The sequence below is a fragment of the Pelmatolapia mariae genome, linkage group LG22 (genome assembly GCF_036321145.2).
Source record: "Pelmatolapia mariae isolate MD_Pm_ZW linkage group LG22, Pm_UMD_F_2, whole genome shotgun sequence".
NCBI lineage: Eukaryota > Metazoa > Chordata > Actinopteri > Cichliformes > Cichlidae > Pelmatolapia > Pelmatolapia mariae.
The window spans coordinates 17,777,335-17,906,072 of record NC_086245.2 but is presented as its reverse complement, the minus strand read 5'-3'; the positions used below and the strand labels follow the sequence as shown (position 1 = coordinate 17,906,072).

The 128,738-nt window shown below is 42.2% G+C and overlaps 9 protein-coding genes and 2 long non-coding RNA genes across 20 annotated transcripts; 4 read left to right on the top strand and 7 right to left on the bottom strand.

The window, feature by feature from the left end:
* Window positions 1-5,044: 5,044 nt before the first annotated feature.
* On the bottom strand, window positions 5,045-9,648 carry LOC135933846 (tyrosyl-DNA phosphodiesterase 2-like). 2 transcript variants are annotated; one of them, XM_065472090.1, is made up of 7 exons: window positions 8,023-9,648; window positions 7,187-7,269; window positions 6,924-7,097; window positions 6,700-6,791; window positions 5,866-5,984; window positions 5,605-5,775; window positions 5,045-5,519 (listed from the first exon to the last, which is right to left on the bottom strand). In XM_065472090.1, exons 2-7 carry the CDS (start codon window positions 7,237-7,239, stop codon window positions 5,238-5,240), a joined length of 891 nt encoding a protein of 296 aa, XP_065328162.1. In that variant the 5' UTR covers window positions 7,240-7,269; window positions 8,023-9,648; the 3' UTR covers window positions 5,045-5,237. The 2 variants fall into 2 exon arrangements, with proteins under 2 accessions (XP_065328162.1, XP_065328165.1); XM_065472093.1 differs by lacking the exon at window positions 8,023-9,648 and having other exon boundaries at window positions 7,187-7,837.
* A 2,735-nt stretch (window positions 9,649-12,383) lies between these two features.
* Window positions 12,384-23,468, bottom strand: LOC135933020 (tyrosyl-DNA phosphodiesterase 2-like). 2 transcript variants are annotated; one of them, XM_065470867.1, is made up of 7 exons: window positions 23,311-23,468; window positions 20,144-20,226; window positions 19,881-20,054; window positions 19,666-19,757; window positions 16,562-16,680; window positions 16,301-16,471; window positions 12,384-16,214 (listed from the first exon to the last, which is right to left on the bottom strand). In XM_065470867.1, exons 2-7 carry the CDS (start codon window positions 20,194-20,196, stop codon window positions 15,933-15,935), a joined length of 891 nt encoding a protein of 296 aa, XP_065326939.1. In that variant the 5' UTR covers window positions 20,197-20,226; window positions 23,311-23,468; the 3' UTR covers window positions 12,384-15,932. The 2 variants fall into 2 exon arrangements, with proteins under 2 accessions (XP_065326939.1, XP_065326944.1); XM_065470872.1 differs by lacking the exon at window positions 23,311-23,468 and having other exon boundaries at window positions 20,144-23,062.
* Window positions 23,469-23,636: 168 nt separating this feature from the next.
* LOC135933016 (tyrosyl-DNA phosphodiesterase 2-like) lies at window positions 23,637-46,934 on the bottom strand. 4 transcript variants are annotated; one of them, XM_065470863.1, is made up of 7 exons: window positions 46,913-46,934; window positions 40,323-40,405; window positions 40,048-40,233; window positions 39,823-39,914; window positions 25,038-25,156; window positions 24,783-24,953; window positions 23,637-24,696 (listed from the first exon to the last, which is right to left on the bottom strand). In XM_065470863.1, the coding sequence occupies exons 2-7, from the start codon at window positions 40,373-40,375 to the stop codon at window positions 24,415-24,417; spliced, it is 903 nt and encodes a 300-aa protein (XP_065326935.1). In that variant the 5' UTR covers window positions 40,376-40,405; window positions 46,913-46,934; the 3' UTR covers window positions 23,637-24,414. The 4 variants fall into 4 exon arrangements, with proteins under 4 accessions (XP_065326935.1, XP_065326933.1, XP_065326937.1 ...); XM_065470861.1 differs by lacking the exon at window positions 46,913-46,934 and adding an exon at window positions 41,388-41,425; XM_065470865.1 differs by lacking the exon at window positions 46,913-46,934 and adding an exon at window positions 41,237-41,377.
* LOC135933019 (uncharacterized) lies at window positions 33,620-35,014 on the top strand. Its single transcript, XR_010573674.1, has 3 exons — window positions 33,620-33,847; window positions 34,509-34,620; window positions 34,932-35,014. It is a non-coding gene; the product is annotated as an uncharacterized LOC135933019 (long non-coding RNA).
* Window positions 35,137-36,562, top strand: LOC135933018 (uncharacterized). Of its 2 annotated transcripts, XR_010573673.1 has the most exons (4): window positions 35,137-35,285; window positions 35,400-35,432; window positions 35,737-35,890; window positions 36,350-36,562. It is a non-coding gene; the product is annotated as an uncharacterized LOC135933018 (long non-coding RNA). The 2 variants fall into 2 exon arrangements; XR_010573672.1 differs by lacking the exons at window positions 35,137-35,285; window positions 35,400-35,432 and having other exon boundaries at window positions 35,579-35,890.
* LOC135932717 (tyrosyl-DNA phosphodiesterase 2-like) lies at window positions 42,065-44,196 on the bottom strand. The gene is made up of 6 exons (XM_065470312.1): window positions 44,144-44,196; window positions 43,893-44,054; window positions 43,670-43,761; window positions 42,713-42,831; window positions 42,464-42,634; window positions 42,065-42,377 (listed from the first exon to the last, which is right to left on the bottom strand). The coding sequence occupies exons 1-6, from the start codon at window positions 44,194-44,196 to the stop codon at window positions 42,096-42,098; spliced, it is 879 nt and encodes a 292-aa protein (XP_065326384.1). The 3' UTR covers window positions 42,065-42,095.
* Window positions 46,935-47,820: 886 nt separating the features above from the next.
* On the bottom strand, window positions 47,821-50,861 carry tdp2b (tyrosyl-DNA phosphodiesterase 2b). Of its 2 annotated transcripts, none has more exons than XM_065470856.1 (8): window positions 50,843-50,861; window positions 50,391-50,569; window positions 50,035-50,159; window positions 49,799-49,948; window positions 49,569-49,660; window positions 48,653-48,771; window positions 48,392-48,562; window positions 47,821-48,305 (listed from the first exon to the last, which is right to left on the bottom strand). In XM_065470856.1, the coding sequence occupies exons 2-8, from the start codon at window positions 50,535-50,537 to the stop codon at window positions 48,024-48,026; spliced, it is 1,086 nt and encodes a 361-aa protein (XP_065326928.1). In that variant the 5' UTR covers window positions 50,538-50,569; window positions 50,843-50,861; the 3' UTR covers window positions 47,821-48,023. The 2 variants fall into 2 exon arrangements, with proteins under 2 accessions (XP_065326928.1, XP_065326927.1); XM_065470855.1 differs by having other exon boundaries at window positions 50,829-50,849.
* Window positions 50,862-50,890: 29 nt separating this feature from the next.
* Window positions 50,891-53,764, top strand: acot13 (acyl-CoA thioesterase 13). Its single transcript, XM_065470860.1, has 3 exons — window positions 50,891-51,066; window positions 51,190-51,374; window positions 53,073-53,764. Exons 1-3 carry the CDS (start codon window positions 50,983-50,985, stop codon window positions 53,230-53,232), a joined length of 429 nt encoding a protein of 142 aa, XP_065326932.1. The 5' UTR covers window positions 50,891-50,982; the 3' UTR covers window positions 53,233-53,764.
* lg22h6orf62 (linkage group 22 C6orf62 homolog) lies at window positions 53,523-57,523 on the bottom strand. Its single transcript, XM_065470857.1, has 5 exons — window positions 55,893-57,523; window positions 55,623-55,799; window positions 55,415-55,540; window positions 54,977-55,111; window positions 53,523-54,865 (listed from the first exon to the last, which is right to left on the bottom strand). The coding sequence occupies exons 1-5, from the start codon at window positions 56,019-56,021 to the stop codon at window positions 54,740-54,742; spliced, it is 693 nt and encodes a 230-aa protein (XP_065326929.1). The 5' UTR covers window positions 56,022-57,523; the 3' UTR covers window positions 53,523-54,739.
* A 90-nt stretch (window positions 57,524-57,613) lies between these two features.
* Window positions 57,614-61,303, top strand: gmnn (geminin DNA replication inhibitor). Of its 2 annotated transcripts, none has more exons than XM_065470858.1 (7): window positions 57,614-57,712; window positions 58,060-58,129; window positions 59,112-59,204; window positions 59,317-59,470; window positions 59,557-59,639; window positions 59,956-60,066; window positions 60,591-61,303. In XM_065470858.1, exons 2-7 carry the CDS (start codon window positions 58,073-58,075, stop codon window positions 60,774-60,776), a joined length of 684 nt encoding a protein of 227 aa, XP_065326930.1. In that variant the 5' UTR covers window positions 57,614-57,712; window positions 58,060-58,072; the 3' UTR covers window positions 60,777-61,303. The 2 variants fall into 2 exon arrangements, with proteins under 2 accessions (XP_065326930.1, XP_065326931.1); XM_065470859.1 differs by lacking the exon at window positions 57,614-57,712 and adding an exon at window positions 57,951-57,963.
* A 967-nt stretch (window positions 61,304-62,270) lies between these two features.
* On the bottom strand, window positions 62,271-123,260 carry ripor2 (RHO family interacting cell polarization regulator 2). 2 transcript variants are annotated; one of them, XM_065470851.1, is made up of 22 exons: window positions 122,938-123,260; window positions 85,888-86,008; window positions 81,398-81,553; window positions 80,504-80,582; window positions 80,163-80,186; window positions 79,898-79,951; window positions 72,604-72,753; window positions 72,100-72,163; window positions 71,720-71,763; window positions 71,302-71,427; window positions 71,066-71,214; window positions 70,361-70,490; window positions 68,740-69,504; window positions 68,406-68,590; window positions 68,000-68,162; window positions 67,745-67,877; window positions 67,331-67,492; window positions 66,817-66,990; window positions 65,923-66,125; window positions 65,761-65,844; window positions 65,568-65,658; window positions 62,271-64,674 (listed from the first exon to the last, which is right to left on the bottom strand). In XM_065470851.1, the coding sequence occupies exons 1-22, from the start codon at window positions 123,014-123,016 to the stop codon at window positions 64,574-64,576; spliced, it is 3,237 nt and encodes a 1,078-aa protein (XP_065326923.1). In that variant the 5' UTR covers window positions 123,017-123,260; the 3' UTR covers window positions 62,271-64,573. The 2 variants fall into 2 exon arrangements, with proteins under 2 accessions (XP_065326923.1, XP_065326925.1); XM_065470853.1 differs by lacking the exon at window positions 122,938-123,260 and adding an exon at window positions 109,163-109,492.
* Window positions 123,261-128,738: the final 5,478 nt, after the last annotated feature.

Sequence of the window (128,738 nt, the reverse complement as noted above, 5' to 3'; positions counted from 1 at the left end):
CTCAGAAGATTTCCCCTTATCTTGCAATCCCCTAAATAACCGTCAGTACTCAAATATGCAGCAGCAGAAGCAGAACTGTACGGCCAGGCATAATACTGGCTTCTGGGGCAGTTTGTCACAGCAATTTTGAAGTGAAGTCGTGATGGATGTGGTGGTGGCGGTGGTGATATAGATTGGAGTACCACTTAGACGTGCCCTTGCCTTGCCTGTGACAATCTACTACCTCTCTCTGTGTACCTATGTGCACAGAGAGAGGTGGGTGTTTGTGCTTCAGATAGATTGTGCTTGCAAACAGTGCTGTGCCCATGTAACCACATGCAACTTCATATAGTGGAAAAGCAGCCCAGAGCCATCTGCTCACATCCCCAGCTCAACAAAAATATAAAAAGCGAGTACAAGCTGAGCCAAACTCTATCAATCAAACAGCAACACGTCTGACAGGTCTTGCTTTTTATTGCTCCATCTGTTATCAGGAGCTGCAGCGCACATCCGTCTGCTGCTCTTCACGCAGTCTTTTCCAGGCTCGGGTCAGATCCGTGTCAGACCCATCATCATGTAACCCCACCTCGAAGGACAAACCCCATCCCAGAGCCTCTCCGCCAGCGCACGAACACGTCTGCACAAAACCAACAACATTCAATTTGACGGGCCTCAAATTAAAGGCCTCGTTCTCTACGAGGGGCTGCGCTTCGGAGGGAAAGCTCCAAAAATACAGAGAGGCTGTTGGTGTTCGACAACAGGGAAGGAAATACAAGAGGGAGTGAGATGATCTTGGAATTCGTCCATGCAGGCTTTCAGAGGGAAACTTATGGTGCGGATGTTTATGGATTTGTGGAGGAGGGAAATGATAGGCCTCTGGCAGAAGGATCCTCCTCGAGGCAGAGGGATAGATCATGTGACCACTTTCTTGGCGCTGACAGCTGTTGCCTCCATCTGTACAGTAGATGACCTTATGCTGATCTTCTTCTCTGTACTCAAGTGTGACACCGCACTACTCTCCTGCACCGTGCACATTGTAGCTGCAGAATAGAAAAGCTGACAGTGCGCTTCTTTTCTGCATTTAGCTTTGGGTAGACTGTTCACCTAATAGCTGCTTAAATCATATTAACTTCAACCAGTAGTGCTTCTGCTGGTCCAGAACAGGTCTAATGATCAATTTAGATACTTTATAGAAAAACCATTTCACAGGAGGAAAAAAAAGATCATATTCTTTAATAATGTTAGAAACAAGCTTTTATACCTTCCTAAAATGCTTGATTTGAATTTAATGTTAGGAATATTATAATGGACCAAGCAGTGAAGGAAAGTCAGGCACAGGTTAAAGTCCCTAAAAAAGGTTTTTTATTTAACCCCCCAAACCCCCAATCTTAGGCCCATAAAAGAGATCAAAGTAATAGAACTCTGTAACAAAGTAACAGAAAGCTGTCAACAAACAATACTACTGACTCAAAAAAACTGAAATAGTGGCTGATCAGCCCACAAAGACACAAAAAGGGGTAAAACACACAAAAATCCCCCCCCCCCCCCCCTTCACACTTACTCCGCCCCTTTCCCCAGTATTAGCTCATCAACCAAGAGACTGGAAGCAGCTGCTATTGAGATAACTCAAAAAACAAAGAAAGATCAACTCATACACATAACAGTGTAAACTAAAATGAGTGCACTTATTTTAGAATACAGTAAAGAAAATTAATTCTAAACCAAAACCAATTCTTCATTCCACTGTAAATTAAACCATATATTTAAAGAAAGAAAAATATAAGTATAGTATAGTGTTATGTGTAAGTCTCTATTGTAGCACTGATGTTTAGTAGATATTCCCACTGTTTGTGACTGTAACTGCAGCCACCACAAACATGTTTCAGAAAATGTTGGGACGTGATCGTTGCTGTTTGTGGAGCAGTTGCTGTAGTGTTGGAATCCAAATGTTTGCTCTTTGTTGCTTTAAAATAGGATTTCAGCTGTTTAACAGGACTGTGCACCAGTTGTTGTACATTTGTCATTTCATAATGCTCCAAATGTTTTCAGTGGGTGACAAGTCAGTTCAGCCCCCGCACTCTTTTATTATGGAGAGGCATGCTGTTATTATGTGTTAAATGTGGTTTTGTTGGATTGTAGCATGTGTTTTGCTGCAAAATCTGGATATGTTCTTCATACTTACAGCCATCATGTGGCATTTAAACGGTATGTTGGTACAAGGCCTGATGGTCCCACTCGTCTTTAGCATAATGTTTGATTTGTTTCTATTGATGTTTCCATTGTTGCTATGTTATTATGAATGTTAGGTCTAAGTTTATGAATAGAAACACAAAGATTACTTGTATTGCAAGTCCCACAAACCAAAGTGCTGTGTGTAACAATAGGTTTCACAGAGAATGGTCTAAAAAGGAGTAAATATCCAGTGAGCAGCTGAAAGAAGGCTGAAAATGCCTTGTTGATGCCAGAGATCAGAGGCGACTGCAAAGTAAGTAACTCAAATAACCGCTTGTTACAATCAAGGTGCAGATGCAGAAGAGCATCTTTAAACATACAACATATTGAACCTTGAAGCAGATGAGCTACTGCAGCAGAAGACCACACCAGATGGCACTCATGTCAGCCAAAAGCAAAAAACGGAAGCTATAATTCACATATGCTCACAAAGACTGGACGATTAACAACTGGAAATATTCACCTGATCGATGAGTCTTGAGCTTTACTGCAACATTCAGACGATAGGGACACAATTTGGTGCAGAACAACATTCAAGTATGGATCCATCCTGGTAGACAATGCTGATAATGTACTCACCGTATCCAAAAGGCCTTCACAGTCATTAGAGCTCAATCCAACAGAGCACCTTTGCGATGAGGTGGAGCAGTAGATTCATACCATCTGTGGCAACTGTATCATGCCATCATGTCAATATGGACTGTGTGCCATGAAGAATTAAAGCAGTTGTGAAAGGGAAAGGGGGTCCAATCCAGAACTAGCAAGGTGTTCCTAATGAAGTGTTTTTTAGGAATTAAAGTGGTCAGCAATATGAAAAGTTTTCATCATTTTAGGTTTCAAACTAATTCCCAAATACTTGCACAAAAAATAGTTGGATAAGTAGATTTGGATTACATGAAACCCCAAAACCAAAAAAATCTGCATAATGCTTCAATAGAAGATGTTTAGTCTTGAGGTGTTTGTGTTTCAGGCTTCAGATGAACTCAGCAGAGCTGGACGTATTTGGTCCATGTGTCCTTGTTAATCAGGGACCAGGGGACAAATGAGGGTGGGAGGCCTTTTCTGATGATGGCTGCTCCCAGGGAAAAGTCACATCTGTGTCCTCTCCTGAGGTCAGCTTTTCCTCACTGTGTGTGGCAGTGATATAAAAACTGTGCTGACTGCTCACCAAACAAACATGAGAAATGCACTCAGAGGCTGTATTACAGGGAGAAGTGAGGGGGGTGCGTCCAGAGAGGCTGTGCGAGGAGACAGATTACGTCTGGCTCGAGGGAGGAACTCATTAGATAGGATAACATCTTAAGACACCTTTTTCAAATCAGATATTTAACATTATTTTATACAGAAAAAAGCTAAAAACAAGCAGACGTTATTACAATTGTAATTATAAATGCTATAGTTTTTTTTTTTTTACTAATTCTTATTTAATTTGTTTAACTTTGGTTTGGGCCTACTGTTGCTATGTTATGGTGGGTTATTGATAAGAATTACCAATAGACAGCAATATGTCATGTTTAGCACAACCTTTGCCCTCATTTGCTGCAGACACGGTTTAATTATTAAAAAAACATTGGTACAATTTTATCATGGCACTGAGCAATATCAATCAACGACAACACAAACTCGCAAGGATGCAGAGGCAGGTTTAAACATGCTAAAGCAAAGTGAGTGAAAAAACACTGAAAAAACAGTACACATACTGTGTTAAAATGTCTTACAGATGGATGTAAAAAAGTCCGCTTACGTGTTGAATTAAATATTATGATCTCGTCCTCATACTGGGATTACACCATTAAAGAAGACTTCAGTAAATTTAGAAAATGTGCAAATTCCTGTGCACAAGGCCACACTGACAAATACATGTATAAATGAATGCACACAAACACATTTCTCACACAGTCACAGCTAAAAGTTTTGGCAGTGACACAAATGTTTAATTTGATATGATTTGCCGCATCAGTTTTAATGTTTTTCAGTGTGTTTTTAATGACACACATTTCATCCCTTGTACCCTCTCTTTGTCAAATCTTTGTCTCTTTGTGTCCCTGTTACGCTAACTCCTGTGTTTTTTTCTGGTGGTCACTGATCTTTTGTGCTTTGGCGGCTTTTGGTATTGTCTTTATGTCTTGTTACCCTGATGTTTCCACTTGCCTTATTACCTCTTCTGTCTGTATATGTAACCTCAGTTTGGCTGCGTTTAAGCCTGAGACCCTTCACTCCTGATTTCTTCTTTATGTTTTTGGACATTGGTATTTTATATTCTGGATTTGCATTAGCAACAATAAAGGCAATATATGTTTTCTTTTGTTTTATTGCTTTGTCAAGTCTGTCTGTCCTATTGTCCTGCATTTCATGACAACTCCTCACATGAACAGATCAGGTCAACCCGTTTTTATATCCCTGTCTGCTCTTCCTGAAAATGATCTGGAAGATTAAGTTAACTGCAGATTGTCTGATGTTTTCTGATGTGAGCAGTTCACCTTCCTCTAAAACATGGGTCGTTTTCCTAGTCTTGCTAATCAAGAGCTGCAGTCGTAAGTGTATAGTGGTTAAAGAATTAACTGCTTGAGCAGTTGCTATTCACCTGTGTACTGCTCTCTAGTGGCCTGATGCTTGTGTTGCATACAGAGTGACAATACAGTAGGGTTTCTCATGCTGTGTGTGGTGTTTTTCAGTCTAAACACCATCCACTGAGGAAGATCATGTAACAAGGTTAAAAGCTGAAGAGCTGTCAGACTTCTGCTAATGGATCTTGTTATCGGTCAATGCAAATTTATATCAAAACAAAGCAGACATGAATTTATTGGTGTTTTTCATATTTTAATTGGCCATTTTAACCACATAAAACACTTAAGCAGACACACATTAGAGGAATAAATTAAATTGAACTGATTAAATTAAGATAAATCATTTACTGGCGATAAGAACATCTTCCTGCATAGAGTTATTTTAAGAGAGTGATTTAAAGAGCAGCTGATCTAAAATAAAATGCTTAACTGTCATGTTTTTGGTTGTTTTGTGTAGTTCTATTCAGCTGAGAAGGTGCAGTAGATTCCCCAGTGATCACTAGTGTAGCGGCCACAGTCCAGCTTCTCCAGCCCCACCAAGGCCATGTGATTAGGGGCCAGACGAGGGACTCCACGTTTGCTGGCCGGGCGGAGGTAGATTCTGTCAAAGCGGAAGCGAGCAGGTGTAGAAATATTCTGATTGGTATTGGCAGTGGTGTCCCACGTGTAGCGGCAGTGCTCCTGCTTGCCCAGTCGCTCCCACACATCACAGACAGTTGCAGGCAGGCCCACCTTGGGTACCTAAGACGGGTCCAGAGAAAACAGTTACTGTGATTATTGTTACAAGTTTACTGGCTGTATCTGAGTGGAAGGAGCAGCGTCTGACCTCCGCATCCCTCAGGTTTGTGTCTCCCCCAAACACAACGGTGACATCATCAGGTGCATGTTTAAACCTCCACTTCACCACATGCAGCTGATTCATACGCTCTTTAGAACATGCCTTAAAGCTCTCAAAGTGAGATGTCATCAGGCAGAGCTTCTGGCCGTTGACGATCACCTGATTTTTGTAAAGGAAAATGTTCCTGAGCATCACGTTCAGCAGAGCTTATGCATGTAAAGAAAATATCAGAGATGATTTTGCACACACCTGAGCGACAAGCAGGTTCCTCCTCATCTTAGTGGTGCGATAAGGTACTATCTCGCTCTCCACCAATGTGACTCGTGACTTTTTCAGCAACATCCCTGTAAAGTAACCTTCCTCACCACCTGGTCAACACAAGTCAGGAGGAAGATGAAGACTTTTAAAGGCAAAGACCTTCAAAGGAAATCCTTTGTCAGGTGATCATGGGCTAGATTGCACATAAAAACTGTGAAAGCACACAATATCACAGTGAATACACTGCCGCTATGATAGTGGGCTTATAGTGGGATTTATTCCACTCATCTGCAGCTCCATGTGTTTGTTTTAAATCTCTATTAGGACAACTTTGAATGATTCATTACTCAAAACTGTCTGAAACAAGCTGTTATGGCTCCTCCCCCTTCAAGCAGCCTTACCTCTGACTTACTAGAGTTAGACAAAAATACACAAAATTCAAGTGTTTATAGCCTGAGCATTGACACCCAGGATTTACCTAGCTTCTCCAATTTCAAATTTATTATTTGAAAGTGGAGAATCATAGCAACAATACATACAGTGTGCTGGATGTGAGAGAAAACAAAGAAAACCAAAACAGGCTCAAACAGGTGAGAGTTTATTCCATAGCCTGTGTAATAATCTGGTAGTGTTGGTACAACAGTCAGGTTTTATAAAAACAGTGAAGGAAGAACACAGATGTTACTAATATCGTCAAAAGTCCCTAACAGCTCTCCTCACGTGTGACACTAAGTGAAACCAAAGCAGTTCAACTGCATTCAGCCATTAATCACCATTTGATGATTCATACCTGTACTTTTCCTACCTGTATCTGACATACTGTACCTTTAATCATCAGGTAGCTCTCAAACCGTTTCTTCAAGAACTGGGCATAAGGGGGAGTGAGCTCCTGCAGGAACACCACATCAGGTTTGTATCTGCATTTACAAAAATTTACTTTAATCATATTAACTGTCACATACGTGCAGCCTTTAGCAAAATGTTGCATCTCCAGCAACATTTTCCTCCAAACGATGCCTAAAAGTGTGAAAAAAGTAACACATGCTTACAAGTTTAAATATTTAACCAGGCCTCTGGAACGCTCTGGAAGGTTTTCGAAATCAAGCCCGTCCACATTCCAGGTGATCAGGAACAGTTTAAAATCCTCTTTTTCTGAGGGTTTCTGTGTGGCATCAGTACTGACAGCAGGACTGTCATCTGGACTGTCATCAGCCAATTCCATCCTGCAAATTTTTCACACAGTAAGTCGAGGAAAACACACAGAGTCATAGGTAACCTTCACCACACATAGGAGAACAAACAGCAGACTTACCAGTCATCTGGAGTAGTATCTTCACCACTCTGTGTTTCAGAGTCACTCTCCATGTCTGCTTCAAAAGATTAGTTCAAGGCTCTCTGAAAGAAAAGTGACTGGAAGGTTATGCTTTCTATTCATTTACTATATCTTGAAAAAATGGCTTGGCTGCAAATACACCCAGGCAGTTTCACAGTATGTTTATTTGTGTACTTGTGTCCTTGGTTGCAAACAAATATGGTTTAAAGTATGTTGACATGTTCTAGCTCCACCCATTTTATCAGGGTCGCATAATTTTTTCCCCAAAAGGTTAATAAGCATACATCATAATTATATAAAAACAATAACTAAACTATTTGCAATCTCCATCCATATTTACAAACCCCCTAATGCCCATTCCCCATTCTATACGCGTGGATATTAATTGCAGGTAGACTAAGTCTACATTTGAATCATGTTGTTGCATTAACTTTTTACTTGGTCTCAGGCCATTAAATACCATCTGAACAACAGCTGAAAGAATAAAAAATAAAAACTGTCTTATGCAACTTTAAACATGAATAGGCTGCTTGATTATAACTCATTAGATTCTCTGTGCCTGAATGACAGAGTTCTGTTTATGAGTTTGCTAACTCAAACAAGTTTTTCGACTTCTCTTCCTGGCATCAATAGGCGGAACTTTTTTTTTTTTTGTAAATGTTAGCTCTTTTCCAGTCCTATTGACCGAAATGACTTTCAGTATGTAATATGTGTGTAACCTCTTCATATTTGAAATTATTTAAATAATAATAATAATGATTTAAAAAAAAACAAAAAAACAAAACAAACCGAAAGTATTCGGGCTGGTATCGTACCTCTGTGTTTCTGTAAAATAAACCACGAGATGACACTGTCTCCAGTACGCCACAGACCAGCTCAGCAGATTCCCAAATTTACCTTCACACAGCCTGTTCACCCGTCAGCTGATTAACAACTACTGCTGATTTAGGAAACACGCCCACTTAAACTGGTGAAAATGACATTAAGGCCGAAGTTCCGGCTCCACCCATTCTATAAAGGTTGTATAACTTTTTTCCCCAAACTTTAATAAAAATGCATACAGATAAAGGCCAATGAACAGAGAAAAGCAAACAAAGCTGGCTTTCCCAAATGGATTTGCCTTTGAAATAACTACATTTGTGAATTAAAAACTTTATTAGAACAATTAGAAATATTAACCGGCGGGGGGCTTTCCGTCCTTAATAAAAGCATCAAATTTGGGAAAAGTACTGAGAAATGAGTAAGAAGAGCAGCAAAGACATTTAAAAAAATCCTTATTTGGCTTAGGTGGCCGGTACACAGTACATATAATGGTGGGAGTAGATCCAAGGAGCTGTATTGCGATGTATTCAAATGAGTGGAAGGGTGGGGCAGAGACAGGGAGAAATTTCCAGTGCTTGCGTTGAATTATCGCGAGGCTGCCGCCCCTCCTGGAGTTGTGAGGTTGACAGATGTAAACAAACTCAGATGGAGTAGAGTCATTAAGTGAAACAAAATCATTAGGCTGTTGCCACGTTTCAGTCAAGCAAAGAGAATCCAACTTATGGTCCAGGAGGAGATCCTGGACGAGATGCCCCTTACCAGTGAGGGCATCTCACTGGCCCACCTTGTTAGTAGGCTTAGCCGCCCTAACAAGGTGGGCCAGCACGTTGTGGTCAACAGCCGGGTTTTGCGAGGAGGACGACGAGTTTTGGTTCAGATGGACACTATTGAGTTTGTGTCATTGGTATTGAAGTTTCGCCGGAGTCCACGGTGGATGTACCTGCAGCGATGTCTGGATAAAGGTAAAGAGCCACAGGTGGAGAGAAAGCCAGGCAAAAGCGGAGTCGCAGAAGTACCGTAGCAGAGTACTGAAGTAGAGCTGTCGTTGGGTGACGAGCGATGGAAAAAACAACCCAGGTGAGCACCACACAGACACCCTGTGGATCCACATGTTGATCAGGCCCTAGTTGAATGTAGATGGTTGGAAAAGGCCCAATGAGGGTAAAAGACCGAGCAGGCAGCTGTAGTGCGAGCGGTAAAAACCCGCAAATATTGCGACGGCAAGTCAAAACAGGATTACGCTTTAAATACGCTTCAAATACTTAGTTCAAGTTGTCGTCAATAACTATAGAACAAATAAAAACAAATAAAAACGAGAATAAATCGGTGAGCAGTGGCAGCCAGATGCGCCAGCGTTCACTCAGCTGGAAGTGCCGGAAGATACTGAGACGCAGTCTGGCTTGACGGTGCGTTCACGGCCCTACAGGCTCCCGGAGCATAAACGACAAATTGTTCAGAGGGAACTGAACAATATGCTGAGGCTGGGAGTAATAGAAGAGTTGCATAGTGCTTGGTGTAGCCTAGAGCTGGGCGATATAAGATTTTTTCATATCACGATATGTTTTTTTCATTTCAGGCGATAACGATATATATCACGATATAAGCCAAATAACTATATTTGTAAGATTTAAGTGTGCCGTTGCTCACAAGTAAAATGTGAAATAATCAGCAGCTTGTTTTGATTTAAATATTTATTTCCCATAATAAGTTCAACAGGGTAGATGTATTCAAGGAACGTGAGACTTCAGTTTCAGATAAATAAAGGCAAATATTGCAAACTACACAAAAGGCAGCCGCTAAAGCGTTTAAGTTTCAAAATAGAACAAACAAAACAGACTACTAAATTGTCAATTCCACTTAGAAACAAAATATTAATTCTAAAAATAAATCTTAGTTTGTTTTACAGAAGAACAGACAAAATTGACTAACTTTTGTCAATATCAAATAAACTGAGAACGAAATTCTCAATCTCTCCTTGTTGTATAGCTTAGCTTTTCAAACAGTTTTAACAGTTACTTTAGTCTGACAAAAGCCAAATGACGAATTAGCGCTTTCAGCCAGAGATTGAGCATGCACCGGTTTATTGTATTTCCAGACTTGCTTTCGGCACAATTTACAGTGCGCACTACTCTGTTTTTTGTCAGACTTCAAATAGCCGAAATACCTTCACACTACGGAACTTCTATGGCCCTTCCGTTCGACAATCTCTCCGGCATTGGAACCATCATCGGTTTTTTCTTCAGTAACCTTCAGTCACGCTCTCGGTTGATTTTTCTCTAGTCGGCAAACTCATTTCCTTCATTACCCGGGCAGCCCGGCTGCAAAAACAAATACACATGTGCGCCTTGGCACTTGTGCTGTGCGTAACAAGTCACGTGACGTGACGCTGCGGCTGTGATTGGTTCGGCTCTGCGCTACTTAATTTGGATTGGCTGTTCTTTTTTTCTTTTTTTTTAAGAGGACAAGAGAGATGAGGCCTATCGCAATAGTTTAACTTTTCTATCGAGAAAAAGTTATTTCGCAATACATATCGTTATCGTTCTATCGCCCAGCTCTAGTTTAGCCCCATTATTCTTGTGGTGAAGTAAGATGGGTCTATACGGTTCTGTGTGGACTACCACAAGGTGAATGAGGTGTCATGGTTTGATGCGTACCCAATGCCCCGGGTCGATGAAGTCCTGGACCGATTAGGCACTGCTCGTTTTTTCACGACACTGGATTTGACCAAGGGCTACTGGCAGATTCCCTTGTCTGCGGGGTCTAAGGAAAAAATGGCCGCCTTATGGCACGCTGAGTATGCTGCTGCCTATTTAGATGATGTGATCATCTACAGCGAAACACCTGGGTGGAGCATGTGCCGTGGGTGACCGCAGTCCTGGAGTCCCTGAGGCAGGCGAGGCTCACGGCCAACCCGAAGAAGTGTGCAGTTGGACGGAGGGAGGTACAGTATTTGGGATACCACTTGGGGGGCGGGCAGGTGCGTCCACAGGTGGAGAAGACGGCGGCCATTGCATCCTGCCCACGCCCCAAGACCACAAAGGTGGTTAAACAGTTCCTGGGGTTGGCAGGCTACTACCGCCGGTTCATCCTGGAGTTTGCGGACCTGACTAGCCCCTTGACAGATCTCACGCGAACAGGTGCCCCAGATCTGGTTCAGTGGACAGAGCAGTGCCAGACAGCGTTTCTCCCTCCCGTTGATTCTGCAGACAGACACCTCGAACAGAGGGCTGGGGGCTGTTTTGTCCCAGCAGGTAGGGGGAGCCAACCGTCCCATCCTCCTTGTCAGCCGCAAGTTCACGGTGCAGGAGACCCGCTACAGCACTGTGGAGGAGTGCCTGGCAATCTGGTGGGCGGTTGACTCCCTTTGTTACCTCCTGGGGCGCCCATTTACTCTCTGTTCAGACCATGCCCCGCTGCAGTGGCTCCACTGCATGAAGGATGCCAACGCCAGGATCACCCGGTGGTATCTGGCTCTGCAGCCTTCTAGGTTCAAGGTGATCCACAGGCCGGGGACGCAGATGGTCTTGGCTGATTTCCTCTCCCACTCCCGGGGGGGAGGGGGGGGAGTAGGTAGGTTCGGCAGGATGTGGCCACGGCCTCAGTTGGGCGGTGGGGAAGCTGTGGCGGGGGCATGGTCCTTGGCCTGCTGCAGAGGAGGGGTGACACAGTGAGTTCACGGGGCGGCGTGAAGGCGGGAAGGAGCAGGTGTGCAGAACTGTGTTAATGAGAGAAACCTTTCTTATGTTTTGCAGTGAGAAGGAGCGGGATACACACACTTACACACACACAATGGGAATGATGGAGTGGCTGCGTCCGGGGCGGATGCCAGAAACCGCGGGGGGAAAAGCACAGTTGGAAATAAAGTACTACTGAATGCAGAAGTGTCTGTGCACGGGTCGTGTGTCACAATAATTTTTTCCGAACCTTAAATAAACATACATACAGAGAAAGGCCAATGAACAGACAAAAGCAAACAAAGCAACAACAGAGGTTCAGCAAGTATCACAAAACAAATAAATAAAGTTTTGATACAACACCACAACAGATTTAAAAAGTGTGCAATGTACACAATATACAGAAATCACTGTCTTCAATGATGACATATAGCCCATCTAATACTTAGTTACATGTCCCTTAGCAAGTTACACTTCCTCCAGACTCTTTTGGTAGCCATCAACAAGCTTCTGACATAAATCTGACTGGATATTTGACCACACTTCTTGGAAACAAAGTTAATTTAATGTACAGAATGGGGAATGGGCATTAAGGGGTATAAATATGGATGGAGATTGCAAATAGTTTATTAACTGGTTTTATATAAGTATATTATTATATATGTATTTATTTTTGTGGGTATAAGAAACTTCTTATGGTGTTTTCCCAATAGTATTAAAGCACATGTGGTCTTAGTGTGGTGCTGGTGTTGTTGGGGCAGAGTTGTGTTGGAATCTGTCTGTGGAGGGTGCTGGCCAGAAGTGTTTGTCTTGTCGTCTGTTGGAAAAATAAATATGCTTCACTTTCAAAATCCCTCTTGGAGTTGTGATTTAATCATTCTCCTACCTGGGCCCCTTCACCAAGCTCACACCCAGGAACCACCAAAGCTCAAGCTGCCATGAACTACAAACTGCTGGAACACCAGCGTCACCGTCTCACTGCTCCAAAATCAACGGCTTCAAGCTTTGCTGGAATTTTATAGCTGCCCACATAGACAAGCCAAATCGGTTTAATTTCAATTCAATTGGATTTTATTTATACAGTCCAAATTATCACAACAACAATCGCCTTAAGGCGCTTTATATTGTAAGGTAGACCCTATAATAATACATACAGACAAAAACCCAACAATCATATGACCACCTATGAGCAAGCACTTTGGCACAGGGAGGGGCAGCCATCTGCTGTGACCGGTTGGGGTGAGGGGAGGAAGACAGGACAAAAGACATGCTGTGGAAGTGAGCCAGAGATTAATAACAAGTATGATTCAATGCAGAGAGGTCTATTAACATATAGCAAGTGAGAAAGGTGACTGAAGAAGAAATACTCAATGCATCATGGGAATTCCACAGCAGCCTACACCTATTGAGGGATAACTAAGGGAGGATTCAAGGTCTCCTGATCCAACCTTAACTATGTGCTTTAGCAATCTGGAGGAAGGTTTTATGGTCAAATGAGTCAAAGACTGAGCTTGTTGGACACAATGACAAGAGGCGGATTTGGAGGAGTAGTCTGCTGTCAAGCATGGTGGTGGTAGCATCATGCTCTGCTGTGTTTTGCTGCCAGTGCACAAAGTGGATGGAATATTAAAGGAGGACGACCTCCAAATTCTTCAGCTTCACCTCAAATCAACAGCTAGAGGGTTGAAACTTTGACACAGTTGGTTGTTCCAACAGGACAATGACCCCAAACGCATCAAAACTGGTTTTGAATGCATAAAGCAGTCTAACATTGAGCATCTGGACTGGCCTCCCCAAAGCCCCGACCTCAACCCTTTTAAAAACTTTTGGTCTACACTTCAAAGCTGAATCTGAGCCACGAAACCAACCAATTTAATTGTAGCTAGACTAAGCCTACATTTGAATCATGTTGTTGCATTAATTGTGTTCTTGCTCTCAGGCCATTAAATAGCATCCGAACTACAGCTAAAAGAATAAAAAACTAAAACTGTGTTATGCAAATCTAAACATGAATAGACTGCTTGATTATTATTTCATTCGATTCTCTGTGCCTGAATGTAAGAGTTATGTTTATTAGTTAAGTTTGTTGACTCAAACAAGTTTTCCAACTTCTCTTCCTGGCATTAACAGGCAGAACTTTTTTTTAAAAAAATGTTAGCTCTTTGCCAGTCTTTTTGAGCAAAATTACTCTCAGTCTGCAATATGTGTGTAACCTCTTTATGTTTGAAATGATTTGAATGACAATAATAATAAAAAGAAACAAAGGTCTTCTGCCTGGCATCATACCTCTGTGTTTCTGTAAAATAAAGCACGAGTGGATAGTTTCTCCACTACATCACACATCAGCTCAACAGATTTACAGATGGAAGATTTACTTCCATACGTTCACTCCTTGAGCTGATTCAGGAAACACGCCCATGTAAACTGGTGATAGTCACAGTTTAGTCAGGAGCGAACAGCCTGACTAAACAGCACACTGGCCAACAGAGACGACCATTCAGTGAAAATGACAAATCTACGGATGCAACACCTGGAACTCGCAGAGTGGAATATTTTAACAAATATAACCAGTTAACCTGAAACAGAGGTGTAGGCCAAAAAGTGACTGTCCATTTTTAATCTGCTGTAAATGACTTGTTACTTACAGCTAATATGTGATATATATGGTATGGGGTATGGGGACTGTAACCAATTTTAGATCCCTTTAATGGTTAATTGCATTGCTCAAGTATAAAACAAGCAGAAAAGTTAGATATTCACATTAATTGAGAGTTGTTTGTGCAGACTTAGTGGAAGGCGGTGTGCAGGAATGTGGGAGTGAACCAGAGCAAGGTTGAAAAACAATAGCTCTCACAGGTAGATGCTGCCTCAGATGCATGAAACTAGCTAACAGGTTAGGGAGAGGCAGACCAGTATGTGTGTGTGTGTGTGAGAGAGAGAAGAGATAGTCAGACAGTGGCAGGAGAGGCAGGTTTCCATCCCTAGGTGAAGCTGCACTCGATGGAAGAGGAGAAGAGCACCAAGCGGTTGGGACCAACCTGTGTGCCAATGAGTGGGGCTAAACTGGAAACCACAGCCCTCCCCAATGTTTTGTTTTTTGTTTTGTTTTTTTGACCAAAGAGATAGAAGCACATTCTCTTTTATAAATGTGTGTACCCCGAAGTTGAGGCTATCTTACCTTTCCTGTCAGGACCCTGGCTCCCCCAGTGGATTCTCTCTCTCTCTCTCTCTCCCCCCGTCTATATTGTGAGCAGGATCATCCCTGGGCTGGACTCTTCCTGAGTCTCCACCCAACTCACCTGTGGCTGGTTTCCCACTTGTGGAAGATGAGCAATCACGGCTCCTACTTAAGACATGGATGGACAGCCACTCATCGCTGGAATGTTGAACTACTTTGTTAGTGAAACCCTGGCTCTTTACTTAGTTTCCTTGTGGCTTCTCCCAGTGATCCTTGCCCTCGTTGCGTGCAGGTTGAGGTTTCTCCTCGTCGTCGTATCCTGGAGTTGTTGAACGAGGGAGAGAGTCCCCCTACCCCCATCATATGTGTGTAGTGGTTAAAACTGGACTCACCATTATGACTTCCCATAACACTACTTTCAGTCCCGTAAGTCACTGTTTAAACAGTTGCTATTCACCTGTGTACTGCTCTCTAGTGGCCTAGTTGTATTACATACAGAGTAACATCCCAGTAGGGTTTCTCATGCTGTGTGTGGTGTTTTTCAGTCCCAACTCCATCCACTGAGGAAGATCATGTAACAAGGTTAAAAGCTGAAGAGCTGTCAGACTTCTGTTAATGGACTTTTCATCCACCAATGTAAGTTTATATTAAAACAAAGCAGACATAATTTATTGGTACTTTTCATATTCATATTTCATATTTTTTGTCATTTTAACCACATAAAACACTTAAGCAGACACACATTGGAGGATAAAACAGATCAAATTAAGATAAATAATTTACAGGCGATAAGAACATCTTCCTGCATAGCGTTACTGTGATTTTAAGAGCAGCTGATCTAAAATAAAATGCTTAACTGTCATGTTTTAAATCTGGGACTCTCGGCCATTTGACCTTAGAACTGAAGAAGCTTCTCGGATGAGAGGTGAAACGTCTTCAAGCAACTTTAAGAAGTCCAGACGCTTTTCTTTCCAAGCTCCTTAGACTACGATGACCTGGATGTCTGAGAACCTTCACAGACATGTCATGTTTTTGGTTGCTTTGTTTAGTTCTATTCAGCTGAGAAGGTACAGTAGATTCCCCAGTGATCACTAGTGTAGCGGCCACAGTCCAGCTTCTCCAGCCCCACCAAGGCCATGTGATCAGGGGCCAGACGAGGGACTCCACATTTGATAGCCGGGCGGAGGTAGATTCTGTCAAAGCGGAAGCGAGCAGTTGTAGAAATATTCTGGTTGGTGTTGACAGTGGTGTCCCACGTGTAGCGGCAGTGCTCCTGCTTGCCCAGTCGCTCCCACACATCACAGACAGTTGCAGGCAGGCCCACCTTGGGTACCTAAGACGGGTCCAGAGAAAACAATTACTGTGATTACTTGTTTCAAGTTTACTGGCTGTATCTGAGTGGAAGGAGCAGTGTCTGACCTCTGCATCCCTCAGGTTTGTGTCTCCCCCAAACACAACGGTGACATCATCAGGTGCATGTTTAAACCTCCACTTCACCACATGCAGCTGATTCATACGCTCTTTAGAACATGCCTTAAAGCTCTCAAGGTGGGATGTCATCAGGCAGAGCTTCTGGCCGTCGACGATAACCTGATTTTTGCAAAGGAAAATGTTCCTGAGCATCATGTTCAGCAGAGCTTATGCACACAAAGAAAATATCAGAGATGATTTTGCACACACCTGAGCGACAAGCAGGTTTCTATTCATCTGAGTGGTGCGATAAGGTACTATCTCACTCTCCACAAATTTGACTCGTGATTTTTTCAATAACATCCCTGTGAAGTAACCTTTCTCACCACCTGGTCCACACAAGAGGAAGAGGAAGATGGAGACTTTTAAGCATTGGTTCCCCTTCAAAAAACACCTTTTGTCAAGGCATTCTGATGCACACAAGCCTAAATATCATGTGCAAACTGTATGTGTACGCAGATATTTATAAACTGTAACAATTTGATTTACCACCCACCCCCCTTTGACAGGCAGGTTCTCATGTATACCAATGATCATGGGCTATATTGCACATAATAACTGTTGAAGCACACAATATCACAGTGAATACACTGCTGCTATGATAGTGAGGCATGATGAACTGAAGAAGCCTCTTGGATGAGAGATGAAGGGTCTTCAAAAAACTCAAAGAAGTCCAATCACTTTCTTTCTAAGCTCTTTAGATGACCAAGTCCTGGACACCTGAGAACCTACACAGACTATTTGTTTGACAGAACTCCTTGGATTTACCAGTAATCAGAACAATCGGAAAGTTCCAGGAACTCGGTGGGGATAAAAAAGGGAATTGCAGATTTACAGGAGTTGGAGCTATTTCTAAAATACTGCAGATTCCAAGGTCATCCCTTCAAGTTATTTGAATGCTTCGCCTTGTCTGGAAGTTGGTTTAAAGAATTATTTAAAAAAACATTAAGAAATCAGCAACATTTATCTTTTGAGTATTTTACATTAAATCATAAAACAAAAATAAATAAATAAATACATGAAAAATGTGAAGAGTAAATATTGTGTTATAATTCCTGCTTATGATTAAAATGAACCCTTTCATGCATGAATTATGACAACCTCAAGACAGATTTTTTTCTTAAGTATTTTTATTCATCTTAAGGCATGAAAATCCATCATAGTATCAGTACATACAAATGAATCAGCACCCCCAGGCTAACTATTAGAATCGAAGCAGCAATTTTCAAAAACCAGCTTATTAATCAAACAAAGACCAAGACAGACTTTTCATTGATTTGAAAGCCTGATGCTTAGTCTTGTCCACCCTAGCTAGAAAACTCTGTCTTATTTGTTATCATCTATTGTCCACCTGGGCCTTGCACAGATTTTCTGTCTGATTTCTCAGAGGTTTTTTTTTTATTTAGTGCTCAGCTCAGATAAAATAATTACTGTCGGTGATTTAAACATCCATGTAGATGCAAAACTGCATTTAATCTGTTATTGGACTCAATTGAGTCGACCATGATATACTATTATAGCGATTAGAGCACGCTGTAGGTATTACAAGTACTGCACTGCAGTAGTTTGTATCATATCTATCTAATAGAGTCCAATTTGTGCATGTAAATGGAGAGTCCTTTCACACACAGAGGTTAATTATGGAGTTCCACAGGGTTCAGTGCTAGGACCAATTCTGTTTACATTATGCATGTCTCCCTTAGGTAGTATCATCAGAAGGCACAGCATACATTTTTACTGCTATGCTATGACACCCAACTTTATCTACCCATGAAGTCAGGTAACACACACCAATTGTTTAACCTGCAGGAATGTCTTAAAGACATAAAGACCTGGATGGCCTCTAATTTTCTGCTTCTAAATTCAGGCTTCTCTTCATTGGCTCGGTGTTAAATCCAGAATTGAATTCAAAGTCCTGCTCCTCACATACAAGGACTTGAATAATCAGGCCCCATCTTATCTTAATGACTTTACAGTACCGTATCACCCCATTAGAGCACTTTGCTCTCACACTGCAGACTTACTTGTTGTTCATAGAGTATTTAAAAGTAGAATGGGAGTTTTCAGAGATACACAACATTAAATTTGATCCTTCTGCTATAAATCTTTGGAGTGATACCTCAAAATGTCACTCTGCCAAAATACTATTCAAATTCTATAGCCTTTGCTTCACTCATTGCAAGGCACCTTATAATTTAAGATGGAAGCAGGAAGCTCCTCCCACACATGAACAGTGGCTCGCAGAGCTTATGAGGTTTTTGCATTTGGAAAAGATGAGCTATACACTGGCAGGTTCAACCACCAAATTTCTTTAGTGTGGCAGCCATTTCTAATGTACATAGAAACATTTAAAATAATCACCTTATCATCTCTACAACACTATCGTAGTTAACTGTACACTGAATGTCCTTTATACATTTTATTTTTATATTTGTGTGGGGTTTTTGTTTGTTTGTTTGTTTTCTCTTTCTTTCTGTTATCTTATAGACTATTGTAAATAATGAACAGCAAAGTACTGTATGTTCAAAGTTTTGCAAATAACATGCTGTTGTACCTAAAAAGTAATTTTATTTTAAAAAGAAAGTAGAATGGGAGGGAGAGCCTTCAGTTTTCAGGCCCCTCTTCTGTGGAACCAGCTTCCAGTTTGGATTTGGGAGACAGACACTATCTCTACTTTCAAGATTAGGCTTAAAACTTTCCTTTTTGCTAAAGCATATAATTAGGGCTGGACCAGGTGATCCTGAATCCTCCCTTAGTTATGCTGCAATAGGTGTAGGCTGCTGGGGAATTCCCATGATGCATTGAGTATTTCTTCTTCAGTCACATTTCTCACTCACTATGTGTTAATAGACCTCTCTGCACTGCATCATACTTGTTATTAATCTCTGTCTCTCTTCCACAGCATGTCTTTTGTCCTGTCTTCCTCCCCTCACCCCAACAGGTCTGAGCCTGGTTCGAAACTGAGTGTTTAGAGCCTGAATGATTTGAAACTGGAGAATCCATCATAGTAACAGTACATACAGTATGTGCTGGATGTGAGAAGAAAAAAAAGAAAATCAAAACAGGCGCAGACTATTGAGCTCCTCCAAACTTTATTCCATAGCCTGTGTAATAATCTGGTAGTGTTGGTACAACAGCCAGGTTTTATAAAAACAGTGAAGGAAGAACACAGATGTTATTAATATCGAGTCCCTAACAGCTCTCTTCATGTGTGACACTACGTGAAACCAAAGCAGTTCAACTGCATTCAGCCATTAATCACCATTTGATCATTCATACATGGACTTTTCCTACCTGTATCTGACATACTGTACCTTCAATCATCAGGTAGCTGACTAGCCGCTTCTTCAAGAACTGGGCATAAGGGTCAATGAGCTCCTGCAGGAACACCACATCAGGTTTGTATCTGCATTTACAAAGATTTACTTTTATAATATTAACTCTCACATATATGCAGCCTTTAGCAAAATGTTGCATCTCCAGCAACATTTTCATGCCTAAAAGTGTGAAAAGTGTAACACCTGCTTACAATTTTAAATATTTAACCAGGCCTCTGGCACGCTCTGGACGTTTTTCCCTATGAATCCCGTCCACATTCCAGGTGATCAGGGACAGTTTAAAATCCTCTTTTTCTGAGGGTTTCTGTGTGGCAGCAGGACTGTTGGCTGGACTGGCAGCAGGACTGTCATCAGCCAATTCCATCCTGCAAATTTTTCTCACAGTCAGTCAATGAAAATACAAAGAGTCACAGGTAACCTTCACCACACGTAGGAGAACAAACAGCAGACTTACCAGTCATCTGGAGTAGTATCTTCACCACTCTGTGTTTCAGAGTCACTCTCCATGCCTGCTTCAACAAATTAGTTCAAGGCTCTCTGAAAGAAAAGTGACAGGAAGGTTATGCTTTCTATTCATTTACTATAACTTAAAAAGGGCTTGGCTGCAAATACACCCAGGCAGTTTCTCAGTATGTTTATTTGACTTTTTCTGTCCTTGGTTGCAAACAAATATGGTTCAAAGTATGTTGAAATGTTCCAGCTCCACCCCTTTTATCTATTCCAACCCATTCTGGGTTGCATAATTCCTTCCCCAAGCTTTAATAAACATACGTAGAGAGAAAGGCCAATGAACAGACAAAAGCAAACAAAGCAACTACAGAGGTTCAGTAAGTATCACAATATGTAAATGCAAGCAAGCAAAAAAACAAAAACAAAAAAGTAAAAGGTTTGATACAACACCACCACAGATTTCAAAAGTGTATAATTAAATCAAAGTTATGAGAGCTGAATTTTTCCAAACAGATTGGGCTTTAAAATAACTACATATATGCATTAAAAACATATAAAAATATTAATGAGGAGGGAGGGATGAAAACCTGTCATTGCCAGACCCAGGGTTCATGTGTTTTTTGGGCTTGTCAATATTTCTTGGGTTTATCTTGAGCTGGCAGCCCTCGCTGGTCGCCCTGCCCATGTGTCTGTTTATCAGCTGATTATCATCACGGTCTCCTTCTTAACTATGGGGCTGAGCTTCAGTCAACCCTGGATCGTTGAGTTTACTCAGCAGTACATCCCCGGCTTCATAGTGAAGACTTTGTCTTGCCAGGATTTGGGAACAGAGTGTTTCAGGGGAGCAGGGCCACTGTACGGTTTGGGATTTGGAGTTTCACGATTCACGCCAAGGACACAAGCACTCTGTGGGATTTTAGAGAAATCGCCATGGGAGCCACAGTGTGGGGATTGTCACATTGTTGTTCACCTTTCTTCACTGTAAATAAATTCACTGTCTCTTTTTGGAAAAGTCCTGCTTTGGGTCCTGTTCTGACCACAAAAGTGACAAAACTTTTCTGTCCTTTATAAAAATGGTCAAATATTATTTCCTCCAATGTCGGTAAGAGCAGGTTGATTTTCCTGGCCTGCAGGCTGCTCACCATGTCACAAGTGGACTGACTCTCAACCAAAAAGTAAATAATCCACATCCTATTTTGCCATCATCTGTTCTATTTCAAAGTCAAAGAATGATATTCCTTTTTAACCTGACTTAGAAAATATTCTTTTAATAACATATTTGCAATTGAAAACTTTTGACTTTGACATATAGCCTATCTAATATTTGGTTAAATGTCCCTTAGCAAGTTGCAACTCGGCCAGACTCTTTTGGTAGAGATCAGCTTCTGACATAAATCTGGCTGGATATTTCACCACACTTCTTGGAAACAAAGTTAATTAAATTGTTTGGTTTCGTGGCTCAGATTCAGCTTTTAAGTGTAGACCAAAAGTTTTTAATAGGGTTGAGGTCGGGGCTTTGGGGAGGCCAGTCCAGATGCTCAATGTTAGACTGCTTTATGCATTCAAAACCAGTTTTGATGCGTTTGGGGTCATTGTCCCATTGGAACAACCAACTGCGTCAAAGTTTCAACCAATTAGCTGTTGATTTGAGGTGAAGTTGAAGAATTTGGAGTAGTCCTCCTTTATTATTCCATCCACTTTGTGCACTGGCAGCAAAACACCGCAGAGCACGATGCTACCACCACCATGCTTGACAGCAGACTACTCCTCCAAATCCGCCTCTTGTCATTGTGTCCAACAAGCTCAGTCTTTGATTCATTTGACCATGAAACCTTCCTCCAGATTGCTAAAGCACATAGTTAAGGTTGGATCAGGTGACCATTAATCCTCCCTTTGATTATCCTGCAACAGGTGTAGGCTGCTGGAGAATTCCCATGATGCATTGAGTGTTTCTTCTTCAGTCACCTTTCTCACTCGCTATATGTTAATAGACCTCTCTGCATTGAATCATACTTGTTATTAATCTCTGGGTCACTTCCACAGCATGTTTTTTGTCCTGTCTTCCTCCCCTCACCCCAACCGGTCACGGCAAATGGCTGCCGCTCCCTGAACCTGGTTCTGCTGGATGTTTCTTCCTGTTAAAAGGGAGTTGCCAAAGTGCTTGCTTATAGGTGGTCATATGATTGTTGGGTTTTTTTCTCTGAATGTATTATTGTAGGGTCTACCTTACAATATAAAGTGCCTTAAGGTGATTGTTGTTGTGATTTTCCACTGTATAAATAAAATCCAATTGAATTGAAATTGTAAAGATTTGGCTTGTCTGTGTGAGCAGCTACAAATTCCATCAGAGCTTGAAGCTGTTGACGCTGGTGTTCCAACAGTTTGTAGTTCATGGCAGGTTGAGCTTTGGTGGTTCCTGGGTGTGAGCCTGGTGGACGGGCCCAGGTAGGAGGCATTTTGAAAGTGAAGCACATTTATTTTTCTATCAGACAACAAGACAAACACTTCTGGCCATCACCCTCCACAGACAGATTCCAACACAACTCAGCCCCAACAACACCAGCACCACACTAAGACCACATGTGCTTAAATACTAGGAATACACCTACAAGACAATTCAAAGTGTGTTCGCACAAGTGTGTAGCCACAAAAATAAATACATAAATAATTGTATACATGTATAAAACCCTTTACTAAACTATTTGCAATCTCTATCTATATTTACAAACCCCCTAATGCCCAATCCCCATTCTGTACGTGTGGATATTAATTCCTGGTAGACTAAGCCTACATTTGAATCAAGTTGTTGCATTAATTGTTTGTTTGCTCTCAGGCCATTAAATACCCTCCGAACAACAGCTGAAAGAATAAAAAATAAAAACTGTCTTATGCAACTTTAAACATGAATAGGCTGCTTGATTATAGCTCATTAGTTTCTCTGTGCCTGAATGACAGAGTTCTGTTTATAAGTTTGTTAATTCAAACAAGTTTTTTGACTTCTCTTCCTGGCAACAATTGATGGAACTTTTTACTTTTTTTTAAGCTCTGTTCCAGTCTTACTGATCAAAATGACTTTCAGTCTGTAATATTTGTGTAACCTCTTCATATTGAAATTATTTAAATAATAATAATAATTTTTCAAAAACGAAAGTATTCGGGCTGGTATCGTACCTCTGTGTTTTTGTAAAATAAACCACGAGATGACACTGTCTCCAGTACGCCACAGACCAGCTCAGCAGATTCCCAAATTTACCTTCACACAGCCTGTTCACCCGTCAGCTGATTAACAACTACTGCTGATTTAGGAAACACGCCCACTTAAACTCGTGATAATCACATTAAGGTCGAAGTTCCGGCTCCACCCATTCTATAAAGGTTGTATAACGTTTTTACCCAAACTTTAATCAATGTACATACAGATAAAGAATAATGAATAGAGAAAAGCAAACAAAGCTGACTTTTTCCAAATGGATTTAGGTTTGAAATAACTACATTTATGAATTACAAACTTAATTACAATTCCAACAATTAGAAATATTACCGGGGGTGGGAGCTTTCCGTCCTTTATAAAAGATGCCAAATATTATTTCCTTTAATGTGACATAAAACACAAACACATGTGGCAAAATCACTTTTTACCATGTCTAAGGTGTACCCTGCGTCTTGCCCTATAACAACCGGGATAGGCTCCGGCCCCTGAATTCGATAAGCAGAAGAGAGTGGATGGATGCTACTGCATGTAGCTGTTAAAACAGTGGATCAACAGCTTCAGTCATACTGTGCAGCAGTTAAAAGTTGGACTCACCATTAAGACTTCAAATAACACTTCCTTCAGTCCTGTAAGTCACAGTTTGAACAGTTGCTATTCACCTGTGTACTGCTCTCTAGTGGTCTGATGCTTGTATTACATACAGAGTGACATCCCAGTAGTGTTTCTCATGCTGTGTGTGGTGTTTTTCAGTCCCAACTCCATCCATCGAGGAAGATCATGTAACAAGGTTAAAAGCTGAAGAGCTGTCAGACTTCTGCTAATGGACTTTCCCCCCATCAGTGCAAGTGTATAATAAAACAAAGACATTGTAATTTATTGGTGCTTTTCATATTTTAGTTTGTCATTTTAACCACATAAAACACTTAAGCAGACACACATTAGAGGATAAAACTGATTAAAATAAGGTGAGGAACATCTTCCTGCATAGCGTTACTGTGATTTAAAGAGCAGCTGATCTAAAATAAAATGCTTAACTCTCATGGTTTTGGTTGTTTTGTGTAGTTCTATTCAGCTGAGAAGGTGCAGTAGATTCCCCAGTGATCACTAGTGTAGCGGCCACAGTCCAGCTTCTCCAGCCCCACCAAGGCCATGTGATCAGGGGCCAGACGAGGGGCTCCACTTTTGATAGCCGGGCGGAGGTAGATTCTGTCAAAGCGGAAGCGAACAGGGTAGGAAGCTTTCTTGTTGTTGTTGGCAGTGGTGTCCCACGTGTAGCGGCAGTGCTCCTGCTTGCCCAGTCGCTCCCACACATCACAGACAGTTGCAGGCAGGCCCACCTTGGGTACCTAAGACAGGTCCAGAGAAAACAGTTACTGTGATTACTTGTTACAAGATTACTGGCTGTATCTGAGTGGAAGGAGCAGTGTCTGACCTCCCCATCCCTCAGGTTTGTGTCTCCCCCAAACACAACGGTGACATCATCAGGTGCATGTTTAAACTTCCACTTCACCACATGCAGCTGATTCATACGCTCTTTAGCATTGGCCTTACAGCTCTCAAAGTGGGATGTCATCAGGCACAGCTTCTGACCATCGACGATCACCTGATTTTTGCAAAGGAAAATGTTCCTGAGCATCATATTTATTAGAGCTTATGCAGAAAATATCAGAGATGATTTTGCACACACCTGAGCGACAAGCAGGTTCCTCATCATCTTAGTGGTGCGATAAGGTACTATCTCACTCTCCACCAATGTGACTCGTGACTTTTTCAGCAACATCCCTGTGAAGTAACCTTCCTCAGAACCTGGTCAACACAAGAAGAAGACAAAACAAAAGCTATTTTAATACAAGTCCACTGACAGGTAGGTTCTCATTTATACCAGTGATCATGGGCTGGGGATTTGAAAAGGGAATTGCACATTTACATGAGTTAGAGCCACTTCTAAAAAACTGCAGATTCCACGATCATCCCTTCATGTTACCAAGTGTCACCATTTTGGATCTTCTTCCAGACCTTAGAAAAATTGTCACAATTTGACGAGAGGAAATTAGTTAGAATGTCCAGGAGTTCAAACCTGCATGAACTGGAAACTGGTGAAACACCAGGATCTCTGAACCTGTTTTAGTGATTGAGAGCTTGCTGACCAAGAAAGAAGCCCCTGCTCCAAAATCCACACCCTTAAACCTGACTTAAATTTGAGGCTGCCCACATGGGTAAGTCAAATTGTTTCTGGTAAAAAGTTTTATGGTCAGGTGAGAGAAAAGGTTGACCAATGACAGGAGGTATGTGTGGAGGAGTAAAGATGAGACTTTCAAACCTAGAAACACTGTATCAGCTGTCAAGCATGGTGGTAGCATCATGCTCTGGGGCTGTTTTGCTGCCAGTGGAATTGCTACATTGTATAAAGTAATGGAATACTGAAGGAGAAAGACTACAAAATTCTTCCAAAAAATTTTCATATTCTTCAAAAGATCTGCAATAATGGAATTCATGGTGTGAACATGCAATCATCTCACTTAGCCAAACCCTAAACAAGGGAGGAGACGGTGATTTCCAGGCTCTAAGAATTAGTCTTTTAGCTACAATCATGCCAAACATTAAGGCTTTCTGAAGAGGAAGTCGTAGTGCCAATGAGGTTAGGGAGCAGCCTAGCACTGCAAGTATACTATCCAACTTTAATTTTAAGTCATAATTCTGGTTATATATATTAAATATCTTTTCCCAGAAACTCCTGAGTGTAGAGCAGGACCAGAAAAGGTGGCCAAGGGTTCCTTCCACTGCTTTGCATTTATCACACAATGAGGAAATAGATGGACAAAGACTGCCTAGCCTTGTTTTAGAGAAATGCAAACGATGAAGGACTTTAAACTGTATAAGTTCAAAGTCCTTCACAGAATAAACTGGCATTAACAGAGCAGTCTTTAATCTTCTTCAACCCATTGGCCCATAAAGCATCCGATATCTCTACTTCCATGTCCTCAACCCAAGCATCCCTGATGTGGTATGTAGGTGCTGTGAATGTAAAAAGTGTAGTAAACTGGCTGATTAGGTGTTTGGAAGCAGGATTTTTAATCAAATAATCATAGAAGTCACTATGAGCAGGAGGCTGGTCCAGATGGGAGAAAGAGTGTTTAATGAAATTCCTGATTTGTAAGTATCGAAATAAATGAGCAGAGGGAAGGATACATTTTGATTGCAGCTGAGCAAATGAAGCAAAACAATTGTCGATGTAGAGGTCCTTAATAGTGTGAAGAACTAATTCTGACCAATACTTATAAACAGAGTCCATCATCCAAGGTAAAAAAGAAAGGTTTTGAGTTATGGGGGCAAAAATGGATAGGTCTGGAAGGCACAAAACACCCCTAACTTGCTTTAAGATCCTAGGATAATGACCTAGGAAAACGTTTTTACTGAGAAGTTTGGAAGGTATGTTTGGTTTAGAAAACAGAATAGCATCAAGCGATGTAGCAAAAATGGATTTAGCGTTGTGCGCCTCTAAAAAGGCCAGGGTGGACCGCATCCCATCTGAACAGCAGGAACAGCTGAAGCATTATTCCAGAAAACCCACGTTCTGGCGTTGCAAACATATAAATAGTGGCTGAAAACTGGGAGGCCTAATCCGCCCTCAGAGGTGGGTTTCTGCAAGTCTCCCTTCGCAATTCTATGGGATTTATTTGCCCAGAAGAAAGGCATAATGATAGAGTCAATAGTTTTAAAAGATTATGAGGTGAGAAAAATGTTTGGGAATGTTTTGGAAGAGATGAATAAATTTAGGAAGTACCACTATTTTAATTATACTGAAACATCTAATTAAAGAAAGTGGGAGAAGTGTCCATTTATCTATCTTAGCTTTAATACTATCAATGAGGTCCTGAAAGTTCAACTTAAATAGTAGCCAGAAAGTTGCCCAAATTTGTTGATGAGGCAAAGCAGGGGAGGCAAAAAGAGCCTGGCATCTGACAGTGTCAGGGCCACATCATCTACATATAAAGTTATGATGGACTCGACAGGACCACTGGATATGCTTACAATGTCAGAGTTGTTCCTAACTGCAATGGCCAGAGGCTCCATAGCAAAAGCAAAGAGCACAGGGGACAAACAGCAACCCTGCCTAGTCCCTCAGTGAAGTAGAAACGGATGTGACTTTATTCTGAAGGTCTCTGTGAATGATTCGGCGTCACGCAACCCAGACACCAGTGAAAATAAAGCAGGATGTGCAGTGGTCACAGAACATCTTAGCATTAGGCTCATTATTATATCACTATTCAGCTCAAGTTGCTAAGCCCGTAGCATTAAAACAAGCAAGTGAAATCACTTAAGATCAGTCACCATTTTCAGTAATTCTGGATAAACACATGAGGCGATACTTGATTTTGGTATATCATGGAAACAATAGTTTTTAACTGATTCAGGGAAATCCATTGCACATGACAAACTTGTGGCCGTAGTGCTGGATGCCTGGTTACTCCAATAAACTAGAGCTGTTTGTAAATGTGAAGTTCACAGTAACTCAAAGATTCTGTTTTTCTAGGCAGTTATAGAGCAGATGCAGTGGCAAAGGCAGGAGTTAAACAGAATATGGAACTAGACCACAGCATTAACATGAAAACACACTAACTTCATCTCCTAAAATCGAAGCAAAGCTACCCCAAAGGACAAGCCCTGATATTGCCCAAGAACCAGCGTAACTAAGATTTTTCTTTTTCTTTTACTCATTCTGCTAATGATGGTAAATTGACACAGGACCATGTGTCAAAAGGAGGGAAGGTACAACAAATACAACTTACACAAGAAAAGGGATTCCAGATTTACTTAGCAGCAGCAATTTACATTTTTGAAATTGTTCTATTACTTGTGTAGCTAACAATAAACGTACAGGTATTAAAACTCTACAGGTACAATATCTAAGCCAGATAAGCCTTTTGATAATCTGTAAGTAAAGGTCACTGAACTCAGGGTAAAAACTGAAAGTAAAAATATCACTTGGTGTTTGTTGATATGCTCTCAAAATGGTTAGAAATTTTCCTTTCCAGTAAATTGGATACAGGTGCAGTAGCCAAAGCCTTACTGCAAGAAATCATCCCAAGGTGAGGAATTCCAGACTGGGAGACTGGGTGCTGATCAGAGATCTTTAGTACCACAGTAATAACGCAAAGGGTTGAAGGATTTCCATGTTGACGCTGAGGAAGACAACAAGGGTTTACGACGTGCTCTGCCCTTTCAACCTTCGGCTGCGTTGGAACAAGAGTGAGGGGTGAAAGAGCGCCCTCCTCCAACGTGAGCGTGCCAAGCTTCAACTCAGCGACATGCAGAGTGAGACTCTGAGTCACCCGGGAGGGATCAGCAATGAAACGTAGATAACACCTGATTAGACAGTCAGGCTGGTTTTGCCTGAAAGGTTCAGTATGTTTTTCTGTTATGGTGGTTATTGGTGTGACTTTTCTAATAATTTTACTGATGATATACATCCACATGACTCTCCAAACGTCACAAACACAGAAAAGCTGTATATGAATTGCTGTGTTTCAAACTCTTCTCTAGTCCTGATTTTATTAAAAGCAAATACAGTAATTAAAGTATGCAAATTTCACAGATACTTGACTAACAAATTACTCATACTCATTCTGTATGGCAGCTAGACTGCTTCCTGACACGTAAGAAAGCTTTGCATTAGATCCTCATTATGCTAGTAAATATAACAACACCTTTTCATTCCTTCGTCATATCTACTGAATTCTGACACATCATCTGAAACCCTAAACTAGACTTTTGTGGTCATTCCACTTCATTAAGGGATTTCACTGGGCCTCAAACATGCTTTGAGCACCCAAAGGATGAACTTCTTCTTTCAGAGCTAAATGTGACTGACTGCTTTGTTTTCCCCAGTGGCACCAGTGATGTAGGCACAGTAATTGCTATTGTAAATACCACTGGGATGTTTTAAACTGTTATCACAGTGTTACTGATGCTGTTATGTCAAACCGATTACCTTACAACAGTAAAAATCACAAAGCACTGCATAGATAGAAAAATGCTGATCTGTCACTCTGCTGCAAAATCCAGATCAAAAGTATTTGATGTACGGTGGCTGTGTGGAAACACATGGCGGCTTCTGGTTTTACCTCAGACTTTGAAAGGCATTGGTATCAAAGTTAGATCATGGTTTGTTGTATTCATTTATCCACTGGTTCAGTCACAGGCACTATCCTCTCATGGTACAGTTCCAAGGACATCTTTGAGGCTGACTCTAAAGTGTTTGCGTGCCACGTCATAGGTGCCCCTGGACAGGTCACTGATAAGTATAAAGCACACAAGCAAATTCACACCATGGCAACCATTCTTAGAACATTTGTTAGACACCGACGATAAAGACAGATGGATAAATTAAATTTATTATGTTCAGTAAAGGGTTGCTGATTCCACTAGATGTGGACCTAAAGCTACATGAAAACAAATGGATGTAAGAAGTCTCATGACATGGCAAAAAAGAACGGCATGAAAGGAGGGTGTGTGTTTGGTGATGTATGTTGTACCTTCATCCCTAACAATGTTGCTGCTAATGGTTGTTGTACAGAAACGGTCACTAAATTAGAAACACTGGCTGATGGATTTAATGATATAGTTTGATAAACATGTCTCACACCAAATGGCTTCCTTAACTCGACAACAGTCTCTCATAAATGAACAAATTAATTTAACTATAAATTTGTCTTTTTGCAGTTGAGCAACTAATACTATTTCATATTTCCATGTGTAATCTGATAGTTTTTCCTTTGTATTATTACTGCTATGTTTGCATACAAATTTTACACTCCACTGGGGTGGGTACAGTTTCCTCTGCGGTGGGGTAGGGTGGGCTGCCCCGGGTCCTGTGGGGCTTGGCGGTGCTGCTGCCGTAGGCCCCGGTCTGGATGGGCCTGGGCTCCCTTGCCTTGATGGGTACCAGAAGACGGGGGTGCCTACTGGGGTCAGCGGGGGAGCTGGCCCTAGGGAGGGGCATCTTGCCCCTCCCTTCTTTTCCTCCCCATCCCTGGCTGCCTCCCTCTTCCCGCTCCACCACACCCACCCACACAGGTAGGGCCTTGGGGTACGGGTGTGTCACCAGGGTGCAGGGGAGGCATTCCCCCCCCCCTCTGTCCCCTTCTGGCCACCTGTGCCTCAATTTTATTCCACAACTTAGACATCCACATTCCTCACACTCTCATAACACACACATATATATAGGGCCTTGAGGGTGACCACGTTAACGGCGTCCAGTGTACGGTCTGTGTATTCAACCCTACCTCTGGCGCCGGTGCCCACCTCTCAATTTTAAATCCATGTAGACATTGAGGGTTCTCGGGAGGGGCCATGCTAACACCTGCTGCTCTCTGGCAGCAGCACCATGCCCTCCCTTGTTTTAAATGCACTTTAGAACAACACGCAGCAACACTACACATGAGCGGGAGGAGGGAGGTATGGGGTCTTCACACACCCCCGTTCTCTACTAGCCATCGGGGCAGGGGGGCTGGGAGGAGGTGTTGGCCTCCCTGCTGCTGCGGAGCCTGGGGCGGTCTGCTTGCCTCCACCTGCCTCAAAGTGTGGAGGTCTATCTCCCCTCACCACACTCCCTGCCGATGACTGATGTCCTCAGGGGTTGGTGCATTGGTGGTTCTTGGTGTCCGGGGCTGGGCGCTCAGGTATGCACCAGCTCACTCCCGGTGGCTACTTGGCGGGTCCTGGCGCCTGTTGCTCGGTCAGGCCTCTTCCGGGGCAAAGGGGGCCCTCGGGCCTCCGGCCTCTGGGCCTGCGGCTCGGTTCACTCTGGCACAGCTGGCTGCCGGCAGAGCCGGCGGGCACGCCAGTGCAGCCCCCTCTGGCTTCTGCTCTGTGGCTACTGGGTGACCCCTCGTCTGGGGATCTCCTCAGCCCTTCCCAGGAGGGTGGCACGGATGCCCCTCCGGTGGTCCTCCTTGGGCTCTCGCACTCTGGGGCCTCTGGATGTCTGGAGCCTGGATCTCCTCCATGCCTGCTTCATGCCCTGGGGGACGGGGCTATGGCTCTCTACACCCTCTAGCAGACCGTTACATGGGGAAACCTTTTGAATACAAGCGCGCTGATCCACACAGGTGTGCACACGGGTGTTCACTGTTCATAGACATAAACTACACCTTTCTTAGCTGCTACTTCAAAGCACATTGTGCGCTGTCTGTCCTGTGTGCTGCACAACAACATTCAATATTTAGTATTTACTGCTGTTTACACTTAGCTAGATTAACGTGATGGTGTTGTGTTTAGTATGTTGCTTTGTTTTTTTTGCTTGCAGGAGATTTTTTTTCTTTGTCTTTTTAAGTGCCCTTTCTCACTGTCCCTCTTCCCTTCTGTTTTTCTTTTCCTTCCTCTCTTTCTTTCTCCCTTTCCTATGCCCCAGTCATGTCTGTCCCGTCCGTAACAACTGAAAATAAAATAAATAATAACAACAAAGGTTGATCAAATGGACCAATACGGCAATGCCATGATGATCCATTTGGCAAAATAAATCCATTTGGTATCCTTGTTGGTCTTCAGACAACAATTCTGACGGCTAAAGAACCAAATGGGACAGACAAAAAAAATAAATAAATAAATAAAAATAAAAATAAAAATTTTACACTCCAAGAGCAACTGAAAATAAACAGAAGGGTGGAGACTCAGATTAAGAAGAGCGGGTAGGTGGTGAGAATCCAGAGAAAGGAATGCTTAAAAAGCATTTTTAAGAGAGAAAGGTATCACACCTGGCTGGGAATCCTGGAAGAATGAGTCAAAGGATCTGCATTAATGGGATTCACACCTGTTGGTGTGAAAGGAGGGATTTGTTAGAAATCCGTTTTTCGATAAAGCTTCTGTTTAACATTAATTGTAATGTATGACAATAATAGAGTTGATACACTCCTCATTAAAAGGATACAAGCATTAACGCCACGGTGTGAAGGGTTAAGTAAGAGGGATAGACAGAGTTGAGTGTAGAGGTAGGGAGGGGTTTTCTCCCACAGGGTAAGATCCCTGACTGGAGGTTAACACTAGAAGTCCCAGAGAAGAGCCATTTGGCTTTTCTACCTATAAAACCCACCGTCGAGCCAAATGGCTGGTAGGCTTTTAGCTAATATCCTTAATCACCTGTGAACAGCTGCTTTTGTTATGTAAATAAGGTGGGGCCATGCTGAACCACTTGGAGTGGTTAGTTTCCTGAGCCACAAGGAAACTTGTGTTTCAGTTTGCCTTAGGGAGAAATCAACACACATGGGTGTATTTCCTTTGTTGCTGAGATTTATTAATAAAACAGTACAAAAATAAAAATAAAAAAACAACCATTTGTACACACATTTACAAATAACAATAAAAAGTGAGTGAGTACATTTCAACATTTTCAGCAATCACTCACAATCCTGGCACTGCTATGGTATCTGTAGTCTGCATTTACCACATGTGTATCTGTAGCAGTGAACACATCGCACAGTGGCATGATTGTTCTTGCATTTGTGTTTGACCTGACACATGGCTCTTTTTCCAGGGCTAGGTGTGGAGGGTTGTGTCCGAAGCAACTGTTCTTTTCTTGCCTTCTTCCCAGCCATATGAGAGTTAGCCAACTCTCTTGCAAACTCCACCAGGAAGTCCACCCGTCTTTCCTGCGTCCCGTTGCATGCTTGATACAGCACATGTGCATTCAGTGCTGCCATGTCAATCATGTTATAGAACACGGCAACTGGCCAGCGCCGTGTTCCTCTGCGGACCGTGTACTCCCGCACCATCTGGTCCATCACATCCACGTCACACTTTGTGGTGTTGTAAAGGGTGACAGTGTTTGGCTTCCTTTTGGTGGTGTTATCAGTCTGAACCACGCTGTGCATGGTGCTAAGAATATACCCAGATAGCAAGACGACATTGAATCTATGTTGATTTTTCATCCGAACCGTCGTATATGGTCGGGGTTGAAATGCCAATGTTGTAACAACGTTGAAATACTGTGGTAAACCGACGGTCTTACTATAGAGACGTTGTAACGATGTTGATTCACCGTTGTTTTTTTGTCATTGATATTTGATCTATTTATAGTCGACCAGGTGACAACAACAACATCGAGAAAACGTCTATTTATAGTTGACGATCATTCGGCTCCGGTCACCATCAAAAACCATCGATTTGTAGTTGAGCATTAAATTGCATTGCAACTGATCGGGTATAAAGTACCAGAGAAAGTAGATTTATTGTTCATTTGTTATCAATGACTTGGTCTAGTTCACCAGCTTTAAAAAATCGTGTCTACGTGCAATTTATGTATAGTTGACCGGGAAATTAAAGCAGCGATCACTTGGACTATTCCGCAGCACCCCTCTCACATTGGTACACCCCCCCCCCCTCCCCCGGTATTCATTGTCTTCTACAGTAGAGCGGGACATTTAATTTACTCTCAGCGGAATTGACCGGAGAAGGCATCAGTTCATGCACTGCACTGGCCTGCACCATGATTAGTATAAGGTAAGAATGAATGATTTTTTTTCCTACTCGGTATTTCCATGTTTGCATTTGAATAACAGTAAAAAAAAACTTGTTAATGTTGTACATTAACGAGTTTTTTTTTACTGTTATTTAAATTGTGTCTACTTCTTACAATCCGGCAACAAATAAATTGCACTGCGAACAAAGTATATCAACAAAGAAAACATTTTTGTTTCATAATTTCTTCGTTATATTCCCTTACAAAGCTAGCTTTAACGCTTCGAGGTTTCCTTTGTTCTTGCCGTCGCCTCGGCGCTTGACCCAGACTTTCGCTCTGTAGTTGCTTAGTACTACAAAAAATTCTAAATCTGTGATATATGATTGATAAACGTAAAGTTAACTGTATAAACGTGTTCAATGACTTTGTTACTTTTGATGATTGGAGAGCACTCGCTTCAATGCGCACACGAAAACTTTAGACTCAGTTTGAATGCTCACGCAGCATGCGTGACTGTACGTTGCACGCTCAACTAACTTTACGTTGCACGCGTACATGACTTTCCGTTTGTGCCTTGAATAATGAATAAGGCTACGTCCACACGTACCAGCGTATTTTTGAAACCGCTGATTTTTCTATGCGTTTGCACCTTTTGTCCACACGTAATGTATGTCTGGCCATACATTGTGTTTGTATTTCCAGGCACATTTCACGAAGCAGAACGCAGTCTTCAGAGATATCCACGTGAACGCTGTGATACGTCTGACCTTCAGTCCGAAGAAGAAACCCAGACCAGTCTTAAAAGAAAGCACAAGTAAAACCTTTATATTCACAAACATATCTTTGATTGTTAAGAATTTATGATCTTGTCTTTTATACATATCTGTGGTGCTTGCATACTGCAATATCACCACATAATATAGTCCAAAAAGTGGAAGTTTGTAAACTTTTTAAAAATGCAAAGCCGTGTACACTTGTGCACTTCAAAAATTCATTGTATACTGTACCTTCTTGCACGTCTCTGTTTCCTGTGTGTGTTGTTAGAAATCAAACTAACTTTAGGAAACAATATGCCAAAAGCATATTTACAATTACTTAAGACCGTTTTTAATTTCTTTTCTTTAGACCAAATCCCCTGTACACATATACGGACTCAGAGGATGAGCAGCCTACAAAAAAACGGTTTCCCCAGGCCCCTCGAGTGAAAATACCAGGTAATAAAATACTGTCTAGTGTCTGTGTACATATCTGTGTCTGACACGAGGAAACTTTTTTGACAAGTTGTCTGTATTCTTAAATACTTAAAAAATGATCTTTTTCTAAACAGCCCTCATCACTCCGCAGTCTGCCCCCCAGCCCACTGATAGCAACCATCATAATGCCCCACCCAGCTTCCGGCACCTTTCGCCACTCCGGCACAAACCGACACAGCTTTGCGATCTCCCCAGCATGCAGAGTCTGATGTCTTCCCTATAGATGGTATGCTTTTAAAAAAGCTTTAAAGCTGCATCACAATGTCATTGTACTCTTATCTTCAAAACACCAGTTTATACTCCTGAATGTCATCTTGTTGTGATTTTTTTTTTTCTGTAGATTCCAGAGACTCTGTGAAGCCACTATTACAAGGCAAGTTTGAAAATCTTGGAATTTCACAGTTTACATGGTATAACAAATATATGTGACAGGCAAAAACTAGTAAACACTTTTAGCAGTTACAAGAACTAACAAATGAATATCCAACAAAAGGGAATAGAAATACATTGTACTGCCAATACTTTGGTTTATTCTTTGTATGACTTGAAAACCAGGCTTTAGGGAAAACCAAATGACATGTTTCTATCATCAATTACATGAAGTAAACACACAAGCACTTGCATACACATTTAAGACATGAGACTCGCTAATTCCATCTCTTAAAATGTGTCTATAGGTGAGACGCTTTGCGTTGATTGGTGCTGCTGGATGGTTTATGCCATTACAAAGGAGCTGGCCTCTGTACTCAACTGGACAGGGGAAAAAAAACAAGGACCAGACAAAGCAAAAAAGGGCATTTAAAGAGACAGCGCTGTGCAGATGCATATTTGGTAAGTTTTAACATTTATTGTAGTTTTATGAGCCTAAAGTGAACAATAAAGGGATCAATTGATGTGCTGGGTGCGTTTCACATTTCCTATGTCTGTTTTTTGCTATATTACTTTGTCTTTCTTAATAACAAGACTTTCATGTCCGGTTAATCTGGAGATGGAGTCTTTGGTCTTCGGCTTGTTTTGTCCTCGGGTTGTACACTTTGTACAGCCCGAGGACCCCATGTTTTCTTTTTTTTTTTTAAAGGATACACGGCACACCATGCTAAGACATATCGCATTTTCAGCTTATAGCTCTTTGGGAATCAAATGCGGCAGTTTGCTGATTTCCGCCTGGTGACTTTCATGTTTATCAGCCTAGGAGTTTACATACTTTCTCCCTGCTGAAGACAATTAACAAGAGCTTATTCATGTGCTCTAATTCCCTTTTTTTGTGTGTGTGTCTATTTTTTGTCCTAGATGGCCTGGCGCAGCAGGTAGGGGCGAACTCTATGTCTGAGTTGGTCTTTGCTCAAGCAGTCCAGAAATGGCTCAGATATGCTCCAGATCGTACGGGTGGCGCGCAGGAAGCACATCATCCATCCCCATCCCGGAGTAAATAATAAAAAGTGACGTGAAACATAGAAATGTAAATAGGAAACTTTGTCTTTTAATAAAGTATTTTGCAAATGATACATGTCTATTGACCTTTTTTGGTTTTTTGTTTTTTTTTCAATAAAAAGCAACTGTGCGAAAGAGGTGGAAAATCAATACCATATCTCAACAGTGTTTCAATATCAGAATCTGACATTGTTTCAATGTCAACAGTGTTAGAAAATAACGTCGAATCAATGTCAGGTTTCAACATTGATTCAACATCAAAACCTGACGTTGTTTCAACGTTAAAAATGGGGGCAAGAGTGATGTTGGGTCAACGTCACACTTCAACGTTGCTTCAATGACGTCGCCTGATATTGACTCAACATTGTTTCAATGTTTCCTTGCTATCTGGGTAGACTGTCTTCTTCCGTTTGGCCGCATACGCCATCAGCGTGGCAGCAGAGGTTGAAAACACCTAAGAAATAAGATAAATTGTTATTTCCATAGCACTTTTACACACAATGAAACACATAAACATAGAACCACAAAAGACCTGCAGCCTACCCGAGTGGTGAATTCATTGCGATTTGTGTATCTAGCGGATTGAGGAATTTCCCGGCGAATCTTGTTGACTGTGCCGAGGATGGTGGTTTTCCGTCTAAGAAGTTTTTGCGCAAGTGAAAGTGATGTGAAGAAATTGTCCGTGGTAACATTTCTGCCCTTGTCTAGGAATGGTTCCATCAGCCTCATCACTACATTTTCAGACAGTCTCTCCCCACTGGGACGATTGGGGTCCTTGCCAAGATATGTGAGGACATTGCAAATGTACTTGGATTTTAGGTCGCAGGCCACCCAAAACTTGATCCCAAACTTGTCAGGTTTACTTGCAATATACTGCAGGAAATAGCACCGAGTCTTTGATGGGAAGAGCTGTTCATCAACGGTGATATGTAGACCAGGGTTGTAGCACGTGATGCAGTTGGTGACAAATGATCCCCACACACTGGAAACTGCAGCGAACCTATCAGTCTTTGCTCGATCACTGCGGGTGGACCTGTCATCAAAGCATAGGTGTTGCATGATGTCTTGGAAGCGGTTACGCGGCATAGTTCCAATGATCTGTGGGTTTCCCAGGTTTGCTGACCAGCAGTCACGTAGTGATGGAACCCTAGTAACCCCCCGCAAGATCAAGATCTTTGATCAAGATCAAAGACTCGGTGCTGTTTCCTGCAGTATATTGCAAGTAAACCTGACAAGTTTGGGATCAAGTTTTGGGTGGCCTGCGACCTAAAATCCAAGTACATTTGCAATGTCTTCACATATCTTGGCAAGGACCCCAATCGTCCCAGTGGGGAGAGACTGTCTGAAAATGTAGTGATGAGGCTGATGGAACCATTCCTAGACAAGGGCAGAAATGTTACCACGGACAATTTCTTCACATCACTTTCACTTGCGCAAAAACTTCTTAGACGGAAAACCACCATCCTCGGCACAGTCAACAAGATTCGCCGGGAAATTCCTCAATCCGCTAGATACACAAATCGCAATGAATTCACCACTCAGGTAGGCTGCAGGTCTTTTGTGGTTCTATGTTTATGTGTTTCATTGTGTGTAAAAGTGCTATGGAAATAACAATTTATCTTATTTCTTAGGTGTTTTCAACCTCTGCTGCCACGCTGACGGCGTATGCAGCCAAACGGAAGAAGACAGTCTATATTCTTAGCAGCATGCACAGCGTGGTTCAGACTGATAACACCACCAAAAGGAAGCCAAACACTGTCGCCCTTTACAACACCACAAAGTGTGGCGTGGATGTGATGGACCAGATGGTGCGGGAGTACACGGTCCTATAACATGATTGACATGGCAGCACTGAATGCACATGTGCTGTATCAAGCATGCACCGGGACGCAGGAAAGACGTGTGGACTTCCTGGTGGAGTTTGCAAGAGAGTTGGCTAACTCTCATATGGCTGGGAAGAAGGCAAGAAAAGAACAGTTGCTTCGGACACAACCCTCCACACCTAGCCCTGGAAAAAGAGCCACGTGTCAGGTCAAACACAAATGCAAGAACAATCATGCCACTGTTCGATGTGTTCACTGCTACAGATACACATGTGGTAAATGCAGACTACAGATACCATGGCAGTGCCAGGATTGTGAGTGATTGAAATGTACTCACTCACTTTTATTAGTATCTGTAAATATGTGTACAAATGGTTGTTTTTGTAGAAATATTTTTTGGGTTTTTTGTACTGTTTTTATCAATAAATCTTTTGGAGATTTATTTTCCTGGATGATTGAGAATACATCAGGACGAACACAAAATGAAGTTCACAGCTTTTAGCAGTTCCCCCTCCCCACACACAAACAAAGAGGCAGTTTGCAGTTAGAAATCCGCAATCATTCACACACCCCCACTCCCCTCCACAATTCTCAGGTAACGACCCAATTTACATATGAATTGATGCTAACAGACTAGCCAAGTTAGCTTCCACTTGGCTGACAGAGGGTTAGAAAAGCCTGGGACTTCTAGTGTTAATGACCGTTGTCATGGGGAAGGACACAGCAGACAACAAATCAGGGGGCACTAAGTCTAAACCACGGCATCTCCCCATTAATAGACAGTTGAAAACAATTCCTGTTTTCAACTGTCTAATATATACTTTGAATTATGAATTGTACTTCGCTTCTCTGTGTGCAGACTGCCTGACACTGAGAAGTCCACAGCTGTGCAAACCAAATCTTTAACTGCCTGATAATAAAATAGTGTGAACTGCTAGATTGTCTCCTGAACTCTCAGCAAGAAAAGAATACCAAACAACTCAAATCAAGAGCTAGACGGTTGAAATTTGGACACAAAACGAGTTATAGCTCCTCTCCCTTTAAGCAGCCTTACCTCTGACTTACTAGACTTACTATTTCTAGAAAAAAATACACAAAACTGAGTGTTTAGCGCCTGAGCCTGAAGCCCGAGCTTTGACGCCCAGGGTCTACTTAGCTTCTCCAGTTTCAAATCATTAGGTTTGAACCCATCATAGTAACAATACATACAGTGTGGTGGATATGAGAGAAAACCAGGAAAACCAAAACAGGCCCAAACTATTTAGCTTCTCTAAAGTTTACTCCATGGCCTGTGTAATAAGGTGGTAGTTTTGGTACAACAGTCAGGTTTTGTAAAAACAGTTAACAAATAACGCAGATGTTATTGATATCGAGTCCCTAAAAGCTCTCTTCATGTGTGACACTACGTGAAGCCAAATGAAACCAAAGCAGATCAACTGCATTCAGCCAGTAATCACTATTTGATCATTCATACCTGTACTTTTCCTACCTGTATCTGACATACTGTACCTTCAATCATCAGGTAGCTGACAAGCCGCTTCTTCAAGAACTGTGCATAAGGGTCAATGAGCTCCTGCAGGAACACCACATCAGGGTTGTATCTGCATTTATAAAAATTTACTTTAATCATATTAACTGTCACATACGTGCAGCCTTTAGCAAAAATGTTGCATCTCCAGCAACATTTTCCTCCAAACGATGCCTAAAAGTGTGAAAAAAGTAACACATGCTTACAAGTTTAAATATTTAACCAGGCCTATGGAACGCTCTGGAAGGTTTTCGAAATCAAGCCCGTCCACATTCCAGGTGATCAGGGACAGTTTAAAATCCTCTTTTTCTGAGGGTTTCTGTGTGGCATCAGTACTGAGAGCAGGACTGTCATCTGGACTGGCAGCAGGACTGTCATCAGCCAATTCCATCCTGCAAATTTTTCACACAGTAAGTCGAGGAAAACACACAGAGTCATAGGTAACCTTCACCACACGTAGGAGAACAAACAGCAGACTTACCAGTCATCTGGAGTAGTATCTTCACCACTCTGTGTTTCAGAGTCACTCTCCATGTCTGCTTCAACAAATTAGTTCAAGGCTCTCTGAAAGAAAAGTGACAGGAAGGTTATGCTTTCTATTCATTTACTATAACTTTAAAAATGGCTTGGCTGCAAATACACCCAGGCAGTTTCTCAGTATGTTTATTTGTGTCTTTGTGTCCTTGGTTGCAAACAAATATTGTTCAAAGTATGCTTTGAACATAAAGAAACAAAACTCTTCCGCCTGGTATCGTACCTCTGTGTTTCTGTGAAGTGAATCAGGCATCGACAGTCTCTCCACTACACCACAGATCAGCGCGACAGAAACTCGAGTTTACCTGCATACATCCTGTTCACTCGGTCAGCTGATTGAGGAAACACGCCCACGTAAACTAGTGATACAGTTTAGTTAGGAGCAAACCGCCTGACTGAACAGCACACTGGCCGAATGAGACAACCATTCAGTGAAAATGACGAATCGGCGGATGCAACATCTGGAACACTCAGAGTGGATTTCAACAAATATAACCAGTTAACCTGAAAAAAGGTGACTGTCTGCATTTAAACTGCTGTAAATGACTTGTTAGCCTGTGTGAATTACATGTCAAATGTATCCCTCGTGAATGATATCAGGTCATCTTGAGCCACAAACAACATTATTAAGTGGACAAAAAGCGCTGTACTGGTAACGTAGGTACAATAACGAGGTCATAGATTCTTCCATAGCATGTTTTTTATATATATATATATATATATATATATATATATATATATATATATATATATATATATATACCCCCTTTGTAAATCCTGCTCACGAAAGCATATTTACTGATGTAAGTAAAGACATTACACATAATAAACAAATCACTTTTTGCTACGTCTAAGGTGTACCCCGCGACTTGACTTAAAACAGCTAGGATAGGCTCCGGACCCTGAATTGGATAAACAGAAGAGAATCGATGGATGCTACTGCATGTAGCTGTTAAAACAGTGGATCAACAGCTTCAGGCATACGTGAGCAGCTGTTAAAAGTTGGACTCACCATTACGACTTCCCATAACTCTTCTTTCAGTCCTGTAAGTCAGTGTTTGAACAGTTGCTAGTGAACTGTGTACTGCTCTCTAGTGGCCTGATGCTTGTATTACATACAGAGTGACATCCCAGTAGGGTTTCTCATGCTGTGTGTGGTGTTTTTCAGTCCCAACTCCATCCACTGAGGAAGATCATGTAGCAAGGTTAAAAGCTGAAGAGCTGTCAAACTTCTGTTAATGGACTTTTCATCCATCAATGTTCCAGTTCATATCAAAACAAAGACATTGTAATTTATTGGTGCTTTTCATATTTTAATTTGTCATTTTAACCACATAAAACACTTAAGCAGACACACATTAGAGCAGGGGTGGGCAATCTCAGTCCACGAGGGCCGGTGTCCCTGCAGGTTTTAGATCTCACCTTGGCTCAACACACCTGAATCACATGATTAGTTCGTTACCAGGCCTCTGGAGAACTTCAGGACATGTTGAGGAGCTAATTTAGCCATTTAAATCAGCTGTGTTGGTTCGAGGACACATCTAAAACCTGCAGGGACACCGGCCCTCGTGGACTGAGATTGCCCACCCCTGCATTAGAGGATAAAACTGATTAAAATAAGGTGAGGAACATCTTCCTGCATAGCGTTACTGTGATTTAAAGAGCGGCTGATCTAAAATAAAATGCTTAACTGTCATGGTTTTGGTTGTTTTGTGTAGTTCTATTCAGCTGAGAAGGTACAGTAGATTCCCCAGTGATCACTAGTGTAGCGGCCACAGTCCAACTTCTCCAGTCCCACCAAGGCCATGTGATCAGGGGCCAGACGAGGGGCTCCACGTCTGATGGCCGGGCGGAGGTAGATTCTGTCAAAGCGGCACTGAGCAACAAAGGGAAAAGTTTTGTTGTTGTTGGCAGAGGTGTCCCACGTGTAGCGGCAGTGCTCCTGCTTGCCCAGTCGCTCCCACACATCACAGACAGTTGCAGGCAGGCCCACCTTGGTCACCTAAGACGGGTCCAGAGAAAAGAATTACTGTGATTACTTGTTACAAGATTACTGGCTGTATCTGAGTGGAAGGAGCAGCGTCTGACCTCCGCATCCCTCAGGTTTGTGTCTCCCCCAAATACAACGGTGACATCATCAGGTGCATGTTTCAACCTCCGCTTCACCACATGCAGCTGTTTCAGACGCTCTGCAGAATTTTCCTTACAGCTCTCAAAGTGGGATGTCATCAGGCAGAGCTTCTGACTGTTGACGATCACCTGATTTTTGGAAACGAAAATGTTCCTGAGCATCACTTATGAACACGAAAAAAATATCTGAGATGATTTTGCACACACCTGAGTGATCAGCAGGTTCCTCATCATCTTAGTGGTGGGATAAGGTACTATCTCGGTCTCCACAAGTTTGACTCGTGACTTTTTCAGCAACATCCCTGTGAAGCAACCGTTCCGACCACCTGATCAACACAAAAGGAAGAGAAAGATGGAGACTTTTAAGCATTGGTTCACCTTCAAATCAAATCTTTAGTCAATGATTTGTTTATTCTTTGAGTATTAGTTCCTAGGTCTTCTGAGTTTTGTTATCGATGTTTCTAGTTCTGTTCCCTGGTTGATCTTAGTTCCCTTGGTGATCCCTGTTTTCCCTGTTGTGTCTCTGTGTCTGCATATGTTCCCTGTCTTGTCTTGTTGATACGTCTGTAGTCCTGTTCGCATGTTTTTCTCTGTGTGTTTTGTCCTTTTGCCTCTCCAGTCTGTTGTGTGTTTCCATGTCTTTTTATTCCCAGTCTCAGTTTTTAGTTCATGCGCCTTAGTCTGTGTCTCAGTGTGTGTGTTACTTCCTGGAATTTTTTGTCTTGTGTGTGTTGTTCAGTCTTGCGTCCCCTGTCTCATTAGTCAGTTTTTGTTCACCTGTGTTCACTGGTGTGTCCTATCTCCTTGATTACCTCATGTGTACTTAAGCCCTTAGAGTTTGTTCAAGTATTACTCTGCCAGCTAATAAAGCCTTCTTTTGAGTTTAGTTTGTCTGGCAAGTCCTGAATTTGGGTCCATGAACAGTTTGCCACACAGCTGTCCCACAACAGTAATAAGCATGTAGTCTCAGTACAAAAGTCAGGTTTTATAAAAACAGTGAAGGAAGAACACAGATGTTACTAATATTGACTAAAGTCCTTAACAGCTCTCTTCATGTGTTACATGAAGTTAAAGCAAAGCAGCTCAGCTGCATTCAGCCATTAATCACCATTTGATCATTCATACCGGTGCCTTTCCTACCTGTATCAATCTGACATACTGTACCTTCAATCATCAGGTAGTTTACGAGCTGTTCCTTCAAGAACTGGACATAAGGGGGAACGAGCTCCTGCAGGAACACCACATCAGGGTTGTGTCTGTATTTACAGAGATTTACTTTAATAATATTAAATGTCACATATGTGCAGCCTTAAGGAAAATGTTGCATTTCCAACAATATTTTCTCGAAACAATGTCTAAAAGTGTGAAAAGTGTAACAGGTACTTACAAGTTTAAATATTTAACCAGGCCTATGGAACGCTCTGGACGTTTTTCCAAATCACGCCCGTCCACATTCCAGGTGATCAGGGACAGTTTAAAATCCTCTTTTTCTGAGGGTTTCTGTGTAGCAGCGGGACTGTCAGCATGACTGTCATCAGCCAAATCCATCCTGGAAGTTTTTTACAGGGTCAGTCAGCTAAAATACAAAGAGTCATAGGTAAACTTAACCATACATAGAAGAGCTGACAGCAGACTTACCAGTCATCTGGAGTAGTATCTTTACCACTGTGTGTTTCAGAGTCGCTCTCCATGTCTACTAAAGGTCACAGGAAGATTATGCACTGTTTAAGTCATAAAACACACACACACAATTAAACAGGGCTTGGTTGCCAATATACCCAGGCAGTTTCCCAGTATGTGTATATGACTTTTTTCATGTCCTTGGTTTCAACCCAAATATGGTTGAAAGTATGTTTACATGTTGTAGCTCCACCCATTCTATCAATGTTTAATATTTTTTATACCAACCTTAAATAAACATGCATACAGAGAAAGGCCAATGAACAGACAAAGCAATGAAAGCAACAACAGAGGTTCAGAAAGTATCACAATATGTAAATATAAGCAAGTCATGAGAGCTTACTTTTCCAAACGGATTTGGCTTTGAAATAACTACATTTATGAATTAAAAACTTTATCAGAAAAATTAAAAATATTAACCAAAGAGGGGAAGAAAACATTTCTGTCCTTAATAAAAATTGCCCAACATTATTTTCATTAATGTCAGTGAGAGCATTCAAAAAAGTTAATTCTGTTCATCTGGACGTAACGTTTTCAGTGGGAGAAATGTTTCGTCACTCATCCAAGTGACTTCTTCAGTGTCCGCTATCTGCAGGTTTCCCCAATCTTATAAACAGTACATTTGTATAATGACTGAAACCAGCGGGCTGAGGGCTGCAGTCACAGCATTGTAAGATGGTGAAAGATGTACCCTTAGGGCCCCTCCTCGATTCAGAGATGGTCTTTCCCCTTTCACATAAATGGCCTCCTTGACTCCGTGCTCAAACCAGCGTTCCTCCCTGTCCAGGATGTGTACATCCTCATCATTGAAAGAGTGTCCACTGGCCTGTAGGTGTAAATAGACTGCAGAGTCCTGGCCTGACGAGGTAGCTCTTCTGTGTTGTGCCATCCGCTTCACCAGAGGTTGTTTGCTTTCCCCGATGTATAAATCCTGGCAATCCTCCTGGCACTTAACAGCGTACACTATGTTACTCTGTTTGCGTCGGGGGACCCGATCCTTGTGGACCAATATTTTCACATCGTGTTTTGGGGTTTGAAAGCCACAGAGACCCGGTGTTTAGAAAAAATGCGTCACAACTGCTCCGATGCTCCTGACACATACGGGATCACTACAGGTTTTCGCTTAGGCAGCGGTTGTCTTTCTCTCCTGGATCGGCTGGAACTTTCTTTAGGTGCTTTCCCAGCTTTGACAAATGTCCAGCTGGGATAACCATCTTGATGTGATGTTCTTCTGCCTCCCTCCCCGCTGTGTCAGTGGGGATGGTGTTCGCTCTGTGTTGCAGCGTCCTGATGACACCCAGTTTATGTTCCAGTGGATGATGAGAGTCAAACCTTAAATACTGATCCATATGTGTAGGTTTACAATACACATCAACTTTTAAATATTCCCTGTTACTGATGGAAATCTCACAGTCTAAGAAGGCTAACCTGTCACTTTTCATATCCTCCCTGGTGAATTTCATATGTTGGTCCACTGAGTTAAGGTGATCCGTGAATTGTGGTACGTCCTGAGATTTGATTTTCACCCAGGTGTCATCCACATATCTGAACCAATGACTTGGTGGTGTTCCAGGGTAGGATAGCAAAGCTCTCTTTTTCACTTCTACATGTACAAATTAGCCACAATGGGTGAAACTGGGGAACCCATGGCACACCCATGTTTCTGCCTGCAGTACTGCAATTTTATGTGAAATAGGTGGAATTAAGACACAGTTCCAAAAGCAAACACACTTGGTCGATGCTGAGAGTGTTCCTGTTGCTGAGGTTGGAATCATCCTGTAATCTCTTACAAACTACCTCCAACACTTCCGTGACTGGAACACAAGTGAAGAGAGATAACATCGTATGAGACCATTGTTTCATCTGCCTCTATAATGACATCTTTCACCTTCTCAACAAAATCCAAGGTGTTCCGGATGTGGTGTTCAGAGCTGCCTACCTACGGGTTGAGGATTGAAGCCAGAAACTTAGAGATGTTATAGGTGACTGAGTTGGTCATACAGACAGCTGGTCTTGGTAGAGGGGTCCAGGAGGAGAATGATTGAATAACAAGTCCAAAAGGCATTTTGAAAGTGAAGCACATTTATTTTTTCACCAGACAACAAGACAAACACTTCTGGACATCACCCTCCACAGACAGATTCCAACACAACTCAGCCCCAACAACACCAGCACCACACTAAGACCACATGTGCTTAAATACTATTGGAATACATCATAAGAAATTTCATAGGTTGTTCTATCTCCATTCATATTTACAAACCCCCTAATGCCCAATCCCCATTCTGTACGTGTGGATATTAATTCCAGGTAGACATTAATATTACATTTGAATCATGTTGTTGCATTAATTCTTTCGTTGCTCTCAGGCCATTAAATACCCTCCGAACTACAGCTGAAAGAAAAAAAACTAAAACTGTGTTATGCAAATTTAAACATGAATAGGCTGCTTGATTATAACTCTTTAGACTCTCTGTGCCTGAATGTCAGAGTTATGTTTATAAGTTTGTTAACTTAAACAACTGGCAAGTTTTCCGACTTCTCTTCCTGGCATTAATAGGCGGAACTTTTTTTTCCTTTTTTTTTTTTTTTTATAAAATTGTAGCTCTTTTCCAGTCTTATTGACCAAAATAACTTTCAGTCTGCAATATGTGCGTAGCCTCTTCATATTTTAAATCATTTAATTCATATATATGTATATTTAAACTCTTCTACCTGGTATCATACCTCTGTGTTTCTGTAAAATAAAGCACGAGTCGACAGTTTCTCCACTACGCCACAGATCAGCTCGACAGATTTTTGAGTTTACTTCCGTATGTTCGCTCCGTCAACTGATTCAGGAAACACACCCATGTAAACTGGTGATAGTCACAGTTCAGTCAGGAGCAAACAGCTGGACTAAACAGCACACTGGCCGACAGAGATGACCAGTCAGTGAAAATGACAAATCTGCGGATGCAACATCTGGAACAGGCAGAGTGGAATATTTCAACAAGTATAACCAGTTAACCTGAAACACTGGTGTTTGCCAAAAAGTGAATGTCCGTATTTAAACTGCTGTAAATGACTTGTTGGTCTATAATATGTGATATATATGAATGATATCAGGTCATCTTGAGCCACAAACAACATTATTAAGTGGCCTATTTACCGATGTAAGTAAAGACATACATAATAAACACAAAATCACTTTTTACCACGTCTAAGGTGTACCCCGCGTCTTGCCCTATAATAGCTGGGATAGGCTCCAGCCCTGAATTCGATAAGCAGAAGAGAGTGGATGGATAGTACTGCATGTAGCTGTTAAAACAGTGGATCAACAGCTTCAGTCATATGTGTGTAGTGCTTAAAAGTTAAGACTTCCCATAACACTACTTTCAGTACTGTAAGTCACAGTTTGAACAGTTGCTATTCAACTGTGTACTGCTCTCTAGTGGTCTGATGCTTGTATTACATACAGAGTAACATCCCAGTAGTGTTTCTCATGCTGTGTGTGGTGTTTTTCAGTCCCAACTCCATCCACCGAGGAAGATCATGTAACAAGGTTAAAAGCTGAAGAGCTGTCAGACTTCTGCTAATGGACTTTCCCCCCATCAGTGCAAGTGTATAATAAAACAAAGACATTGTAATTTATTGGTACTTTTCATATTTTAATTTGTCATTTTAACCACATAAAACACCTAAGCAGACACACATTAGAGGATAAAACTGATTAAATTAAGGTGAATCGTTTACAGGCAATAAGAACATCTTCCTGCATAGCGTTACAGTAATTTAAAGAGCAGCTGATCTAAAATAAAATGCTTAACTCTCATGTTTTTGGTTGCTTTGTGTAGTTCTACTCAGCTGAGAAGGTGCAGTAGATTCCCCAGTGATCACTAGTGTAGCGGCCACAGTCCAGCTTCTCCAGCCCCACCAAGGCCATGTGATCAGGGGCCAGACGAGGGACTCCATCCTTGGTAGCCGAGCGGAAGTAGATTCTGTCAAAGCGACAGCGACTGACATACGGAACAGTTTTGTTGTTGTTGGCTTTAGTATCCCACGTATAGCGGCAGTGCTCCTGCTTGCCCAGTCGCTCCCACACATCACAGACAGTTGCAGGCAGGCCCACCTTGGTCACCTAAGACGGGTCCAGAGAAAAGAATTACTGTGATTACTTGTTACAAGTTTACTGGCTTTATCTGAGTGGAAGGAGCAGCGTCTGACCTCCGCGTCCCTCAGGTTTGTGTCTCCCCCAAACACAACGGTGACATCATCAGGTGCCTCTGACATCCTCTGCATCACCACATGCAGCTGTTTCATCCGCTCTGCAGCATGTCCCTTACAACTCTCAAAGTGGGATGTCATCAGGCAGAGCTTCTGGCTGTTGACGATCACCTGATTTTTGGAAAGGAAAATGGTCCTAAGTATCCCGTTCCGCAGAACTTATGCACATGAAGAAAATATCAGAGATGATTTTGCACACACCTGAGCAACAAGCAGGTTCCTCATCATCTGAGTGGTGGGATAAGCTACTATCTCACTCTCCACAAATTTGACTCGTGACTTTTTCAGCAACATCCCTGTGAAGTAACCTTCCTCACCACCTGGTCAACACAAGTCAAGAGGAAGATGGAGACTTTTAAGCTTTGGTTCCCCTTCACATCAAATCTTTAGTCAAGGTATCCTGATACACACAAGTATCAATATCATGTGCAAACTGTATGTGTACACGGATACTTAACGGTTGTGGTCAGTTTACATTTAGTCATTGTGTGTATCAATGTCATGGTAATTTGGGGGCTTTTAATGACTTCTTTGAACTGTCCTATTTCCAGTGTGCAATCATTGTAAAGCATACATCTTTAATGACTGAAAAAAAAAAATTGAAAGTCTGAATTGATTTGAGATTTTCTCTAATCCACACAGAGTCAAAAGTATGCTTACAGACTCAAATAAACATATACACTCTGACTTGAATGTTTTAATAAGTGGTGCTGAAGACTCTAAAATATCTTAACTGTACAAGTCAATAAAAGCCCTAAAATTACCATGAGACACTCTTTTTACTCCTACACTGCAACCTTCCATGCCAATCAAGTCAGTGACCCGATGTGTAATTACATTTCTCTGGAGGTCCACGTTAGGTTATGCAGACGGTTACCTCGTGGGCTTAAAATGAGCTTCCTGTTACAGTTCCCGCAGAAGTATAATCCCCTTATTAGTACAACAGTCAGAATTTATAAAAGCAGTGAAAGAAGAACACAGATGACACTAATATCTACAAATGTCTCTCGTCATGCAACACTGAGTGAAACCAAAGCAGTTCAACTGCATTCAGCCATTAATGACCATTTTATCGTTCACACGAGTGCTTTGCCTAACTGTATCTAACATACTGTACCTTCAATCATCAGGTAGCTGACAGCCCGTTTCTTCAAATACTGGACATAAGGGGGAATGAGCTCCTGCAGGAACACCACGTCAGGAGTGTATCTATGAAACAAAAAAACAACAAACAATGAAAGTAAAAACAATTACTTTACTTACATAAATATACAGAACTTTGAGCAAAATGTAAAATTTCCTCCAAATGATGCCTAAAACTGTGCAACAAGTGTAGCACATGCTTACAAAACTAAATATGAACACAGGCCTCTGGCACGCTCTGCAATGTTGTCCGTATCAAGTCCGTCCACGTTCCAGGTGATCAGGGACAGTTTACCATCATCTTCTTCTGAAGGTTTCCGTGTGGTAGCAGGACTGTCTGCAGTCAAATCTATGCTGCAAATGTTTCCACAGAAAGTTTGGCTAAAATGCACAGAGTCATAAGTAAACTTCACCATACACAGAAAAGACAGCAGACTCACCAGTTTGCAGCAGGGGCATCTTCAACCTTCTGCCTCTTAGCTTTGGGGGTGGTGTCTTTCTCTGGAAGCTCCTCAACATCAAACACTCTCTCCATGTCTGCCTCAAAGAATGAGTTCAAGGCTCTCTGAAGGAAAAGAGACAGGAATGTGCTGCTTATCACAGGGCTAAAAAATAAAAAAATATCATGCCGTGGCTGTATATACATCCGTATTCCAGCATCAGCAGCAATGTAATGTTTTTAGCTACAGGCTCTCATTTAATCAGTAAAATAACTCGCAGCTGTGCTGAATGCAGTTAAAATGCCCATTTGGACTTCGGCTACAACACCAGAGTTACACTCAGCTGGTGTATGTACCTCCATCTCCCAGTCATTCTCAGCCAGGTAGCACTGAGCCACGGCGCTTTCAGTTCCCGCTATGGCTGCAAACTCGTCACAGAGGCGGCTTCTTTTTTCCTCCAAGTTAGAAACTGACGGTGTGTCCGACTCCGAGGTAGAAGCCATCTTTATTAGACACCAGTTTTGCACAAGTACATCTGAAATAAAGAATTAAAACCAAACATTAGCCCATCTTTTCTCTCTGCAAGTACTCTAAGGTGTACCCATGAAATACTTCCGGGTGAACTTGCTAAACAGTTTCTAATTCGGATAAATTGAAGCTTTAAATAAGACTTTTTAGGGTTGATATACCATTTCATAAGACTCCATACCATTACAATCTACTTTTTTATTATAAAAATATTTAACTAAAAAAAGGCTTGGAAAAAACTATTAAGATTAAAATTTTATACGCACGCGGTGCTGTTTACCTTCTTTACTGTGGCTGGCCAGTTAAAGTTTCACCCGGACCGTTTTGCGGCACGCCACAGTTTCCGGCGGTGTAAGATAAACAGAAGTTTGACATTGGCTGCATGAAAAGGTGTTAAACACACACACCGTGCCGTTAACAATGGCTTCGCTTACTTTAAATTCCCTAAAACATGTAATGAGAGCTATGGTGGATAGCCCAGGCTTCGACAGGGTACTTAGCAAGGTAAATATGGACAGTTTGCGCCAATTAGTTTTTGGTTTTCAGCCTATATTGTAAGCGCAGAGAAAAGCCGGATCGTGTCTGTATTGTTGCGCTGACATAAAAACAACTCTGTGTTTTCTTCAGGTGGACATTTTGTCTGCCAGCCCCGGTAAAGTGGTGTGTGAGATGCGGGTAGAAGAAGAGCACACAAACCGGGGAGGGACGCTGCACGGCGGGCTAACAGCCACACTGGTTGATGTCGTCTCCACCATGGCTATCATGTACAGTGAGAGGGGGGCACCGGGGGTCAGCGTGGATATGAATATAACGTGAGTCCATAACTATTGTAAGCTTTTCTGGGAACAGGTTTTACGCCTCAAAACTCTGGCATAAGGCAGATCTGCCTGTAAAAAGTAGCAGGCAGGGTTCAAGGTTCAATTGAAATATGTAAAATGAACCTTCACAGGGTCCTACACCACGGACCCAGCCACCAACCAGACTTGTGCTCGTGTAGGGTTATTTTCATGCAAAAACTTTAAGTTTTTTTAATGTTTTGCAGTTTGTGCTGCAGACATGGTTGTAGCATATTTTTACTTTTATCTGTCTTTTGTACATTATACTATTTTTGTTTTCCTCATAAATGGGTGAATGTGAACACTTAGTTCAAAATTACTTTACTATCTTTATTCCATTTATCTGTGCTCAGGATAGGCACCAGGGGTACACCAGTTTGTGGAGTGACCAGGGCTAGGGACAGGTCAGGTTGAGTGGTTTGGAGAAGCAAGACTGAGATGGTTTTAGCATTTTCACACAAATATAACAGGCTTGTTCCTTTATGTTTAACACATTAAGTTTTTATTTCTCATCGCTGTGCACCTTCAAACAGCAAACCAATTTGAACCTAAATCAAAGGAATAATAACACACACAAGACAGTCCTACTGGTGTATCCATCAGCTGGGCTTATTCCACACAACAAGATGAAAAAGGAAAAAAAAAATTACCTGCGTATCATTTATAGCACTATACTCAGGGGGTTAAGGTGACATTCAGAACTGTGTTTTTGCTTAATAAGCTGTGGTCACTGTATTTCAGCATCTAGCTAGAACTGCTGAAGAGGAGCAAGCATAAAGGGGGTGATGCTTTTTTAAGTGGCATCACCCCGATCAATTTCAAATGCACTGTTTATAAAGGCTTAATAAATATCAGAAAACGCAAAAACTGTTTGTCTGTAGTTTATCGCACACTATGTCCTATATATATATATTCTATATTATATTTTTTACTCCATGCTGGCACTACACCTGAACTGAAGAGTCCCACACCTGCTGAATGCAATTTTAATCCTTGACTTCACTTATTTTCCTGCTATAGAGACAGCAGTAATAACAGATGCTTTTTTTATTCTGTTTTTCTCTGCTTGTCTTCTAAATAAATAACTGCTGTTAAAACAGAGTAGTCATTAGAATTTAAGTTGAGATCGAGTTAGTATTTCCTTAAAGTTATTTAACTATATCCATAATGAGGTTCAGGCAGCATTGTACAAAAAAAGCTGGTGGAAATGTCCTTCAAAGAACTACTTATTATATTGTTTAAGTTTATATTTGAGTACAGCTCAGAGCCCTCTCACTTTTACTTGAGTAAAGAAGGTTAATACTTCAACTTTTACCACAGTATTTTTAAACGCAAGTACCTGTACTGCTAGTTGAGTTATGAATGTGTGTACATGTTCCACCTCTGAGGGATACTGGATATACTGGTATATAGCAGATTCGTGTGTGTGTGTGTGGGGGGATCGCCCAGTAAGAAAATGGTCCCTGGCTTGATCCCAGGGAGCAGCCGAAAGTAGCTTTATTCACTTATTGCCAAGACTAAAGAATAAATGTTGAAAGTCAGAAATAACATACTCAGCTTAGCGCATTGAGGGTTAAGTTACACCTCACAGGATTAAACTTAACCTCCTGCAGGCTTTCCTAATCTGGCTGATAATTTCCCCGATAAACTACAAAAGCTGTCACTGTCTCATAGGTACATGAACGCTGCCAAGATGGGAGAAGACGTTCTCATCACCGCTCAGGTTCTGAAACAGGGACGGAGTCTGGCGTTTGCCACAGTGGACCTCACCAACAAGGTTACAGGGAAGATCATCGCACAAGGAAGACATACCAAACATCTTGGCAGCAGCTGAAGCTTCTCCACTCTGTATCTGTCTGTACTGTCAAAGCAAGAGTGAAGATGTAAACAGCTTCTCTCTGTCTGTAAATAAGTTTGTAATAACAGGAATCAGTACTTCAGTGGTGGGTGTCACAACGCTTGTGCTACATGCTGGTGGTTACTTGATGTTTATTTCCTGCTGTTAAATATTTGCCAATAACTGTTAAATTGACACCAGTGGTTATTGTATGATCAGAGCCCCTCGTGATTGAAAGACTGTATCAATGATTCGTGCGCATGCAATAAAAGCAAATGGACAAAGAGTGATGCTTTCAGAATTTGCACTGTATTGGGATATGCTCAGCAGTATTGATTTGAGAACCAACAGAGAAAAAACTCCAGAAGTTACACGCCTTACATCCTTTTAAAGTGAACACACTGAATCAACAAGGAGCAAAATTATATGTGCGTAATATTCTTTGACAAGCAAGCCTGCAAAACCCAATTTAATTTGATGAGCATGGTGGCAAATCATCTAACTTTTAGTAGGTCAAATAAAAACAGAATTAGCTTTCAGCAACTTTTGTTAGGTATGTTAAACAATAAATGTCGCCATTTCAGTTACTCACCAACCCACATCCCCAATAAAACAAACATAAAAACATCATTTCAGTAGCTCAATGGAATAGTGCTTGAACAGTGAACATGACCCTCAACGTCTAACCAACTTTGTGTGTAAAACACCTTTCAAGTCACTCAAGGTTTTAGCGAAGGCTTGCCTAGCATGTTTCAGAGGAAAGCAAATGACACCAAACCATCTTTGAAAGTCCAGCAAAATAACTAAGGCGGTTTATAAGAAGCGATACCTACACCATATGATTTGACAGATACTGTTCATCTCGTTATCTCTTTGCTTACACGGGTGTTTAAACACCTCTCCACACCTGTCCTCGGTCACAAGACTGCGTAAAGTTGTTCTAGACACCTGCGTGACATTACAAGCTTTAACAATCATTTCTTATAACAACAAGGATATAAAGCGCGTCCATGTGAGAACCACCATGATGACCTGTGTATTGTTTGTTCCTGTTCTGATGCAACATAAAGAGTTCCTTCAATGACCGGTGCTGTTGACAGTGCAGCTCCAAGAGAACAACCAACCACTCAAAATCAATGTTCGTGCAGGTTCAAATGAACAAAAATAGGTGAGTGAGAAGCAGGGAATGAGGAGGAAGTGGAAAAAAAGGTGAGGGATAAATCCAAAAATGGTAGGGAGAAGAGGGGTGGGGGCACACTGGGAGCATGAGGCAGAAAAAAAAAAATGAAGGATGGGAACTCAATCAGCTTCAGGTCAGGGAAGGTAGAACGAGTAGAAACAAAAAAGGAGATCCAAGCATAAGTTCACATCTTAAAGGGAAAAAAGGATGGAGATGAGTACATCAATTTGCTTCTGAAGGCTTAGGCAAGAGGAAGGGAGAAAGGCTTTTTTTTTTTTTTTCTTTTTCATTCCCCCTCCGTGTGGCTGGGTGGAGCAAGAAGCCTTAGTCAGGCATGTAAGGGCGGAGGTGATCCTCGATGTCTCCCACACCCCAGCAGGTCAGCTGGTCCTGGGGCAAGTACAGGCAGAGGCTGCACAACTTGAAAACTGTGGCCTTGGTTTTAGGAGTCTGAAAGAATGTGGACAACATTTGTGATAAAGTGTGTTAACAAGACCATTTCAGGGTTTTTTCCTCTTCTTTTCAGGAAAGTTACATTTTATTTTCAGTGATGCGACGTACCTGTAAGTGCTGTCTATCCATGAAGAGAAATACAGACTGAGTTGGGTTGTTCATGACCATTCCAGCCTTGTCTTTACGACCCAAAGCATGCAAGCACTGCTTCTCATAGTCTCCATGATGAAATTCAAACTTGGCCTGTAAATAAGACAGACTTAAGAACTAAGGACAAAGTTTTGTTATGTAAAGTCTCAGTTTCCCAGACACAGATTAAGCCTAGTCTCAGGCTACAAACTCGCAGTGTTTCGTGTTAATTGAGGACTGAACTTCATACATGTCTGGGAAACTGGCTGCAAAATTGAATTTGCTGATAACATGCTTTCTTTTTACTATTTAAAATGGCTACACTGTGAAGGTGATTTAAAAAATATAGAGTGTACACAAAGATGATATGTATAACTTTCTATAGTTCTGACCAAACCTAAGGTGCTAAGGACGGACCTGAACAGGCCTAAAGGGTTCATCATCGGCCCCCTTCCATCTGGAGAACAGCAGACAGACGATCTTCTCAATATCGTTGCGTGGCCATAGGATAAAATCCATTTCCTGAGTGCAGCCTATCACATCCTGTAAAAAAAAAGACAGCTAACATGACGCAAAATGTTTACTTTTCCATACACTCCCCCTTTCAAATGGTGTTGTGTCTCACCCTTCGCATTGACTGGTATCGGGGCGCGTGTAGTTGCACAACGTCTTTTTGCAGGAGCTCTATTGAACTCTCGAGAGAGTAGCTGGAATCGCGCACACCTCGTAGGATATTTTCTTCATAGTTGTTGGTCATCACTGGCACAACTTCGGCTACCTCAAAAAGTGCTGACTTCTTCTTCTGTAATAAAAAAAGGGAGGGGGGATATTTTAAGGCATTGCTTTGGTTGTACAATGAGGAACAAACATGAGTGGATCTGTAGTGCTGGCAAACCTTTTCTTTGAAAACGAAGGCTATATAAATCTTGAAGTCAAACTGATCAGCCAAAGATTCCCTTTTCTTCCGAAGTTGAGCTCGAAGTCGATTTCGTGTTTGATTTCTGCGTGAAGTTGGGTCCCCCATGGTTGGATTTCGATGGTAGTGTCTTCTCCTCTTCTGCAGTATATTTTGGCTACACTCTCTACTTTCTGTTTAATAAAGGATGGAGCTGGCTACCCTTTGCAGAAACAACGCATCAAAACTCTAGGCTAAATCCTCAGTATACCAACTACGAACTTAAAAGGTCATAAAAATCTGAAACAAAACTAAGTCATTTCGATTGTTTTGTTAAAAAAAAGGGCAGTGTTGAGGAGGGGGGGAATGGTCGACAAGCTAAGACTACATCTCCTTTACGCTTGATCAGAAATCCATGTTTTAAGACATGACTTTCAAGGACCGTGAGCTTCGTTTTTCAACCTGCCATGGAGGGATTACAACAGAGATTTAAATGAAAACAGCAACTCAAATGACTCAACTTTTCCCTCCTATAGATGGTACTGAAATCAGCAGAAAGCGCTGCTGCAAAAACCCATATCGCTAGTTTTCTGCAATTGAGATTGTGGACTACAGCAAGCAGACAAATATTCTATCGTTTGGGTCATTTCAAAGTCCCTCATCCATGGCTGTCTTTTTGCTTCCGTGCAGACACTGTTATGTGCGTGTTATAGACGGACTGGGGATACAGACGAAGATGGCAGGTAAACACAGATGCCAGGAGATATTGGCACCGGGTAACATCGAAGACTACTGCGAAAGTAACTTGACATTTCCGTGACTTTTACTGCCACTCATTTGGCCCAGAGCCTGTGTTGCTGCTGCCACTGCCGATAGTCATGATGTGGGCGTATTTTTAGCACACTAGCTAAGGTGAGCTAGCAGGCTAATCTAGGCATTCACTTCCGACACTAACTAGTAGTGAGCCAGCGATATAGCTACATCTTATCATCTGACTGATTGGCTTAATTGAGGCCTATGTGTGATCACCTAGCTTAGCGTACAGTCATCTTTAAACGCGTTTACATTTCCCCCCACCTCCTCGGCTCAATGTGACTGCCAGTGCTGTTTGAGTCTAAGAAACCTGCGGGCTTCACTCACTAACCGTTTACACCATTTTCGCTAAATGTAATGCGCTTCAGTCGTGCCTTGTTAACTACTTCATCGACAAAAAAACAGAATCAGCCCAGGGGAATCAATTATAGCCAATCAACGACAGCAGTTGAATGGCGAAATAATTGTTAGCTAAACAAAAGAAATCAACCCCCCGCTTTCCACGTCTGAAGTTTCGAGGTGTTTGCTGCGCTTGTTTTCTTTCTCTCCTTTTCTTCAGTCGTCACAACCTCCGGCTCGCCCTGCCGCATGCCATGTCAAGATAAATCGACAATCCAGCTCAAGTCCTCCGTTCTTTCAGTCGACATGTGGAGTTTTCTGTCTCCCGGCGGGCCCATATTTAACGACGTGTCGTCCAACGTTTTTTCCGTTTGGTTTCTTTGTTTGCGTGTTTTTTTAGGTAGCTAATAATGGCACATACAAGCTAGACGGTCTACAGCCTCCCCCAAAATGGCTGCACAGTCAACTACAAAGATATGACGTGCCTTGACATGTGACCGCACGAGGGGAAAAAAAACAACGGTGCAAAAAAATAATTCTTTGTGAGCATGCGCCTCACTGGCCTCTTGCTCACGTGACGGAGTGGGCGTATTTAAGCCTCTGGCGCGGGAGTATCGGAGAAGAGTCGAGCGAACGGGAAACTGAGGTTAAAAAAAAAAGCAGGCAGGGTAGGTTCTGTTAATGTTTTGATATTAAACGTTTTTAATTAATTAATTTTTTTTATCTACAGTTATATCACATTAAGTATCTTTCACGTCGGCTAATTTGCCTTCTTTAAACGTGGCTGATTGTTTTTCCTTAAGCTCCAGCTGACTCGAGGCCTTCTTACCTTGGCTTGTTTTAAACGTGGGGAAACTTAGACCTTTACTCCTTTCCTTATAGAGTAGAGTTTCTAAGTGGGTAGAATCACTAGTTAATGGTAAGCTAGACAGCTAGAGGTTTTATTATTATTTTTTAAATAGTTTTTGCTAATTAAAAATCAAGCTTTCTTTGTCTACTACTTGTCCTGGCTCAGGTTTCGAGAAAAAATGAACGTCAGTGGAAAAGTAAAGCAGAGCCACCAGAAGTCCAATGAGAACATAAAGGTAAGTACAAAGACTTAAGTTGTTTCGTCATTTTGACTTTCAAGTGTAATCATTGGTGGTAATCATTTCCCTAGTAGTGCTCGGATACCTATACTACCTTTCGTGGGTGAATGGTATCATTTTAGAGAGCTTCTCATGAAATTCTTATTTTTTTTTTCGGGTGAGGGTCAGTATTTTTATTTATTTATTTAAACAAACAACAAAACCAAAAACCTCCATGTAAATATAGACGGCCAAGATTGTCCCTTTCGTTTATTGTTGTCTTTATTCCCTTATATTAACATGTATAATCCAGCTGCAGCAGTCTCTGGACATGTAGTCTCAACAGAACAAAGCCATCTACTGTAAGTGGCTTGAAGGTCAGTCCTAAAGGACACTTCAGGGTTGGGTTGTGTGGGAAGGCACTTAAATGTAGTATTTCTTGTAAAGTGGCATTTAAATTCATCATATTGCTGAGCAGATCGGTGTCTTATTGCTTACACTTCAACAAAATTACATTTGTTTTGGTTTGTACTCTGCTGTTTCTTAAGGAAAAGGCCCACTCACAACTTAATCACCCATTATACAAAACACCCCAGCAGTCTTGTGAAGCTGTGGCCAAACATTAACAAATTATGTTTTCTGGCTGCTCTGCAATGATCATTGAAGAGAGACTTTCCCACGGCTGTTAAGAATTTGTGCCCTACCCGCGCTTTGCACACCTGTAGGTCTGTTGCACATGGCACTGCTGTTATGGCACCTCACTTATGCCCTTTCTCCTGGTGACAGTGTAACTAAAGTAAAGCTTGTGAAGTGATGCTAATCCTTGCTGAATAGAAGCATTGAGAATGAGAACATGGGTTCTGCTACTTTCCCATGTGACTCAATCTTTAGTTTCTAAAGGCTAATCAGGGGGAGGGGGGAGTCTCACCTTCTGTTTTGTTAGCATGTTGTAATCTAATCAGATATACAGTAACAGTTACTTGTGTTGGATGCCTTTCAGAGCCTTTTCACACCTTCTCAAAAGACTATGGGACCTGCCAGGCAAACCCTGCAAGTTCGTCAGGTTAACTCAGACCTGGGGAGGTCAACTCAGGTTTGTAGTAGCTGTCCAAATTGGCTTGCATGAGATTAAAACTTGTAGATGTTGAATCACTCATGAAAATTGCATCTTTCAAGCCTAAATTTTGGAAATGATTTGTTTTTAGGCAGGAAAGGTTGGTCCAAAGCGGAAGAATTGGACGGCTGAGCAAATCAGAGGTTCAAAGAGAGTCAAGATGGAAGTCAAATCCACTCAAACAGAAGCAGCTGATGGGTTAATAGATGGCATGTCCAAAGAAGCATATGAGCTCATGGTCAAAGGTAGAGAAGGCAGCACATGGTGCGCTAGATGGTCACAAATTTTCACTATCTCAAACTCTGATCTAAACCCTCTGCTGCTGTTGTAGAAACTCCACCTTCCACCTACTGGAAAGAGGTAGCAGAGGAGCGACGGAAAGCACTGTACAATGTTCTACAGGAGAATGAGAAGGTGAGTTAATCACTGAGAGTCTGCTAATGTTTAGCTGCAAACTGAGCTGTTCCCACGCTCCCACTGACATGCTTGACCTTTGGCTACTGACCAGCTGGCACGTGATTAACTCTGAAGCTCACTGAATTCTTCTCTATATAAAAGGTGCTAATGCTGGCATTTTTCTGCATTCATGGACACTACTTCACTATTCCTGTAACTCCTAAATTGTTTGGCTAGATTGCCTGTACAGTGTATTAATGTGAAGCAGTTTTCTGGTTTAGACCTCCCATGTGTAGGAGGTTGTCTTAACTTGGTGTTTGCATTGTTGTTTCAGCTCCACAAAAGCATAGAGGCCAGAGATGAGCAGATAACGAAGCTTCAGAGTGAAAATGAAGAGCTGCAGGATCTCGCTCAACATGTCCAGTACATGGCTGACATGATTGAGGTAGGTATTAAAATTTGACGGCACACTGAGTTGTGGTGAAAAACTACATCTGTTAATGTTATCAGCTGTGTACCAACATTACTGTGGACAGCTTTGAGAAAGTGGAACTGGAGGGATGCACAAGGAAGCTTAAAATGTATCGCTAAACAAACTTTAAACAGATTGGAGTTCAGTTTGTTGGTGCAGCCTCAACAGTTTCAGTGTCTTCTTTGGTCCACTGGGGGAAAATAAACTGCCCATCCTGTCTAGTGATGCTTTGCTTAATTAAATCTTAACACGATATGCGTCTGATCAGGTTTTACAAATCTGGCTACTTGCTGCAGCATTGCATTCACAATTTTGGACTCGCATTCTGTTTAATCGGTGGGCACAAAGTAGTAACTTGGTGGTAAAAATTCAGCCTTTTGAGCTAAACCCAAATTCCCTGAGCAGAGTACTTAACCAGGTGGAGAGTTACATGGATAAACTTGACAGGACTGCACAGATGGGTCTGTTGGTAAATTAAACTTGGTGTACTCTTTTAGAGACTGACTGGGAAGTCTCCTGACAATCTGGATGAGCTCAGAGGAATTGCCCTTGATGAAGATGAGGCTGAACATGATGAAGACGACTTGGCAGATCAGAGTGAAAACGATCCAGACTACAGTCACGGCTCTGCAGAAGAGCTATCAGATGATGAAGAACCAGGACCCTCAGGACTCCAGAACTAATACTGCATGACTTTGACATTTTGACCCGAGTAATCTTTGACTGCAACGAGTACTTCGTTTGAAGGAGATGAGCTTTAAAGATGTGTATGTACTCTAAATTCAGCCTGCAATTTTTTTTATATATTTTTTTTTCATCATTGCTTGCTCAAGTTTTTAAGGGTCTTAAGAAACTAAGCCAGTGAAGGTTTCCTTTAACAGAAGACCCCTTGATGTGTCATAGGAAGACAAGTACAGATGTGAACTAAGCTGCTGGCACCTGAAAGACTTCATGTCAGGGTGTCCACAACCATTAGTCTAAAAGAAGTTGACCTTGGGCAGGTGAAACTAAAATGCTTGTCCAACGTGCTTCTTTTGGCACTTGATTTGTCTTGCGGCTCCTGTTGAGCTGACAGTGTTTACAAATTTTACTTGAACACCTGTTTTGCCCTGTTGTGATAAGTTAAATGTGCACTGTTGGTCAGTTATTTACTGCCAGATGTGGCAAAGAGCATGGCCCTGAAATGTTGCCTCACTGTAAAATTGTGAAATTGGTGTAAATAAACTTTATATTTTAAATCTTGACACTTATTGAAGCTTGTAGTTCTTGCTGAACCTAAAGGGTGAAGTTGCTATGGAAATGAGAAAATTATAAATGGGTATGCTAGGGACTTTTTTTTTTTTTTTTTTTTTTTTTTTTTTTTTTTTTTTTTCTCCCCCTTTTCCCCTCTCCTCACACTGATGTGAAATGTAATTTTTGTTTTGTCAGTCCAAAGGTAGAATTCACTTGCAGAGTAGACTTGAACTAAGAACACTCGAATGTGCTCCTAATTTGGCGAGAGCATTTGTGCAACTTTTATGCTGCAGTGTTTGCAGTATACACTAAGCTTTTTTGAGGATAAGCTTAGACCAGGGGGTTTCAAACGCATGCCCAGGGGCCAGACTTGGCTCTGCCAAAGACTCCAATCGGTCCACTGGGTGGTGTTGGGATAAATCTTGAACTTTTATCTGTATTTTGATAAGCGTTGCAGCTTTTCTCACTGATAAAGACCTCCCCGATAGCCTGTCATACTACAGCAAAGTGACACACAAATGACCTCAACTAGAGATGTTTTTGTTACTGTGCTATGGAAGGAAAAACTGACTTAAACTGGTGGTCTGGCCCATTTAGGATCAGAGTACGCTATGTGGCTCACAATGTAAAATGAGTTTGACATCGCTGGATTAGGCTGTGTCATGTCTTAACAGTATAAAATGGTCAAATCTACACTCAACTAAAACCTGACTTTTTATTTATTTTGCTAAGCTTGTGTGCCCACTTTTCCATATAAAATCTAGCTGCTGTGTAGTTGTAACAGTCAGATCGATTATGTATGGATTTGCATATACACAGAAGTACTAATTTAAAACAGCAGTAGCACTTAAAAAAACAAAACATTCTATTTAAGACTCAGGATAGGCTCCAGCCCCCTCACGACCCTGACAAGGATAAGCAGAAGAGAATGGATGGACTCCGTGTGGGGAAAGAAAAATCCAGTTTTTAATTACCGGTATGCAAAAATAAACTTTATTGCAACTTCTTGATGAGCAGAGGAACCACGACGGAGAAGAGCAGTGTGCAACCACATGAATCAGTACTGAAGCTATTGACCACGAAGATGGGTGAAGTTCAGTTTCAGCAGTTATTATTAAAACCTCTAAATTAAACGTGCACATTTTGCCACCTTGTATTATATACGGTGCTAAGGAACTGAACAGTCCACCAATTTACTTGTTAAATAGGTCAACAGCGAGTTTGTGAAGAGAGAAAATTAGACACCGAGTGAGTTACTGGACCAAAATACTGTAATGCTGTTCACATCTCGAAAAGGAATTTAAATTTGGACCACGTTTTGCAAAAGGCTGCATGAAAGTAAAAAAGAAACAACTTTTAGTATCAACTTCACGCATTTACAGATTATATTACAAAAGAATACCTTTCATAAAAATACTAACCACTTGCTTTTTAATATGGCTTTTGGATTGTGCAGTTACAACCAGATGTAACGAGATCCTCATATTACGGGTTTGCCTTTTTTTTCCTTTTTGTGCTTCCAAAGATAAGTCTGAGGGTTCTGGTCCAAATGTACACGCTGTACTGCAAAATACATTCTCCTGGATGAGCTCTTATTAAAAGACCATTTTAAAATCCCAAGATTTTTCCTTTGGTTATAGTAAATCTACTTAATAAAGTAACATCTCTATCATATAAATGCCCCGTTAGTTTGGGGACCTTTTAGGGAAAACAAAATCTATAATTACTATTAGCAAATCTTAATATTCTCCAAAATAACAATCTAATATAATTAAATTGAAAATAAACTCCCAATTATAATCAAGCACGAGTCGTATGGTAAAAACACAGAGGCCTTTTTAAACAAAAGACATTAATTCAAATACCAGACCTGAAAGTAGAGCATAAATATACAATCATTTACATAACAATGTGGTCTGCTCTAATACAAAATAACATGACAGAATATTAGAATAACAAGGAGTAAATAATAAATATATGACGTGTGAGCTTGTGAGTTTTGTCACTGTGCAGCAGCACCAGACTCAGTAGTACAGTTACAATGAGAAAAGCTGGAGATAGATGCCTCCCCTGGGTCAGTGTTCCCATTAAACCGTTCGCATGGAGCAGACCCAAAGTGTGACAGAAAAGGCCAAAAGCTTAATGTCTTATCCTGCTATCAGCTCGCGTGCTGCCTCAACTCATCCTCTCTGCACAACTGCCGAGAAAGTGCATTCTCATGAGGTCCTCTGCCTAGTTTATTGCCCTCGACTGGCTCCTGACCTTGTAGGAAAAACAAACAAAACATACATTTACAAAAAGAGTATTTGTGTAATGTGCCAGCTCAGCCACAGCGAGGCTCAAAAGGTCAAAAGCTGACGATATCAAATGGGCTTCACGTGTCAGCCAGGTGCAAAAAAAAAAAAAAGGAAAAAAAATCACATATGTACAGAAAAAATTGCACTTGTTAAACTGCAAGTAGGAGAAATCTCAGACGCAAACTGCTGCGTGAGTGAACGCTGGGCACTGTGCTAAACCCCCGTCTCCCCTGGACCGCTGTGACCTCATCTTATTAATGTTCCTCCCTGCCAAATAACACACAGGTCTTTCAACCACACGAGAATCCCTGAAAATTACGTCTTGAACACAACCACGTGTATCACGTGTAAACTAAGCCGTATTTACACGCCTTACAACAGTGCAGGTCTTCCGAAAGCGTCAGAAAGCACTTCTAATCTAGGTGAACGCATGTTAACAGTGATTATACAAAGATCATAGTATATTGCGTGGTACAACAAATCTGTAAAACTTGAGATTATTCAGAGAGTGCGTGAGACGGGTGTTCTCGGAAGCCTTTTTGACAGGAGGGTGAAGACCCGGTGCTTGATTTCCACAGTCTTTGGAGCAGCTCTCAGCCGCTTTGTGTCCAGTCAAAATTTGTGCTTTTCAATTCAACTTAACGTGACCGGTGTGTGCCTGGCTCAGACAGCAGGGTGAGGAGGAGGAGTGTAAGCGTGCGTCAGGAGGGGTCTAGGTTGTGTGTCCTTGTGGTTAAGACAACTTGTTTGGTGTTACTTCCTTTCAGGAGGCAGTGAGTAACAGTGATTAACTGCAGTTTAAGTGAAAACGTTTGTCGTTGCTAGAAAGCAGATCGATGAACAGATTAGTCGTTAACGGCCCTGTGAGGTGTGCTGTGTGGGTTGAGCTAAGGAGGCAAGTGTTGTCCTCGGAGGTCCGGGTGCAGTCCGTTTCTCTTTTCAGTGATGGCTCAGAAGGCAGTGGTGACGGCGTTTCCTCGCCGTGTGCCCAGACGGATCATCTCCCCCGGCACAGTGTCCAGCTGCTCGTACGCCAGGCGCCCCTCCTCACCTGCAAGCAGCAAAAAGAGATTATTAGAAATAATGTGTCCACAGTCACCTTTCATGTAACTACTGAAGGGGAGAATGGGGAAAAGCTACAATTTACTGATGGTACACAAACGCCTCATGTGCAGTTAGTTAAAAAGTGAATGTTTTGCAGAAAGGACAGCTTTACAGATACATTCACTAAGTGTGTGTGGGACTGTCACAGATTTTTGGATTGTCTAACTTTCACATAGACTGTTTCACACAATGTTCACTGAAATGGCATCAAACTCGGGACTGAACTTACTGGTGTCTCCAGCAAGATGCCTGCATATTTCGCTGGGAATCGGGTAAAACTGGTTGACACTGGTTAAGAATGAAAATTTGGACAAAGGCCAGAAGGACCAACAGAATCTTCTAAAAATATTAGTGAGAATAAATCACTTGGCAAATGAAAGGTCACTGGTTTGAATTTGCGTCAGGAAGGGTTTTGCCAAACCAAACATGCAGCGTTGCCTGCTGAGGCGATCTCTTGTGGTGAAGGAACAGCTAAAAGTAGCTTCTGTTAGTAATGACCTCCTACTTCTCAGATGGCAGTATTCGTATCCCCACAATCAAGATTATGGCAGAAAGAAGGCAACGGAAGGACGTAACAAATTGGCAAAAGAAAATATAAGAATCTGCATGTTGAGTTAAAACCCTCAGCGTTTGAGAAAAGTTGCCTTCAATGTAAGATTTTAAAGCGTCTGCAGAGAAAGTGTTGAAGCTCAAACGTCTGCCCCAGAAAACAAGCAAGAGAAAACATGTTTTTCTTGGAATTTACAGTCAACACTGCAATTAAACACATCTTAATAGCACTATTGTGTGTAAATGACCTCATGGCAGTTGTGTATAAAATGCAGTGGATTTGTTACGCACCGAACGTGAGCAGGGTTTCTATGGCCACGTGACGCAGCTCTTCATCAGCTGAATCGCACAGCGCTACCACTGCTCTGATGCTCTCAACTGCCTGCGAACGCACAAACAAGATAAAAATGTAAAAATCCAAATGACATGTTTCTCTTTATTGCATAAAACTGCTGTTTGCACAGTTTAGTAAACAACTACTGACCTCCAGACAGCTGAGAGCTGAGCAGGCTGCCCTCTGACTCTGTACTCCAGCCTCCGACAGTGCCTGGGTGTAGCACTCCACTGCCTGCAGACACACAAACAACCATTAAAAATGTGGCTCAAAAGGTGGTGCGCCTACCGTTTTCTCTTGAGCATTACTCACCCTGGTCCTGAAGTGCTTGTTTGACGCTCCAGAAGAGAGGTAGTCGGCGGCTGCCTTGTTGACCTGAGGGTCCTCTGCAGTGAGGAGGGATGCCAGGGCCCTTAGGGTTCTGCTTCCAGGCCAGAGAGATGACAAAGGTACCTCCTCCAGTTCTGCGAGACAGCGAGAATAGTCTCCGCTGCACAGGACCTCTGCAAACACCTCTGAGGAGGAAGCCAACACAGACACACGCAGATTAAACCGAGGATAGGACCAGCTGCGGAGAACTGTAACACTCACAGGCCTCATGTACACACAAACTTCCTTTCTACTAAATCCTGATTAGAGGTGAGGTGATTGATTCAGATACATCGATACAAACGCTGGTATTACTATTGGATTGATACTAGCATGATAGCATCAATACTGTTGGCAGTCACGTCAATTTTATTTATAGCCTATAGCACATTTAAACAACAGAAGCTGACCCAGAGTGCTTTAGAGACGGGCACATTTACATTACATTAAAAACAAACAAACAAACAAAAACACAGCTTCAAAACACACAAAAAGCTGAAAGCTGCGTTTTTCTGTGTTAACTAATTATTGTGGAAAGCAAAGGTCACAGTGATTTAGTGATCTCTAAAATGAGCTCAGAATTTGCAAATTGCTGATGATTCATCTCATAAATCATGAAACGCTGCTCTTTGTTGTAGATAAAGCATCAAAATGTTAGCTCGAATATTTGGATTAACTTGGAGAAATCTTGGACTTGCACAGGTGGGCGTGTATGCTATGTAGCAAAAAATATCCTCATTTTGCGACTTAGGTTAAGAAAATAATTCGGTTATTAGAGGACACAGCCAACAACAGAGGAATTCGTGTCACGATGTAAGCATCACAGATTTTGCGCACCCTCTCTGGCCAGGTGCAGCAGGTGTGTCTCCATGTCCTGGACTTCATGTTGTAAGATGTAGCTGTAGAACTGAAACACAGTCAGGACGTCCTGAGAGAGCGCAGCAGCGGGAGGACTCTGTGCCGCCAGCAGGTCGCTCCTGTCCACCATCTCACCCACTACCATGCTAATCGCTGGAGAGAAGAAAGAGATCAGTGCATTGTTCCAAGATAACTGCATAACATTATTTAGTTTCAGCTATACAACAAAAACCAAAGAAAAAAAAATCACAATGCTGTGTTCACACAGCCTGCAGTCACAGTTTACTTCATAACATAAACCAGTTTGTTTCTATCCATTTTCATCAGTTGTATTATATTCTCGGTTAAATGCAGATGTCTAGTTTTCCCCGCAGGAGGACATTAAAACCGGTTTACACCCTGAATACGTGAGTCAGTTGAAGCCCTGACTGAAGATGAAATTTTAAGTATAACCCGTGGTCTGTTTGCAGAAACAAAGAAGGGACGAGCGAACCTGTATCGGCGCCGTGTGGGCGGTTCTCCTGCAGCACCGCCGTGTAGCGCTGATTCATGTGTTTGAACACTCTGTCCAGCGTGGTGTGGAAAAGTCCCTCAGAGCCGCTGCACTCTGACCACAGAGTCATCAGCTGGGGGCGCTCCACGAGGCCCGGGAGGACTGAGGAAAACAGGGCAGAGCACGAGGTCAGACCACAAACCCTCAAACCTCCTTCACGCACCGTAACGATTTGTTTTGGCTGCTTTAAAGTATAAGACATATGTTGTTCTTTGGGATAAGTTTCCAGATTATTCAAAAACTACAGAGCCAACTTTGGAGGGGTGAAGCGTGGGAAAAGAAAGGAAAAAAAACAAGTAAAGCAGGACAGCAGCCTTGTTGGAGGAAACCTGGTCTACGTGTTTAGATACCCACCATCAGCAGCAGATGTTATTGCTCCCAGTTTGTCCACGCTGATCTCTGCTAACTCCTCTAGCAGCTGGGTCTGTCCTGACAATTTGAGGAGGACACTGCGACGCTGCCAGACACTGACCCCACTGGTCAACATCTGCCATGTTACCAAGAAAAAATGAAAACATGTCAGATGCTAAAATTTCCAGAAGGTAGCTGGTTTTTTACTTAAGCAGGATGAATGGTAATTATGATATCAACTATCAGAAGGAGCTCTACCTGTATGAGGTGAATACAGTACTGAAGGTGGATGACAATAGCCACGTCCAGATTCTCATTTCCAGTGGTAAGTGGGAGGGGGCTTCCTGCCACACTGTTACCCACCCCGGTGTCCTCTGTCAGGGCTTCGCTCAGGTGTCCTCTGGCTTCTGGATGCTGAGCCCTGAGCAGCAACATACAAGAGTCACCACCGAGGGCAGCGGTAACACACCGACTGTACGTGTAGTGAGTTTGTTTTTAAAGAGTCCAGTCGTCCTAAGAATCCTAAGAATTAAACTCTTCATTTGCTGCCAAGTACTTAAAAGTTCTCACAAAAGTTTTTGGTATGGGACCTTAAAAAACTGCATGTGTATAAATAAATAAATGAAACTGTAATGTTTTAGCCAATGCAAAATATTACACTCACCCGATCCTCTCTCCATCTGCATCAAAGATCGGAGACCTCTGTGGGGGAATGCTGATGACGGCGTTATCGTCTCCGGTATCATCGTCATCAAAGTCAGAGGTGTTGAGGAAGTCAAAGCTCTCCAGGGCACTCTCCACAGTCAGACTGAGGCTAGAGGATCGACTCCTGTGACCCGGGAGACGGCACTGGGGGGAAAAGACAGGATGATGGGCATCCAAAGAGTATAAAAACAAGACAAACAAGACAATAAAGTCCAAATGAACCCTAGGATGCAGTTTTTCTGAAAATTTTAGTGCACAAGATCTTCTGTAGATGTTAATGAGACTGAGTTTACCTTCAGTAGGTCTTCCAGACGCATCACTTCCTGCTCCAGGTCCTGCAGCTCTCTGCAGCGATGAGTCAGCGACTCTAATCTGGTCAGCAGGCTGTGGATGGCCTCCTCCAGGCTGCTCTCCAGGAAAGCCCTGCTTCCCTCTCCCGCCCAGCTCAGACTTCCCTCACCCTCAGCAGCACTCCCACTGGGCGGCATCATTTCTGAGGAAGTCAGCCTCTTCACGAGCTGCTTCGTCAGGCTGCCCGCCTCCTCTGTGTCCAGTTCCACAGGTTTCAGCTCATCGGCGTGATCCAGGAAGACATCCTCGGGAGCCACTGTGGACAGGTGTCCATCTGAACACAAGGACGGGGCAGCCGAACCACAGTTGGAGCTAGAATTACGCTGAGACTCTGTGCGCTCCCACTCCGAGTCTTCGGCCGCTTCGGCTTCGTCGCTGGCAATGCTGGCACTGGTCCTGCTGCCCCTGCTTCCTCTACTGCCCGTCTCCCCATCTTCCTCGTACTCTTCCTCCTCCTCCTCCTCTTCCTCCACTAAATGCTCCTCTGCGATGGAGTCCTCCCTAGTTGGGAGGATTTGCGTAGGTAATGGTTCTGTTTCCGGAGGAGTTACAGTAATCTCAGGGTTGGACTGGCCCGGGGAGTAGGAGCTCAGGGCAGGGCTGGGGCTGGGCGTAGAACCAGACGTATCAGAGAAGGTGAAGGACAGACGCTTGCACTCAGCCACACCGCAGCCGCCATTCTCAAAGACATCGTCGGGCAGTGTGGACTGAAAATAGAGACAGGAGAATAAATCTGTGCTGCAAACAAGATAAAGGACTGAGATCTGGCTGAAATCAGTGAATGAAGGACAGAAAAGTGCAGAAGAAAGCTCCTCTTGTTTTCTAAGATAGAAAAAGCGATGGCACACTATACTGATGATCAGATCTGAACCCAAATTGAATCGAACAGTGAGGTAAATATAAACAGAAAACATAGGAACAGCTTAACGAACATGCAAACAGACGTGCAAAGAGCCACACATGGCGTTCTGTAGTCCTTAAAAAAAGGGACAAGGTGAACCCAAGTGTGTCCACAAGAGCAGAGAACTACATCCCCATCATGTCAGTGGGGGTAAGAGGGCACACAGAGTCGGGTTAGGAGGGTCACGGGGGCCACAACACACTCACATAAACCTCCAGACTGGATTTGGGCCTTGGCCGCAGTGAGGCCAGGTCACCAAACGAACGACTGCGCCTTAGCTTCTCTAGCAGCGTGTCTCGGAGCATGTGGAGGAAGGAGAAGCGCTGGCGCTCCACGGGGTAGGGCTGCCACTTCTTTACACAGTAAAGGCAGGGAAATAAGACAGGGTGTTGGGTATTTGAGGGCAGGTGGGTGAAATGTAGGATATACAAGATGGGGGCAGAGTGTGGGTATAATGGGAATATGCAAAGAAAAGGAGGACAGCAGGAAAACGGGTGAGGGTTAGTTTAAGGCTTAAGCATCAACTGAAAAAATAACATGGGGCATGATTTACATCACGGTGCAGACAGTGCATGGGTTAGTGTGTTATGGATCACAGAATATGCTAACAACTTAAAACATGTTTCTCCCCATTGTAGGAGGCGGTGTTTTGCTTGACTCACAAAAAAGGAGGTGTCCTGGAAGGTGGGGGTCTCCGGTGTGCCCTGGCTGTAGACGGACACTCGTCTCTGGAGAGCTGCAGCTTTGCTCACGTTGCCAGACGACAGAGTCAGGTCCTCCACGTCGAAGGGGCTGGAGAGGAGGATAAAAAAAGACAAAGCTCTTAACGACACTGCTTACATTTGGTTTCAAAAACCTAGAAATGGGCAGCCCTAAAAATGTGGTGTAAACAACCACAAAGATTCACTGTGATGCGGTCACTCAAGCCACTTCCTGAGGTGGTCTGTTGCAGTGTAAACAACAATATTTCATGATGGGTCTTCAACAAGGACTGGGAGAAACATCATTGATGAGGTGCTCCTTTTTGAAAATCAGTACTGAAACATTTGGTGCTGGCATTGGAGCAGGTGTACACAGCAAGGCATCTCAGTTGTGTAAAAACAAAGTATGAAGTGGGTGTTACTATGATGTTTCACCAGCAGATGGCAGGACCCTACAAGGCATGCAGACCCCGACTTTAATGCTGTGACACTATCAACCGTTGTAGATGCTCCAAACATATGGCCGGTCCAGTAACAAGACTAAAATAGTTCTGGACTACCTCTGAACAATCCTGCTACCCAGCAGTGATACCATCTGGCAGCTGCCAACTCATTATGTACCCTAATTCGTGCAACACCGGTTAGATTCAGCGAGCTTCTACTTACTACCACGTGACTTCCAGGTTGAGTTTGATGGTCCCGAGGTCGTTGACGTCCACAGCCACCACCTGAGGCACGGCAGTGAATAGCTCCTTGGTCTCACAGATGACGCTGCCCACCAGCATGTGTGTGGCCAAACCCTTCAGCTCCGTCACCTGATGGGCACAAACTTATGTTTGTTTCTCATTTCAGTGCCACAGCGCAACGTGTTAGACACGAGGCTATCCGGGTTTGTACAGTACCTTGATGTTAATAAGGTCAGTAATGAGGGGCATGAAGACCATCTCGTCTCCATCCCAGCTTTGCCTGGAGTTTACTTCAATCCTCCCCTTCAGCTTCCACCGCTGGCGACCGTAACGCATGAAGATCTAAAGGAAGGAGCAAAAAAAAATTTAACCATATAACTTTATAATGGCTGAACTTATAAGCTAATTTTTTTTAACTGTTCATTGTTTGTCCCACTAAACCAACCAGCTAAGTGCTAACTTTGGAGCTGGGTGGAGTGTACAGTGGTGTTTCACTGAAAGATGGCCAAAGCTGTTGCTACATAAATATCACTACAGCGGTTTCAAGCTGAAAGAGTCACTTGTGTCTATCTGTCCCAATCCTGTTAAAAGTAGACCCAAGAGTCAGCAGTTAGGGCAAAAAAAATAAACTTGCCTCATATTGGTCTCCAGGACAGAGTCGAGCAAATCCTGCCAAACCTGTCAGATAGAAGTGACAGATATTTATATTATGCACAAAGAGGAGAGAAAAAAACGTCATTTGGGGGGGGGGGGGGGTTAAGCAACGTTACCTCACTTTCTTATTCAGAATGAATTATGGCACAATGACACAAGCTGCTTTTAACTGTCAAGCATATTTTTTGTTATGACTTTTCAGGGATTCGGGGTTTCTAACTTGGTCCGTGAGTGAGAAATCTTAGGATTTTTGCTCCAATGGATATAAAATCATCACCAAAACATCTGGATTCTAAATAATTCTAGTGTGTAAATGACTAAACTTGCATTAACTTCTCATTTAAATCATTCACGTCCCACCTTTCATTTTGATATGAAACTCCCCGAGCAGGTTCTCCAGTTCGCTCTCAAATGCGCTCATGTTCTGGAGGACGGAACGAGAGAGATAAGACTGATCACACAAACAGCCCTCACAAAAACGAGAACAACAACAGTAATCAAGTTATCTCTGCAGGCTCTGACAAAGCCGGTCAACACCAAACTACAGAGGAGACAGGAGGGCGGGTCTAAGCCCTCGGCACAGGTGGCGACAGGTGCGCTTGTTATTGGGATTTAAAGGTAAGTATCTGGCTTTGCAGGTTAGTGTTTACAAATCCCTGTAAGCAGTAATTTGTATCATATACTTAGAGTGGGTGTTGTCAGACGTGACTACGTTTAATGCGCCCTGTTCTGCGTTTATATATAATCTGCAAATATCTCTGTTTAAATGTCATAATAATTATTGTAACCCTACAATTACAGTTACTTTTTACAGCCCCATTCGCTTTACAGGACTAAGAGTCTGCAGCTGACAGCTCTGAGTACCTCTGTGTATTCCTTGTACCGACGATTAACCTCCGCGATACTCTCTTTGGTGCCTTTGGTGGAGGGCGAGGACGAAAAGGCCTGCTTCATCCGGATGGCACCCTCTCTGAGACGGCTCTGGATGCAGAAGGCCTCGTATAGCTCATCCACCTGCACACACACACAGAGTCCCCTCCATCTTTAATCGGCCCTCACGAATTTGCAGGCGGGGTAACACACACGAGACAGAAACTTCTGCAGTTATGAAATAAAGTTATAAACTTCCATATACATGAAAACATCCCCGGGCAAGGAGCAAATTCCCAAAAACTTCCAACTGCCATGTGAATTTTTCTGTGTTTGCTTCCCACTGGGATTCATTCACGGATGGCACAGCTTCAGGCTTGTGCAATGAGAGCAGAAATAAGCACAGACATGATTAACTTTTGCTTTACACTTTATTTCAGATACACATCTGATCACAACATGGTCAATAAGACTGTACAGGAAGTCCAAAACAGAAAAGGCCTGCAGAAGTAAACACAGTAAAAGGCTGACATTACACACACAGACAGAAAGATAGTCATCAAGACCGATAGGAGAGACAAATGGATAAACTAAGAATGGATAAAAATGTCCTGAAGTAAGCTGCTGTATATCTGTGTAACTCTAACCCGACGCCTGCACTGTCCCAGTCTGCGAGCCCAGTGGGACACTCCCACGGCGAGGCAGCAGCAGACGGGGTTTAGAGCTCATTTGTCTGCCCGACTGCAGTTTGCAGCACTAGCCTGACCTAACCCAAACCCGCAGGGAGAGGGAACGACTCCATCAACATCCTGCTGTCTCAGTGTGAGCTAAAATGTCAGCGTTTCAGCTGAAATCAAATCACGATGATGATGAAGCAAAAAGCTCAGCTTAACAGACAGAAATGTTCTCCGCCATGAAGCCACAGGCACAGCAGATTTAAATGATTTTATTATGAGCAAAGCTTTGGTAATAAAGTTATTATAATTCTTTATATTAACGCTGTTTCTAACGTTTTTAATTGTTTCACATTTCAAAACACAAGTGCTCCTTAACCAACCCTACTCTTTAAAAATCAAGTTCTCCTCATCAATATTTGTATTTCCTAAATTTTTCACATACTTCATTAAAATTCAAACATTTAAAAGGCTCCAAAAACAGACACGAGTCATTATGAAACAACACTGAGCTGTAATCCCAGCACTTTTCGAGGATGCGGTTGATTCACTCAGAGCCAATGTACCAACATCAACATTTAGCAGCAGTCCAGATTTTTAGCGTCCTGTCCTTTGAATCTTTTGGCTTATTTTGAACTAAAATTCACATGTGATGAAGCGGCAGGCGAGCAAAAAACAAAACACCTCTGGTGAGCCTCATCAAAGGGAAATATCTCCGGCCGCCTGACGAGAGCGCTGAAATATTGATGCCTCGCGCTCTTTATGGCACTCATTAGGGAGAAGCAGGAGAAAATGGGCCATTCTGGCTCCTGTCGTCCCAACAGCTTATCTAACCGTTTGTTTGTGTATCTTTTGTGCATCAGCCGAACGCTGCCAGCCTGTTTGTGAGAGCAGACTTTTTGCACGCGCCGACGTGCTGACATGTGCATGGAGAGTGAGTTTTTGCAAGCGGTGGGTGGGCAAAGGACTGCTTCTAATAAAAAAAAAGTGAAAGTAGTTTGCGGTGGGATGGATATTAGAGTGTGTAACTCTTTTTGACACACACATACGCACAAACCCACCCACTCCACCTTATACCAACTAAGCCTTCACCACCCCCCACCCTCAACCGGGACCCAGCCCGTCTGTCTGTGGTATGTGATGTATGTGGCGAACCCGCAGCAGCTGAGCTGAGCCGGCTAGAAAACAATTTCAAACCTCAACTGTTATTCTCAGCACTCGGAGAAAATAACGGACGGTTTTTGTTTACGATGAAGGGGGAAAACACAAAAACGTGTTTTTGTGCATGATCCAAGGAAACTTTTTACACCTATTAAGCCAAGAAATACAACGTCATCATACCCACATAAATAAAGAGACGACTACAATGAGGTATTCATTCGCCTAATGAAAAGCCATCATTCTTTAGAGGCAATCAGCGGCCGTATCATATTATCAGCTTAATGGAGCCAATTTTTGTCCCCAATTACAAAAAAGCCCTTTGCTGCCTTCGAGGAAACGTCCTTTTGAAGGTCAGCCAGGCTCCTCCACTCCAGAGGGTGGCCGTCAGCATATTGCTGAGCCTTGGGCACATTTCAACCCAGAGGAAAAAAACCCGAAAAAACATGAAAGGTAAAACACAAAGAAACAAGAGTAACCTCAGCACAGGAGGAAGGAGAGGACCGCACCCGGCAGAAGTGCTGATGCTCTTTTGGACGCGCACACACACAGACAGACGGACATGTGTTATACATCCTGAAAACAGCTCCTGTGGAGATCTCCCCGTCTTTCTGCCCTTTGTCTCCATCGGTTATGTATCATTCAAGAACCGTAAAATAAATAAGTAAAATTAAAATTTAAAAAAAGAATACATCTGAAACATTACATGGTTGTAATTTTGACAAATGTGCACTTTGAGACGTTTTCTATTATGTAGATCAATATACACTGTAAAAAATCAAAACAAAACGCTACATAAAAAAAAGAAAAAAAATGTCCTATAATTTTTTGCCACTACATTATCAATTTTCTTTTAATGGAAGCTTCCCTAAATGGTAAAAATCCATTTTTTCCCCCCACTGTGGATCAACAAAGAAAAACAATCTGCAGGTTTCTCAGGAATAAAAATAATCTTTTGGAAATGTTACACCAATGCCAATAACAGTAATTTTAACACTAATTAAAATAAAAATATAAAATATGAACAAAATATAAACATTTAAAGCACTTCTTTAATCAAAGGACAAGCACATCTGTTTAACAGGCTGCCCGTAAAGACCATCTGAACCTTTTTAAATCACCTCTACAGATGCTAAGAGACATTAAATGGAAATGTATTCTAAATTAAGTCCTCTATTGGACTGTGCTAATTGCAGCTCGCTGCGATGACAAATAACCTGCACGGTCAGAGACCGAGGGATTACTGGAATTATTGGGGAATCAGTTATGCTCAGAGTGAGCATAATATTGCATATTTATGTATTTGGTGTAAAATAACAATTTTTTGTATTTTGAAACCATTTTGAAAGCATCCCTTCCTAAAACACTTCTAATAACATTTGCTTGGTAGTTTGAAAGGCAGCTGTGATTAAGAATCGCTGAACGTTTTAAAGGATTATCTCACTATCATCAGTGTGTATGATTTAAAAACGTGGGGTTTTAGATATTAGCAGTGAATCTTTCAGATATGGCAGCAATCCTCTTAAGATATGGCCATTATTCTGGATCATAGATGGCGCCTCGCGCACGTGCACACGCTTTGTGCCGGGGGGCCAGTGATTATAAGCAGATTAAAACAGGCGGGCCACACCAAACAGCTTCAAACACACATGAAGCTCTCTGGGGAGCTGTGGGTGTGTGTGTGCGCGTGCCAGTGGCAAGATTAGCATTCAAGGGAAGTGGGGAAAGCAGAAAATGCCCTATATTACAAATAATCACATGTAAAGCATGCACACTCATTCTGGATTGAATTTGGCACGTGTTTAACACACACACGCTCTCTCAGGGGAAGAGGAGACGTCTGGCAGACGATCGTCTCACCTTCAGTCTATTTAATGATGCCCTGCTGATACCAGCGGTCAACACCCACTCCCCCAAACACCCCCCCCCCCTCCTATACACACACACACACACACACACACATATATATAGACTCTGTCCCATGCAGGACATCATACGGGTTGTATCGTGCCACCTGCTTCCTCCATGTGTGCCAATTACTGCTCAGACATCTGCAGGCAGCGCAGGAACAAAAGAGCAGAGCTGATGTGACTCACAAACTAACAACTTGCTGATGGATGATTGTTAAGTCATCCCTCACGGCAGCTGTCCTACACAAAGAGACACGCCTGAGCCTGAGCCTGAGCAAAAACACTGACAAACATGTTCACGCTTACTGTAGCTCAGCTGCTAAAACGCCATTTCTTTCTCTTTTTTTTCACTCGGAGTGTCTTTGCTGAACAATGTTTTGTTTACACATGCAGTGACCAATCACGTACATGTGTTTAAGACATGCGGAGTAGTCCAGCTGAGTTTATTGTTCCCCATCCTATATGTTGCTTTTAGCTCTGAAGTCCTCATCTCTCCCTTTTGGTGCAAAAAAATAGAAAAAAAAAAAACCCTAATCAGCATCAGCTGCCTGATAAAAAATGCATACTTCCTGTTTGCCCTGTCCTACATACTGTCGATTTGTTTGGACCATAACCAGCGTGTTATAAGCCTTCTAATGCAATCATACAAGTCACACGTCCCTCAGACTTTATGTCCTTACCACTACAGCTACTGATGGTTACTGATGCGCACAGTTTAAGTCAGTCTGTGTGATGCTGAAGTTGTTTCTACATTATAATTTCACACATGAGTTCTGCCCAATGTCGGGAAAAATCAGGTCGGGACATTGGCCAAAGATGCCCTTGAACACACGTAGCAGACAGCAGGTGACAGTCCCCTGCAGACATGTCTGTTAGTCTGGGTACAGTGGGTAGCAGCACACATGGCGCCCAGTGAACCAGATATTTGTGCTCTCACATGCACCTCTGTGAAAGTGAGTGATGATTAAAGAAAGTTTGGGCTGAAAATGACTTTTCTTTTCCAAACTCACCGGCCACTTCATTAGAAACACCTGGTCAGCTGCTTGTTGATGCAAGTATCTAATCAGCCAATCACATGGAGGCAACTCAATGCATTTAGGCATGTAGACATGATCAAGAGGATGTTTTCTCTGGAAACTTCGGGCCCTTTAATACCAACTGTATTACTTTTAATTAGAGTCTTTTCTTTAAACTATTTTATCTCTGATACCCTGCATAAAGTCAGATAGTAAGTATAAATAAAAACTGATTGAATATTAGGCTTAATTTTAGTTACGCTTCAGCTTTTGAGGTTTTTTACATGGCATGATAAATCAGACACTTCACTGCTATTTCAAATATTTACCCTTTCATTCAAATCTATTTTTGCATGAAGCTTGAAAGAACACAAGAGCTTAAGAATAACGCTAAGCAGTACATGTTTGCTTAACATCATCCGTCACAAGACAGAACAAGCGCTGACTTCTTTTATCTCTCTTATCAAAGTCAAAGTGGAGCAAGCTGCAGATACATTTCCTGAGTTCCCTCTCATTCCCCCCCCCCCCCCCATCTTTGAGGGCCGTGTCAATCGCTCCTCGCTGCAAACTGCCCTGACCCAGATTCCCTGTCGCCTTCATCCCCGCAGAATCGCAGTCACGCTGCTGTGTTGTTGTTTACCTTTGTGTGTTTTTGGGACAAATGCTCTGAAGGTGGGTTTTGTAGTCGAGATGCATGTGAACATAAAGGGTTAACGCCACCCAACAGACGGCCCCATCGAGCTCATCAGGACTTCAAAGGCTCTGTCTCCGGGTAACCATGGTTACCTTTGGAGCTGCGCTGTTGTTTGGGCGTGTGTGCTCTGATTGCCTGCTGTCACATCTGATTTGACGCACAGCGAGGAAGACCATTAAAGCTCTACAAAAGGCGATGTGGAAGAAAAGTCAAAACCTTGTAGGGGATTAATGTCCCCAAATGGCAACCTGTGAGGTGACTACAAAGAGGATGCAGGGGGCCAAAAATCCCTACCTGGCAACCTCAGAAAGGATGTTTTTACCTCAACCATGGAAACAGCTGGAAACTTCCCTAATATATAAACAGATTAGAAGAGCAGGAATGCTAAGCTAATGCCTGGCAGCAAAAAAGCAGGTGAAGTTACGCCTAAAACTGCAGCTTCACTCAATAAACTCAACGTGAAACCGGTGGAAAGAAAAGTTGTGAGAACAACAAACGTTTTAAGAAATCTGTCCGTCTGTTTCTTTTTGTTAAGAGTTATGCTTCAGTCACAAAGGCCTGAGAAATACCAGTCACATCCTGGGAACCAAAGGTTGATAAAAAACGGTGTATTCCCTAATCGGTTGGCGAGTCGTTGCTGGAGGTTGCTAGGTGAAATTGGTCACAAAGAGCTGCTGAGATTTTGTAGATGCAACACCACTAACTGTGTGTCATTAACGTCACGCTCACTGTGACAATACAGGAAGTATTGAAAAAGGCACCATTTACCCAGCCCTAGAAACTGGTCTGCAACCATCATGTAACCCTTGGTCATAAAACAAACTACAGGCAACTGTAGCTAGCAACCAAAGCAATCAACCGCTGGTTGTATCACACCCAATATGGCAGGCTGCTCTTGAGCAATGTGTGCATGAGAAACCTCGATATAGTGTTGCACCAAAAATCTCTTTGCAATTGCTTTGGTCAACCACTGAACACGCTGACTTGCATGCAAACACAAACTACTTTCCGAGTGGTGCTGAAACCAGGAAAAGTGTGACAACGATAGCTTCAAAGTAAAACTTTGAAACATTTTAGTTGTAGTGGTGAAGCACAGCTTTCATTCTGAAGGCAAACACTCTCCGTTTCCAGTTTGCATCACTTTTATTTGCTAGGTTTACCACTGCTCGGCCAGCAGTTTGTTTTTGCAGACAAGTTGGCATCTTGCACGCAAACTGTGTATGACCATGACAACCAAACTTTGTCCATAGATAACAATTTCCACCAGGAATCAACATCTAAACATGTATCAAACTCTCTCTGCTGTGTAAATCCATATTAAAAATGGGCCCTTAATAGTTCCTCTGATTTCTGTGTTTATGCTGGTGCTGTGCGGGTAGCTGGCTCTCTGTCATGATCAGCAGCTACTTTCACACTTTAGTCTTTGCACTGCTCAAAACCCCCCCCCCCAAAACAACACAAGACGTCATTTTTCTGAGCTTTTCATGTGATGGTAGGTAGGTGTTACCTTTGAACAGCCAACTCGCTGAGTGCTACAGTTAATACCGCACCGATACGGTTTCTAACCAATAAAATAGATGCATTTAAAAATATCAAACACTTACTTAGAAACAGGTAAAAATATGCATCAGTGCTGTTTCCTGGGTGAATGCTTGGATGGGATGAGGCCTTAAATACTGGTTTCAGACTTAAAATGAGCTCTTAAACAAATGCCCCACGGACTTACATTAAAAAGTCCAACCGAAGACTCACATATTCATAGCCTCAAATACTTTCTTTGGTTTAGAGACTGACAAAACAATAAATATAGCTGTAAAGAAATTCGAACAGCCTTACCTTGCTAATATGAAACTCCAGACGTCTCATGTACCTCTCGATAGTTTTGATTTGCTACAGAAACAGAGCGTGAAAATTTACAGGTCAGAATTTGGCTTCATTTGGTTTTTTGCTTGCACCACAGATTATAATAAGGTAAGACTTACATATTATACAACAAAATGTGCAGAAAATGTTCTGTGCAAATATGTTATTATAAGATTCACACGATAAACTCCAAACTTGAGCGTGTGTTACAGTAGCCCCTCCCCTCCCACCATCTTACCTTGTCAAGATCATACAGCACTCCCTGGAGAGAAAACACACGCAGACACACACATGAAATTACAGAGTTACTAAAAGGTAGGACAGCTTATCTAACGCAGAGCAGATCACATTTATCTGCCATCAGGAAGAAACAGTTTTTCCTGTGTGCACACATCAGGCAGCCACGATGGCGTAAACAATGAAAAATATTTTCCATGTGTGCGTTCATTAGTTTAAAAATTGATGCAATATATGTGAATTTTTCATTTTCTTTATAAAGCATTTTTGACTTAAGCTGTGAGTCTCACAGGCTGTAAACATGAGAGGAACGATGTAAGTTAATGCAGAGTAACTTCTCACCAGGCGGGAGTTTCTCTTCATGTCCTTCATCAGACCTGTGAGTTTGTCCAGCTCCGTCTGATGAACCTCCAGATATTCACTTCACAGGGGAAACAGAGAAACACTTCAGTCTTTGCATAAAACAAGTCGCTAGCAGTGAATTAAAACACGACTGCAGAAGTTCAGATGCTCACTAACGTTACGTTCACCGCTACAAAATCACTTAATGACACCAAAAAAATACACAAGGAACATAAACATCTACAGAGGTCTGTTAATGCATTCAGAGGCAAACGTCAACAAGCTCAAACAGGCTGTAAATGCACAAACTAAAGCTTCTGGTAATTACCCAGGAAGCCCCTATACCAGGAAAACTCACTGCATAAACATTCTTTATATACAGTTCATGACAAGACCAGACTCCATCCATTATAAAAACACAACAGGCAACATTTTTTTTAAGGCCAGAAAGAGTGACACATGCACCGTGTGGGAAATGTAAGCAGCACTTCTGTAATACTATCTGTTGAATCAATCTGTAGTCAAGAATGCTTCAACAACACAGTGTTTACTGTACTTACTAACTGCTATATGGCTTCTATATAATTACTAACTTTAAAAGGTCTGGCATTAAACATAAAAAGGCTTATTGTGTTTCAGAATTTGTGTCAAGTGTCTAATATTTTGCATTCTCCTTGCAATTAAGCACACAGATTTCGAAACTCTGAAAAAAAAATAGCCTGGGTTGAGCATTTATTGATGGAAAGTTTCTGCTTGTCCACAGCTGTCCAATGAAAAAAAAGGAATGGAGCATTTCAAGGTACTCTGGAAGACTTCATAGTGTGTACTGTAAGTGAATTTGCTTCATATTAACTACTTAATTGTGTACATAGAACAAGTGGATGAGTTACTCACTCCAGGCCTTGTTTGAGTGCTGTGTAAACCTCCTCCAGTCTCTTGGGCTGCGGCTCTCTGGAGCTGCTGCCTCCCTTGTGGCCTGACAGGTGGGGCTTCTTAGGCTTGGACTGAGGCTTCTTCTGCACTGCAGAGTTCCCCATGAATGAGTTACATCTGCACACACACAGACAAACACACGCACACACAAACACAGGATAAGTTACCGTTTGCTGATTGTGCCTCACAAGAATTTCCTAAATCTCATCGCACAGGCCCAAAGGCGCCACCTTCCATATTATATTTATCTAATATTTATCACAGGATCTCTGCAGCACTTCAAGTGTCAGGCCACCAGCTGCCAATAAAAGCAAGGAGTTATATTTCTAGATTATTTACACCATCCTGAACACGTCCTTGGGCCAGTTACAGCATGAGTTCATCTCATCTGTCAGATGCAGCGACCTTGTTGACTCTGCTCACACCAAAATAACTCATACATACACGCACGCGTACACATTTATATGTGACCGACGCATTTAGCCTACATATTATTCAGACATTCAGACACAAATACAATCATACATTCAGAGCTTAACCTGAGCATTTAACGCGGGCGTGCAATCACATGCAAACATGTGCTTCCCCGACTCCTAGCTGCCGTTTATCCTCTGCTGGAGTGAACTTACAAACAAACAAGCAGATTTATCCTCCCGGCAATTAACGACATTCAAGTGATCTTCAGTCTCTTCCCTCAAATGACCAAATGTGTGACCGACTCAAGTGGGAGAATTGAACAAATGTGATCCAGTTACAGAGAGTTGTCATATTTGTATAAAAGGCAGTGAAATGGGCTCAGTCACTTTGTGTGGAGCTTCAGCTTTCTTTCATTTTTTTACCACCACACATCATTTTTTAAAAACCATGAGGTAATCATTTGGAGGAAGTTTTTCCTGTAAACCACCAGTAGGGGTCCATTGGTGGATTATTATGTAGATATGCTCTTATTCAATTTAATTTTCACTGATCAGACAATCGCAGTCATTACTGTCATAAGGAGGAACTTGATATGTTAGCAGCCTTCCAGGATTAATCCAGCAGTAAAAGACCATCTTTGAAAAGGGAGGGATTTTCAAAACATTCCTACTTTGGATGCACCGAATCTAATGGAGAAGGCCTGGTTTAAAGCTATAAACGTTTGCATTTTGTGGACTTGAAGCTAACTGATATATCAGAGATGTCAGAGGTGTCCGTGTGGCTGACACATTGACGAATTTCGAAGTTTTCATGTCCCATCCACTGTGGCCCCCGAGAGGCCAAACAGACAATAACGTGACAGCCCAGCTACAGGAAGTGACAAACGGCTAACAGCAAACATGTGTCTACAGTTTTGTATTAATCATGTGACTAAAACACACGTTGCCTGCATCTGTTTCTCCCTAAAAACACAGATCGGTCACATGTTTTTGTTTCTGTCACTTCCACACACAGTCTATCATTTTATCATGTCCCCAGAAACCCTTCCAATGTGTTTTGCGAGATTTTTATTTATTTATTTTTTACTTCTATTGTGTTTTATTCAACTTCCAACATGTTTTGTGTGCTTTTGCGGCATTTTTGTATTTGCTGCTTTTCTTAAGTTGCTTTGCATTTGACCTCTCAGGGCCACCGTACATAAAAATAATCAGCAACCCAAGTTGTGTAGATGTTTTGCTGACTTTCATCATCTTTAAGGCGCGATGCTTTGAGTGTGAGCATTTTAGATCTACTAATAACAATAAACAACTAGACAAATAATCACCAGTAAAAGCTTCACAGGCTGCTGCCCTCCATCAGCCAGAGAAACCACACACACGAAGCTTCATGTGAAGCTTCTTCGCTCATTTAAACTGTAAAATCAAATCACGATGAAGAAGAGGCTCATTAGTATTATTTCTCAGTAATTATTGTGCTTAACTGCAAGTTGTTATTATATTAGGGATAACAAATGAATATACAAATGATTGACTGTGCCACAAATGGTAGCTTTTTGTGTTTCGTGATAATTCACTGCAACCAAGCAGAGTGAAAGAGAGTGCTGGGGCAGATGTTATTATATTAGAGATAGAGAGCTTAGCCCTGATTGGCTGAAAAGTCTGAATGATTTTTCATTGACTGACCTTTGCCATAGGGGACATAACCGTATATGACAGGTTGTAGGTACAACCCTCTGTATGCATTCAGGTTGAAGCCTTTAAGAAAGATTTTTCCAGCAACCAAGGAAGGTTTCTCCTATTCACACATCCATCTGTCGCTTATCCAAGTCCAAGTATTGAGGTCAGGAGTCAAAGCAAAGACGCCCAGATCTCCCTTTCCATGGTTACATCATCCAGATTTTCCAAGGGTGACACCAAGATGTTCCCAAATCAGCTGTATGACATGTAATCTCTCCAGGGTCAAGTCCAAGACCCAGGAGACCAGAACACCTCACTCACAGTGGCATCCAGGAGGAATCCCAGATGCCCGAACCACCTCAACTGCCTCCTTTCGATTTGAAACAAGCTTTTGGGAACAAGCTGATAAGTTGAATGTGTTTTCAGTTAGTCTTCATGGGTAAGACTTAACCATTTTTAAGCCTCATATCTGCGGCTGAAAAAAGGGGGCAGAGTTTTCTAAGTGGCAGAACCACCTTACGAGGCTCTCTCTCCTCACATTAATCCATTTTAGGTCACACTCATCTCTCCCACGCATGCACATATCAGCTTTTAAAACCATTATGGATTTAGCTGACAAATGACATTTCCCCAGTCTTAATGAAATGATCTGAGAGTCATTCCAGGGACGCAGTGACAACCAATTCCAGCACTAGACGAGCTGGAACGTGCCGCGTTTTGCTGTGTGCCAGCAGCGGCACAAGTGAAGCTTATAGCTGCCACAAATGTAGGGCAACACCGAATGAGAGCGCTGCATAGCCGTGGGGTCATGCAAGCTCTGGTGCAGTAGGGTTTCTTGGCAGGGACATATACAGAAACATACATGTCAACACTTCCATACAGGAAGTCATGCATAATGATGAATTTATCCTTGTGCGCACAAAGTGCAAATTCTCCATCATGCAAACGCGCAGAAGTGCACACAAAACTCACGCATGGACACACACATGGAAAGTCCCTTCTCAATTACAGTAACAGAGGAGCGTGCACAGGCGCTGGCACACTCCAGCGGCTTCAGGAGCTATATCTGTGCAGCTTTCCACCTCGCTCATTATCAGGATGATAACTTGTCTGTCGCTGTCAGTCGCCCACACAGCGAGTCATTAGAACCAATTACTCCATTCACTGTCTGAGCAGAGAGAAAGGAGCCACTTCTCTCAGCAGGACCAGGACTGCTGAAGAGGCCCAGACACCGACAATCAGAAGTGTAAGATTATAAGAGATATGGTATATCTGAGACTGTGAGCAGGCTTTGTCTTGTGATGATGATGGAGAGCGCCGTCATAGATGAGTCAAACAGGAAAGCACACAGAAGAAACTCTTATCTCTCGAGAACTTTATCCATCTCTAACTTTTCGAAACCAACCCCAGGCTATGAACGAGAATACATCATGTGACAGAGTGACGATCACTGCTTAAGAATTCGCTTCTTTCACAGGTCTCAAGACTTGCTTTGGCTCGTGGATCACCATGAAGGCTGGCTCCATATCCCTGAGTCATTGAATTCCTTTTGTCGGAATGAGATCTTTTGTTTTGTCTTTTAGAAGAGATAACTAATATGATTCGTACATGGTTGCGAACAGATGTAAACACGTCTTCTCCGTGTACAGAGACTAGTATGGAGACTGTATAGAGAGTTTTGGCTTTGTGGGTCTAATTTCGCTTTCACCATTTCTGTTTCCACTTGTCAAATTCCCCTTGTTATCCCCTCTCTGTCGATGATGCCGGCATCACAGACTCTTGAATGGTGCCATCTGCATGTGTAATCATTTAGCTCAGTAAAGTTTGTCTTAATCTTTTCATTCATTTATTTTGTTTTATTGTAATTTATAAACAGTAAAACTCAAACTTTCCTTTACTAGAAAATCTAACAACAACATCCAGGTGATGATTTAGAACAGGGGTCTCCAACTCCAGGCCTCGAGGGCCGTTGTCCTGCAGGTTTTAGATCTCACCCTGGGTCTACACACCAGAATCAAATGATTAGTTCATTACCAGACCTCCAGAACTTCAAGACATGTTGAGGAGGTAATTTAGCCATTTGAATCAGCTGTGTCGGATCGAGGACACATCTAAAAACTGCAGGACACCGGCCCTCGAGGCCTGGAGTTGGGGACCCCTGCTTTAGAAGTATTGAGGTACTTACTTTTTTACTGTTTATAACCTATTTATTAAATGCTGACATAGAAGTACAGAAGTAGCACCATGATGTGTCATTTTCAAATCAGTCTTTTATTCACCGTGTGACCCAGATTACAGTTTTAGAAATAAGTAACTCCAGCTGATCATTGCTGAACAGCTTAGCAGAGTTCCGCTTACCGTGAGCGCCGTTCCTGTAGTGTGCTGAAACCCGCAAACGACTGGCTCCGGATTATGCCATTTGGCCCGCCGGGGGAGTGGGTTCCGGTCGCCATGATCTCCGGAACTCGTGACGACACTCCTGCAGAAAAGGCAGATACACCCCCCTGATGAGTTTTCTAAAAATCTATCGACAATGCCTGAACAACATGTGCAGGATTTAGGATCGGGGTCAGTAATGCATGAAAGGTTGTCAACAGTGAGGTTACCTGGAGTGCCGCGAGCACAAAGAAGGCACACTTGGTGATGCTTTACATGTGCGAGCAGCACTCGGAGCCTGTGCTAACATGCCTCAACTCCTCTGACTTATTTGTCACATACCTCAACCGTTACTGTTATTCCTCAGGTGAATGTCACAAATCATGACGTCTGTCACTTCAAATCAACTATGTGACAAAAAGCAATTCATCAGACTGACAGCTGTTTAACGTCATGCAGAAGTCACTACATACACCACACACCTGCTTCAATGGGCCATTTTTGCCTTCTAATCACCACATTTGACTTATTAATTCCACAGACAGCCCAGTGTTTGACGTGTCTTGTCTTCCACTTCTGTAGTTAAGGCTTTTTCTTTCTTTTTTTAAAATCACTGTGCCTATATTTACCAGCAGCAGTCTGTCAGCTTTTAGCCTCTCCTTAAGCCGGAGATGTGGAGTGCAACATGATTCACGTGGGCACTTGGGGAGCAAGCCGAAAATAGATGGCGAAACGGCCAAATTTAGCTGTCAGATAATGATGTAGCAGAGATCAAGCGCCCAAAGGAGGAATCCACTGAGATAACTGGATCACAGTTTCAAACAGCAGTGTGAGAATTTGTCCAGATCGCTGTGCTTCGGTGGCAGCAGACTGACATTTAACCTCAAAGTGCAGTTTAGAAAAAGTTCAAAGAATTAACCGAAGAAAGCTTCCTCATATCTCACGCTCAAGAAACCCTCAGAAAAAGCAAAAGAAAGGAAAATAAAAGAATGTCTTTATAGAGTGAAATCTTTTGTTTTGGTGCGTCAGAGGTCAGCATGGGTCAGAACAGCTGAAGAAGGTTATAGATGTTGCAGAAGGACACCATGATAGGATGAGATAAGAGTCTGAAATCAGGTCCTTTAAATATCAGGACAGGCTTGTTAAATTCTATTCATACACTGAGATGAAAGCACCGTGTTACTCGAGCAATACCCCGCCATCTCCACAGGTGTGCAAACATATCTTCACATACTAGAACGCTTTCCTGCACACGCTGCTATTCCTTGCTTTAATGTTAACTCCCTCTGCAACATCACAAGGCAAACGGCAACCTGGAACATGCCCGAGTAACAAACAACATCTCAACGTTCGTGACAATAACATGATAACTGTAAACTTTGTGTGAGTCAGAGGAGGCTCGATCTGTCTTGTTAATCTGTATTGCTTCTTACCTAATACAGAAATGCCTGAAGGAGAAGAACAGAGAGACACATTTGTCACATCAAATTAAACTTTACTAACAAGCAGAGGAGCTTGTCTCAGTATTCAGCTCTCCTCTGCGTCTGCTTCCCCTCCTCTCACAAGCGACGCAAACCATCCCCCAGGCGTACGAGTTAAAACAACTTTGCCAAATGACAAGAAAACTCTGGATTTGTGCTGCTGCTTGTAATCATACCCCACTTTTGTCCTACTGGATCCGTCCATCTTTATTTCTCCAGAGGACTTCTGTGTGGGGTGGTGGAGCAGGGCAGCACACACATTAAGCCTCTGTCTGTGGTACTACAGGCGGCCAAACTAGAAACCTGATATCAGCTTCTTTGGACTGAGGACCACACAAAGAACCAGCACGCGGTCCAAGGAAAGACTAGATCCTTGTTTTGCAGTGAAGCAACAATAATGTAGCGAGACTGATACGGCTGCGACTATTAATAGCAGCTAGCTGACTAGAACACAGAAGACCCTAGTGGCTGTGACCGAGTAAATAGGCGATTCGGACTATTGCATAGACAGGCGTTACAATCCTCGTTTTGTCTGGATTAGTGAGAAAATATAAAATATATTTAAAATATATAACTTTACAGACAGAAGACCCAACATTTATGTTTATTTTTATATTTTAAAAGTGGCTAAAGCCATTTTCACAATTGTATTAAAAGGTGTATAAATCAATATTTTTACATTACCAGCTGATCAAATTACTGCGTAATGTAAAACTTGCTACTCCTATTGCACGTCTTTGCAGTTCTCCTCCAACCAATGATCTGCAGACTTTTTTTTGCTCACTGCTTTGAAGTTTGAGCCTGAGAACCCTCCAGAAACTTTTAAAGAATAAGTACAGCAGTGATAAACTGACTCTATACTTCCGCCCTGCACTATAATTTCGAGCAGGACTCGGGTCTTGGTGTCGAAACTATGTCTGAACATCAGATACCCCCTTCGCTCGTATTGCACCACCACTGTATAGCTGCGCGGAGAACAAAGAGGGCGTTGCAGTCTTCGGTTCTCTGTTTTCATTTGTTACCCAACTATTTGTGGCACTTTTCTTGCAACACAGAACAACAGCATTGCCTCACTGAAGACATTTACTAAAAAAAGAGTGTTGCTCTCTCTGCCTTAAGCGACACTGGATCTTCACCTCTCTATTTGCTGCTACATATATAAATGAACAAGCATGAATTCACATACACTTTCATCTGTATCAATGAAAAAAAACAGATCCAAAGCAGTTTTATTTCTTTCAAGAGCACAGATGGTGTTAAAGATGGTCAGTGAAGTCTCAGCATGAAGACTTAATGTTGCCAGTTTGGTGTTTTGAACCCTGAAGTGACGAGCGAGCTCTTAGCTAATGAGTTGTCAATTACAACTCATTAGCCAGTAAACAAAACCTGGATAGTCCTCCTTTCTGACTGTAACGATGACCATAATTTATAAAATGTTTTATTCAGTGACTGAGCTGAGAAAAGACGTTTTTTTCCCCATAGACTTCTTTACAACTTGAAGTCTTTTTTTTTTTTTTTAAACCAGATGACTTGCCCCCTGCTGGCCGTTAAAAGAATGCAGCATCGCTTTTCAGACTTGGAAGCTGGCGGCACATCCATCTTATATATACAGTCTATGGTCACGACACAAGGACACTCCACACCTCAACTCTGATGTAGCAAAGAGGACTTTAAATCGGTATCAGAACCACTTACCTGCACTTCATTACTGTTACTCGCACTGATATGTGCAAAACAAAACCCAGAGTAATGCTTCTGGTCTGAAATATACATTTGGAAAGCAGATTTGTCAGATAATGTGATGTGGTCACATTATCGGGATATGATTCTCCTGAGAGGCGGTAATCACCATTACTAGCCTAAACACAGACGTTACACGAGAGCTGCAATTTGCTGTAATTCTCTGAAGCTTTTTGGTCCATTTTGGTGTCTGGATGTTCAACAAACACACTTTTCTGCCTTTCTGTGCATGTCTCGCGGACTTTCTGACTCACTCTCCTAAAAGAGGAGCAGTGGGAGGGAAATGATGGTACATCCAGTTACCTAATGCTCTCTGGATAATAACAGAACAGGCCGGACACTGTTTACAGCACTTTCAGAAAGATCTACTGTATTTAGACAAACAAAGATGGAGAACTTGAAGATGTGCTCACTAAACTCCATACACAATAGTACCAGATTATCCCCCGAGTACCCTGATGTACACACAGCCTACGGTGAGGACGCAAGGGAATAACACGGAGTACTTCTCCCTGCCATCAGAGAAAACTGCTGTAAAATAAGAGTACTCACACGATTCAAACACAGAACAGCTTCACAACGGCGTGCACGCTAAAACTCTGACACTGCCTGTCAGGTGGAGGCTGCATGAAACTCGAACAGTGTTTGTCCTACATTCATTTTCAGGGACTCGCCCACACATTGCTGGATAAATGTGGTGCTTTATAAAAAGATAATCACCTTGTCTCTGCATGCTCTCAGAACTCAGAAACAAAGTAAATACCTCACTTTTAATTATCAAGCAAATTATCTGCAGCGCCTATATCTAGACTGTGAGTTTCTCCAGCTGCTACAAACAGGCTGAATGAAGATCAGCGGTTTGTTACGTGATGAGATGATGAGCCAAATGATCGATTTGCTGATCAACACCATTATTTGATCAGCCATTTACAGTTTCTTGAATTTGAGAAACTGGCTCTTTTTAATATGTTATGATTGGAAACTGTATATACACTCATTGGCCACGTCATTAGGTACAGTGGTTCAATTGCTCATTAATACAAGTATCTAATCGGCAAAAAAAATGGCAGCAATTTAGTCCAGTCATGGAGACACGGTCAAAATCACCAGCTGAAGTTCAAACTGAGCATCACAATGGGGAAAAAAGGTGATTTAAGTGACGTGGGACGTTGTATGGTTGGTCTGAATACTTCACAAACTCCTGATATGCTGTGATTGTCCCACAAAACCATCTCTGGGGTTTATAGAGAATTATCTAAAGGGAAGATTGGGCAGCAGTTCTTTGGTTGAAAATACCTTGGTGATGTCAGAGTTCAGAGGAGAACACCCAGAGAGGTTTGAGCTGACAGGAAGGCAACAATAACTCAAATAACAATCGTTGCAACCAAGGTATCCAGAAGAGCATCTCTGAATGTACAGTGTGTTGAACCTCAAAGCACATGGGCTACAGCAGCAGTAGGCCACACTTGATGCCATCCATGTCAGCTATGAACACGAAACCGAGGCTACAACTCACCAGAACTGGAGAATAGAAGATTTGAAAAACGTTCCCTGGTCTGATTTGTCTTGATTTCTACGGTAACATTAGGAGGATAGGTTCAATTTGGAGTAAACAACTTGAGAACGTGGCTCTACCCAGCCTTGTATCGACAACTTCAGGCTGCTGCTGCTGGTGGTTAACGTGTGTGGATATTTTCTTGGCACATTAGTACCAACTGAGCATCATTTAAATACCACAGCCTACCTGAGAACTCTTGATGACCTTGTCCATCCCTTTATGACCAGAGTGTACTCAAAGCTCAGATCATTCACACTGGTTTCTATTGAAATGGGCTCCAGAGATCTTTGAGATGTGCTGGAACAGGAGATTCACATCATGGATGTGCAGCTGACAAATGTGCAGCAGCTGTGTGATGCTCTCATGTCAATATGGAAATCTCTGAGGAATGTCTCCAGAATGTTATTGAATCTGTGCCATTAAGAAAAAAGCACCTCTGAAGACAAAAGGGGTCCAACTCTTTAGTTAAAGCTTAAGCAGATTAAATATATTCCAGTTTAAATTCCTCTCCAATAATGGTTTAAAGGCTAATTAGTCAAAGCAATAGGAAATCTATCAAGCTTTTACTCTCTTGTAGGGGACAGCTGGTGTGAGTCGTTTGATAAATGTTCACACTATAGTCCAAGCTTTGGCGATTTTATCAACTTTTCTAAAGTATTAGCAAGCCCCACATCAACATTTAAATAGATGTCACACACACACACACACACACACACACACACACACACACACACACACACACACACACACACAGACTCACAAAGGGTTGAGTTCAACCACTGAATCACGAAAACCTTTCCTCCGCACCTCTTAGTGTCACCGCTCATCTCGTCTAAAGAGCCTTTCAGAGAGAGAACAACAATACCCACTCGCAGTGCGTCCTGGTTTGGTGCCAGGCGTTACCCATACTGAATACAGCTGCCAGTCAGGCCATTCAATGGTCTTTCATCTCAGCCTTAAACACCCTCATGAGTGTGTTTGTGTGACTGTGGGTTTTTTGGAGGGTCTTGTAAGCATCACATTAATCAGTACTCTTAGCTGCGCTTTGGCAAGACTGGACAAATTACAAATATGCAATTAGCAAAGGAGAGGTGGCTGGAGAGAGCAGGTCACCCCTGTAAAGTAGAAATTTGCTGTTAGCTCTGCAATGTTCACGTACATTAGCGTATTAGCACCATCACTGAGTGTTTCTGTGTGAGTATCTGTGTGAGGGAGAGAGACAGCCCGACTAAGTTAATGAGGGACGAGAGAGCCTCAAAACTAATAGTGAGAGCCAACTGCAAATACAAAAGAGCTTCTTCAAGCAAAGTGGGATATGTTTTGGCAAGAGTCATGTGGTTGACATCATCAGCTGAGCTAGCATGATTGCTAGCATGGTAATTTTCCAGCATGTGCCTTTCCAGCTCACTAATAGGTGTTTATAAACCGCCAGACCACATAGACACGGATACGAGGACAAACCTACTGCTCTCTTCATCTTTAACCTCAGTAAACACTTTCCTGACAAATTTCTGATCTTAACAGCTCGTTTAAAGTCTTATTTAACACAGCATGATGCTGATTTTATGACTTATGGTCACTAATAGAACAAAACAGATGCTCAAGCAGGATATGATTAGGAGGAAATGCCACCATTAGCACTCAGATCTCTTGGTTTGTCGGTCAGATCTCCATGTCGCTTATCTACTTTCAAAACTTTATTTGTTTAGCACTTTTTAAAGTTACAAAGTGCTTCACAGTTTGGATAAAAACACATGAACCTCCTAGGACCTGGCATCCACATATGTGGACATCACATTTTGGGTTGTCTTGACCAAAGTACTGCATTTCGCTCTACAAGGGCCTGATATCCACTTAAGCGGGGCATACACTGTGCGATTTGTTCAGTCGCGTTATTCAGCTCCTGCTCAAACTGCACGATTGACTCGCAGGGGTTAGAAGTTCGTAGGTCACGATGCAGGGTCTCACACTATACCGCCCGATTCTCTGATGCGACCTGAGTGCTCACACTGTGCGTCCATAAAAATGAAGGTTATAACAGAAAATCTGTCACTCACTCTCCCTCTCTGTCTTTCACTCACACAGACAGGCACACCACCACCATCAACTTTGCTAAATTGCTAATGAAAAACATTGATCAGGCAGCTGTGATTGAGCAGCAGTGTAGATCCAACTATTTTCACGGTTGTTGTGGTCGTGATAATTTTGTGAGGCCACATCAAAAAGGCTCGGATGAGCTTTCCAAAGTTCTACAAGTGCCTCCATCGCTTGTGTCCAGATCACACGTTGCACTGCCGTGCTACTCCATCTTTTTCACCAACATTTATGTGTTTGCGCGTGCGCAGTGTGAGCAGCTGCGGCGACACCCTCATGACGGCGATGACCAAGCGATTGACGATCGGGAGCTGGTCGTGAGGTGTTAATCGCTTCTCGTTACCCCACGTATACTACACGGTGGACGACGCACGATGAAGGCCAAAATCGGGCCGATCACCAAAACGGTCGCACGACTGAAAAATCGGCTCAAAATGGGCCAAAAATCGCACAGTGTATGCCCAGCTTTACAAGGACATTATACTGCCACTGTTCTATCGAAATTTAAAACAAATGTCCTCATATGCGGATGTTATTTTTGTCAAAAACAAAAATCAGGAAAAAAATAAAAATCAGGTAATTCTTTGTTTTTACATTCATCAGGTCCCAATCAGCCCAAATAGCAAAGAGAAATTAAAAATGCATGCCATGAAAGAGTTCGAGTCTTAGGAGGTTAAAAAGATTCATATATGCATATGATACAACCTCAAAAGCATGATCACCTCTGCTTTCAAAATAAGAGCGTGGAACACCTGATCAGATGATTGGACAGGCCAGCTGAGGATATAAGGTCTCAGCAGCTCTGCTGTATAAACTTTAGCCTGTTCATGTTGTGCTTTGTATGTTATTAATACATATCATTAATTTAAAAAATGAATTCTGAATTTCATTAGAAAGCACTGAAAGGAAGCAACAATGAAGCTTCAAAATGGAACTTTGGAAACTAATGGTTAAGGCCTTCTTTTATATACAGTCTATCAATTTTCAATAAAATGAGCGCTAGATTCAAAACATTTGGCTTTAAATCCATCCTCGCCTTTCATGTAGTAGTCTTCCACCGAGAGTCAACAAGAGAACACTTAACACTTAATGCAACCATTTCACAATTTCATCCTTTCCTTCCTCTGCATTTCAGCATCAGCAGTTTTCTAACATCCTCCACAGGAACATGTGAGGCAGCTGTTCCTCTTAATCATTTAACCCCCCCCCCCCCCCCCCCCCCACCCTTCATTCATGTTTGTGAGGTTTCACTCGAGTGACTCAGATATCTGAAGTGATTTCACCCAGAATGGTCTTTTCTTCACTGACAGTGTGACTCACTTTCTTATTCTTCTTTCTCTTGTTTTGCTCCCTTTATATTCATCTCACTCTGCTCTGACTCCCTCATCCTCAGTCTGTGCAGCCAAATCTGTCAATGGTGAAGCATGAGGGGGCACTTTTCTCTCCCCATGAAGAGCACGAATGAGGTAAAACCATAAATAAAGGGAGACAAGGTGTTAAAATATGGTACTGCAAAAATAAGCTGCGATCCATCAAGCAAAAAACATCTAATATTTGGCGTAATCGTACATGTAAACAAACTCTGCCGTGCATCTAAAACGTTCCTGAATAATAATCACAGCACTTGCTTGCTCTGTGCTTTTCGTTTGCTGTAAGCAGCACAAAACGCACCCTCACTGTGCTCGCTGTTCTCCGTTCCCCGTCCTCTCTTATACAACAGTCTCACCCAAACTCACAAACATCCACATTTAACTTCTGAATAACCCTCAGAGTGTGAGAGCGCGTACGAGTGTGTATTTACGTGCAAAAACCAGTATCAGAACCACAGTGCATGTTAATGAGAGAGGGCTAATTCTTAATGCCTGTATAAATTAGCCTCACCATGGCAACAGCAGACAAAATGGGATGAAGTGTGTTACGTAAAACAACAGTTATGAGCCAAGTGCCAAGAAGTAGGACACACACACATACACACACACCCTCGTGTTACAGGGCCGAAGCTTTTAAAGCACCAAACCTGCATATGGAGAAAAAAGTTGTTGTTTTTTTTGGTATATCCTGAGCTTTTAAAGATGCTGCTTTCAATGTCATTCAACACATAAATACATCATTAAAAGTGACTGTGCTGCTTGTCATTATTTCCTTCTATTTTTATTTCATTGTGTGTACAAAAACAGAAAGATATTAGAAAAACAAGAAAGGTGCTGATAACAATGCAGAAAGGCAGAAATATGTAAGATGATGCAGCAGTCCAGCTGAAACAGTCAAGTTTGTGATAAAACAAAACCAACCGAAGCGATCGGCGATGACTGGAAGTGAAGTAACATGTTCCAACACAGCCTGCAGGCTGCAAGCGCGTGCCTGAAAGCTGTGCAGTTATCCATGAGTCCAGGTTTGTATAAACTGGTTCAGTGAGGAGGGCAACTGCTGGTCTAGCTCCAAGCCAGGCTAAACTTGCTGCAGGCTGCAAACCCAGAGCCAAAGAATAAACATGTTGTTTCCATCTATGATTTTCTTTTCCTGTTCACAATGAAAAACCAGGTGTGTTACATATGCGAGAGCATGTCAGCCCACTGAGAACAGGTAAAAAGGTTCAGGGTTAGCTGTGTTTTGACTAATTTTGAGTGCTCGTTCCAGTACTGAGGGTGCACCAGACACACTGCAATGTTCTCCATTGCAGTGAGTGAAAGAAGTCAAAACGGGAAGTAGAGCAATCAGATTTTTCTCCAGAAAAAATTAGCTTTTTCAATATGGAAGATCAATTCCACCAACATTTTTTGCCATCAATGAGTAAAACTCTCAGGTCAGGAATCTCAAAATTTAAACTTAAAGATTCAAACTTCTGAGAAAAAACTTGATCTTTAGAGATGATTTAACAAAGAAATGTTCATATTTTATCCATATTTCAAGCTGTTGCAGCATCTTTCCTTGTATAATTTGGGACTCTCATTGTCTCTGTCCTGATATATCACTCAAATGGAAGTAAAATGTGACAAAATTGTACACTTGTGTGCCTTCAGCCCAGCTGAATCATCCATGAAGCAGTGACCTTTGCTGGTGAAACTTTTAGCCATCTCAGAGGTGCAGAGATGTTTACAGCCTGGAACAAATAAACAGTTTACCACATTTAAGTTTTGCTTCGCCTCCCCATCATGATATTATTGATTAATTATTAAGGCTTGATGTTACACCTTAAAGACTCTTTGAGCAAATGGTGGAGTTATTAAGGATTTGATCCAAGATGTCTAAGTTCTTCATCTGTCACTGGTCATTTGTAAATCAGTTATATTAAATGAGACATATGAAAAACAACAGATTTTGAATTCACCTTGCTACCTGTGCTTGCTAGCTAACATGTTTCTACCACGAGCCGATAACTTCCCAAAATGCTACACATTGCAGATTACAAACAGTGCTCTCCATCTTTTTAAATCGATCCTTTATCACAAAACAAAAACTTTTCTGCATCTAATAAATAACTTTGTAACTACGTTCAAGGGTTACCTAGGAAACCGGAGCCTGGAATATCTGCCAGGGACCAATCGGTTACAATCAGGTCACATATCAATAGCAGTCAATTCAAATGCTCAAAGTTGAGAAGGGTTTTTCTTCTGTCGCTGCTCACAGTCGCTGAATCTCAGCGGCGTTGCTGCCGCTCGCTTCCTACGTGGACACGTCTTTATAGGTTATATGGTACATTCCATGCATGTATTAGTTAGTTAAGATTAATTTCATGATGAAAGGGAACATTTATCACCGAAAGTCTCGGAAAGAACAGGTTTTAAATCCAAAACTCCCTGTAGGTAAAATATGTGACACTGATAAATGTGCAGAACACACCAATGCATAATCACAAGAACAGCCATGTTTACGAACCTGAGCGGGGTGCACATGCAAATGTGAATCCACATTACTACACAGCACAAATCTCACGATATTGCTTCTTAACCCGATTCAGGATTTACACATTTACAGCTACTTTTACAAGGAAAAATGACTTCAGGAACAGGGAGCCTCATTATCCACAGTGCTGCAAAAGAGTGTGCGTTTCTCCCGAGGAGGAAGGTTTTATTCATCTTTACTGAAAAGGCTTCTTAAAGCTCACTAGAAAGCTGGGAGGAAAGTGCTTTAAGATGACATTGTGGAGTAGAAAAATGTCATCTTTTGAGGTGGCGATGAAACACTTTTAATAAGCATGACTCTCAGTTCAGTTTTCCCCGCCAGCAAGAAATGAAAAGGGCTCAAACAGGAAAGTTTGAAGAGTTTTATGTTCATTTTTGCTTTAAATGCCAATGATTGTGTCTATATACTGTGTGAGATGCATAAGAGCAATACGTACTATGCTAACAATGGGTTAAACTACTGTCTCGTTGTAAGAATCTCCTCCACTGAACTTCAACATCCTCCAGCTCACTCTTTAGATTCCAAAATCTAAAGTTTTAGTTTTGGCTCAGTCTCTCAGTCTCATGTTTTAGCCAATCAAGATCTCAAGATCAAGATCTCACAAAACAGCTGTCTGCTCTGAAACAGGAGAAAGAGTTCCATACAGACTCACTGGTGAACACAGTTGAACACTCAGGAACATAAGAGACAGAAATTTCCCATAGAAGTGGGCAAAGTGATGTTAAAGGGAAAGTACTGCAAATGCATTCAGTCAAGTGCCCTTAAGTGGCTAAAAACAGTTATTACAGGTTTAAAAAGAAGGATATTTTATGCTTTTCTTTACTTTCTGCCATATATATTCTGTTAAGACCATCAGTGTTTGTGCACGCAATCAGTGTGAGGCACAGCTCAGGATTCACACTGATTCAGACAGTCTTTTTTTCTTGTCTTGGCCCTGCAAGGTGTCAGTCAAATAGAGGCAAGTCCCCAATATGTTCGTTTTAGCAGAGCAGCCCCGCCCACCCGCTTCTGAGACCTTTTGTTTGCAAAGTGCAGCCAATCACAAGAAAGCTGGTTAAAGGGTCCATGTCCTTAAAGTGAAAGGGGTCCAACACCAGGTGTTACCATAATGAAAAAAAAACAACAACATAATTTAAAGCCCAATATGTATAAAACTAAGAAGTAAAAGACAATATAATGCCTTTCTTATAGAAGATATAGAAGCTGACAAAACATGACTTTTGTTTTTGCCATCAATCAGTCAGAATTTCATGTTGTTACCTCAAAATTTTGACCTGCAAACTCAAACTCTGGAGATAATGACATGAAATTCGGACTGAGTAAGTCAGTGGCGGGAACAAGTTTCCATAATTTTTCTCATTTTGCGTCAAATATATAAATGTTATTTTGCAAGTTGACATTAGCTGCAGAAAAATTTTCTAGTAATGAGTTCTGCTTTCATACAAACGATGCTTAGTGTCATTTTTCCTACTCATGGCCTGGCGTGGTGGAGAAGCACGAAGGTGGGTGGGAAGTTCTGAGGGGCAGCCAATCAGAAGAAACTTTGATTAAAAGAAATAGGAGGTAATTTATATATGGCCAACAAAATAAATATGGATTAAATATGGTTTTCAGATTCAGTCATCTGAACTCTGCTACCTAGAAATTAACATATTAGGTCCCCTATAAAGTTTTATGTTAATGTTTACTTAAGATGAATATTTATATATTCAATTATTTTATTTTCTGACAATACATTTTTAAATAAGAGAAATTTAAACTTGTAGACGACAGGTATAAATCTCTAGTTTGGGTAATCCAATCTTACCAGCATGTTAAACGAACCCTCACATCCAGAAAGAAGGAGGAAGGTGTAGTAAATAACACGACTGCGGGACAAATGGAAATTCGTAAAAAGCTTGAAACCTGAAACAAGAGATTGACGCTGTTATGACTGACCATCATGTGCAGGATCATAAACACCATTTCAGAGTCACCAGCCTGTGATTCCAGGAATCCGTCACACAGAGAGAAAAGAAAAGAAACGACCGGCAGGACAAAAACTTCGTGTGTGATGCTGGTACCTGGTGAGTCCTCTCCACATGTGCTCACAGAGCTCTTTTTTTCCCCTCAGCTATCTCTTTGAACGGCCGCAATGGTGGAAATTCCAGAAAGAACATAAATGTTCAACATGACACCCAAACACACATGTAAAACAACACACACTAACTCAGTTTGGTCAGGGAATTGATTTCTGTTTGGAGCGAGCAGTGAGACTATTCAACAGGAAGCTTCCACAAGAGCTCGGATTAGGGAGATAGCTCGCACTGATTCTTTTTAAATCAAATTTATACCAGGACAACAACAAATAAGCCGTTCTTACGGATGCTGGAACGATAACAACATGTTTTTCTTGCTGTTTATTCCTCATTTTGTTAAAGGAAAATGTTAAAGTGCAGCGATTCTTCATCAAACTATTTTTAAAGATTTAGCCGACGCAAACCTGATGTTATAAAACAGATATCACTCACCGATAACTGTGGATGTTATCTTATCTGCAGTGTCTCACACACACACACACACACACACACACACACACACACACACACACACACACACACACACACACACACACTGAGAGTGAATTTCAGCCAGTGCTAACATATAAACCGATGCTTCCCTTCTCAATAAGAAAGACTGACTTCTCTTTACTCGTATCACTTCTTCTGACCAAAAATAGTCTCTCTGCCTGAAATCCTGACCTAATTAGTCAGACTGATCTTAGTCATCCTCCCATGGTGACGGATTTACTTAAAAAAAAGGGAAAAAAAGAAAAAAGCTTTACCAGGTCATCACTGAACTGATCTAGACCCTATAAATGATAAAAAGAATCAGCTGAGAGTCGACTCAGTCATCTGATGCAGTCAAACGCTTTATTGTGGGAAAGACTGGGAACTGGATGCAGTGCAGATGGGACGTGACGGTACTGTGGTGGCCTCTGTGTGTGTGTGTGTGTGTGTGTGTGTGTGTGTGTGTGTGTGTGTGTGTGTGTGTGTGTGTGTGTGTGTGTGAGAGAGAGCGAGAGAGGGAGGAGGCCAATGTCAGCTCTATCACATGAAAGTCAAGACAGGTCAGAAATGATGCAGCAGATAAACTCACCATGGAAACACAGCACTGGCAGGTATTTTAAGTCAGTATCGACCCGATCTATTCCCGATTCATCGATGTGTGAACTAATCAGTTATTAATAGATTTATTTATATCTGTCAGAAAAGTCAAAGATCATTTCTCTCCACCTTTTCACAACATTTAAAGACACCTGCGCCGCTTCAGACACCAGTGTGTTCATTTTGTGCGTCAAAGTCTGCCTAAAAAAAATCTGTAAGATGCGAATTTGGTCACTCCACTCCAATTATAAGTCATCAGGGTCCTCACGGCGCACGGGAAAAATTAAGAGCAGGATATGAAGTGGAATTTGATGCATCCAGATTAATGGTCTAGAAGATGATTTTTTTTTTTAAATAATTCGCACATTAAAGAGCACAGTACAAAGAAGTAGCAGCAGCTGAGAGGTCGAGGCCTAACCACAAACACATGATGCGTGTTTTTCTGCCTTTAGTGTGCACACATAGTCAAAAATCACTGAATGCTGCAACAAAATGAAGCACCTCAACAGCACAGCCACAGTGCATTTGCTGCTGAGCTCATACAAACTCACCTAACTTGATTGCAGAGTATTAATAAGCCCACCCATCTGTGATGCTTAGTCAGAAATGACACAGATGGCACGGACAGGAAACGCTGCGTCTTAACAACAACACCCTACACTCCGACAAAGAAAAAAAAGGCTACATATGTTTTAACCAGGTGTTTGTTCTTCATGACGCTGACTGATCTATCGGCACAGCAAGAGAGCGAAAACATTTTCCTCGAAATCAAAAAAGGGGAGCAGCGCAGAAGATTAAGCCCCACATTGTCTTATTCTACATGTAAATAAAAAGGTACGCTTGATTAACATATCAGTGCGCTCTGAATGCGGGTCAGCATGAGAACCCTTCCCTGCTTCCTCTGGTCCTTTGATTTGTCCGTCATGCGCTGGCTCCGACTGAAAGTGGCCACCTATGCCGCAGTGCTGGAATGCAGTTACCATACAAAACAGGATTACGCAGCTTATTTCAGCTCCATTTGTTATTTTCAGTGGGAAAAGACAACAATGTTTTCACCGCTGGCAGCTGCTGTGGTAACACAGTCTCAGAGTATCGCACAGCCATGTGTGAATCAGCCAGTCAGCGACAGGGTTTGCCACTGTGTCAGCTGTGAGGTGAAACATTTCTCTGGACTTATTACTAACAACGGGCCGAGATCAGGCCTGCTGACCCGAGTTATCACTGCTTATTAATGTTTAATAGGGTAAAAAACTGCACACAGTGATATATTGCTTAGGAAAAAAAAGCAATTTATGCAACATCTGACCACATTTTCTCTAAGAAAACAAGCAAAACATGACCTACATCCATAAAGCACATGCTTTCTGGCTATATTTGTTTCATAATACAACCATATGCCCATACTCTCCCTCTCTCTCTCTTACCAGCAATGCATTCAAATCTGTGGGTGTATTTCACAAACAGAAGTCATGGTGGATTTCTGTTCCATTCATTCCTCCTGTTGCCTTGAGTTAGCCATTACTATAATGTTAACGACACAAAAATTTACCCAGCGGCTGAATGAAAGAGAAAAAACACACCGTGCGGGATTTTTTTTTAAAAAAAAAAAGGCTAATGGAAAATGACAGAAAAAGAACATCATGTCCCTGAAAGCAACTTTCTCTGGTGGAGAAACACACTGAAGAGGAGAACTTTCCTTTCCCTCTAAAGTGTTATTTGACAGTTGGATACTTCAAGTTAACGTGGAGATTTCTGCACTGCTTATAAAGGAGATTCAGTAAGGAACAGGGCAGCTTTTACAACCAATGAACGCTATAATACATGGGTCCGTTTATGTGCTGATGTGTGACGTGTTAAAGTTTTGGTACTGGGTGTAGCTCAGAGAGTCGCTGTATGACAACAAAAGCGAAAAGATGACTCAGACGCTCACAGAGAAGCGCGTGGATGGTGCTGCAGATGCTACAGACAGGCAGCAGAGACGCTGCATCACCATCCATCGCACCAGTCATCGCATGAACTCGCTCACCTGCTCACACCCAAGCCTCTCCACACACAGATGTTTCACAAAGCCCACATCTGGTCCCGCTGTGATCTCCTGTACGGATTACTGACATTTATTTTATGATTTCTTCTTTTTATTATAGTGCGGCAGCTTTTATCTGCAGCATGAAGCAGAGGATGAGCAGGAGAGAGGTGAGCGCGTGCGCTAAAGGTCAACAGCTAAAAGATGCTGCACCTGAATACGCCGAATTTTATGTCTTTGATACATTAGCACTTTAGCCATCGCCGTTTGAAGGTAAACATTTACGAGGGAAGGAAAAACTCTCTGACCTTTCTCAGCTGCTGATTATTTATTGATGGTAAATGGTGCCACTGACCACTTAAAGAACTTTTACACTACTTAGACATGCAGAGCAGAGGAGCCGAGGATCAGCCGCCAGACTGGAGGACAACCTGCTGAACCTCCTGAGCTAGAGTTGCAACAATCGCAGTCTGAAAGACCTGTAAGAATCATGAGCATAGATGAAACACTCTGAAGGCTGATTGATTTTTTAAATAAATCAAGTCATGATTTTAAGTAAACTAAAAGCAGGAGTGCTGGTTTAGCTCACTGGGTAGAGCAGGTGAGCCACATGGATAAAGCTAATGCAGAGGCCTGGGCTTGAATGCACCCCGAGGCCATTTGCAGCACGTCTTTCCTGTCCTATTGCAGAAAGAGTTAAAAAATCTCCTAATATATATTGCAGAGAAAACAAAGATACTGTATGTAATGCCAGTATTTTCTTACATCCACGGGATTATCAGATCCCACAATTCCCATAATCCAACTTGATTTCCCTCAGCTTCCAGCCTGGTTTTCTTCCTAAAACCATAGCTATCCTCCCCGTGTGCGCAGTTCAGTTCTCCTAAAATGCTGAATAGATTTTTAGCAATCAGTTCAAAGATAACTGCATTCTCAGCTGTTGTAATGTCAAAAAAACATCATTACCACACTGAACGTATTTTGAGTAGCAGGTTTCAGTCAATTGTTGTCCTTACAACGATTCCCCTCAGTACGAAGGAGTTACACACTCCAACCCCTTCTCCACCTTCTTAAGTCATCTGTCACCGCACAGCTGTGTGTCACAGACGCCCTCAAGCAGCTGAGTAATGGGAACGCCCACTTCAGGATGCCTTAAGTTGCAAAGATGTCTGTGACAAGATGTAATCACACGCATGCGGAAAAAAACGGTGCGAGATAGCTCACCAACGAGCAAAGACTGGAGGCAGGAGGCAGAGAAGACAAGTGCAGCTGAGAGATTCATCACCCTGGTAGCCCAGAAACGCTGACAGCTCGTGCACGACTTTCTACCAGTAACTATGAAGAAAACTGTCAGGACTGCTGGCACCGGATGTGCCACCAATCTGTTAGCCTCGTGTTGTCATGCTGTCAAAACAAAGACCCAGACATGAAAAGATCACGACACACACACAGACGTGAACCAACAGAGTGTCATCCAGCTGCTGGACTGCTGCAAAGGAAGCACATCAAACACCAAAACAGACAGATTATCAGCTTAGGACGCTAAAACGCTTATGACAATCATAACGCTGCTACTACCAACTGCTGCGGCCAGAGGTGTGTGTGTGTGTGTGTGTGTGCCAGTGTGTCTGATATCATGGATCTCCCATGACGTCTCGTGCAGAGCATGCAGCATGTGGTGCACACCTCACAGAACAGTAACGCAGATGCAGGGGAGGATTAATGGGGAACACCTCAGACAGACACACACACGCCAAGCTGATCTGCTCAGAACCAACAGGAGGAGGGGGTGAGGATGGGTTCAAACACCCTACCATAAAATTCCTCATCTGTATCTACGCAGGAGGGCACAGAAAGGACAGGGGGGTAAATAGATGTGGTGGAGGAGGGTGGAGAAAGTGCCAGAGAAAGGAGGGATGGAGGGAAACTGATAGAAAAACACAATAATATAGATGGAAAACCCAAAGGGATGCCGAGCAAGCACTCAGCCTGATTGATGCCCCCCCACATACACACACAAACACACACACACACGGAGCTGGACACTTATTAGGTCCATTAGCGGCACATAATTGTTCCGGTTTTCCATTTTTCATACATCACCGCTTCTTACTTATGTGGTCAGAAGATAAAATAAAAACAAAAACATGCAAAGACAAGTACACACAAGCCTGTGTGTTCATGTGTGTTGTGACTTTAATGGGATATAACAGGCAGGCGCTTCTGCACTATTATCCACAGTCATTGTGTTTAAGCCGCACTGTTCTCAACACTGGCCTAAAAAGCTCTGATGTGTCTTTAGACAGCTCAGTCCTCTGTAGCGATTCTATAGGCTAATCTTATTGTAGCTCCGCTCATTAATAAGCCAGCACTGGTTTCAGTGTCTCTCTTAGAGGGACGAGTGAAGCAGAGTGAAAGAAAAGACAAACGCTGCTGTGACACTGTGACTGAAAATGGTCACAGGAGGCAAAAACTGAGTCGCTGTAATGAAGCAGACTGTCAGAGGGGCTGTGGTGTCCACCTCAAACAATACTTTTCCATAAATAATTTTCTATGGTTTTTTTAACGTTTATATAAACTGGTAGTGTTTCCACTATACCTGACAAGCTTTCTACAAATCCCACATTTTGCTGTTGTCTCATTTTCGACTTGAAAATACAGCCACAGGGCGCTACTCTTCCTCTTTGCCATTCTTCTGTTGTATTTTCTCTGTGCTGATGAACCTGAGCGAGCAACTTGCTTGTTTGTTTGCTTTGTGCGTCTAAGTCACGTCACGTGACGGCGCAACATCTAAACACAAGAGGAGGGAGAGGGCGTGTGCCTGCTCTGCGCTGACACAGGAGCGGCGAGTCCAGTGACCTGGCTGTTTAGTCTTTGCCGAAACCACAGCACTGCAAACAAGAGCAGAACCTAAAGTAAAAAATCGATCTCACCAGGCTAGTATCAATCTGATACTGATACCGACTTGGTATCAATACAATCGATATTTGGATCGATCCGCCCAACACTACCGAGCACTAGTACCATCAAAACCTTAAGGACACCCATCCTTTTATATGACAGAAAAAAGAAAAAGTATAGCAGGTCCATTTTAAGGTGAAAGTACAATCCCACCTTGTGGTACATGAAATTCTTCTAAACAAGCTCTCCCTTCCTAGAAAGCCCAGGATGGACACCCATCAAAGCTGTCAGGGAGTGACCCAGATGTCAGTGACATTTTAGGCATTATTACTTCACGATGTTTGATCTGGCTCGATGTACAGCTGAGGCTGGTGACAATGGAAGTTCTGCAAAATAAATAATTAGTCAAAAATGAAATTGTAAATATAAACGTAAAGAAATACGACATCAATAACCACTTTCTCGCGACTTTTCAAAAAAAAGACTATCTGCTAATCGTGGTGTAACCACCATCAAAGTGACCTCCAGCAGTGACTCTTCCTCTCCAACTTAAAGTTCCTCTCTTATCTCATCTGACCCCGCCCCCCACCTTCCCTGAGGATACCATCACCCTCCACCACTCCTCATTCCTTCCAGCTGATCCCTTCCCTCTGCCTCAGTCAACCCTCCACTCCCTCCACATACCACTTAACCCCAGTGTAACAGCTTATGACCCACCTTCTTGACACCAGAGGTCCCAGCTAACATGAAAAACCTCCCACACACCCCCTCTGAGGAGGCAGTGATTGTAGGGCCAGGCATGTTGGAACAGCCTAATAAGACTATCATCCTGAGATAACCTCTGACTTACAGCTGGCAGCTTTATCTCACTCCACATCCTAAATGAAGGTTTATCTCAGTTAGCTCAGCATGTGATGAAGCTCTTTACACAAACAGACATTTCTGCTAAAGTTTGGAAAGTTACAAAGAGACTCTGTTACTAAAATAACACTAGACTGGATGTGCTCTGAAAACAACTGTCATCTACAGTATACCAGTGATCAGAATGACCCATTTTCTCCACAGGGAGCATTCAAGTTTCATCAAAGGACCAGAAAAAAAAATCTGCCTCTTGCAAGTCACGGTTTGTATCACAGCAGCTTCCCAGACGCAGGCTGGGGGTCGAGTTAAAATTGGAAGTCAGGATGAACTCAGCAGGAGTTTTGAGACTTTATTCTTCAAGTCGTCCTCAATATCAAACTCCTTCAGAGCGTTCGGAGCGTCAAAAGACTCCAATTGGATTCATTTCCTTCCACTGGGACTTGGAGAGCTTTAACTTTCTGCAGCCTACGGTCCTTAAGAAATAACTATCAGCTGTGAAAACTTCAAGGAGGCACTCCTCCTGTAAGAATGCAAGGCCTTCGTTTTCCCCCAAAAAACCGCATATATGTGCACAGATGGAAAAACATATGTAGGTGTATGCAGTGAATACAAGCACCCACACACACACACACACACACACACACGCACAGTAGCAAGCAATATTCCTGAGAAGTACAAGTGGGTGTACTTAGGAAGAAAAAGGTCAAGTGCGCCATGTGTGAGATGCTGATAGACTTAAAAGCACTAAAATACTTACTGTGTTCACAATGGACTACCAGGTCATGCTTCTCTTGTTTTGGCATTTGCATAACCTTCATAATGCGCTTCTGTTGAAGTATCTACGTGAGGCGGTCAGTGAGGTCACACCATGGTAGAAAAATCAGCGTAGTGACCAATACGTTGATTTAAAGAAGATTTGCTTTTAGTCCTGAAGTATGAAAGTGATCCCAGAGCTGAAAATGAAGCCAATGAACAAGTGCCGAAATGTGTAGTTCCTTAAATGACCACTTGAATGATCACTTTTGTTAATAACTGTACAGGGGTGACTATTTTTTACTGCATAAAGCTTAAAGTTTGGCATTATCCAGAACGTGGATGCTTAGGGTAGCCTGTGTTTGCTGTTGTCTCAGTGAAAACTAACTTCTTATTTTAGATCACAGTAAGTAACACGCAGACTTTGTTAGCCCAGCTAGCTAGTGGTTGCTGATAACTTGCCAGGTTTAGCCTCTCATTCACTTACAGACACTCATAAAAACAAACAAACAAACAAACAAACCAATACAAGTTCGAGTCGTCCAAATTTTCAAATTTGAAGCTTCAAAACAGTATTTCCAAACAAATGGGTGATGTCACGTTAGTTACATCATCTATATACAGTCTATGTAGTAAACTAGCTCTCTCTTTTGGTTTTGAAATACAACCTATTATCAGATTTATTGGTTTTTATGACTAATATTTCTTTAATATCTTCATAACGATACAAAAAAACCATCACAAAGAAATATTCTCTGTAGCACTACAAACAAAACTTCAAAACCTTATTTGAATGGTTTGATAAGTTGACAAGATAATTACAGTTTCCTAAAATTAAGAGCAATTAAATTAAAAACTTTGCCAAGAGTTTGGGCTTGGTTTCGATTTTTGAAATGGTGTTAGAGGGCTGCTGCTCAATAAAAAATAATCTGTTGATGATTGACACTAACTTGAGATGGTTAGATTTATATCCAAGCAACAATGCCAAACTTTCTTTGGAAACGGCTTCAAAACCACAAACATACTTCCTTGTTTTATCTGATAGTGAACTGAATATCTTTGGGTTTTGAACTTCTGGTCAGATTTAAAGAAGAGTGACATCTAATAAATCGTTGGGCTCTGTGAAACTGGCAGCTGTCATAGACAAAATGATAATGTAACTAAAGTTATGCTGCAGCTCAGGCTCGATACAAGCGCTCAGGTGATATTGACATCCCTCAAATCCCACTTAGTTGACACCAACGCTGCAGTGTTGTGTTTTGGTAGTTGAGGGGAAAACCCAACAAAATGACAGAGCCTCTGAATTTCCTCCAAACCACACAGTCATAATTCCTTTAATGAGGCTTTTGGAGAGAAAGAGAAGGAAATGAGTGCATGTGGGTGTGCTTGCCCCTGCATGTGTGAGACTCAGAAAGTGAAAGCTGGAGAGAGAGAGAGAGAGAGGGGGGGGGGGGGGGGGAGAGAAAAAGGAGGGACGGTTGAGGCAGCAGATGCGGGGAATGAAAAGCTGGTTGTGGTAAAGTGGAGAGAAGGTGAGGGGGGGAGCATGTGTGAGAGTCTGGGAACAGACGCTGGTCCTGCATCCCCGCAGCCCATCTCAGCTTGGCACAAACACCCTACCCCTCGTCTCCAGCCCCCTTCAAACAGCTTAACCACGGCCCAAACAGCCTGGCAGCGAAGCAAAGCACTTCCACTTAACCATATCAAAGTCAGCCTGGCGCTGCACTGAAAGAGCATTTAGCCCTGAAAAAAAAAAAAGCCCTATTCCTCAGAAACGGCATGAGCAGCCAGGATGGACGCCTGCGTGGTTTTATAGGCAGCCGATTTTCATGTTGTTTTGTTGTTATTTATATGTGTGCTGGAGATGGCTTTGAACTGAAGACTTCTGATTGCCTGAAGAACCTTTTGATCAACTTGGAGGACACGCAGCTGAAGAGATAACGTCAGCTCAGTTGGAAAGCGTTTAAACAGGGCTAGATTTTTAAAATTCGAGGAAAATCATGCATCCCTCTGGGTTAGAGGGCCCAGGAAGCAGCCATCTGGCAGGTAGAAACCTGCTAACTACTGGCAATGTCTTCTGACAGAACAGTCAGGGCTCACTTCACAGACAGTTCCTCCTCAGCGCTGCTGCTGCTCTGTTTATCTGCTCTGGTTCAGCTGGAAGATCCACCGTGGGTGGTTTCAGTGGACAATGGATGCCCTTTGACCCTGCCTCATCCCCAACAAACCCGGAGATGCATTTGTAAAAATCACTGGCCTGATTCTCGTCTTTCACTTGCACTGAGTCCCAACACGTGTGGATGCTGCGATAATACAATTTTAAACCTACTTTGCATGCTTCCAGTCAACACTGATCACAGCGGATCATCTGTCAGAAGAACAGAGTGACACATGACACAAAGAGCCGCACACGCACATGTTCGAGGCTAAAAATACTCTCCGTTTTACAGTTTCGGAGTTCAATTTTCTGAAGTTGTTTATTTTCAGAAAAGCGTGAAGCCCCCAAAACAAATTATTATTCTATAAGTTTAATCATGTGATCTAAGAGATTTATGTAAGGGGTTGAAAATGAAATTATTATAGGCTTCCGTACGTTTATCCTCCACTAAGCTCCATCCTCGGTGAAATCAATTCACGCGTCGCCTTGATCCACTAACCCAGTGCCCCGGGGAATCAGCCTTCCTCCACAGTGGGGAAAGAGGAGTTCCCCTGAATGAGCGCACCACGCCAAACCACGAGCCTATTTCTTCCCGGTTTAACCCTTTGTGAAGTAGCACCGAACAATGCTTCAACCCACCTCTGGAAAAACTTCACGACAGCGGCTCCTCAGCGGCGTCTCCGACCGTCTACCTGCGCCTCTCCATCCATGCGTAAGAAAAATATATATATGTAAAAAAACACAAAAGTGATTTTTCGCTTTCTGCGCGGAGGATTTTAGCACCGATTCAGTGACAGTTCAGAAAATCTCATTCCCAGAGAGACGGACCAGCTGCCCGGATGAGTGATGGATGATCGTCGCTTTATTTTTCACCCCCCCACCTCGACGAATAGTCGTTGCCGCTCCGTCCAGAGCAAACACTGAGCCCACTCACACATTCCAGTTTGTGTTTGCAGCGCTCCTCCTGAACAGCGGCGGCCAATCAGAGGCGGAGGATGTCACGGGGAGGGCGGGGTCGATCTTTTCTGTACCCTAACCACGGCTGAAGAATGACCCCCAACTCCATCGTGTGGCGGTGGGGGTGCCCCTATGTGCATTCATTTACGCGTCTCTCCCTTTGTCTCCATCTCCGAAAATGAACGAGCTGCATTATCGTGAGTTTCAAAGACTGAATACTTCTGTTATTTAATATCTCACCTTGATAACCCTGCAAAGGGTGGCCAATATCAGCTGAGATCATATTATTGCATAATTTTGAAGACCTCTTTTGGTGCTTTTTATTGGCTATAATCTACAAACTAACACTCATACAGACATCAAACAGGGTTACTGCGCTGTACACGCATTGGTTGATATCTCAGCATGCTGTGAAGCTGCCCTGTTTTATCTGCTGTGTACAGTGTAGATAATAAAAACTTGGCACAGATAATAAGCGGAGACTGAGAGCCAATAGGAATCATTTTTCCCTCTCTGAGGAAGTATTTGGAGTGTCTCTCTTTTATTTTGATCTATAAATAGTCCAAATGACAATTTGTTATTTCTATATATAAATATGTGTTATAAATATGTGTTATAAATATGTGCCAAGCTAATGATGTGCAATTAAAAGGAAAGACCTTCATAAACATGCTGTTTGTAAAGGTTTATCAGCTACAGGATATGATCTGCACTTCATAAACCGTTCACCAATAGGAATGCGTTCATGTACACTCACATTAGAGAAAATATAGAACAATGTATTGAGTTAGATTATGAATTATCTCTATGTGCGTGCGCTCTGGACAGCAGTGGGATCATGTTTAGGAAGCTTTCATAGCTTTAAGGAATTAAAATAATTTCATGCCTCATTCTGCAACATTTCACCAGTGCCTGAAAGCTGTTTCGTTTCTCTTATTGTCAGGTTGTACGACTGATTATATAATTACCCGTGAATGTATATCTTAGCACCAACAGATTATTCCAAATTACCTCGTCAGCCTGTTTGCCTCAATAGGGGTTTGCTGGGAGTTCTTTTCCTTGGAAAGCAAGCTGCAAACTAACCGAATTACATGCGAGGGAACCATGAAGAAGACAAACGCTTCCATCTTTAGAAGCTACAAACAGCATGAAGCACAGGTGCTGCTATTTGAGGCCGAGGGAAAATACATTTCTGTGGCACGACTTATGAAGAGCGACTCGTCGTGAAGTGCTCCTGCCAACATAATTGCCCTCCATAAGTGGATACATTGTTCCGCTGAGTCCATACAAATCCAATTCAGCTCACCCTTCCAAGAAGCAAAGGGAGCAGAAAATGGCTTGTCCCTTTTAATCCATCAGCTTGTTTTTAGTAGAGAGAGGGACTTTTAAAACGACTCACCGATATGATTAATCTTAGAGGGTGGGTTCATGAGGTTTTCACGCAGGTTGGAAATTGGTCAGTTTCTTTAATTTTGTGTTAAATTATTGTCTTTCCTTAAAAAAAGGCCAAAGGTGCTCTTTAGGGTGAGAAGCTGTGATCAGATATAAGTGGCACAAGGTCCAAAAGAATCAAGAAGAGGCTACAGAGATGCATAAGGTGGTTAAACATTGTTACAAACACCTTTAAAAAACATCTTTCCGTCTTCAGGACTGCTGATCGGCCAGCTGTACAGTGCATTGGAGGGAAAGCTGGGTTTGCTGTCCTTTAATCCTTTCCTGGATAAGTGTGCAGTAAAGTGTAACACATGCCCAAATCAATCTTTATGAGCAGAATTTTAAACTGAACGGATCGCTGATTTCACCAGCGTCCTGCAGTAGTTACAGCAGGAAGGGGAACCCTTTCACTTGTGACCACAGACTGCTCAGCTGTGATTCACCGAGCGTATTAGTTCCTTGTTAAAACATCGATAAAAAGGCAGAGAAATCCACAGAACTCATAATCTGACAGAAGTAGGCTAGCTTAGTCATAAATCAAAGCCTGTTGGGCCATCGACCTTACGGACAGCTTTCGTGGAGCGTGAGTTCGACATGACACAAATGTAACTTAGCTTTAGGGAAACACAGAAGAAATGAGATGACTGTGAATCTGTAAAGTGAACTGACAAAGTGACTCAAATCGTCAAAGTCATTCTTGATTTAATTTCTACTTGATGGGAAATGCATACGCCGGCCATTAGGCTGCATAATGATGATGACAGATACAGACAGAGAGGAGGGATGAATGAAAGACGGATAAAGGTTTAGAGGAACGACTTGGAGGAAATGTCCTTATTGTATTTCTTGCTAAAAGTCAGATGATGATTTAAAGTGTTTATGTCTGAAGGGAAGCCATAAAGCCACCATTTGGCTTAACGACATAATGCTAACTTTCTGAATTGTTTTTATCAACCCTAAGGCGTCTCTTCCTCATTAGCAGCTCCATATGTTCTGCTGTCAGCGAACCTTCCCCACCTGAGCCTGCCAGATAAATGCAGCCGCTCACCTCAAACACGATCATTACTCAGCCTTCGTCTTTCACACTAACTGTGGCTGAGCGGTTCATCCCTATTTTTTAATCATCTTTTCAGCAAGTACATTTTTATTTGCTCTTACTTTGTGTTGTGCATTTTGCTGTTAAATCTCAGGTCCAGTAGAGCCAGAGAGTTGGTTTCCACGAGCTCCTCGATTAGCACTAACACACACACACTCTCTCTCTTCCTCTCAGCTGTTGGACAGCCCAGCCTGTAATTATGGCTGTCATCAGCAGCCCCTGACCAGCAGCTATATTTACCTCCGTGTACATGCACACCACAAAGAGAACAACATATAGACCAGGCAGACCAGTTACATACAAACAAAACCACACATCTAGCAATATGTTTTTAAAAAAACACCCTCTAATATAATGTAATAAATCACAAACTCCAAAATGTTAACCTAGCCTAAGCCTGCATACCTAAACTAAGGCTAAAGATTTCCTCCACACCGTGCGCAAACTGAGTTACACAATCAAGGAAAATCTGGATCTGAATCAGTTTTTGTCCAATATATCACCTATATTGTATTACTAATGAGTCAACTTGCTCTAAAAAGTTTGTCCCTTCTAAGTTCTGCCAAGCAAAACACCTCTGGTAAAATGCTCGTGCGCACCTGTCCAGAACTTAATGAGTCATCTTGCTAACAAACAGGCAGACAAGCAAACAAATAAGCTGGAACAGTTACATAACGCCCTCAATCAAGGTTTAAAAAAAGAAGTGCTTTTTCTTTTCTCCTTCCTTCTCTGGTGTGCTCCAGCTCTGTCAGTCCCTCCCTGATTTAAACTGCACTTAAAACATACTTGTTCCGCACTTGTTATGGTGGCTGCCAGCATCTCCTGACTTCTTTGACTCTAAGACCTTGTTTCTGTGTGGGTATAGCTGCCAAGCGTACGTGGGTGCATACCCTGTTCACATAAACCTACACACCCTTTCATATACACAAACTATGAATGGAAGAACTTCCACTGACCTCCCAGCAGCACAGCTCCTTTCCTTCCATACCAACCTCCGCCGCTGCTGCTGTTCACCACCTTCAGTCTCCTGCTCGGCCTGTAGCGCAGCATTGAAACTCCTGTCTCTCTCTGTAGCTCAGATTCTACTTCATTCAAACTTTTTTATTTTACATTTTACTCTTTTCTTGATCCTTTTCCCATATTCCCTCATCTCTGCTTAATGGCGTCTGACTGCTAAAGCCACGATGATTTCAAAAGACCACATGACTGGAGGGCCAGGAGGTCAAGGCTAAAGGATGTACAGGCACAGCTGATGATGATGTGTGTGTGACTGAAAGGCTGAGTGCTGCCTATGCTCAGATTACTTGCCTCGTTTAGGTCGAATCATTGTTGAATTTTTCTCCTCTGAATCCAACACACATTACGACATCAGCAGCTCTACTTATATTAAAACCACGCTTTATTATTTACTACTTATTTATGTGCTCTAAATATTCAGCTGCTTTTACTGCTGCCCAAACAATGCACAGGTTTAATAGGTAACCACGAGTGTAACTCACAACATTAATGAAGCTTCTGCTCTTTGCAAGTTATATAAAAGGGAAACTCAAGCTTTGTGTTGTGAAATATGTTTCAGTCTTTGTTTCAAATCCATTTCTCAGTACATGATTTCACCCAAACATGTTCTGTGGCTAGTTTTCAGTTCCGGTTGATTGGAACAATCAGCAACACTCATAAACCTCAGAACTGGTTCAGTTTACTGTACAAAAAACCCCCTCTGTGTATGGAAGACTATCATTAGGGTATTGACACACTGGATGCTGGCATGCATGTGAATGAGAGAACTATCGCTGGTCTGAATCTTGGTGGAAATCCAAGTTGACAAAGGCACCAAAACGAGGTGCTCCAACCTGTTCCTGTGCAGTTCTTGTAGCTGTTCCAGCAGGACTATGCACAGCTCTGCACTGCCAGAGTAGTGCACGTTTCTGGATCTGTTCTACTGTACGGCATGCCTGGGATATGCTCGGCCAAGGGTGGCTTGGCGACTGGTTGCATCCCATCAGAGGAACTCATACCTCATTTTCAATGTCTTCTACACACACATAAATATATCATAAAATCTATTTAAAACACAATCTTGTTCTTTATTTTTGACAAGTATTATCACTACTGTGAATAAAGTTTATTTAAAGCTGCTATAAGTTTGTACAAAGCTGCCTATTATTCAGTACGTCTGTCTGAGTCAGACGTACTGTACAGAGGTGAATCAATTACAGGCCGTGTACTGCCCCATGGCATGGCTCCATGGCTCCTGTCTGCTTTGGTCTGTAATGACAGCTTGGCTGTTGCAGGTAGACTCCTGGCCCCCCTGGGGCTTGGAGGCATCCCATGCATGTGTGTGTCAACAATATCATCCAACTCACAGTCAGAGTAACCTGACAAGGCGTGGATGTGTGTTATAGAGCATGTTTCTGACACTGTATAGATTTAAAAAGCTCCACAGATGAAAAAGAATTCAGCAGCGAGGCTTCTTACTGGTTTTAGCAGACACTACCACATAACCATCTTCAGAAATGGTTAAGAAATATGACTGACTGGTTTTAAAACACGTCTGTAAGTGGTGAATTCATTTTATTAAAATACATTTTGAACTGTTTTAGTTTGGAATTTGTTATTTATAGTGAAATGTTGCTGTGGAATGATACCACTTCAGTTAACATTGTCGCCTAACAGCAAGAAGTTTCTAGTTTCAAACCTCCTTGTCCTCTGGAGCCTTTTTGGATGATTGCAGGTGCTTCCTGCAGCTGCGTGGGTTTTCTGCAGGTGCTCCTGATCCCCCCCACCACCACAGTCCAGCCGATGTTCATGTTAGGTCAGCTGGTGAGTCTAAATGGGCCTTAGGTGTGGATGTGAGCTTGTACTTCTCCTTCTTCCTGATGGACTTCCAAGTCATTTTATAATAAATTAACAACTGCATTGTGGTTGGCATACCTGCAAAGAGAACTCTGCAAGATCCAGGTAACTTTCTCAGGATTTATGCTTGTGCTTAACCCTCACTGGTGGCTTGTCCATTTAAATTACATGCACTCTGACCCAGTGCCAAATAAGAGGCGCTAATCTGCTCTGTGAAGAGCCATGGGTGGCCTGCTACACTCCATGCTCTAAACAGGGTTACCTCACTGTGAGAGTAGTTCCAAACCACTAAGTGTAAACCTCGCACGCCCAGTGCTGACCACAGCACACACTGTCATGGTAACCGCATGAGAACTGTAAACCGAAAGGTGAAACTGCCGTCTTTCATATAAACCACGTGCAAATATCAGCAAGCAAAAAAAAGGCTGAGATATGTCTGCAGAGAGAGAAAGATTTCTGCTCTTGCATCATCTGGCTTACCGAATGTTGCACCATTAAACGTCCCCTTTGTTTTAGTTGCTCTTTTAATTTTTCTCTCGCCTCTCATTTAGTGAGAGCTGCAGAAAATAATAATAGTAATAATAGTTGTAGGCTTCTGGCTAAAGTAGGTCAGTGAAGCCAACTGTCAGAAGCAGGAAGAGGGGAGATGTAGAGCGGAGCAGTAATATGCCAGCTACACTAGGTCCCCTCAGGTCAGAGCTTTCCCCAACACAGAGCGGCCGCTGACGCATGAACTGCAGGACTGTCACGTTAGTCTGTTAGCGTGTTGCATCCCCGTGGACAGAGACGACATCTGTGGCCACACACTGGAGGTTTTGTGTGTGGGTGGACTGCCAAGTGTGTGAATTTTCAAGGCAGTTTTCAAACAGGAATGGCTCAGTGCATGTGTGTGTCTGACGGCGGGGCGAGTTAGTTCACATCATTCTTGAGCTCAGCCCGCTCCCCCTGTCGTACTCGCTCTGATAACAGATATACATTTCCATTGATAGCATCCCTGACAAACCAGTTTGTGATTGGCAGTCATGGGAGGGGTGAGTGTCTCTTTATGTCCCATAAAAGTTCAGCTCAAGCTGACAGACAGCAACAAACATTGGCCAAATTACTGCCTGGTCTGACCACCGTGCTGCCGGACTGAACTCTCTGTTTTCGCTGCGGGGAAAGCTCTTCATCTAAGTCCGATATAATCGTGGTGTGAATTTCAATTGCAGCTTACACACTTTAACAGTGAAGTGAGTCACAGCTATGAGGGTTTTCATTATTAAGACAGTATTGTCTGCTAAACCCCAGTGCCACAGATTCTGATGCTATAAAGAAGAGTAAAAGGGAAGCAAAAACAAATATAATTTTAGTGCCAGACAATATAAGCAACAATCATACCAAATACTGAGATTCCTTGTGTAATTTCTCCAGAAATACTGCCTTAAACAAGCTCTGGCAAGACAAGCTTTAGCCTAGATATCAGATTTTACACTACATGATTATGGTGCCATGATAAAATGATAATATTGTGTGTAAACATTTTGAAAAAAGTGCTTTAAGTCAAAATCATTCTCAACTTCCACGGTAGTGGTGACTTTAACTAGCATATCAAAATAGTAAATGCCAAAGCCATAACGTAAGAGCGCCAACAACAACCATAGAGGAAATCAGAACATCCAAAAAGACTTGACCTAAAAAATATGTATTATTGTCTTACATGAGGCAAATAATAAAAATCTATCTAAACAGGCCTGAACAAATGTTACTGACATATCAAGTGTTCAGTTTGTACAGCTAAACCAGAGCACTAAGCTGCAGTGATTCACTCAGACCTGCCACAAGCAGGGCAAAGGAGGGCATTTAAAGAGAGCAGCTAATGTTAGCTCCAAAACCACCTTTCATGATGGAACATGAGTGTTTCCTGACCAGGTGGTTTGTGGTTGCTAAGGGTTGATGCTAATCGCTAGAAAAATGATTGGTAAAACTCCAGGAATGAGATGAGTCTCATAGGAGCACGCACTTGGTGACAGTGGGAAGGAAAAACTCCCTTTGAAAAGGATGATCAGGGAGATGCAGCCATCTGTTTTGCATTTAAATTTCTGCCCCAGTCTGATGCTCAGTCTGAACTTCAGCAGCTCCTCTTGAACATGCCTATATGTCTAAATGCACTCAGCTGCCACCATGTGATTGGCTGATTAGACATTTGCATTAATAAGCAGTTGAGCAGGTGGACGTCTTTTAGTGGCAGGTGAGTGTAAATAACAAGACGTAAAATACACTCGACTACAGTGTTTGTGTCTCATCGGGAGTGATTTCTGCCAAGTCATAAATCACTTATTAGTGTGTAATTTTCTTTTAATAAGTTCTGACAAACACAGCTAGTCATTAACTGAGTCAGGTTTGACTGCACAGCTGTTTTTCACATCTAAAATGGGCTTAAAGGATTTCCAATGCAACAAAGAGTTCAGACTCTAAATGCAGCACACTATATGTTGCAGAAGTTTTCGGTCTTGTTCTCTGCAGTCTCGTTCTCTCTCATCACACTCAGTATTTTATCGGCATCTTATTCTTTCTACAAAGTGGGGTAGATCATAAAAACACTTGATGCACTAGTGCTGGTTTAAATGCCGTAAAATGAGCTATCTAAAACTGAAGTCAGCTTTACTGCGCTATCATGGCTCAATATCCTCTTTGCTCCCCACTCATTGGTCGTGATCCACTGTCATCGGGCACAATGTCAGCAGGGAAGGATTTGGTTTCCTCTGCTGCACAAGGCAAGTACAGACAAGAGGCTAAGAGGGGAAAAATGGATTTATGAAATCCAACCAGGCTTCTAGTCTTACAGCCTTCTCCTGGAGCTCTGTATGTTATGCTAATGGCTCGTGTTAAGTGCGCGCGCTCGTGTTGTGGGGGTGCATCGCTCATCTCACCCTCAGGGCAAAGAGATAAAAGCTTGTACCGTGGAAGCGAGATAGATTTCATGTCATCAGAATGATAACATAATAAGAGCTCATCAGTACTCATATGTGAAGCTGTGATTTGATTATGACTTTGTGAAATGAAATTAAGCATGTGGCTGTGTGGTAATATATAAACCTCTGACTCTCATATTGTTGCTTAACCGCATTACAATGAGGTGCATTCAGTTAATGCTGCATAAAACGCACAACCCTCAACTTTTACAGTGGATAAAAGTGTTTTCACCTCAGTCCAGCTGTCTTTTTCCTGCGTCCTTATTACCAAAGGAATGCAGCTCTTCCACTGCTGCCTCCTGTTGCAGGAGAAATTCCTGTACAATGGAAATGAGTCCCCAATTCTGGGGCTTGAGACATTCTTCCTTTAAGAGAAGCCTGCGTGTCGAGTCATGCTCCTATTTATTTGTTCATCCTTAAAATCTCAGGTGTTGATTAGCTGCAAACCTTAAAGAAAAGCCCCCCTGGCAAAGGCTTAAAAGAGTGGAGGCTTAAACACTACATCAAAGGCGTAAACGCTTTCAGGGGTAGTGCCACTTCACGCTATCGCTCAAAGCTCCACCTGTACAGGAAGCCTTTAATCGCACATCTCAGCCTCACCTCAGTGAAATTCTGCAGAATCCACTGTGCTTTGGGGAGCTTTCAAAAACTGCACTGCATTAAAACAAACAAACAAACAAACAAACAAACAATAGCTGGTGAGGTCAGCAATTAGTGGTTTTGTCATGTAATTAGCAGTCTGCAGTCAGGGTAGGGATGAATCCTATTGTGCAAGAAGCAGGAACAATGCAAAACATTCCTGCACGAGCGCGAGAACTTTTTCACAGATTTAGATATTTTGAAGGAGTTACTTCCTTTGTGGTTCTCTAAACTTTAACTCAAGGTGCTCTAAGGCCTCCCTGATACCGACAACCCTGCTCACTTGTGACTGAAAGCCCCTCTTCATGCTTTCTGAGCTGACCCAGTTAGTCAAACACTGGTTTATTTAAATACCAAACACCAACACATTACTCCATCCATGGCGCCATCGATCCAGCGCTCAACTGTATTTTTACTGTCCTGCTATGCCTGCTCCCGTTTCAGACGTGCTGCTCTGTTCTACTTTCAGCCACAGAAGTAGACCAATAATCACTCTCTGGACTTCACATGACAGGAAAAGAAGGAGTTAAAGAGTTTATTCTGGTCTCAAAGAAGCTACTGTTCACTTTTACTGATGCAATTTAATTTTCTGTTTTTCAGAGAGGCTTCAAAAAGGGAGATTGCGCATGTGTGTGTGTGTGTGTGTGTGTGTGTGTGTGTGTGTGTGTGGTGGGGTATAGAAAAAGGTGATAAGGGTATAAAGTGGACCCACTGTTTCCTAGCCTCTGTCTAAAACCACTTAAGATGTTTCACAGTAGTTTCTTTGAGCTTTAAGCAGAAACGTTCAGGTCCGGTGGGAGTTCATGCAGAGGTGATTTTGCATGGACTCATGAGCGTGACTCTGCTTGAATCATTATACATAAATACGCATGTGCGATAGCTGTTCATGCAGTAGCTGCTTTCTTTAAATGGGCGATTAAGAAATTTCTCTCTACTAATACTGCGACACATTAAACAGAAGTGAAAAAACACCTCTAAAACTCCTAATGCTGATTTTTGTGATTGCACATTTCAGCCACTTCTGTGTCACAAATGAACACAGGGGGGTAACACATAAAATAAGTGGCAACAATAATATCTGTGAAGTTAGTCCAAAGGTTTAATCTCACTGTAAACATCTGCCAAGAGACCTGCACATGACACCAAAAAGGAAATACAAAAACAAAAGACACATTTTCTCACGTGTTCCGACTCAGAAACACAGAATTTAGTTTTGCATACTTTATGTAGCATCTTTCACAGACAGCTATCACAAAGTGATTTACAGAAGACAAACTAACCACATAAGTAAGGAGTAAGCTTAACATTCATGAATACAGTGGGTATAATCTGGTCAACATGTGCCGATCTGCACACTGTATGCACACTTATCACGTTCCTACAAAGCAGCTGCTTTTTGGCAGAGTACTTTGAAACACATTGTTCCTGTGAGCAAAGCTAACCGAGGCTTTTTGTTAATTCATACGACCTGAACTGGAGTCACAGAGTGTGTGTGAGAGTGGGGAGGAGAGGCAGGAAAAGGAGGAGAGAGAGTGTGTGCGTGTGTGTCGCTGTGTATCTGCTATGTTCAGGCACTCTGACATTTCTGCTGCCAGGCTAAAAGTAGCACTCCTTTAGTCATAATTCAGCTCAGCACAGAGGCAGAAACGTCTGTGAAGCGCAGAGCTAACAAAACTTACTTCACACACACTCCCTTTTTTATAACGGCAATTCTGAGTTCAGTGCCACATTGGGGTATTGTTATAGCTGTTGTAGCGAGGACTGTGATGTCTGTTACTTCCTTCATCTGGCTTTTATCTGTGCGTTTAAGACACCACACCATGCTTTTCATTAGACTCCACAAAGCGATGACAGTGATGAGTTTCATGCTTGTAATTCTCAGCTATTTCTAAATGAATGGACACTTATTTTTAGACAGAAACAGAATGAAAGCAGGCTTCATATCTGGAGCCAAGAAAGAAGAATTTTGCCAGTGTTTTGTCAGATTTCTTCTTCGAATCTTATTTCCTGCATTGTGGTTAGGATTAAGGTTTAACGTTACAGGAGGAAAAAGGTCTTTCTCATGCTTTGGGAAATGTAACTCCTGCTTTCCCCCTGAATTCGCTGTTTGACCCTTTGTGGTGTCGAGGGCCGTTACAAGCCTGCAAAACCATGTCACACACGTTACGCTGAGCACATTCAACGCTGATGTGTGCATAGGAAAGATCTGAAAGATATGCAAATGGTTCACTAACTGTGATTTGACTGAGAAGGAAAATAGGACAGTTGTAATAAATTTGCATTTGGCACCAATAAAAATGAAACACACACACACACACACACACACACAAAACAACAGAATAAGCCCATCGCTAATCCAAAGAGCTAATTAGAACAGAAAATATTAGTGATCCGTATTGTGCAACCTTCCTCTGAGTCTATGAATAAACACACTCATGCCTGCTGGCCAAGCGGCACATGAATCCGTGTGCTGTGATTGGCTGCTTTGTTGCACAGAGTCATGTGTACCTCCTGGCAGCGCTGTTCAAAGGGAACGTCACATTACCATCGGTGAGTATCAGTCAGAAGTGGGTCAGTGGAGGCATTTACATACATTGCACACCAAATGACGAAATAACTCGGAATATCCTCCTCCGCCCCGTCCACTCGCCATCTGACAAGCTGCAGCAGAGCCTTTTTAAGCCTGCACGGACCCTAAAGATAAATGTATTAATGTATCAAAGGCCTGGTGTTAGTGTGTGTAATCCAATCAGTTGGTGTGTAATTTAACTGCTAAGAAAAGCCAGTGTAAACACAAAACATGGGAGAGCACTTGTAAAGCTCTGATGTGAGGCGTTTGCCTCTGTGAACAAGAGTAATCGACCATTTTGCCACTGATGCAGAGATGTGCTTATCAAAACGAGGAAGGGAAACAGTTTCATTGGAATTGAAGGGACAGTTTTGGGAAGTGCGTGTTTTGTTTTCTTGCCAGGATCTAGATTTTAAGAAACACCATCGTCTAATGAGCTTATCTTAGCGTAAAGACTGTCAAAAGTACACTGTTTTTTCCCCACTGTCGGTGCAGATAATGTTGCAGAGCCACTTCTGCCTTGGCCAGCCTGCATTGCAACAGGTTTGAGAACCTGATGTTACGTAGCAGAAGTTGCATTCATGGCAAACAAAATCTGCAGGTTCTGCATCATTTAAATTTTTGCAGTAGCCACTTTCCATAACCGCTGATATCACTGGTTCCTGCTCTGGACCCAGCCTTTTTGTGATGGAAATGATAAATGGACTTGTACTTATAGTGCTTTTCATACTCTATTTGAGCACTCAAAACACTTTCTTACTGCATGCCTCATTCCGTCACATTCACACAAGCCATTTTTTCCTGCCTAAGTGCTTTCAACCTAAAATTCACACAGTCAAGCTTTGATGGATGAATCGGAGCAGAGTGTAGAATCTTGCCCATGGTTACATCTGTGTTCAGACTACAGGATGTGAAGGTCGGTGTTTCCTCCCATTTAGTGGACCACCCACTCCATCTCCTGAGCTACAGGGCCTTAAAACTAGTTCAGGATTCTGCACCAGAACCATCTCAGCATTTGTGGGAATGAAGCGTATGTTTTTAAAAAACTAAAAAAAAACTCATGCCAAAAACAGAAGAGTAGCTTTTTGCAAAATACCGAGCTGTTCCTTTAAATAGACGAGGGTGCATTAAAGACAAAAAGTGTCATGTGATGCACATGAAACTTAGAGCTAAACTATAAAGCATCGATATCTGTTATTGTGTCGTCTCATCCTGATACTGGAGATTACTTTTCCAACAGTTACTACCCGAGCTGACACGTTTCTCACCTTCTCATGAATAATCATCAGTAAAGTTCTGCTGCACTTCTGTTGCTCATCACTCTTCCAGCATCCAGCTCACCTCAGGTTATACACTTTGTTTTAAAATAACAAACACCCCCACCCCACCCAAAAACAAACATGTTAAAGAGATTTTCTTGTGGAGAATAATGCTTGTTAAAAACATCTGCTTGTCATACAAGAACGCCCCCACACGCTGCAGAGGGCACGGCTCCTCTCGGCTTTCTAAAAAAGGGTAAAAGTTTGAAATCGATAAAGAAAAAAAAACTGCACAGAGCGCCTGTGATGAAGGGAAACTCGAGACACAGCTGAAGCATTCATTACACTGACCGTGATTTTTTATTTCACTGAGACAAATCTATTTATCTCGAGGTTACTCATTTTCCATCTCTGTGTTTAGGAGAGGCTACTCAACCGTGCCGTTGACAACGCCACCTACACAGCTGGGGAGATCCCTCTGGGGCACCCTTCAACCATCATTTGTACCCTTTCTTTAACCCTGATCGTAACCACAACTCACAAACCAACCAGTCTGACCGCGCCGCAGCGCTGGGGCAGCTGTCTCGGCCCTGCAGCCCACCTGTAAACCCACGCCCGCTTTCAAACACTTCACGTTTGACTCTTGGCAATCCTACCGTCCTCGTAGAAGACGTCCTCCGCTTCTTCGCGCATCATCTCATCCAGGTCGTCCTCTGCAATGTCGGTCACGGCCATCACTATTCCTCCTCTTCTTTCTCTTCTTCTCTCCCTCTTGTCTTCCTTCAGCCTCAGAGAGAGAGCGACTGGGCTGTAAAAATTGAATCGACGCCGACCCGGCCTCTTCGCTACAGGCGACAGTCCGATCGCCGGCAGGCTCCTCGCACAAGCAGGAGGGGACAGGGACTGAGCTGAGCTTCAGCTCTCCGCACGAGAACGAGTGCGTAAGTGCCAGGTGAAGTGTGTGTGTGTGGGTGAGAGAGAGGACTCCCAGCGACCTTCACCAAGTTTCAGCAACAGTGCTGATTTCATAACATCCTGTGCAAGGCTGAAGTGAGAGCGTGCCGGTTGGAGAGCACTTGTATGAGTAACTGTGCGCATGTGTGCGAGCGTACAGCACGGGGAGGGTCAGTAGTGTGTACATGTGTTTCTTCATGTGTGTGTGTGTGTGTCCATATGCACATTATGGCTCTCCACAATGAGTCAGCTCAAGCGCCTGGTGATTTAACCAGAATAATTAGATTCTTTATTTTAAGCCGGCAAGGACATGCAAAGAGGGTGTGAAAACACACCCTGTGTGTGTGTGTGTGTGTTTGTGTTTGACATGGTGTGTGAGACATGAAGCTGGCTCTGCTTGTCATTCCTTCACAGCTCACTAGGAATCATGGGACCACACTGATTGCTCCCTCTACTTTTTTTTTCTTTTTTGTGGCCCGCTGTGAGGAGGCCTTGGCAGAGCCGGTAAAGTCTGTTGTCATCTGCTGTTGCTGAAAGCCTCCACAGAGCTGCTCATGCAGCAAATAAGCACGCTCACCTGCTCTGAAAGAGACAGATTTAGATTCAGACAGAGTGGGAGAACCTCTCGCATAATAGTAGTTTTTGCATTTCAGTCTTTTGCTCAAGACTACACTGAGTCACACACTTGAAATCTGTGTTTAGGAAGCGCAAACACAGATTACTGGCCTTTACAAATATGCTTTAAAACAGCGTAAAGCCTCCGGATTCTTTCATTCTCAGTGTTAAAGTATTCAGTCAACTTTTAGTACAGTACACAATTGTTTAGTACAAGATTTCTCTTTAGAAGCAATGCTTGACTTGAGTGATGCATCTACAAAGTGAATAATTTATCTTTGGACTGGATATTAATCCTGGTCTCTGTCATCTGTTCCATATATTCATGCATTTATAGACAGGGTGTTCGCGCGTGTGAATAAAGAGATGTCGCCTCCAGCTCTTTGTCCTTTATAAATGAATATTTTTTTCATTTCACCTGAATATACGACAATCTGATAAATCTTGCTGACTGCCAAGGTTTTAAAGTATTTCCATAAGAAAACAGAAACAAATGTAATGGTCATTGTAAATGTCTCAGGTGGAACAAGAATTAGAGACTACAGTGATACTAGCACCTCTTCAAGTCTGTGCATTGATACTGTGGTACTTATTGACCATACAGCTGTGCGTTCACCTCCACTCATCACAGGTGTGAATGTAGTGGTAATTTGGGGCTTTTAATGTTTTCCTTGAGCTGTTTTTTTTCCAGGATAAGATGAATAAACAGCATATGCCTTTAATGGACTTTAAAAATAGAAGAAGAATTGGGTGGAAAATTTTCAAGTTTCAAAGTTTAATTGGTTAGAAACATGTTTCCCTGCAAGACAAAAAAAAATCTAAATATGAACTAAAGAAACAAAATAAATTATAATACAAAAAACAATTAAAAACAAATAGTAAAAACAGCAGATGAGAAATACAGTAGAAATATAAGATAAATGCTTATGGTGACCATCAACAAACTTCTGGTATAAGCAGAAGAAATCACTAAAAGCCCAAAAACCCAAAATGAGCATCTGACCTCAACTGGACATTCTCAGTCTTTATCTGCAGGTATCAGTATATAATACCTTTAAATCCAGTAATTAAAAATGCAAGAGACAAATAATTTAAAGAGATTAACAAAGTAAAGACCAATGCTTCATGGACAGGAATTTAAATAGATATAAATTACTCACAAGTGTATTTATTTTGAATTTATCAGAATTTCAGGAGCTGGACCACACCCCACTACCCTACTGGTCATACATATATAATCACTCGCTCCACACACCTGTTTATTCTCATTCCCTTCTACTTTAGCTGCAGTTGTCACCCTCTCTCAAAGGTATCAAGCTCAGGAGCTGCTGTGGATCCTCAGTGAGGCTTTCTCCAAACCAGATTCGTGCTTTACTCTCACTAAATGTTTGTCACCTGCATTTGGCGTTTGAGTCCTTGTTACTGAATAGTTTTTATGCTGGCACTGAACGCATGTGTTGTGCTGTTTTAGAAAAAAACAAAAGCATGTGGAACGGCTTGGATATATTTTTGGAGTCCTGTCATGTTGTGTTGCATAATGACAAACTCTCTAGTGCACTTTATAAGTCTGAAGTAGTTTTCTTCCAGCTTTTTAAAAAGCTTTGGTCCATCCCCAGGAGGCCCTTTACCAGCCTCTTTCAAGCATTTCATGTCCACTCCTAAATTACTGCTAACATGCAGCGCTTTGTCTCTTTTTGACCTTTAATTTATTCTTAGATGGAAACGGTTTGTTTTTTTTTTTAAAAGCAGGCAGACACAGAACTTTCTTCCTCTTTCTCACTCTGTGCCTACATCTGTCAGAAAGCAGTTTCTCTGACTCACCCCATTTAGACAAACCAATTTCAAACCAAAATAGAAAGTAGGCCTCAAGTCAGTTCATTATCACTTTTCCTTCAGACTTCCTCTCCCCAGCCGCTGGCTCCCTTCAAGGCCAAAGCTTGAGGGAATAAACTCATTTTCACTGGGGCTAGTCCAGACAATCCGGACACATCGCAAAGGACGCGCAAAGAATGTGAGACCAAAGAGTTGTTTTAAGCACGTCTTTGGGTTAAGAGAAAGGCTCAATTTATGAGAGTATTTCCTGTTTGTGTGAGGCCGATAAGAGGAACAGAATGTGTCTTTGGTACTGTTTGTTAGAGATGTGTTCAAATCTTATCTGCCAATCTGAAGCAACACAGAATCTGTGAAGATGGAAGATGAAGTTGTTCAAAAAAAGAAACAAAGAAATCTGGCCCAAAATTCTGATTTTAACCAATTCAATTACATAAAATTTTCTATGTAATTGTATTAAGTAAATACAATGTAAATTAAATGTCAAATGAATTTTACTTAGTATACATTCAGTTCATACTAAGCATGTTTTCCTTTACAATTAATTATTTGAATAAATAAGCCTTTGATTTGATATATTTTAGTTGTATTTTACTCAGAATTATTGCTTTATATTTATTGAGGGTCCACATTTCCATGCACAGCAGTCAGCTGCTTCCATAGGAATTAAGAGGTAAGGAAGCATCCAGGCTGAGCACCAGCAAATATCAGCACCTCTTTAAAAGTGGATGTTTTCATAGTTTGTAGGTCTGCAACATTCAGGTGTGTTAACCCAATGCCACAGTCTTCCCAGCAAATTCACCCAAGGTCAGAGTGTGCAATACTCAGAGAAATGGCAAACAAATAAAATGAAGAGTAAGAATTTTAAGTAACTGTATGTTGATGAAAACTGTGCATGAGAGCAATCTGAAAGGCTTCTTCTTCTGAATGCTGTCTTGTAATCATGCAGCCCTGCAAAGATCTTTCTCTTTGATTAACGCGACAAGAACCACAATGTCTCCTTGCAAGTTAAACTCGAGTGTCGGACTAAGTGACGGATCATAATTAATGCTCGCCAACCAGACTGCTGCTTCACAGCTAACAGCAGTGACATTTTGACTCGCTGCTCTGTGTCGCAGGGAGGTAGAGTCACTGGTCAGGCAGGCAAGTAAACAGAAATCACAGTGACACATGCAAAGCAAAGCCCACTGTCTTATGCAGATTCATCCCACTCCCATCTGTGCACTCCTATAACGAGCTGGTTCTGCTGTTGACTGTGTCATCATTATGTGCAAAACATTGTTGTTGTTTTTTTTTTTCCTTAAACCGAGGCTCACTTTATTCAATGCAAAAATGGTGCATGCAGATGTCGGAAAATATAGGAGCTTCTCTTCTCTCTCTTTCTGTGACCGTGAACTGTTGCCGGCCTGCAGCGCCGGAAAAATGGGGTCAGCGTTTGCCCTGCTGCATTTCAATGGCTGGCTATTTGTTCTGACCACCAGAGAAAAAGCCCCTGCTTCGGGAAATGCAAATACACAACACCACGCATACGCACAAATGACTCTTACACACTCATATGATACAACTGAACACACACACACACAATACCACCAAAACAAAACACAAACAGACAAGTAAACACAAAAACACACATACACAGTTGTAACTGTCGCACAATCAGACCGGCTCTGTACAATGGTGCTGTTTGAATGGGGTCAAACAATGGAGCTCTTTGGCATCTGAATCGAGCCAGATGATGAGTATCCCAGGAGGCTGAATAGGCGGTTTCAGCCTCCTACACAGCCACTCTGCTGGCCCTGAAAATATGCATCAGTATGTTGCCTGTTACCATGGCTTAAAATATCAGTTATTAGCATGAAAGCAGCAGCTCTTTAGCATCCATGCTAATTCTGTGGCGCTTGACAACTGAGCTCTTGCATTAAAGACAAACTGCCCTGATAACGTTTATGGACTGGTGGGGAGACTCCAACAGAGCGCATCACTGAGTGTGTGTTTCTATATTGTTATTGTCCCTGAGCTAGCATTAAAAGCTGTGACTGGTCTCTGTGGCCACAAGTTTAAAAGGCCACTGAGAGGCTTGCACTGACAGATTTAATGGATGCATGCCATTTTTGTGTCTTTTTATACCAGTTTCAGTCATTTAAATGCTTCTCTGGCAAAGATTATAACATTAATGTTATAAATTAAAAACAAGAAAAAAAGAAAGAGTCCACTTATACATTCACTGCACTAATTCCTACCCCTACACATATATACTCACAAAAATAGTCAGTGTTGTTATTGAATTTTTTTCTTTATATTGCAGACCTTTAGTTAGCATTTAGGTCAGTTTTACTTTCCTTCTGGAGATTCTGGTATTTTGTTCACCCTGGTTAGGACCATTGATGCATACACCACATACGCAAACAACTTTTTCTGTAGTGAGAAGCTTAACGTGTTTGTTTTGCTCTTCAAGAAAGCTGTTACTGGTCTGTTACTGTTACTCACATTCCACACGGCTGCATACAAGTCGAATGAATCTAGTAATAGTTAAATACAAGAATGACTGTGTCTCTGAAGCACTTTTAGCTAGCTTCTAGCTGTTGCTCTGAGGGAAGCTGACGAGCCTGTTGCTGGTTATGTAATGAAGGAAATGCAATGAGTTAAAGTCTGGACATGTAACCAACATGCCAGCTAAATGAAAAAATTACTTCTGTGAGTTACTTTAAATTAAATTTAATGAGTCAAAAATATTTTTCACTCTCACGTATGACCATAAACAGATCTGACCAATCAGATCACTATATTTGGCTTGTTGCTCAAAACGTGCACAGGTATTGAATATACAGTGACATACAAATATTTTACCTCAGACACACAGTTAGATGCTGACTCAGGTCAATCGCCTCCCTGAAATGATTTCTCTTCCTCCTCAGATGTGGTCCCAACTCTGCCAACGAGAGCTCAAACTGCCTCACTGACGTCCTGAAATATGTACGATAGCAGTCGTGATCCAGCTTCAACTCCAGGATCAAACCATGAAATTCTCCCTGCTGCTGTCTGCTAGTGAGAATTAGAT

Coding starts and splice junctions, on each gene's coding strand:
- acot13 (XM_065470860.1), top strand. CDS start 50,983: ATGGCTTCGCTTACTTTAAATTCCCTAAAACATGTAATGAGAGCTATG. Junction 51,067..51,189: donor TCGACAGGGTACTTAGCAAG/GTAAATATGGAC, acceptor TGTTTTCTTCAG/GTGGACATTTTGTCTGCCAG. Junction 51,375..53,072: donor AGCGTGGATATGAATATAAC/GTGAGTCCATAA, acceptor ACTGTCTCATAG/GTACATGAACGCTGCCAAGA.
- gmnn (XM_065470858.1), top strand. CDS start 58,073: ATGAACGTCAGTGGAAAAGTAAAGCAGAGCCACCAGAAGTCCAATGAG. Junction 59,640..59,955: donor TTCTACAGGAGAATGAGAAG/GTGAGTTAATCA, acceptor TTGTTGTTTCAG/CTCCACAAAAGCATAGAGGC. Junction 60,067..60,590: donor ACATGGCTGACATGATTGAG/GTAGGTATTAAA, acceptor GTACTCTTTTAG/AGACTGACTGGGAAGTCTCC.
- LOC135933846 (XM_065472090.1), bottom strand. CDS start 7,239: ATGGAGAGTGACTCTGAAACACAGAGTGGTGAAGATACTACTCCAGAT. Junction 5,776..5,865: donor GGAACCTGCTTGTCGCTCAG/GTGTGTGCAAAA, acceptor TACAAAAATCAG/GTGATCGTCAACGGCCAGAA. Junction 5,520..5,604: donor CAAACCTGAGGGATGCGGAG/GTCAGACGCTGC, acceptor GACCCGTCTTAG/GTACCCAAGGTGGGCCTGCC.
- LOC135933020 (XM_065470867.1), bottom strand. CDS start 20,196: ATGGAGAGTGACTCTGAAACACAGAGTGGTGAAGATACTACTCCAGAT. Junction 20,055..20,143: donor GATACTACTCCAGATGACTG/GTAAGTCTGCTG, acceptor AAAAATTTGCAG/GATGGAATTGGCTGATGACA. Junction 16,215..16,300: donor CAAACCTGAGGGATGCAGAG/GTCAGACACTGC, acceptor GACCCGTCTTAG/GTACCCAAGGTGGGCCTGCC.
- LOC135933016 (XM_065470863.1), bottom strand. CDS start 40,375: ATGGAGAGTGACTCTGAAACACAGAGTGGTGAAGATACTACTCCAGAT. Junction 39,915..40,047: donor CTGGTTAAATATTTAAACTT/GTAAGCATGTGT, acceptor TTATAAATGCAG/ATACAACCCTGATGTGGTGT. Junction 24,697..24,782: donor CAAACCTGAGGGATGGGGAG/GTCAGACACTGC, acceptor GACCTGTCTTAG/GTACCCAAGGTGGGCCTGCC.
- tdp2b (XM_065470856.1), bottom strand. CDS start 50,537: ATGGCTTCTACCTCGGAGTCGGACACACCGTCAGTTTCTAACTTGGAG. Junction 50,160..50,390: donor AGAATGACTGGGAGATGGAG/GTACATACACCA, acceptor CTTTTCCTTCAG/AGAGCCTTGAACTCATTCTT. Junction 49,661..49,798: donor CTGTGTTCATATTTAGTTTT/GTAAGCATGTGC, acceptor TTTGTTTCATAG/ATACACTCCTGACGTGGTGT.
- lg22h6orf62 (XM_065470857.1), bottom strand. CDS start 56,021: ATGGGGGACCCAACTTCACGCAGAAATCAAACACGAAATCGACTTCGA. Junction 55,800..55,892: donor CCTTCGTTTTCAAAGAAAAG/GTTTGCCAGCAC, acceptor TTTTTATTACAG/AAGAAGAAGTCAGCACTTTT. Junction 55,112..55,414: donor AACCCTTTAGGCCTGTTCAG/GTCCGTCCTTAG, acceptor TCTTATTTACAG/GCCAAGTTTGAATTTCATCA.
- ripor2 (XM_065470851.1), bottom strand. CDS start 123,016: ATGGCCGTGACCGACATTGCAGAGGACGACCTGGATGAGATGATGCGC. Junction 81,554..85,887: donor CTACAGGAACGGCGCTCACG/GTAAGCGGAACT, acceptor GTGTGTGTGCAG/ATGTAACTCATTCATGGGGA. Junction 71,215..71,301: donor CTGACCTTATTAACATCAAG/GTACTGTACAAA, acceptor TGTGCCCATCAG/GTGACGGAGCTGAAGGGTTT.
- LOC135932717 (XM_065470312.1), bottom strand. CDS start 44,196: ATGGAGAGCGACTCTGAAACACACAGTGGTAAAGATACTACTCCAGAT. Junction 43,762..43,892: donor CTGGTTAAATATTTAAACTT/GTAAGTACCTGT, acceptor CTGTAAATACAG/ACACAACCCTGATGTGGTGT. Junction 42,832..43,669: donor AAACTACCTGATGATTGAAG/GTACAGTATGTC, acceptor TGTGTTGATCAG/GTGGTCGGAACGGTTGCTTC.